This window comes from Gossypium raimondii, chromosome 5 (assembly GCF_025698545.1).
Source record: "Gossypium raimondii isolate GPD5lz chromosome 5, ASM2569854v1, whole genome shotgun sequence".
In the NCBI taxonomy this organism is placed as follows: domain Eukaryota; kingdom Viridiplantae; phylum Streptophyta; class Magnoliopsida; order Malvales; family Malvaceae; genus Gossypium; species Gossypium raimondii.
In genome coordinates this window covers 51,264,715-51,386,653 of record NC_068569.1, presented here as the reverse complement: position 1 = coordinate 51,386,653, position 121,939 = coordinate 51,264,715, and the positions used below count along the sequence as shown (strand labels likewise).

At 32.4% G+C, this 121,939-nt stretch overlaps 7 protein-coding genes and 1 long non-coding RNA gene across 11 annotated transcripts; all 8 read left to right on the top strand.

Moving 5' to 3' along the window:
- The first annotated feature begins 1,804 nt into the window (after positions 1 to 1,804).
- Positions 1,805 to 3,142, top strand: LOC128040973 (uncharacterized). Its single transcript, XR_008195736.1, has 3 exons — positions 1,805 to 1,938; positions 2,030 to 2,124; positions 2,635 to 3,142. It is a non-coding gene; the product is annotated as an uncharacterized LOC128040973 (long non-coding RNA).
- A 93-nt stretch (positions 3,143 to 3,235) lies between these two features.
- Positions 3,236 to 9,412, top strand: LOC128041118 (probable disease resistance protein At5g43730). The gene is made up of 2 exons (XM_052630460.1): positions 3,236 to 3,769; positions 8,804 to 9,412. Exons 1-2 carry the CDS (start codon positions 3,236 to 3,238, stop codon positions 9,410 to 9,412), a joined length of 1,143 nt encoding a protein of 380 aa, XP_052486420.1.
- A 3,239-nt stretch (positions 9,413 to 12,651) lies between these two features.
- LOC105766452 (probable disease resistance protein At1g61300) lies at positions 12,652 to 90,302 on the top strand. Its single transcript, XM_012585925.2, has 6 exons — positions 12,652 to 12,857; positions 12,950 to 13,039; positions 13,559 to 15,021; positions 73,574 to 74,981; positions 87,879 to 88,134; positions 90,041 to 90,302. The coding sequence occupies exons 1-5, from the start codon at positions 12,652 to 12,654 to the stop codon at positions 87,988 to 87,990; spliced, it is 3,279 nt and encodes a 1,092-aa protein (XP_012441379.2). The 3' UTR covers positions 87,991 to 88,134; positions 90,041 to 90,302.
- Positions 22,300 to 25,504, top strand: LOC105766455 (probable disease resistance protein At1g52660). Of its 3 annotated transcripts, XM_052630132.1 has the most exons (4): positions 22,300 to 22,477; positions 23,834 to 23,853; positions 23,951 to 24,017; positions 24,399 to 25,504. In XM_052630132.1, exon 4 carries the CDS (start codon positions 24,409 to 24,411, stop codon positions 25,321 to 25,323), a length of 915 nt encoding a protein of 304 aa, XP_052486092.1. In that variant the 5' UTR covers positions 22,300 to 22,477; positions 23,834 to 23,853; positions 23,951 to 24,017; positions 24,399 to 24,408; the 3' UTR covers positions 25,324 to 25,504. The 3 variants fall into 3 exon arrangements, with proteins under 3 accessions (XP_052486092.1, XP_052486093.1, XP_012441383.1); XM_052630133.1 differs by lacking the exon at positions 23,834 to 23,853; XM_012585929.2 differs by lacking the exon at positions 22,300 to 22,477 and having other exon boundaries at positions 23,753 to 23,853.
- Positions 31,384 to 37,844, top strand: LOC105766451 (probable disease resistance protein At4g27220). 2 transcript variants are annotated; one of them, XM_052630121.1, is made up of 5 exons: positions 31,384 to 31,519; positions 31,614 to 31,700; positions 32,123 to 35,096; positions 37,280 to 37,376; positions 37,594 to 37,844. In XM_052630121.1, exon 3 carries the CDS (start codon positions 32,133 to 32,135, stop codon positions 35,091 to 35,093), a length of 2,961 nt encoding a protein of 986 aa, XP_052486081.1. In that variant the 5' UTR covers positions 31,384 to 31,519; positions 31,614 to 31,700; positions 32,123 to 32,132; the 3' UTR covers positions 35,094 to 35,096; positions 37,280 to 37,376; positions 37,594 to 37,844. The 2 variants fall into 2 exon arrangements, with proteins under 2 accessions (XP_052486081.1, XP_052486080.1); XM_052630120.1 differs by having other exon boundaries at positions 37,576 to 37,844.
- Positions 62,028 to 68,230, top strand: LOC105767177 (probable disease resistance protein At1g61300). Its single transcript, XM_052630125.1, has 4 exons — positions 62,028 to 62,194; positions 62,583 to 65,562; positions 65,660 to 65,747; positions 67,969 to 68,230. Exon 2 carries the CDS (start codon positions 62,593 to 62,595, stop codon positions 65,548 to 65,550), a length of 2,958 nt encoding a protein of 985 aa, XP_052486085.1. The 5' UTR covers positions 62,028 to 62,194; positions 62,583 to 62,592; the 3' UTR covers positions 65,551 to 65,562; positions 65,660 to 65,747; positions 67,969 to 68,230.
- A 4,988-nt stretch (positions 90,303 to 95,290) lies between the features above and the next one.
- LOC128041117 (disease resistance protein At4g27190-like) lies at positions 95,291 to 97,252 on the top strand. Its single transcript, XM_052630459.1, has one exon. It carries the CDS (start codon positions 95,291 to 95,293, stop codon positions 97,250 to 97,252), a length of 1,962 nt encoding a protein of 653 aa, XP_052486419.1.
- A 7,051-nt stretch (positions 97,253 to 104,303) lies between these two features.
- Positions 104,304 to 107,702, top strand: LOC105789561 (probable disease resistance protein At1g61300). The gene is made up of 2 exons (XM_052630458.1): positions 104,304 to 104,405; positions 104,723 to 107,702. Exon 2 carries the CDS (start codon positions 104,733 to 104,735, stop codon positions 107,700 to 107,702), a length of 2,970 nt encoding a protein of 989 aa, XP_052486418.1. The 5' UTR covers positions 104,304 to 104,405; positions 104,723 to 104,732.
- The last annotated feature ends 14,237 nt before the right edge of the window (positions 107,703 to 121,939 follow it).

The following is a 121,939-nucleotide window of genomic DNA, read 5'->3' as shown; positions in this document are numbered from 1 at the left end:
TATCCTCATTTTCTCTCACTTTATTTATTTTAAAATTTTATCTACTTTTATTTAATTTTTATTTTATAATTTTCTAAAATTTTAAAAATAATTTCAAATTTTACCATTTTATATATTATGAAGATTAAATTGACTGAAAGTAGAAAATTTGAGGGCTAAAATTGTTATTATACTAATTAAAAAACTGTCACTTAATAGTCTAGTGATAAAAAAAAATACAATTTTGAAGACATTAATATCGAATTTACGTTACCTTTGTGGAACTTAAAAACGAAAGTTGCCCCAAAGACCATAAAAATTGACTCATAATATTGTTTGTTTTATTTGATTGTTGTTTCCATAACTGTTACTGTGCGGAGATAAAAATAAATTTATGAGAATTTAAAAAAGGTTCCAAGGTGTGTATCAATGTCACTATTTTAAAGTTTTATTTGTCCCCACCTTTTTATTGTTTCTGTGCAAAAGAGTTATCTGCAAATTGACCTCGAGGATATAATGAATCCTAATGATTGTCGACATTTTGCACTGACAGAAACAATTCACTGAGCATTGAATGGACCATAGCAAGAATACCCAATTCTATAAAGAACTTCTGCAATAATTTTTTATAAAACAATATAGGAATATTAGAAGATGGAGAATAGAATTCAATAACAAATTAAAAATAGAACAAAACTAAAAAAAAAAAAAAAGATTAGATCATTACACGTTTCCTCAATATTTCTTGAAATCAAATCATTACTATTATCAAGTTGAGTTTCATGCTCTTAAACAACATCTATAACTGGTATTATAGAGTGTTATAAAATTGACCCTAATCCCATTTTTTAGTTAGAAGAATACAAAATATACCACAAAATTTTTTCAAACTCAGCTCAAAATTTCTTTACCGATAAATTATTTTTCAAAACCCAAATTGTAAAAATATATTATATTCAGAATTTTATCTTTTCTTATAATGTGAAAGTTATGTCAAGAAACAAAAGAGGTAAAAAACGGAGTTCAAATAATTTTACTTAATTTTTTCTTTTCTATGTTTTTTAAAAGAATGGGTATTGAATATTTTGATACAGATAATATGGAGAAATTTTGGAGGGTTTAAAATAATTACCCTCATTTTCTCTCACTGTATTTATTTTTGAATTTTTATCTACTTTTAATTTTATATTGTTTTAAAATTTTAATATTATCAAGATCAAACTGTTTGAGAGTATAAAATTGAGGACCAAAATTGTAATTGTGAACACAACAAAAAATTTCTATAATTTAGTGACTAATGTAAAATTTTTTTTTGGTACAATGATCATTCCAACTCCATCTATTTCTAAAGAAGGCAAACACTCGACCAATAAACCACAACTTGTCCAGATATGTAGCTTACCCAAGAATTTATATATATTTATTTTAACTTGAATAGATTTATTTATATATATAAAAAATTGAATAGATTCATTCACATCTTACAAATCCATATGTAAAGAATTGTCCTGAGTTGAATCCAAAATTGAATACCAACAAGAACAACACCAATAACTATACCCTGCTTTTCCCATACTCTCTCATTAGTTATTATTATCTGTTACAATTGAGCACCAAGATCACTGCAATACTTGTTGGTGTTGTCCAGAATTAATGCGAAGGACATTTCCATGGATTTTAGACAATCATATCTATCTTTGAAAATTTGAGAGCAGATCAAAGGTTTTATAACCAACTGATAGATACAACTGTTGAGAAAATTCAGTATCAAAAAGCCAACTAATAATGGCAGACACCAAAGAGAAAAGCTAAAAGAAAAAAGATGGGATTTCTTACTAATAATTTTGCCTTTTTTTATCTTCACTTCTTCTTTTGACTATTGTACCCACAACGTTCTTTCTTCTTCACTGTTTTTAATTTCTTTTGATGTCCATCACTAATTTTCAAGCATCCAATCAAGTTAATTTTCTTTCATTTGCTTAATCCATGACATGCTTTTCATTGCTTAATTCATGATTATGCAATGATTGTTTTTTATTAACTGCTTCAGGTATAGCAGCTTGCTTTGTAAGATAGTCAAGGGAGTGAACTTCACTGCTTTATTTTCAGTTCTAATCTCTCAACACTTTTCAGCCAGTTGGTCAGGTAATTTTCTGCTTCCCATTTTTTGATCCTCAAATATGCAATTCAGCTCATTTGAAAATTTGTTTGCTTATTATCAACTCATGACATGATTTCCTTTGCTTTTACATAACAAGAAAGATGAATAATTGTAGTAAGAGCTGAAGCTATGATTTCCTCTACTGATTATCAACAGTTTTAGATTTCAAGACTGAATGATCAGCAGACATAATCTACTTTAGATACAAACTAATACCAAAAGAGCTACCCAGAAGCAATATAATTTTGAAATCTCAAACTGTTGAACATTTTACCTCTTAATATTCTGTTGCACACTTGAATCTAGCATTTTCTATACATTGAGAAATTAATTTTGGATATACAAATTTCATCATGTTTCTATCTGCCACCCATCCATAGCTCCATCTAATAAATGCCATTGCTTGAAACTTGCATTCATGTTTCCTTTTCATGCTTACACTGACATTCACAGATTTCCATTATCTGCTACTGTTATATATGATTGCGTTGCAGGAACATAGCAATGGAGTACGTAGAGCCTATTCTTGGCATTGCAAAGTGTCTTGGACCTCCTGTTTGTAAATACTTGAAATATCACAGTAAGCTGAATGATTATGTGAGAAACTTCAAGAGGATCAGAGATGAATTGAATTGTAATATGGAAGACATAGATGTTAAAATGAGGCAACATAGCAGCAACATGCAAGCAACCAAGCAGCACAACATCAGCATGCAAGTAACCGAGCAACTCAGCAGCAGCAGGCTAATGTCCATGGTGTAATTCGACTGTAGAGCTTTTGCATAGTTGACTTTTTGCTAGTTTGGTTGAAATCATTTTTTGTTTGATCAGCTAAGGTTTAATCATGTGTTTAGCTGATTTAGTAGTCATTTAGGTTGTCATTAAGTTGATTTAACAGCTTAGATACTTGCACAAGCTAGCTTTGTCTTTAACCAATGTAATTTGAACTACTTATGTATGTGGTTTTGTTACTTATTCAAGTAATGAAGTTAATCTTCATCATCCGGTATTCGTTTTTGCTTCTGTTTTTTATATTTCAAACACAAAAACTTTGTTTTTGATACTTAGTTATTGATCTAAAACTCAACAATAGAGATGCAATTGAAAGCAGAGCTTCTTTCTCCTAGGGGGAAGATACCAAAGCAGGGAGTTGAAAATTGGTTGAAAGATGCGAAAGAGATGATTGCGGAAGCACAGGATGTGGAAAATAAAGTCAGAAATGGGAGATATCTCTGTCGTGCTTGGAACGGAAAGCTGGTTGATGAAAAGACTCGAGAAATGAAGGAATTTCTTGATAAAGCTCCTAATGCCTCTGAAGCTCTTGCCATGGATGGTCCAAGTGGTGGGTTGCCACTGCCAACATCAGAACTAGTTGGGGAGGGAGCTGCCAGAAAAGAGATTTGGGCATGCTTGATGCAAGAGGAGGTAAAAAAGATTGGGGTTTGGGGGATGGGCGATGTGGGTAAAACCACTATCATGAAGCACATCCACAATGATCTTTTGAAAGAACAAAGATTCGAAAGAGTAATCTGGGTTACCATATCAAAGGAGTTCAATGTAATGAAGGTACAAGATGATATTGCAAGTGCTTTGAAGTTGAAGGAAGATTTGGCCATAGAAGGAGTGTTGGTGTTAAGAGGAAACAGCAAGCTGATTTGAGCTTGCTTGGGCAGCAAGTGTCGAGCCTTGCTGAAGAAACAATCGAAGAGGAAAGAAAAATATGCAATGGAAAACAGAAAAGAAAGAGATAAATTTGAATGAAAAATGAGCTGAAACTTTCATTAACAACAAAATGAGGTATTAAACCATTACATATATTAGTCAACTTGGAAAGTAAAACTTGCAAACAAGTAAACACCTAATCAGCCACCTAACTCCACTAATTTACATTGAAACTTGCAAGATTAACTTGCTTACATAGCTTTGTTGATTTTCAGTCAATCAACATCAAAACATTTACCTACTAAGTTCAAAATGAACTAGATTACAAAAGAATTACATGAGAACTAAATGTAGTAAGTAAACTAGAAACTTCTAGCTTCAGTTGCTGCACAGCAAGGCTCGAATGCCTGCTACGTTTTCTTCTTGCATGGCCACCTTTGCATGGGAAGCTGATTGCATGGGAACTAACTTTAACACTCCTCCTTAGTTTCTATGCTGGTAACACCTAGCTTTCCTTTTAATTTTATAAACCTTGACACATTGAGTGCCTTGGTAAAGATGTCTGCAATTTGCTCCTCCGAATTGCAATGAACCAGCTCGATTTCATGAGCTTGTTCCATCTCCCTTATAACATGTAGCTTGATATTGAAGTGCTTGGTTCTACCATGGAAGATGGGATTCTTTGCAATTGCAACAGCAGATTTGTTGTCACAGTAAATCTCTGTTGCTTCTTCTTGGTTTTGGTTTAAATCAGCCAAGATTTTTCTAAGCCATATGGCTTGATTCACAGCAGATGCAGCAGCAACATATTCAGCTTCTGCTGTTGATTGTGCCACCAAACTCTGTTTCTTAGAACTCTAGCAAAATATGCCTGAGCCAAGGCTAAATGCATATCCAGATGTGCTCCTCATGTCATCACTCGATCCAGCCCAATCACTATCGACATAGCCTATTAACTTCATGTTTTCAGCTCTTTTGAGCATCACACCATGGTTAATGGTGCCTTTGATGTACCTAAGTACTCGTTTAGCTGCTTGAAAATGCAGATTGTTGCAGCAATTCATGTATCTGGATAGCACACTAACTGCAAACATAATGTCGGGCCTTGTTGCAGTCAAATACAATAGACTACCAATGAGACTCTTGTACATAGTCTCACAAACTGGTTCACCAGTTTCCTGCCTTGATAGCTTCATTCCAACAGCCATTGGTGTGCTTGTTGGCTTGTAGTTCTTCATTGAGAACTTGTTTAAGACTTTCATAGCAAAGGAACTCTGGCTGAGAAAGATTCCATTTGCTGTTTGCTTTACTTCCATCCCTAGGAAGTAATTCATTCTGCCTAGATCAGACATTTCAAACATCTTCATCATTTTCCTCTTAAAATCATGCAGCATGTTCTTGTCTCCTCCAGTTACCAACAAATCATCAACATAAAGTGACAGGATAAGCTTAGTTTCAGCTTGATTTTTCTTCACGTACAATGTTGGTTCACTAGGGCTTCTCTCGAACTCCAAACTGAGCAAGTAAGAATCAATTCGAGCGTACCAGGCTCGAGGAGCCTGCTTCAGGCCATACAAGCCCTTTTTCAGCCTATACACCATGTGTTCCTTGCTAGTGACTACAAATCCTTGAGGCTGTTCGATGTAGATCTCTTCTTCTAGGAAACCATTGAGAAATGCAGACTTCACATCAAGTTGATGAATGGTCCACTGATGTTGAGCAGCCAAGGCAACTATCATTCTGACTGTGTCAAGCCTGGCTACTGGTGCAAAAGTCTCCAGGTAGTCCAAACCATACCTTTGGCTAAATCCTTTGACAACAAGCCTAGCTTTTAGCTTGTTCAAACTGCCATCTGCATTCTGTTTTGCTCGATAGACCCATTTTACTCTAATGATCTTCTTTCCAGCAGGTTTATCAACTAGCTCCCATGTCTGGTTCTTCTCAATCATGTTGATTTCATCAGCCATAGCCAGTTTCCAACCTTCATCTGCTTCAGCCTCTTCAAAACTACTAGGTTCAGCTATAGCAACCTGTGCCAATTCATAAATTTCATCCAAAGACCTTGTGCCTCTTACAGGCACATCATCAACATCCATCTCAAGACCAAACTGCTCGAGTTCAGCTTGATCAGGCACCAGGTCTTCTGAAGCAACTTCTGGTTCACTCTTTTCCCAATTCCAGCAAGCTTTTTCATCAAAGATGACATCTCTGCTCACCTGGACTTTGCTTGTCAAGGGATCAAGAACCCTGTAGCCCTTCTTAACTGAGCTATAGCCTATTAGGACACCTGGTTGAGCCCTTTCAGAGAGCTTGTCTCTTCTTGCTGCTGGTATTTGTGCATAACATAGACAACCAAACACTTTTAGGTGTGCCAAGGAAGGCTTGAATCCAAACCAAGCCTCGAAAGGTGTCTTGGATGTAAGAGCTTTGGTAGGAAGCCTATTCTGAAGGTAGACAAGAAGTGCCATCGCCTCACCCACATGGTCTTGGGCAGTTTCTTCTCAAACAGGAGACATCTGGCCATATCCATCAGACTTCTGTTCTTTCTTTCAGATACTCCATTTTGCTGAGGTGTGTAGACATTTGTAAGCTGGTGTTTGATGCCAGAATCATTGCAAATGGCTTGGAACTGAGCTGAAGTGTACTCAGTGCCATTGTCTGACCTTATTGATTTCAGCTTGCAACCTGTTTCTGTTTCTACAGCAGTTTTAAACTTCACAAACACTTGAGCTACCTCAGACTTGTGTTTCAAGAGGAAAATCCAGCAAAACCTTGTAAAATCATCAATGAAGAGGATGAAATACCTGTTATTGCTAAGTGATTCAGTCCTCATAGGTCCACATACATCAGAGTGCACCAGCTACAATCTTTCAGTGGCTCTCCATGCTGAGTTTGTTGGGAATGGTAGTCTTGTCTGTTTTCCTATCTGGCACACTTCACACACATCATCATGCTCCTCTGAGTTGGTGAAGTTATCTGCCAAGCCTTCTTTGGCCAATCGAGCCATTGACCTGAAGTTGGCATGCCCAAGCCTTTGATGCCAGAGCTTGGAATCATCTGTGGAGGCTGTGTATGCTGACTTTGAGTCATTTGGCCAATGAACCTCAAAGCATTTATCAGTCATTGTGACTGTCATAAGGCTTGATCCACTGGGATCAGCAATGTGGCAATGTTTGTCTTTAAACACAACTGAATAACCCTTCTCAAGCAGTTGAGCTATGCTGAGAAGGTTTCTGTCAATCTCAGGTACCAATAGGACATTCGAGATGACTTTGTTGCCTGTAGAGGTGCATATCAGCACTTTTCCTCTTCCTTCAGCTTTTATAAACTGACCATTTCCAACCTTAACCTTGGTTTTACAGCTTCTGTCCAAGGTTTTGAACAAAGATGCATCTGGTGACATGTGGTTGGTGCAGCCACTGTCCAATAGCCACCCTTTTAAGCATTTCTTCTCAGCAGCTAAGCATGACACAGCAAAGACCTGCTCTTCTTGGTCACTACTGTCTTCAGCCACTCGAGCTTCAACCTTTGGCTGCTGAAATTGGTTCTGCCTTGGCTTGGTTCTGTTTTTGCAAACTCTTTCAACATGGCCTTTCTTCTTGCAGTGTTGACATATTGCATCTGGCCTAAACCAGCATCTATCCTCTGGATGTCCAGGTTTCTTACAATGTCTGCAGGGCTGATCATTGCTCCTTGCAGCATCAGGCTTAGGCCTGCTTTTCTAAGTTTTTTTGCCTCTTTGAGCATTGGTGCTCGAGGTCTCTCTTGTCTTGGCTTGAAATGCACCTTCCTGGTGGTCTTCAGCTCTGCTAGCTCTCCTTTGTTCCTGAGCATAAAAGGTGTTGATAAGCTCAGTCAAAGAGGTGCTAGCAAGGTCTCTTGAGTCCTCTAAGGAGGATATCTTTGCCTCATATCTCTCAGGCAAAGTGGAGAGGACTTTCTCCACTATTCTTGCCTCATCAAAGTGCTCACCTAGGAGCCTTATGCTGTTAACCACTGCCATGATTCTATCTGCATACTGCTTCACTGTTTCTTCTTCCCTCATCTTCAGATTCTCGAAATCCCTTCTCAAATTCAACAGCTGCTGTTGCCTTGTCCTCTCTGTACCTTGAAACTCCTCTTTGAGCTTATCCCAAGCCTGTTTTGGAGTCTCATAGGCCATAATTCTGGTGAAGATGACATCTGACACACAATTCTGAATGCATGACATAGCTTTATGCCTTTTGGTCCTCTCATCAGCATGTTGCCTAATCTGAGCTACTGTGGGATTAGCCCTCAGTGGTGCTGGCTCAGCATTTGTGTTGACAACTTCCCACAGATCAAAGGCCTGCAGGTAAGTCTTCATCTTTACCAACCATATGTGGAAGCCTTCTCCATTGAAGACTGGTGGGGCTGCTGGTGAAAATCCTGAAGAAGCCATTCAGATTCCTTGGTTTAAAGCAACAGGTCCACTAAGACAAAAGCTCTAGATACCAATTGTTGGTGTTAAGAGGAAACAGCAAGCTGATTTGAGCTTGCTTGGGCAGCAAGTGTCGAGCCTTGCTGAAGAAACAATCGAAGAGGAAAGAAAAATATGCAATGGAAAACAGAAAAGAAAGAGATAAATTTGAATGAAAAATGAGCTGAAACTTTCATTAACAACAAAATGAGGTATTAAACCATTACATATATTAGTCAACTTGGAAAGTAAAACTTGCAAACAAGTAAACACCTAATCAGCCACCTAACTCCACTAATTTACATTGAAACTTGCAAGATTAACTTGCTTACATAGCTTTGTTGATTTTCAGTCAATCAACATCAAAACATTTACCTACTAAGTTCAAAATGAACTAGATTACAAAAGAATTACATGAGAACTAAATGTAGTAAGTAAACTAGAAACTTCTAGCTTCAGTTGCTGCACAGCAAGGCTCGAATGCCTGCTACGTTTTCTTCTTGCATGGCCACCTTTGCATGGGAAGCTGATTGCATGGGAACTAACTTTAACAAGGAGACAAGCTCAGACGAGCTGCAATCTTGTCAGAAATGCTGAAGAAAGTAGGAAAGCATGTTCTAAACCTAGATGATGTGTGGGATGAAGCCTCTCTAGAAGAATTTGGGATCCCTGACCCGAGTGATAGCAATGGCTGCAAGTTGGTGTTGACAACCCGTTCGGAGCATGTCTGTAAGTATAAGGGTTGCACGGTGATAAAAGTGAAGCCCCTTTCAGCACAACAGGCATTGACACTGTTCTTGAGTAAAGTTGGGCCTAACATAGTGCAAAATCAAACTTCAATGCCAATTTTGAGGCTCGTTGTCGAAGAATGTGCGGGTCTGCCTCTCACAATTATCGTCGTGGCTAGTACATTGAAAGGAGAAGAGGACCCTCTTATTTGGAAAAATGCACTCAGGGAATTGAAAGAGAGAATAGAAAAAGTGGAAGGAGTGGAAACTAAAGTGATAGAGCGTTTGAAATTTAGCTTCGATCACTTAAAGGACGAGAAAGTGAAATATTGTTTCTTACATTGCGCATTATTTCCTGAAGATTTTGAAATTTGGAAGGATGTGTTAATTGAGTGCTGGATTGAAGAGGGATTCATAGATGATATGGTACAAGACAAGAAATGAAAGGCTAGGGCCATGTTATTTTGAAGAAGTTGGAAGATAATTGCTTGTTGGAAAATGTCTCGAGTTGGAAAATGAAGATGCATGATGCAGTGAGAGAGATGGCATTGTCGATCACAAGAATGAATCCTCGATATATGATACAAGCAGGTTTGCAATTAGAAGAGTTACCAGAAAAGGAGCAATGGAGTCCGGATATTGAGAAAGTGTCACTTATGTATAACTCCATATCAAAAGTTTCCATAGATGTGCTGCCTACAAAATACCAACTGTCACAACCTTGTTATTGCGGGACAACCCTATAAAGAAGATCTCAATTTCTTACTTCACAAACATGCCTTGTCCTAGTGTTCTCAATTTGTCTTTTACAAAGGTTGAGAGTTTACCAAATTCCAACTAAAGAACCTCACAACATTGTTGCTTTAAATATTATTTAAAAACTAATGTATCATCCATAACGAATCATACATCATTAACACATATTAGGGCATGGGAAAGCTTTTAAAAAAATGAACTCAAATTATACTGCTCTACATGGTTCATCAAGGCATGGCAAGTAAGTGATAGTTGATTGCCTGTATTTCTCTCATAATTTCTTTGTCACTCTGTACCCGTGACACACTGCAAAGTCTCTTACATTTCAAATTAATTGATGTCAAGTAAAATATTAAAGCAGAAGAGGATCAACTATTACCCTCACTATCTGTTTCAATGCTAAAATTCTACCTCTCCTCTCCAGCACCTCATTTTGGTAGCCTTACTCATCATAACCAACACAACCCTTTCTTTTTCCAATACATTTGGGCTGTCGGGTTGGAAATGAAGGATTGTACACCTTCATCTTGGGGAAGCCCATATTTCATCACCTTGGCAAAACTCTCTTCTAGGTCGATTCTACAAAATGTTTCTTTGCTCATTTTGTGAAAGAGGTAATTGTGAGATGATTGATCATTTTATTAGTAGAAACTGTAATATATATCCTGAACAAAGCAAGGGTGCCTGAACTTGAGTTGTCATATTCAAATATTTATTTGCTCAACAATTAAATTTGCATAAAATAACAAGTTTTTTATTTGACGTTAAGACTAAGTTATTATTCATTGACACTATTTTAGAACACTTATAGTAATAGTTTTAGTCTTTCAACTTCATCAATTAATCTTTTAAAGTTATGTGTAGCGATTGCAGTCATAAACCAGCTAAAATTTTAATTACTATTGCAGTCGGAGCATTAGCGGCGCTTTTTAGAAAACGCCGCTAAAAATAGAGCATTCGCGGAGGTTTTTGAAAAACGCCGCTAAAGCCCCGAAGACTAAAAGTACTAATAATTACCGTCTGTCTATTATTTAAACGACAAATTGGAGTGATTGATTAAAGCTAAAATTAACTAAATTAATTAACTAAAGAACACAACAAAGAACATATTAGAAAAATAAATCCAAATCACACAATTTCTTCACTTTGTATCTTAATACGGAGAAATCCCTAAATTATGCTAATATCTCTCTTCAAGACTAAGAGCAACTGATTCTAGATTGATTAATTGAAATTTCTTTCTAATTAAAACCCCTATTATCACATTAACTCAATCTATAGATCCTTCTATTAGATTTGACTCTAATCCGGTAGATTTATGTCATCTTATTTCGAGGATCGCATGCAACTCCACTCAATTATGCTAGACCTACTTTTAAACAATGTCTATTCCTCCTCTAATTTAAGCACATAAAACATGGATCAATAGTCTAGAAATATTAAACCATGAATTAAGAACACATAATTGAGAACAAGATTTAAGTATTTATTGCATAAAAATAGAAATCAAATAATAGAATTCATCCTAAGGTTCATCTCCCTAGGTATTTGGAAAAAATTAGTTCATATAGTAAATAAAAGCATCTCAAAGATAGTATAACTATAAGAAATAAAGAAACTCATAACAAACTTCAAAGAAATCAAAAGGAGAACTTCAGTTTTGATGGAAATATGCTTCAAAGTCGGCTTCAATGGTATTTTTCGAGTTGTTTTCTTCAATATTATATGACGACTCACTCCCCTCTTCTTATCTTTTTCATATATGTCTTAGAATGCTCGAAAAATTTAAAAATTACGATTTTCTGTGTGTTTAGAGTGCAATTTGTGCTTTCCACACGGTTTGGCACATTGTTGTGTGGCAACTCGTATGGCTCACTTGGCTGTGGAATGGCTCAGCCCGTGTGGCTCATGAAACTTAAAAATTAAAAATTAAAAATAAAAAAGTTAGATCATTACATGCTTCATCAATGGTTCTCGAAACCAAATTAGTAATATTATTGAGTTTCATGTCCTTAAAGAACATCTAAAATTGATATTGCAGAGGCTTATGAAATTGACCTTGATGCCATTTTTTTTTTAGCCTAAAGCTATTATGTTTCAAACTCAATTCAATTTTTCATTACATTTAAATTATATTTTGAAACTCAAATTGTAAAAAGAAATCATATTCGAATTTTATCTTTTCTTGTAAGGTAAAAATTATGTCAAGAAATGAAGAGGTAAAAAGCAGAAAACAAATAAATCACTTAATGTTTGTTTTCTATATTTGTTTTAAAGAACGAGTATTGGATATTTCGATATACATAATATAGAGAATTTCTGTAGGGTTTAAAATAATTATCCTCATTTTCTCTCACTTTATTTATTTTTGAAATTTTATTAATTTTTATTTTATTTTTAATTTTATAATGTTCTAAAATTTTAAAAATAATTTATTTTTTACCATTTTATATATTATCAAAATTAAATTGAGTAAAAATATAAACCTTAAAAAGACTAAAATAACAATTATATTAATTAAAAGAATGGTAACAATGGAGTATGTAAGAAATTGTCCAAGAGTTAAATCCAAAATGTAAATTCAACAACACAAGTTATTTACTACAACACCAATAACTATATATATATATATATATATATATATATATATATATATATATATATATATTTATTTATTTATACCTAATACATGCCATTTACTAGTATATTAGACATTCTTATACCCTGCTTTCCCATACATTCCCATTATTATGATGATGATGACGATGTTACAATTAAGCACCAAGATGACTGCAAAACTTGTTAGTATTGTCCAGGATGCATGGAAAGGACATTTCCATGGATTTTAGACCTCATATCTATCTTTCAAATTTTGAGAGCAGATTCAAGGTTTTATCAAGTAGAAATGTCGGTATCAAATACCCAAAATGCCAACTAATAATGGCAGACAGCAAAGCAAAAAGCTAAAAGAAAATGTGGGATTTCTTACTAATAATCCCGCCTTTGTGGAACCCACCACAGAAGTGAAGGCCTCATTATTTTGCCTGCTTTTATCTTCACTTTCTTCCCTTTTTTGCTATTCTATCCACAACATTCTTTCTTCTTCACTGTTTTTATCAAGCATCCAGTCAAGGTAATTTTCTTTCATTTGCTTAATCCATGACATGCTTTTCATTGCTTAGTTCATGACTATGCAATGATTGTTTTTTATTATCTCTGCTTCAGTTATAGCAGTTTGCTTTGTAAGATAGTCAAGGGAGTGAACTTCACTGCTTCATTTTCAGTTCTAACCTCTCAACACCTTTCAGCCAGTAGGTCAGGCAATTTCTGCTTCCCATTCTTTGATCCTTAAATATGCAATTCAGCTCATTTGAAAATTGGTTTGCTTATTATCAACTCATGACATGATTTCCTTTGCTTTTACATAACAAGAAAGATGAATAATTGTAATAAGATCTGCAGCTATGATTTCCTCTGCTCATTATCAACAGTTTTAGATTTCAAGACTGGATGATCAGCAGACATAATCTACTTTAGATACAAACTAATACCAAAAGAGCTACCCAGAAGCAATATAATGTTGCAATCCCAAAAAGTTGAACATTTTACCTCTTAATATTTTGTTGCACACTTGAATCTAGCATTTTCTATACATTGAGAGGTTAATTCTGGATATACAAATTTCATCATGTTTCTGTCTGCCACCCATCCATAGCTCCATCTAATAAACGCCATTGCTTGAAACTTGCATTCATGCTTACACTGACATATCAAAAAGCCAATATATTCACAGATTTTCATTATCTGCTACTGTTATATATGATTGCGTTGCAGGGACATAGCAATGGAGTATGTAGAGCCTATTCTTGGCATTGCAAATTGTCTTGGAACTCCTGCTTGTAAATACTTGCAATATCACAGAAAGCTCAATGATTATGTGAGAAACTTCAAGAGGATGAGAGATGAGTTGAATTGCAAAATGGAAGATATAGAGCTGCAATTGAAAGCAGAGCTTCTTCGTCCTCTGGGGAAGATACCGAAGAAGGGAGTTGAAATTTGGTTGAAAGCTGTGAAAGAGATGATTAGGGAAGCACAAGTTGTTGAAAACAAAGTCAGTAACGGAAGATATCTCTGCCGTGCTTGCAACGGGAAGCTGGTTGATGAAAAGACAGGAGAAATGAAGAAATTTCTTGATAACGCTCCTAATGCCTCTGAAGGTCTTGCCACGGATGGTCCAAGTGCTGGGTTGCCACTGCCAACATCAGAACTAGTTGGAGAAGAAGCTGTCAGAAATGAGATTTGGGCATGTTTGATGCAGGAGGAGGTGAGCAAGATTGGGGTTTGGGGGATGGGCGGTGTGGGTAAAACCACTATCATGAAGCACATCCACAATGATCTTTTGAAAGAACAAAGATTCGAAAGGGTAATATGGGTTACCATATCAAAGGAGTTCAATGTCATGAAGGTACAAGATGATATTGCAGGTGCTTTGAAGTTGAAGGAAGATTGGCCCAGAGAAGGAGACAAGCTCAGACGAGCAGCAATCTTGTTAGAAATGCTGAAGAACGCAGGAAAGCATGTTCTAATCTTAGATGATGTGTGGGATAAAGTCTCTGTAGTGGAAGTTGGGATCCCCGAGCCTAGTGGCGGCAATGGCTGCAAGTTGGTAGTGACAACCCGTTCGGAGCATGTCTGTAAGTATATGGGTTGTAAGGTGATAAAAGTGAAGCCCCTTTCAGAAGAAGAGGCATTGATACTATTCTTGAATAAAGTTGGACCTAACATAGTTCAAAGTCCAACTATAATGCCAACTCTGAAGCTTGTTGTCAAGGAATGTGCGGGTCTACCTCTTACAATTATCGTGGTAGCTGGAACCATGAAAGGAGAATATAGCCCTCGTATTTGGAAAAATGCACTCAAAGATTTGAAAGATAGAATAGGGAAAGTGGAAGGAGTGGAAGCTGAGGTATTCGAGCGCTTGAAATTCAGTTTCGATCACTTGAAAGATGAGAAAGTAAAAGATTGCTTCTTGTATTGTGCATTATATCCTGAAGATTATGAAATTCATAAGGTTGAACTAATCGAGTGTTGGATTGCTGAGATATTCATAGACGAGATGGACACAAGACAAGAAATGGAAGATAAAGGCCTTTCTATTTTGAAAAGGTTGGAAGATAACTGCTTGTTGGAAAATATTACCACTCAATTTGGTTTACATGGTATAAAGATGCATGACGCAGTGAGAGACATGGCATTGTCGATCACAAGAATGAATCCTCGATATATGATACAAGCAGGTCTGCAATTAGAAGAGTTACCAGAAAAGGAGCAATGGAGTCCGGATATTGAGAAAGTGTCACTTATGTATAACTCCATATCAGAAATTTCCATAGATGTGCTGCCCACAAAATGTCAACTGCTCACAACCTTGTTATTGCAGCATAACCCCGTAAAGAAGATCCCATATTCTTTCTTCATAAACATGCCTTGTCTTAGTGTTCTCAATTTGTCCTCTACGAAGATAGAGAGTTTACCAAATTCCATCTCTGAACTAAAGAACCTCACAACATTGTTGCTTTGTGATTGTGAAGAATTGAGAGATCTACCATGTCTTTCGATGCTTCAAGAATTGAAGAAGTTGGATCTTTGTGGGACTAAAATTGAGGAAGTCCCTGAAGGAATGGATATGCTGATAAAGCTAAGATATCTTGATCTTGGAGTGTTCACTCTGAAAGAGATACCCGCTGGACTTTTACCAAAACTCGTTCACCTTCAGCACTTGGGTTTTCATTGGAACAATAAAAGAACAAGTCTAAAAGCAGAGGAGATGGAACCATTGAAGAAGTTGGAGTGCTTAACCGGATGTTTCGAAGACATCAGTGAATTCAATAAGTTCATCTCCTCAATGCAACAAAGTAAGAAAAATCTCATCAAGTACTCTTTACACATGAGCTCATCTTTTATGGATGCTACAAGAGATAAAACAGTAACAATTGGAGGAGTCCAGAATTGGGAAGGTGAGTTAATTATGCACCCAATTGAAATTCAAGAGTTGAATATTTTTCACTGTGACTATTTGAGAAGCTTAGTCGATGATAATTCTTCCTTCAAAAATGCGATTGGCTTGAGGCTTTGTAGGATTTATGATTGTAAAGGGATAGAGTGTGTTGTTTCCCTGTCCTCTTTTGCCTCTTCTTTCGCGTATCCATTTCAGAGCCTCGAGATGTTGAATCTTCTAGCTCTTCCAAAGTTGAGTGCCCTTATTATGAAAGATGCAGGAATTGGTTCAGCAACAACATCAACATTCGCTCCGTCTACCACCTTTTCCCATCTTAAGGAAATTAAGATAGTGGACTGCTCAAGTATGAAGACGTTGCTTCCACATTGGTTGCTTCCAAACCTTCAAACCTGGAAGAAATACATGTGCTTGCTTGTAGCCAGCTAGTAGAAATATTGGGAGCAGAAACATCTGAAGTTGAAGAAAAAGGGAGTGATGCATTAATCAAATTCCATCTTCCCAAATTGAGAGAGTTGTCATTCTGGGAATTACCAAATTTGAAGAGCATATGCAGCAAAAGTGGAGTGATGGTTTGTGATTCTCTCCAACTTATCCAAGTTGCTGGAGACTGTTATAAACTGAAGAGATTTCCTCCATTTGTTCCCCTTGTTGGCAATGGGCAGCCATTTGCATATGCTCCACCTTCTCTTACCATCAGGTCATGGGAAGAATGGTGGGAATGGTTGGAGTGGGATGACCATCCAAACTTTAAAAATGTTCTTCGCTTCAACCCCTTTGCAGGATAAGAGGTATGAACCATTTATGGTTTTGTTTATTGTTTTATTTTGATAAATCTAATTTCTCCATAATAATAAAATTGGAAGTATATTTGTGATGATGTTGAAGAGAAAGATAAAAGGGTTGGTGGGAAAGAAGTAGGGGGGAGGATAAAATTGTAGGGATTAACATAGTTAATAATATTAACATATTTCTAAATATATGTACTTCCCAAAATAACCTTCTAAATATATATATATATAATTGGACTTATTCATATGTAAACGTAATCATAAAGATTAAAACAATAATGTACTTTCATAAAAGTATGATATTAGAAATTAAAAGTGGAAATTAAATAAGATAAATTCCTTTTCTTTAAGTAATATAAAATTGTAGGATTAACATACTTAATAATATTAACATATTTCTAAAATTAAATAATATTTTAAATTATGAGGACTAAATGAGAAAATTAAAAGGTGAAATCCCTTTTAAAATAAATTAAAAACATTAAGGGATTATGTTGCAAATAACCCTCCACGTTTCCCATATATGAAACACATTTTCCTATTTCTTTTATTTGTGATGGATAAGTTGGAAAATAAAAATAAATAAAAAACTTAGTTTCCTTCTTTTTTCTTGCTTCATTTTGTTGTCCGACTTTTATTTCGAAGCTAAAGGTTTAAATTTTTTCAGTTTTAAATACTGAAAATATCATAGGTTCTCAATAATTCTGTAGTTTGTAACGCCAGAAAGTTTACATTTTTAAAAAGAAAAAGTTAAAACAGGATGTTCTTGTTGTCGAGAGAGGCATAGATACAGAGGTTCTGGATTAAAAAAAACTTCAACTTTTTTATTTTACATTGGCGTAATGCCCCAAACTTTATGAATTCTAGTTGTTAAGTATCTAAGTAATTTGATTTGGTGTGGTGGTTAAGTGCTTTGAATATTTGCTTAAGGTCTTGGGTTTAATTTTATTTTTAAATATTTCCTATTTATTTTGGTATTATGTTCAACTTGAGCCTTAGGGCTTATCTCTTATTTTCAATGATGAGTCTACTGATCAGTGGTAAGACTTTAGCTTATCACCAATTTAAATTCTATAAAATCTGGTAAGTGGGACTTAGATTAACTTAAATCTTTTTATTTATTTATTTTAATTTTTTTTATGCTATTTTTAAAACCTTAAAAAATTGGGGCATGGGAAAGCTTTTAAAAAACTAATGTATCATCCCTATCAAATCATACATCATTAACACATACTGGGGCATGGGAAAGCTTTTAAAAAATTGAACTCAAATAGTGCTCTACATGGTTCATCAAGGCATGGCAAGTAAGTGATAGTTGATTGCCTGTATTTCTCTCATAATTTCTTTGTCACTCTGTGCCCGTGACACTGCAAAATCTCCTACATTTCAAATTAACTGATGTCAAGTAAAACATTAAAGCAGAAGAGGATCAACTATTACCCTCACTATTTGTTTCAATGCTAAAATTCCACCTCTCCTCTCCAACACCTCATTGGTAGCCTTACTCATCATAACCAACACAACCCTTTCTTTTTCCAATACATTTCCAGAATGTACACTTTTATTATAAGAAAATATCCAAAAACATTTTACCAGAAAGCTGGGCTGTCGGGTTGGAGATGGAGGATTTTACACCTTCATCTTGGGGAAGCCCATATTTCTTCACTTTGGCAAAACTCTCTTCTAGGTCGAATCTACAAAATGTTTCTTTGCTCATTTTGTGAAAGAGGTAATTGTGAGATGATTGATAATTTTGTTTCTACATTATTAGTAAAAACTGTAATATATATCCTTAACTTGAGTTCTCATATTCTAATAATTCTTTGCTCAATATTTACTTGATTGTATACATTAGATTACCCGAAGCATTAGTTTTAGAACACTTACAGTAATACTTACAGTAATAGTTTTAGTCTTTCAACTTCATCAACTAATCTTTCAAAGATATGTGTATCAATTGCGGTCGTAAACCAACTAAAAATTTGATTAAGGTAAATGTACTTATCGATTAATAGTATAATTACGAGTAGCAAAGATATTGTTCCTACGAGGGCTAAAAGTATTAGTAATTATTGCCTTTCTATTATTTAACCAACAAATTGGAGTGATTGATTAAAACTAAAATTAACTAAATTAATTAACATTTTGTAAATATTGAGGCCAACTTTATTGAACTTTTAGAATTAGAACTAAAATGACAAATTTTGTGAACACTGAGGCTAGATTTATTGAATTTTTATATTTAAGATCAAATTAATAGAATGTGTAACTATTAGAGGACTAATTTAGTTACTAGACCAATAAAAAAAGCCCATTCAGCTTGGAGTGATTAAAATATTTAATTTGAAAGGTTTAATGACTAAATCGAAAAAATTAATAGTTGGATGACCAAAATAAAATGAAAAGAACAGATAAACATTTTTATAGTTTAATTATAAAAAATAATTGTCAACATGCGCATGATGTGAAATGTTAGAATGTTTTGAGTTTTATTCGTAGTTGTTTTTGTTGTGTGTGCTATAAATATGTATGGCTCAAGTATGATTGTTTGTATGGAAAAATTGTTTTATTGAAGTTATGCCTTTTTCTGGCTTCCCCAACGATGAATATTACTACAATTTAAATTAATTGGTTATCATCAACCATTCAGTAACTATCAAGTAAGACATACGCAGTAACGTTATTAATGCAACTCTTTTTGGCTATTGTACCATTCTTTCTTCTTCACTGTTTTTAATTTCTTTTGATCTCCAAGGCCTATCGCTAATTTTCAAGCATCCAGTCAAGGAACTCAACTTCACTGCTTCATTTTCAGTTCTAATCTCTCAACACTTTTCAGCCACTAGTTCAGGTAATAAGGCAATGATTTCCTCTACTGATTATCAATAGTTTTAGATTTTAAGACAGGATAGGATGTTAAGCAGACATAATCTATACATTTTAGCTCTTAATATGCTGTAATGAACTCTTGCACACTTGAATCTAGCATTTTATATACATTGTGAGGTTAACTATGGTGAACAGCTTTGTGATTGTACGTACCTAACGTGCATTCAAAAGGAAAAGGAAAAGCGAGAGTTGTTGACGAGTGACGCAAGCCTACAATTTGTACTTTTATGATTCGGGATCGTATTATTTGTGTTATGATACATCTATCAAGTTAATGTTACCTTACATCTCTTAAATCCTGAACTGCACAAAGCAAACATGGGACAAATTAATGTAACTTGTGGTCCTTTTTACTTTTTCCACTTCTATCCACTTCATCGTAAAAGTAACACAAACTTTGTTGATCCATGGGGAGAAATAGTCTCAGTGGAGGAATCATTTGTGGGAGATTATAATTAGAGTAAAATGATTATATGAGACTTTTTAACTAATTGATTAATTCATATTAATTAAGGAGGTTTTCATACTTAATTGCAAAGGTAATAATTTCCTAATTAGAGTTTTAGAATGTAAATATATTTTGGTATCGGTTCACTATTTTTTGTTTATAAAATGATTTTAACAAGTCTATATCTCTAGTGCCATTGAACGTTCAATCAAAAGGCTCTCCTGATTGGAGAAAAAAGCTAAAAAATATAGAGGAATAGGTTCATGTCAAAGAGCGAGAGAATGAATGAGAAAGACGGGACATATTCAACAAACTTGCTTTGAGGATTTTAAGTCTCTAATATAAAAATGAAGAAAGGAACAACATATATTGAGTATCCATATGGAGATAACAGTCAAGAAATATTGGCAGATAATACAATCAGTAGAGATCAAGAAGAATTTAATACACCAATATTAACATTTGATAATTCATGAGTTTCTTTAATTAATTTGAGCAAGATGATTATCAAACCTTGAAAAATGAAAATAGATATAATAGTAGTTAAATTAATGTCAATAAAATTCATTGGGACATTGATGGAGTTGTTCCCCTTTCCCACATTCAAGTCTTTAAATCTCCCCTTTGCATATGTTCCAACCCAAAGTGACTTGTGATCATAAGTATCTTGATAAAATATTGTATTCCTTAGCAAATTTAGAAAAAAACAAAACCAATGTCGTAAACATGCTAGTGTTAATACTAAATTGCAAATAATTATCCAAAATAAAATGTCTTAGATTAAAAATTATTTAAAATTAAGTGATTAAAAGTTGAATTGATTCCCTAAACCACAACTAAAAATTATTCTAATATCTCACATGAGTTAGTCGATAGGTAATACAAAACTAAAAATTATTTTTCAAATATATATTTTAAATTTTTAGAGTTAGGACTAAATGGATGGATTTTGTGTTGAACGTTTTCAAATATTTATAGTATTCCAATAACTATAAATGAATGGGTGTAATTAATCAAAAGATAAATCTTTTGGTCATTGGTTAAAAGTTATATCATATGATTTTTGAAAAGAATTATGACTATTCAAACAATATTACTTGAATAGTTATAAAATTAAATGAATAGTTATTATTATTTATTTATTCATAAAGATACCTATTGAAAGATGTCTCTATGAAGAGACATGAAAATTCCTATAAATAGGAATGAGATTTCATTTGGAAATCACACCAACAAATGCTAAAAGTTCTTTCTATCCTTCCTCATTTTCTAATATTATTAGATTGTTCTATAAAGAGTTACTGCAGGAATTGTTTGTAGAAATTGAGTTTCTTGTTATACATTTATCAAGTGTTTAGTGGACTATTCATGTTAGTGCAAAACACAAATAGTCATTGACTTCATTGTATCCTTGAGGTTAATTTGCTTGAAACTTTTTTGCACACCAAAGATAGGTGGGGGCAAATATAACCTTAAAGATAGTGGCTTGATACACGCCTTGGAGCCTTGTCCTATTTCTTCATTTTCTATTCGAGTTCCGTTCGTGTGTTTAAGATTTTCCTCACCGGAGATTTGTACTAACATTTTATAAATATTGAGGGCCAATTTTATTGAAAATTTTAGAATTAGAACTAAAATGACAAATTTTGTGAACATTGAGGCTAGATTTATTGAATTTTTTATATTTAAGATTAAATTAATAGAACGTGTAACTATTAGACGACTAATTTAGTTACTAGACCAATAAAAGAAAGCCCAATCAGCTTGGAGTAATTAAAATATTTAATTTGAAAAGTTCAATGACTAAATTGAAAAAATTAATAGTTGGATGACCAACATAAAATGAAAAGCATAGATAAGCATTTTTATAGTTTAATTATAAAAATAATTGTCAACATGCGCATGATGTGAAATGTTAGAATGTTTTGAGTTTTAATTCGTAGTTGTTTTTGTTGTGTGTGCTATAAATATGATTGTTTGTTTAGAAAATTTGTTTTATTGAAGTTATGCCTTTTTCTGGCTTCCTCAACGATGAATATTACTACAATTTAAATTAATTGGTTATCATCAACCATTCAGTAACTATCAAGTAAGACATACGCAGTAACGTTATTGCAACTCTTGATCACATGGGGTGCAACACCCCCTCCCAGGCATGTGTATGTTTATTATAAAAATAAAAATAAAAAGAAATTGAACTAGCAATTGAAGGGAATCTCACGAGAGGTGCAACACCCCCTCCCAGGCATGTCTATGTTTATTACAAAAATAAAAAATTGAAATTGAAATAGCAACAGGAGGGTATCCCATAGTTTCCCATTAATTCTTATTGTTATTTAATGCCAACTATAATGGCAGACAGCAAAGAAAAAAAAACTAAAAGAACAGATGGGATTTCTTAATCAGAATTCTGCCTTTGTGGAACCTATTACACTTTTGCTTATTTCTATTTTCACTTTCTTCTTCTTCTTTTTGGCTATTGTACCCACAACATTCTTTCTTCTTCACTGTTTTTAATTTCTTTTGATCTCCAAGGCCTATCAAGGAAGTCAACTTCACTGCTTCATTTTCAGTTCTAATCTCTCAACACTTTTCAGCCACTAATTCAGGTAATACGGCAATGATTTCCTCTACTGATTATCAACAGTTCTAGATTTTAAGGCAGGATAGGATGTTAAGCAGACATAATCTATCATAGATAGAAATCTCAAACACTTGAAACATTTTAGCTCTTAATATTGTGTAATGAACTCTTGCACACTTGAATCTAGCATTTTATATACATTGAGAGGTTAACTCTGGTGAACAGTTTTGTGATTGTACGTAGTAATGTCGGCACTGAGCCTTCAAAAGGAAAAGGAAAAGTGAGAGTTGTTGACGAGTGACGCAAGCCTACAATTTGTACTTGTATGATTCGAGATCGTATTATTTGTTTGCATATACATTGTTTATTGAATGAGGAAATGTCAAGGTGAGTATATAACGAAAATGTGAATTGTTGTGTTAGGCTTGATATGAAATATTGAGATAGAAGACTAAAATTAATAAAATGGAAAATGACATGAATTACTTTGAAATGTGATATGTGATATGGAAAATTGAGTAGAAATATGTTATATGGTCACTAGTGTTTTTCAAATTGTTTGTTTTTGTCACCTAAGTGGCACTTGTTTTAGTTGGTACAATAATAGTTTTAGTCCTCAAATTTTATATTTTCTGCCAATTTGACCTTGATTTTGTATAAAATTATAAAAAACTAAAAATATTTATAAAATAGGAAAATGTATATAAAAACTCTAAAAAATCAAATCTTGAATATGTTGTTGGATAACTGAATTGTAATGAGAAATAAATAAAATTATCATTTAATAGAATCTAATAATAAATTAAAACAGAACAAATCAATGTTTCTTAAAACCAAATTAGTAATATTTTAAAGTTGAATTACATGCCCTAGAAGAGTATCTAAAACTTATATTAATATAAATAATACCAAGGCTTATGAAATTGACCTTGATTCCATTTTTGTAATCAAAAGATTACAAAATATACCACAAAAATTTATTTTTCAAACTCAATTCAAATTTTCATTACATTTAAATTATTTTTCAAAATCAAAATTATAAAAATAAATTATATTTGAAATTTTATAGTTTCTTATAATGTAAAAGCTACGTCAAGAAATAGAAGAAGTAAAAACAGAGACATATCATTTTCCTTAATATTATTTATATATATATTCTTACTAAATGTCCATATGTAAGAAATTGTCTACAGTTAGGATCCAAAATTTAATACTGACAACTTCACAATGCAAATCATTTACTAATACAACTCATTTACTTGTATATTTAATTTCAAGTTGTAACATATAATTATACATTCTTATACCTTGCTGTCCCAACTCTTATTTTTATTAAATATTATTTATTGCCAACTTCAATGATTCTGTTTTGATCTCCAAGGTCTATCACCAAATTTCCAGGTAATTTTCTTTCATTTGCTTTATCCATCACATGCTTTTCTTTGCTTGATTCATGACTTTACGATGATTGTTTCTGATTGTCTGCTACTCATAGCAGCTAGCTTTGTAAGACACTGCTTCATTTTCAGTTCTATTCTCTCAACACTTTTCAGCCACTAAGTCAGGTAATAAAATCTGAAGCTATGATTTCCTCTACTCATTATCAACAGTTTTAGATTTTAAGACAAGTTGATCAGCAGACATAATCTACTCTAGATTGAAATTAATACAGAAAGAACATTTTAACTCTTAATACTCTGTAATGAACTGTTGCACACTTGAATCTAGCATTTTATATACATCGAGAGCTTAATTCTGGTGACCAGAATTTCATCATGTTTCTGTCTGCCACCCATCCATAGCTCCATCTAATAAACGCCGTTGCTTGAAACTTGCATTCATGTTTTCCTTTTCATGCTTACACTGACATATCAATACTTCATAAAATATCCAATTCATTCACAGATTTTCATTCTCTGCTACTGTTTTATATGATTGCATTGCAGGGACATAGCAATGGAGCACGTAAAGCCTGTTGTTGGCATTGCAAATTGTCTCGGCACTCCTGTTTGTAAATATTTGCAATATCACAGAAAGCTGAACGATTATGTGAGAAACTTCAAGAGGATGAGAGATGAATTGAATTGCAAAATGGAAGAAATAGAGCTGCAATTGAAAGCAGAGCTTCTTCGGCCTCTGGGGAAGATACCAAAGAAGGGAGTTGAAAATTGGTTGAAAGCTGTGAAACAGATGATTAGGGAAGCACATGTTGTTGAAAACAAAGTCAGTAATGGGAGATATCTCTGTCGTGCTTGCAACGGGAAGCTGGTTGATGAAAAGACTCGAGAAATGAAGGAATTTCTTGATAAAGCCCCTAATGCCTCTGAAGGTCTTGCCATGGATGGTCCAAGTGCTGGGTTGCCACTGCCAACATCAGAACTAGTTGGAGAGGAAGCTGTCAGAAATGAGATTTGGGCATGTTTGATGCAGGAGGAGGTGAGCAAGATTGGGGTTTGGGGGATGGGCGGTGTGGGTAAAACCACTATCATGAAGCACATCCACAATGATCTTTTGAAACAAGAAAGATTCGAAAGGGTCATCTGGGTTACCATATCAAAGGAGTTTAATGTAATGAAGGTACAAGATAATATTGCAAGTGCGTTGGAGTCGAAGGAATATTTAGACAAAGAAGAGGACAAGCTCGTACGAGCTGCAATCTTGTCAGAAATGCTGAAGAACGCAGGAAAGCATGTTCTAATCCTAGATGATGTGTGGGATGAAGTCTCTCTAGAGGAAGTTGGGATCCCTGAGCCGAGTGGCAGCAATGGCTGCAAGTTGGTGTTGACAACCCGTTCGGAGCATGTGTGTAAGTATATGGGTTGTAAGGTGATAAAAGTGAAGCTCCTTTCAGAAGAAGAGGCATTTATTTAAGTTTTTAAATATATATGGTTTTAAATCTACATAAAAGATTTTAATTTGACATGTTTAATTTTTTAAGTTAACTTGAACAATTTCACTCTATTTGAATTTCATTTCATTCGATTTGATTTGAAAAAATTCCAAATCGAGTTAGTATGATAAAATAAAACCTGTAAACTCGATTAACTCAAAATGTTTTCACTGGATTCGATCAAACGCTCACCCTTGATTTAGTTATTGTTCGAGCTATACGAAAATTCCGATGGAGGTAAAGCATGTCTAAATGGTGTTTATAATTGGAAATTTAATAATTGCATACTATATGGGTAGAGGAGTTTTTCAATTGCTAGTATCAGCCATTGGAAAAGGAGTAGGGAGGGTAGCCGGTTTTAATGGCCATATTACTCTTTGTGGCGTGTTGAAAGTAATGATGAGGTGTGGGAATTGAATACAGAGGGCAATTGGACCAAATTATTGAAAATTGAGCTTGTTTTAGGATTAGAGAGTACTTTTAAGGTGTTAGTAGAGTCAATTATTGCTTTGTTTTCATACGGGGAGAGTGTTGTTAGAATTTCTTTGTTTATAAAGCAATGTGGCTACACCTTATTTTGTTGTATTGGTTTATACAAACATTCCTATTTTCTCAAATTATTGTTTGGAATGCTGTATTCATTATTAGTAATCATTGATGTTCATCTTTGAATTATAATATTTGACGTCCAACTGTTATAGTAATGGTGAAAGAGGTAATTGTGAGATGATTGATCATTTTATTAGTAAAACTGTAATATATATCCTGAACTTGAGTTGCCATATTCTAATATTTATTTGCTCAACATTTAGTTGATTGTATACATTAGATTTGCACCTAAGCAATAGTTTTACAACATTTAAATTTGCATAAAATAACAAGTTTTTATTTGACGTTAAGACTGACACTGTTTTAGAACACTTATAGTAACAGTTTTAGTCTTTCAACTTCATCAATTAATCTTTTAAAGTTATGTGTAGCGATTGCAGTCGTAAACCAATTAAAATTTTAATTACGGTAAGTGCATTTATTAATTAATGGTATAGTTACGGTGAGCAAAGATATCATTCCCACAAAGACTAAAAGTACTAGTAATTACTGTCTTTCTATTATTTAACCGGCAAATTGGAGTGATTGATTAAAGCTAAAATTAACTAAATTAATTAACTAAAGAACACTACAAAGAACATATCAGAACAATAAACTATTAACAACCAATAAGCGAGACAATATTTAGGAAAGAATCCACCTAAACTTCATCTGTCATTATCAATCTAAATCACACAATTTCTTCACTGTATATCTTAATACGGAGAAATCCCTAAATTATTTTAATATCTCTCTTCAAGACTAAGAGCAACTGATTCTAGATTGATTAATTGGAATTTCTTTCTAATTAAAACCCCTATTATCGCATTAACTTGATCTATAGATCCTTCTGTTAAATTTGACTCTAATCCGGTAGATTTATGTCATATTATTTCTAGGATTGCATGCAACTCCACTCAATTATGCTAGATCTACTCTTAAACAATGTCTATTCCTCCTCTGATTTAAGCACATAAAACATGGATCAATAGTTTAGAAATATTAAAACAAGAATTAAGCACACATAATTGAGAACAAGATTTAAGTATATATTGCATAAAAATAGAAATCAAATAATAGAATTCATCCTAAGGTTCATCTCCTAGGTATTTGGAAAAAATTAGTCCATATAGTAAATAAAAACATCTCAAAGATAGTATAACTATAAGAAATAAAGAAACTCATAATAATCTTCAAAGAAATCAAAAGGAGAACTTCAATTTTGATGGAAATATGCTTCAAAGTCGGCTTCAATGGTATTTTTCGAGTTGTTTTCTTCAATATTATATGACGACTCACTCCCCTCTTCTTATCTTTTTCATATATGTCTTAGAATGATCGAAAAACTTAAAAATTACGATTTTCTGCGTGTTTAGAGTGCAATTTGTGCTTTCCACACGGTTTGGCACATTGTTGTGTGGCAACTCGTATGACTCACTCGTCCGTGTGGAATGACCCAGCTCGTGTGGCTCCTGAAACTTGTTCTAATTTTCTGATTTTCGCTCTTTTTTCTCCCAAATGCTCTCCTAAGTATAGAAACATGAATTTAAAGGATTGGAAGCATAAAATTCACCATTAACATCGAATAATCACCCAAAAACGCATTAAGAATGAGATTAAAACATGTTACTTTTAGAACCTATCATGTATATATATCTACATGTCTTCTTAGATCATTTGCTATTAATATATATATATTAGAACAAATCTCCGGTGAGGAAAATTTTGAACACAAATGAAACTCGCACAGAAAATGAAGAAATATGACAAGGCTTCAAGACGTGTATCAAACCACTATCTTTAAAGTTATATCCGCTCTCACCTATATTCGGTGTTCAAAGGAATTTCAAGCAAATTAACCTTGAGAATACAATGAAGCCGATGACTATTTACATTTTGCACTAACGTGAATAGTTCACTAAGCACTGAGCAATATGTAACAAGAAACTTAATTTTTACAAAGAATTTTTGCAGTAGCTCTTTATAAAACAATCTAATAATACTAGAAAATGAGGGAGGATAGGAAGAATTTTAGAACTTGTTGGTGTGATTTCCAAATAAAATACAATTCCTATTTATAAGAATTTTATGTCTTTCAATAGGTGTATTTTCTGAATAATAACGTCTTTAAAAATACATATAATTATTCATCTAATATTATAACTATTCAAACAATATAATTCTTTTTCAAAATTAAGTGATATAATTATTGACCAATGACCAAAAGATTTAACTTTTGATTAATTACATGCATTCATTTATAGTTATTGGAACACTACAAATAGTTTTTGGAGTGATTAAAAGTTTAATTGATACCCCTAAACCACAACTAAAAAGGATGGAACCTTTTGCCAGATTGCTATTAGGTGTTGGCATCCACCATTAATAATTCAATATTGCAGCAAAGACCATAACAATTGACTCCCAATTTTGCTTCTTTTTGTCTTGTTTTTGGTAATTTTCTTTCTTGAGACTCGATTGATGGTTGACACCAACTCAGTAAAAGGCTTTAACACAGTATAGATAAAAAAGTTTTAAACTAAAATTTTAAAAGAATTCTAGAAAAATAAAATCTTGAATATGTTGTTTCATAACTAAATTGTATCAGAAATAAAGAAAATCATCATTTAATAACATCCAATAACAAATTAAAATCAAAAGAAAAAAAGTTAGATTATTATATATATGTTTCTGAATATTTCTAAACCAAATTAATAGTATTATCAAGTTGAGTTTCATGCCCTTGAAGAACATCTAGAACTGATATTACAAATACTTATGAAATTGACCTTGATGCCATATTTTTAGTCAAAAGAATACAAAATATACCATAATTTTTCTTTTCCAAACTCAATTCAAAATTCCATTACATTTTAATTTTTTTCAAAACCCAAATTGTAAAAAGAAATTATATTCAGAATTTTATCTTTTCTTATAATGTAAAAGCTATGTCAAGTAACTGAAGACGTAAAAACAAATATTTTTGCTTAATATTTTTCTATGTTTGTTTTAAAGAATGATTATTGAATATAGATAATATAGAGAAATTTTGTAGGGTTTAAAAATGATTATCCCTAATTTTCTCACTTTTTTATTTTTTAATTTTATAATGTTCTAAAATTTTAAACATAATTTTAACTTTTACCATTTTATATATTATAAAATCAAATTGACTGAAAGTATACAAATTAAGGACTAAAATTATTATTAAATCAATTAAAAAGTTCCATGAGTGACAAAAAGAAATAATTTCAAAAATATTAGTGGTGAAATTGGACTGAAACAAAAATTAGCAATAGTTTAGTGACTAATATTTTTTTGGTACAATGATAATTCCAATTTTGACTATTCCTAAAAAGGGTGAACAACATTCTGCCTTTGTGGAACCTACCCCGGAATTTTTCCTGTTTCTATCTTAATTTTCTTCTTCTTTTTGGCTATTGTGCCCACAACATTCTTTCTTCTTCACTGTTTTTAATTTCTTTTGATGTCCAAGGTCTATCACCAAATTTCAAGCATCCTCTCAAGGTAATTTTCTTTCATTTGCTTAATCCATCACATGCTTTTCTTTGCTTAATTCATGACTTTGCAATGATTGTTGCTGATTATCTGCTACTCTTAGCAGCTAGCTTTGTATTGAGAACCTTGTTATGGATAATGTGTATTGATAATGAATTGGATTGTGATTAAGGTTATGATTGTGAAATGATATATGTATTTAATTATAAAATGAAATTGAACATTGGTACCTTATTAACTAGTCTGCTAGTTGAGTCAGATAGTTAACATGTTATAGGATTAGATTGTCTATGAGTTTGTGCACTTATGCGTCAGAATGCACCTCATGTGCCAGGATGCATTTTATGTTCCAGTATGCACTTTGTGCATCAAGATGCACCTCTTGTGCCAGTATATGTTTTGTGCGCTAGGAATGTGCTTCCTGTGCCAACTTTTGTTACTTCAGTTTATTTGATTATACACATCGGTGCTAGTTTGGTGTGTTGCTTGGATGATCTGTATATTCGTTTGAGTCCTATTAATAGGGATTATAAATGGTAAACTTGGTAAATGATATCAAAATGCAATGGTATGATGATATGGAACCACTTGTGTACTGATGTAAATCAAAATGAAGAATTATGTAAATGGTTATGTGTAACACTTGAATACGAGCCTTGGGGGCCGAAGCAAATGTGAATGACTCAATGGACTTCAGAAAAGTTTTATATGTATGGTGTCATTGGTTCAAATTTCGTTATGGATAATTTTTTATTAATTTATAAAGATATGAAAAGACGAAAACACCATCATAATCATATATCTTACTTTACAAATAAAATTATTTTTTCATAATTTTCTTACTGAGTTGGGACCGATTGATGGGTTAAACCAACTCAGTAAAAGACTTAATACATAGTATAGATAAAAAGGTTTTAAACTAAATTTCTTAAAAGAATTTAGGGTAAACTACACCATTAGTCGTTCAAGCATGGGTAAGTTTTCGTTTTGGTCACTTAACTAAAAAAGAGTTACAATTTGGTCACTAGTGTTTTTCAAATTGTTTGTTTTTTGTCACCTGACTATTAAGTGGCACTTGTTTTAGTTGGTATAATAATAGTTTTAGTCCTCAAATTTTATATTTTCTGTCAATTCGACCTTGATTTTGTATAAAATTATAAAAAAACTAAAAATATTTATAAAATAGGAAAATGTATATAAAAACTCTAAAAAATAAAATCTTGAATATGTTGTTGAATAACTGAATTGTATTGAGAAATAAATAACTGAATAACTTGAATATGCCCTTGAAGAACATCTAGAATTGATATTACAAATACTTATGAAATTGACCTTGATGCCATATTTTTAGTCAAAAGAATACAAAATATACCATAATTTTTCTTTTCCAAACTCAATTCAAAATTCCATTACATTTTAATTTTTTTCAAAACCCAAATTGTAAAAAGAAATTATATTCAGAATTTTATCTTTTCTTATAATGTAAAAGCTATGTCAAGTAACTGAAGACGTAAAAACAAATATTTTTGCTTAATATTTTTCTATGTTTGTTTTAAAGAATGAGTATTGAATATAGATAATATAGAGAAATTTTGTAGGGTTTAAAATAATTATCCCTAATTTTCTCACTTTTTATTTTTTAATTTTATAATGTTCTAAAATTTTAAACATAATTTTAACTTTTTACCATTTTATATATTATTAAAATCAAATTGACTGAAAGTAAATTATTATTAAATCAATTAAAAAGTTCCATGAGTGACAAAAAAAAATTTCAAAAATATTAGTGGTGAAATTGTAACTTTTTTTAATTGAGTGACTGAAACAAAAATTAGCAATAGTTTAGTGACTAATATTTTTTTGGTACAATGATAATTCCAATTTTGACTATTCCTAAAAAGGGTGAACAACATTCTGCCTTTGTGGAACCTACCCCGGAATTTTGCCTGTTTCTATCTTAACTTTCTTCATCTTCTTGGCTATTGTACCCACAACATTCTTTCTTCTTCACTGTTTTTAATTTCTTTTGATGTCCAAGGTCTATCACCAAATTTCAAGCATCCTGTCCAGGTAATTTTCTTTCATTTGCTTGATTCATCACATGCTTTTCTTTGCTTAATTCATGGCTTTGCAATGGTTGTTGCTGATTATCTGCTACTCTTAGGCCTTAGCAGCTAGCTTTGTAAGACAGTCAACTTCACTGCTTCATTTTCAGTTCTATTCTCTCAACACTTTTCAGCCACTAAGCCAGGTAAGAAGATCTGAAGCTATGATTTCCTCTACTGATTATCAACAGTTTTAGATTTTAAGACAAGATGATCAGCAGACATAATCTACTCTAGATTGAAATTAATACAGAAAGAGCTACCCAGAAGCAATATAATGTTGAAATCTCATACTTTTAACATTTTAACTCTTAATATTCTGTAATGAACTGTTGCACACTTGAATCTAGCATTTTATATACATTGAGAGCTTAATTCTGGTGACCAGAATTTCATCATGTTTCTGTCAGCCACCCATCCATAGCTCCATCTAATAAACGCCATTGCTTGAAACTTGCAATCATGTTTTCCTTTTCACGCTTACACTGACATATCAATACTTCATAAAATATCCAATACATTCACAGATTTTCATTCTCTGCTTCTGTTATATATGATTGCATTGCAGGGACATAGCAATGGAGTACGTAGAGCCTGTTGTTGGCATTGCAAATTGTCTCGGCACTCCTGTTTGTAAATTTTTGCAATATCACAGAAAGCTGAACGACTATGTGAGAAACTTCAAGACGATCAGAGATGAATTGAATTGCAAAATGGAAGATATAGAGCTGCAAGTGAAAGCAGAGCTTCTTCGTCCTCTGCGGAAGGTACCAAAGAAGGGAGTTGAAAATTGGTTGAAAGATGTGAAAGAGATGATTAGGGAAGCACAAGTTGTTGAAAACAAAGTCAGGAACGGGAGATATCTCTGTCGTGCTTGCAACGGCAAGCTGGTTGATGAAAAGACTCGAGAAATGAAGAGATTTCTTGATAAAGCTCCTAATGCCTCTGAAGGTCTTGCCATGGATGGTCCAAATGCTGGGTTGCCGCTGCCAACATCAGAACTAGTTGGAGAGGAAGCTGTCAGAAATGAGATTTGGGCATGTTTGATGCAGGAGGAGGTGAGCAAGATTGGGGTTTGGGGGATGGGCGGTGTGGGTAAAACCACTATCATGAAGCACATCCACAATGATCTTTTAAAGCAACAAAGATTCGAAAGGGTAATCTGGGTTACCATATCAAAGGAGTTCAATGTCATGAAGGTACAAGATGATATTGCAGGTGCTTTGAAGTTGAAGGAAGATTGGCCTAGAGAAGGAGACAAGCTCAGACGAGCAGCAATCTTGTCAGAAATGATGAAGAATGCAGGAAAGCATGTTTTAATCCTAGATGATGTGTGGGATAAAGTCTCTCTAGAGGAAGTTGGGATCCCCGAGCTGAGTGACAGCAATGGCTGCAAGTTGGTGTTGACAACCCGTTCGGAGCATGTCTGTAAGTATATGGGTTGCACGGTGATAAAAGTGAAGCCCCTTTCAGCACAACAGGCATTGACACTGTTCTTGAGCAAAGTTGGGCCTAACATAGTGCAAAATCAAACTATAATGCCTACTCTAAAGCTTGTTGTCAAGGAATGTGCGGGTCTACCTCTTACAATTGTCGTCGTAGCTGGTACATTGAAAGGAGAAGAGGACCCTCTTATTTGGAAAAACGCACTCGGGGAATTGAAAGAGAGAATAGAAAAAGAGGAAGAAGTGGAAGCTAAAGTGATAAAGCGTTTGAAATTTAGCTTCGATCACTTAAAGGACGAGAAAGTGAAATATTGTTTCTTACATTGTGCATTATATCCTGAAGATTATGAAATTAGAAAAGATGAGCTAATTCAGTGCTGGATTGACGAGCGATTCATAGATGATATGGGTACAAGACAAGAAATGAAAGAAAAGGGCCATGTTATTTTGAAGAAGTTAGAAGAGAATTGCTTGTTGGAAAATATTACCAATGTACATGGTCAACCTTGCATAAAGATGCATGATGCAGTGAGAGAGATGGCATTGTCGATCACAAGAATGAATCCTCGATATATGATACAAGCAGGTTTGCAATTAGAAGAGTTACCAGAAAAGGAGCAATGGAGTCCGGATATTGAGAAAGTGTCACTTATGCATAACTCCATATCAGAAATTTCCATAGATGTGCTGCCCACAAAATGTCAACTGCTCACAACCTTGTTATTGCAGGAGAACCCTATAAAGAAGATTTCAATTTCTTTCTTCACAAACATGCCTTGTCTTAGTGTTCTCAATTTGTCCTCTACGAAAATCAAAAGTTTACCAGATTCCATCTCTGAACTAAAGAACCTCACAACATTGTTGCTTCGTGACTGTTATGAATTAAGAGATCTGCCATGTCTTTCGATGCTTCAAGAATTGAAGAAGTTGGATCTTTCTAGGACTAAAATTGAGGAAGTCCCTGAAGGAATGGATATGCTGATAAAGCTAAGATATATTGATCTTCAAGTGTTCACCCTGAAAGAGATACCCGCTGGACTTTTATCAAAACTCGTTCACCTTCAGCACTTGTGTTTTCATAAGAACAATAAAAGAACAAGTCTAAAAGCAGAGGAGATGGAACCATTGAAGAAGTTGGAGTGCTTAACCGGACATTTCGAAGACATCAGTGAATTCAATAAGTTCATCTCCTCAATGCAACAAAGTAAGAAAAATCTCATCAAGTACTCTTTACAGGTGGGCTTATCTTTTATGCTTGCTACAAGAGATAAAACAGTAACAATTGGAGGAGTCCAGAATTGGGAAGGTGAGTTAATTATGCACCCAATTGAAATTCAAGAGTTGAATATTTTTCACTGCGACTATTTGAGAAGCTTAGTCGATGATAATTCTTCCTTCAAAAATGCGATTGACTTGAGGCTTTGTAGGATTTGGGGGTGTAAAGGAATAGAGTGTGTTGTTTCCCTGTCCTCTTTTGCCTCTTCTTTCGCTAATCCATTTCAGAGCCTCGAGATGTTGGATCTTCTAGATCTGCCAAAGTTGAGTGCCCTTATTATGAAAGATGCAGGAATTGGTTCAGCAACAACATCAACATTGGCTTCGTCTGCCAGCTTTTCCCATCTCAAGGAATTTAAGATAGTGGACTGCTCAAGTATGAAGACGTTGCTTCCACATTGGTTGCTTCCAAACCTCCAAAACCTGGAAGAAATACATGTGCGTGCTTGTAGTCAGCTAGTAGAAATATTGGGAGCAGAAACATCAGAAGTTGAAGAAAAAGGGAGTGATGCATTAATCAAATTCCATCTTCCCAAATTGAGAGAGTTGTCATTCTCGGAATTACCAAATTTGAAGAGCATATGCAGCAAAAGTGGAGTGATAGTTTGTGATTCTCTCCAACTTATCCAAGTTTTTGGATATTGTGATAAACTGAAGAGCATTCATCCATTTGTTCCCCTTGTTTGCAATGGGCAGCCATTTGCATATGCTCCACCTTCTCTTACCATCAGGTCATGGAAAGAATGGTGGGAATTGTTGGAGTGGGATGACCATCCAAACTTTAAAAATGTTCTTCGCTTCAACCCCTTTGCAGGATAAGAGGTATGAACCATTTATAGTTTTGTTTATTGTTTTATTTTGATAAATCTAATTTCTCCATAATAATAAACTTGGAAGTATATTTGTGATGATGTTGAAGAGAAAGATAAAAGGGTTGGTGGGAAAGAAGTAGGGGAGGATAAAATTGTAGGGATTAACGTAGTTAATAATATTAACATATTTCTAAATATATGTACTTCCTAAAATAACCTTCTAAATATATATATAATTGGATTCATTCATATGTAAACGTAATCATAAAGATTAAAACAATAATAATTTATTTTCATAAAAGTATGATATTAGAAATTAAAAGTGGAAATTAAATAAGATAAATTCCTTTTCTTTAAGTAATATAAAATTGTAGGATTAACATAGTTAATAATATTAACATATTTCTAAAATTAAATAATATTTTAAATTATGAGGACTAAATGAGAAAATTAAAAGGTGAAATCCTTTTAAAATAAATAAAAACATTAAGGGATTATGTTGCAAATAACCCTCCACGTTTCCCATATATAAAACACATTTTCCTATTTCTTTTATTTGTGATGGATAAGTTGGAAAATAAAAAAAAAAAAAAAAACTTAGTTTCCTTCTTTTTTTTCTTGCTTCATTTTGTTGTCAGACTTTTATTTAGAAGCTAAAGGTTTAAAATTTTTCAGTTTTAAATACTGAAAATATCATAGGTTTTCAATAATTATGTAGTTTGTAACGCAGAAAGTTTACACTTTTAAAAAGAAAAAGTCAAAACAGGATGTTCTTGTTGTCGAGAGAGGCATAGATACAGAGGTTTTGGATTAAAAAAACTTCAACTTTTTTATTTTACATTGGCGTAATGCCCCAAACTTTATGAATTCTAGTTGTTAAGTACATAAGTAATTTGATTTGGTGTGGTGATTAAGTGCTAAAATTCCACCTCTCCTCTCCAGCACCTCATTGGTAGCCTTACTCATCATAACCAACACGACCCTTTCTTTTTTCAATACATTTCCAGAATGTACATTTTTATTATAAGAAAATATCCAAAAACATTTTACCAGAAAGCTGGGTTGTCGGGTTGGAAATGAAGGATTTTACACCTTCATCTTGGGGAAACCCATATTTCTTCACTTTGGCAAAATTCTCTTCTGGGTCCAACGTACAAAATGTTTCTTTGCTCATTTTGTGAAAGAGGTAATTGTGAGATGATTGATCATTTTGTTTCTACATTATTAGTAAAAACTGTAATATATATCCTGAACTTGAGTTGTCATATTCTAATATTTCTTTGCTCAATATTTACTTGATTGTATACATTAGATTACCCGAAGCATTAGTTTTAGAACACTTACAGTAATAGTTTTAGTCTTTCAACTTCATCAACTAATCTTTCAAAGTTAATTATGTGTATCGATTGCGGTTGTAAACCAACTAAAAATCTGATTAAGGTAAATGTACTTATCAATTAATAGTATAGTTATGATGAGTAAAGATATTGTTCACATGAGGGCTAAAAGTATTAGTAATTATTGTCTTTCTATTATTTAACCGAGAAATTGGAGTGATTGATTAAAACTAAAATTAACTAAATTAATTAACATTTTGTAAATATTGAGGCCAATTTTATTGAACTTTTAGAATTAGAACTAAAATGACAAATTTTGTGAACATTGAGGCTAGATTTATTGAATTTTTATATTTAAGATAAAATTAATAGAACGTGTAACTATTAGAGGACTAATTTAGTTACTAGACCAATAAAAAAAGCCCAATCAGCTTGGAGTGATTAAAATATTTAATTTGAAAAGTTTAATGACTAAATCGAAAAAATTAATAGTTGGATGACCAAAATAAAATGAAAAGAATAGATAAACATTTTTATAGTTTAATTACAAAAAATAATTGTCAACATGCGCATGATGTGAAATGTTAGAATGTTTTGAGTTTGAATTCGTAGTTGTTTTTGTTGTGTGTGCTATAAATATGATTGTTTGTATAGAAAAATTGTTTTATTGAAGTTATGCCTTTTTCTGGCTTCCCCAACGATGAATATTACTACAATTTAAATTAACTGGTTATCATCTGCCATTCAGTAACTATCAAGTAAGACATACGCAGTAACGTTATTGCAACTCTTTTTGGCTATTGTACCCACAACATTCTTTCTTCTTCACTGTTTTTAATTTCTTTTGATCTCCAAGGCCTATCGCTAATTTTCAAGCATCCAGTCAAGGAACTCAACTTCACTGCTTCATTTTCAGTTCTAATCTCTCAAACACTTTTCAGCCACTAGTTCAGGTAATATGGCAATGATTTCCTCTACTGATTATCAATAGTTTTACATTTTAAGACAGTATAGGATGTTAAGCAGACATAATCTATCATAGATAGAAATCTCAAACTGTTGACCATTTTAGCTCTTAATATGCTGTAATGAACTCTTGCACACTTGAATCTAGCATTTTATATACATTGAGAGGTTAACTCTGGTGAACAGTTTTGTGATTGTGCGTAGCTAACGTCGGCACTGAGCCTTCGAAAGGAAAAGGAAAAGCGAGAGTTGTCGACGAGTGACGCAAGCCTACAATTTGTACTTTTATGATTCGGGATCGTATTATTTGTTTTCATATACATTGTTTATTGAATGAGGAAATGTCAAGGTGAGTATATAACGAAAATGTGAATTGTTGTGTTAGGCTTGATATGAAATATTGAGATAGAAGACTAAAATTAATAAAATGGAAAATGACATGAATTACTTTGAAATGTGATATGTGATATGGAAAATTGAGTAGAAATATGTTATATGGAATGAGACATAATGTGTATTGATAATGAATTGGATTGTGATTAAGGTTGTGATTGTGAAATGATATATGTATTGAATTATAAAATGAAATTGAACATTGGTACCTTATTAACTAGTCTAGTTGAGTCAGATAGTTAACATGTCATAGGATTAGATTGTCTACGAGTTTGTGCACTTATGCGCCAAGATGCACCTCGTGTGCCAGTATATGTTTTGTGCGCCAGAAACGTGCTTCCTGTGCCAATATGCACTATATGTGCCAACTTTCGTTACTTCAGTTTATTTGATTATACACATCGGTGCTAGTTTGGTGTGTTGCTTGGATGATCTGTATATTCGTTTGAGTCCTATTAATAGGGATTATAAATGGTAAACTTGGTAAATGATATCAAAACTTGTAAATAAAATTAGCATTTAAATAGAATCTAATAACAAATTAAAAATAGAACAAATGAATGTTTCTTAAAACCAAATTAGTAATATTTTCAAGTTGAATTACATGCCCTAGAAGAGTATCTAAAACTGATATTAATTTAAATAATACCAAGGCTTATGAAATTGACCTTGATTCCATTTTTTAATCAAAAGATTACAAAATATACCACAAAAATTTTATTTTTCAAACTCAATTCAAATTTTCATTACATTTAAATTATTTTCAAAATCAAAATTATAAAAATAAATTATATTCGAAATTTTATAATGTAAAAGCTACGTCAAGAAATAGAATAAGTAAAAACAGAGACATATCATTTTCCTTAATATTTTTTTCTTATATATTCTTTTTAAAGAATGGGTATTGAATATTTTAATATAAATAATATAGATTTATTCACTGTCCATATTTAAGAAATTGTCTGCAGTTAGGATCCAAAATTTAATACTGACAACTTCAACAATGCAAATCATTTACTAATACAACTCATTTACTTGTATATTTAATTTCAAGTTGTAACATATATAATTATACATTCTTATAACCTGCTGTCCCAACTCTTATTTTTATTAAATATTATTCATTGCCAACTTCAATGATTTTGTTTTGATCTTCAAGGTCTATCACCAAATTTCCAGGTAATTTTCTTTCATTTGCTTAATCCATCACATGCTTTTCTTTGCTTGATTCATGACTTTACGATGATTCTTTCTGATTATCTGCTACTCTTAGCAGCTAGCTTTGTAAGACACTGCTTCATTTTCAGTTCTATTCTCTCAACACTTTTCAGCCACTAAGTCAGGTAATAAGATCTGAAGCTATGATTTCCTCTACTCATTATCAACTGTTTTAGATTTTAAGACAAGTTGATCAGCAGACATAATCTACTCTAGATTGAAATTAATACAGAAACAACACTTTAACTCTTAATACTCTGTAATGAACTGTTGCACACTTGAATCTAGCATTTTATGTACATCGAGAGCTTAATTCTGGTGACCAGAATTTCATCATGTTTCTGTCTGCCACCCATCCATAGCCCCATCTAATAAACGCCATTGCTTGAAACTTGCATTCATGCTTACACTGACATATCAATACTTCATAAAATATCCAATTCATTCACAGATTTTCATTCTCTGCTACTGTTTTATATGATTGCATTGCAGGGACATAGCAATGGAGTGCGTAGAGCCTGTTGTTGGCATTGCAAATTGTCTCGGCACTCCTGTTTGTAAATATTTGCAATATCACAGAAAGCTGAACGATTATGTGAGAAACTTCAAGAGGATCAGAGATGAATTGAATTGCAAAATGGAAGATATAGAGCTGCAATTGGAAGCAGAGCTTCTTCGTCCTCTGGGGACGATACCGAAGAAGGAAGTTGAAAATTGGTTGAAAGCTGTGAAAAAGATGATTAGGGAAGCACAAGTTGTTGAAAACAAATTCAGTAACGGGAGATATCTCTGTCGTGCTTGCAACGGGAAGCTGGTTGATGAAAAGACTCAAGAAATGAAGGAATTTCTTGATAAAGCTCCTAATGCCTCTGAAGGTCTTGCCATTGATCGTCCAAGTGCTGGGTTGCCGCTGCCAACATCAGAACTAGTTGGAAAGGAAGCTGTCAGAAATGAGATTTGGGCATGTTTGATGCAGGAGGAGGTGAGCAAGATTGGGGTTTGGGGGATGGGCGGTGTGGGTAAAACCACGATCGTGAAGCACATCCACAATGATCTTTTGAAAGAACAAAGATTCAAAAGAGTAATCTGGGTTACCATATCAAAGGAGTTGAATGTAATGAAGGTACAAGATGATATTGCAAGTGCTTTGAAGTTGAAGGAAGATTTGGCCATAGAAGGAGACAAGCTCAGACGAGCTGCAATCTTGTCAGAAATGCTGAAGAAAGTAGGAAAGCATGTTCTAATCCTAGATGATGTGTGGGATGAAGACTTTCTAGAAGAAGTTGGGATCCCTGAGCCGAGTGACAGCAATGGCTGCAAGTTGGTGTTGACAACCCGTTCAGAGCATGTCTGTAAGTATATGGTTTGCACGGTGATAAAAGTGAAGCCCCTTTCAGCACAACAGGCATTGACACTATTCTTGAGTAAAGTTGGGCCTAACATAGTGCAAAATCAAACTTTAATGCCAATTTTGAGGCTCGTTGTCGAAGAATGTGCGGGTCTGCCTCTTACAATTGTCGTCGTAGCTAGTACATTGAAAGGAGAAGAGGACCCTCTTATTTGGAAAAACGCACTCAGGGAATTGAAAGAGAGAATAGAAAAAGTGGAAGGAGTGGAAGCTAAAGTGATAGAGCGTTTGAAATTTAGCTTCGATCACTTAAAGGACGAGAAAGAGAAATACTGTTTCGTACATTGCGCATTATTTCCTGAAGATTTTGAAATTCGGAAGGATGTGTTAATTGAGTGCTTGATTGAAGAGGGATTCATAGATGATATGGGTACAAGACAAGAAATGAAAGACAAAGGCCATGTTATTTTGAAGAAGTTAGAAGAGAATTGCTTGTTGGAAAATATTACCAATGTACGTGGTCAACCTTGCATAAAGATGCATGATGCAGTGAGAGATATGGCATTGTCGATCACAAGAATGAATCCTCGATATATGATACAAGCAGGTTTGCAATTAGACGAGTTACCAGAAAAGGAGCAGTGGAGTCCGGATATTGAGAAAGTGTCACTTATGTATAACTCCATATCAGAAATTTCCATAGATGTGCTGCCCACAAAATGTCAACTGCTCACAACCTTGTTATTGCAGCATAACCCTATAAAGAAGATCTCAATTTCTTTCTTCACAAACATGCCTTGTCTTAGTGTTCTCAATTTGTCCTCTACGAAGATCAAAAGTTTACCAAATTCCATCTCTGAACTAAAGAACCTCACAACATTGTTGCTTTGTGGTTGTTCTGAATTAAGAGATCTACCATGTTTTTCGATGCTTCAAGAATTGAAGAAGTTGGATCTAAGTTGGACTAAAATTGAGGAAGTACCTGGAGGCATGGATGTGCTGATAAAGCTAAGATATCTTGATGTTCAAGTGTTCACTCTGAAAGAGATACCCACTGGACTTTTACCAAAACTCGTTCACCTTCAGCACTTGGCTTTTCATGAGAACAATAAAAGAACAAGTCTAAAAGTAGAGGAGATGGAACCATTGAAGAAGTTGGAGTGCTTAACCGGACATTTCGAAGACATCAATGAATTCAATAAGTTCATCTCCTCAATGCAACAAAGTAAGAAAAATCTCATCAAGTACCAGTTACAGGTGGGCCCATCTTTTGTGCTTGCTACAAGAGATAAAACAGTAACAATTGGAGGAGTCCAGAATTGGGAAGGTGAGTTAATTATGCACCCAATTGAAATTCAAGAGTTGAATATTTTAAAGTGCCACTATTTGAGAAGCTTAGTCGATGATAATTCTTCCTTCAAAAATGCGATTTACTTGAGGATTCGTGATTGTAAAGGGATAGAGTGTGTTGTTTCCTTGTCCTCTTTTGCCTCTTCTTCCGCTCACCCATTTCAGAGTCTCGAGGTGTTGTATCTTCATGATTTGCCAAAGTTGAGTGCACTTATTATGATAGATGATGGAATTGGTTCAGCAACAGCATCAACATTGGCTCCGTCTGCCACCTTTTCCCATCTTAAGGAAATTACGATACAGTTCTGCTCAAGTATGAAGACGTTGCTTCCACATTGGTTGCTTCCAAACCTCCAAAACCTGGAAGAAATATCAGTGGATCATTGTGGTGAGTTAGTAGAAATATTGGGAGTAGAAACATCAGAAGTTGAAGAAAAAGGGAGTGATGCATTAATAAAATTCCGTCTTCCCAAATTGAGACTGCTGACATGCTGGGAATTACCAAATTTGAAGAGCATATGCGGCAAAAGTGGAGTGATGGTTTGTGACTCTCTCCAAGTTATAAAAGTTTATGGAGATTGTGATAAACTGAAGAGAATTCCTCTATTTGTTCCCCTCGTTGGCAATGGGCAGCCATTTGCATATGCTCCACCTTCTCTTACCATCAGGTCATGGAAAGAATGGTGGGAATCGTTGGAGTGGGATGACGATCCAAACTTTAAAAATGTTCTTCAACCCCTTTGGAAGCTTTTAAAGTATGAACCATTTATAGTTTAGTTTAGTTTAGTTTATTTTATAAATCTAATTTCTCCATTTTAGTACCATTTCATGTTTTATTTTATTTTTGTTTGAAGACGATGTGGCCTCCATTGGTGCGAAAGAAGTAGAAGAGAGTAGCAGGGCGGAGGATGGTGCAAAAAAGGTGGGAATAAAAGGAATGATGGAGCATTGAGGAATTGAGCAGCCACCATAATAATTGTATTTTTATATAAAACAATTAAATTATAGACTTATTTTTTTTTTTTACTAATGATTCTAATAAAGTTTTAACATGCTTTTGTTGAAATATTTCTTTTACAAATTTAAAATATGCGACTTAAAAGAGTACTCCATTAATTAAATAATAAATACGTAAAATCACATAAACTAACATGTGACATTAAAACTAATAAAATAAAAATTTCCATGAAACAACATCAAATGATAATAAACCAATTACAAATTATTTTCTAAATCTTCAAAGCATGGGCCTAATTTTAGACGAATATAATATACTTAAACCCAAGTCCATTATAATTGTGGAGCTTGAACTAAAGCCCAAACATAAGTCTAATTAAATTTCAAATTGAATTGATGTAACTCGTTAATTAGATTTTAATATTATTTTCATAAAATAACAAATATTATTTTAAGAATATTTTTATTTTTACATAAAATTTTAAAATATATATACATGTTGAAATTTAAATCTAAAACAACACATCCTTTAATACCTCAATTCTATTATTTAAAACTATACTACTCTTTGCTTATATTAATCTATTGGCATAATCTTAATTAGATATGTTTGTATTGATTCTAAAGTGAAATTATTTTTCTTAACCTTTATAATTGATTAATATTAAAATATTTTAAATTATAAATAATTTACTAAAAATAATTTAAATAAAAGTTAGATTTAAAATGGAATTAGAATTATGACTATAGAATTTATTGGATAAATTACACCGTAGGTTATTCTAAAATAACATTATTTCTATTTTGGTCACTCTATTTTTTTGGTCAATTTAGTCACTCTAATTAAAATAATTGCTCGAATTAGACATTGGCATGACATTTTTTTTACTTTTGACTAAAGCTAGGGACTTTTCCATTGGCCCAAAACATTTATTTTTGTTTGTTTGCAAGATAAGAACCACATATCCTTGTCACCACTCATCCCCTGCTTTCCATCTCTATTGCTCCTCACTGCACCATAAGAACCACGTTTCATCACAATGGTGTACAAAGTGTGTTGGTTGTGTTTTGACTATCGTACAAATTAGTGTAGAAATACAACCGGACAAACTTCCGAGTGGATACTATTGGGAAACTGTAGGTGAAGTTGGAGCGAAAAGCACGAGCCGTCATGTAAGGACCTACGGCTATCTTTGGATCTTGCATGGCGACTGGGGAGGTGACGGATTTTTCCGACAAGGAACTTGGATCTGATATCTAGAGTCCATTTCCACTTATCGTTATTGAATAGCTCAGATTTTTTTACCGAGAATCTTCTTGGTTAGAACATAATCAATAGCTAAACAAGGTGAAAGGGAAGCAACAAGGAAGCTAAAACAATAACAAGCTTGGGAAAGGATTGAGTAGAAACTGACTTCTTCATGGACTCAGTTCGGGATCCAGGGAAGGGAAAAAAATCGATCTTTAAGAACAAATGAAAAAAACCAATGGAACCCAAAATTTCTTAGCTAGAAAAGATCAAATAGAGGAGCTTTGAAATAAATTTACCTTTGAGGCTTTGCTACAAGAAAGTATTTTAGACTACTTATACAGAGGTTACTAATTTTAGTCAAAAATAAAAAAAAAAATGTCATGTCAACGATCAATTAATGGCCTTCATTTCACTCACTAGTTGCATGTTTATTGTTCATGCACTGATTAAACAAGATTTGAAAAAGGCTAAAAGCATTAGCATGCAACACTGAAATGTCAAATACTCAATAGTATAAGATTGAAATGGTGTTATTTTACAGGAAGAATGGGTGATTTGCAGAATAATACACAAAACAGGCGAGAGGAAAAATGGGGTAGCTGCTGCGCAAGGACAAGGCTCTCTCTTGGAACTTTCTTCAATATCTTCAACAGCAAAGCAACAACTTGCTTTCGTCCACTGCTTGAAATCCCAATTCCGTTGTTAGAATCTCAAGCTCAAACTTCAATGCAGGCTGCCCCTAACTCTTTTATGGAAAATGGCATGAGAAAAGCCTAATAAACCCAGTTGTGTATTCAACTAATGGGTTCCAACCCTCCTTTCCAGTCACTCCCACCGCTGATAAATTGAAATTATTTGTAAATTTTGAAAGCTAATTTTTTAAAATTATAATTAAATCGATATAATAGATAAAAGTTGAGAAATAAATTTATTATTATATTAATTTTTAATTAACATATCATCCTCCCATTAGAGAGGTTTAAGGTACTTAACGGAAATAGATAAAAAATATCTCGATTAATTGAGTGATCTGAAAAATTAATAATTGAATGATGAAAAGGAAAAGAGATAATAACTAGATGTAATTTACCCATATATTTTAAAAAGCGTATAAAAAATACAGAGGAATGGGCTGGTACTTTGAATGGTCCAATTAGAGTAGCAATTGGTGGCTCCGATGCTAATTTAACATGGAATTTTGCACTAAAGCTGATCCCACCGTCATCTCAAAATAATGTTGATCACACTTGGAATAACAGAGGCTACACATCCATAAGATAAATTTTTAAGAATATGAAATGTTATCATTAACTAACTAAATTTAAGTAAATCAAAATATTTAATATAAAAATTATAAAATTATAATGTCACCAAATTTGTCAGAAGTGTATTACATTTATGGGATATTTTAATCTTTTGAGATTAAATTGTTCTTTCAATATGATCCCATTTTTCTCATGGTAACTATTTTATCTTTATTCTTGAAAAGTCAATTACTATCAAATAGTAATTAAATCGTTTATCACAAAGACAAGTGATCCATGACCGTGTTTACTTTTCATTTATCATGTAATGCTGATAAGAGAATATTATTTACCTTTTAGTGGAGCTGTAAATTTCATTGTTGAGGAATGATGCTACATACTATAAAAGTCATATACCTAATGTACCAACTTTCAGTTCCTTATCTATTTAAACTCAAATTTTTATTTACATCAAAGTATATGAATCACGCATACATAATCCATCATCTACTCAGGATTAAGGTATGTCACAATGAACGTCACAAATGAATAAATCTACAAGTGAGTTACCTCTATATCTCTATTTTCTAAGACTCAATCTCTCCAATACCGAAGATAAAGTATTTCCTTAATTGGATTGGATAGATAACATGTTATCCTTTCAATCAGTTTGCTCATTTTTTATTAGACGAAAGACATGTTTAGATTATCTATTAATATAAATTATTTTTCCATATTATGATCCAACCATGTAATACCGTTTAGTATTAGTTAAATGTTAGATAATTATTGGGTCAATATTTTCTTTGAGTGCAAAAATCATAAAGAATAATATACAAAGGATATTAATGTAATGAATGAATATTTTATTAAATCAATTTGTTCAAAAATATAAGTATATATTGACGAAAATACTAAAATAAAGACACTAGATCCAACAACCTCTCATTTGACCTAGTGAAGTAGATAAGTCATATTTCGCATTCCCATATTTTCTACATGTTTCTCAAAACTCCTGTTATAAATTGGTCACTAATGTTTTCGAAATTGTTTGTTTTCTTCACTCGTCTGTTAAGTGGCACTTGTTTTAATTGATATAATAATAATTTTAGTCCTCAATTTTTATATTTTCTATCAATTTGACCTTGATTTTATGTAAAAATTATAAAAAAATCTCAAAATTATGTATCAAATCTCGAGTAGTTATACCTTTGGCAACTGTTCTTGACGCATCAAAATTCCTAGTGTACTTTAAAGGAAAACCCACTATCGACGTCACACAGTCGTGTGCCAAGTTATGTCGGTCAAGTCACTTGCAACAACTTTTTCCCATATTTTCAAGTCACTTGCAACAATTTTTTTTACTCTAACTTAGACTTCACACCAAACCAAACTAATTGATTTGAAACCTTTTTGGAATAATTGGTTGCATTACTACTCGAACAAATAATGTTTTTAATGTCTTTATTTTATTTTGGCCCTTAAATTTTTTTTGTGTTTTATCCCAATTTTTTAGAGTTCTTTTGTAAGTGACTTGAAAGGGGGTACTCTTTTTCTCATTTTAATCTCACATGGGTTAGCCGATGGGTTATACGTACAAGACTAAAAATGATTGTTTTTAAAAAATTATATGTTTAATTTTTAGAGTTAGAATTAAATTCACAAATTTTGTAAATTTTGAGGGTCAAATTTTTGAAATTTTAGAATTAGAACTAAAATGACAAATTTTGTAAACATTGAGGGATAAATTTGTTGATTTTTTATATTTAGGATCAAATTGATCAAATGTGTAAACATTAGAGGGCTAATTTTGTTACTAGACCAATAAAAAGCCCACATTAGTTTAAAGTGACTAAAATATTTAATTTGAAAAGTTTAGTGACTAAATCAAAAAAATTAATAGTTGGGTGACCGAAATAGAATAAAAAGCATAGTTGGACGACCATTTTTACAGTTTACGCATAAAAAATAATTTTCAGCATGTTCACGTAATCTTTTAATAGATAAAATTTAATGGAGAAACTAATTTACACATTTTAAAATGAATAAGGGTTAATTTACTTGTTTTTTCAATAAAGAAATGGAAAAGCAATCCGCCCTAAGCACATCAACCTTCCTAATACTTTTACCTTTGAGATCCCTTATATTGTTCTAACTTTCAAGTATGCAAATCCAACTATTTCCCCCTTTTAGGATTTCTTAAAATTTGTTTCCCACATTCAAGGATGCAACTGTAAACATTTCTCCTCTTAGGATCCTTAAAATTTATTTCCCCTTTAAATAAACAATTTCTTATTCTTCCCTACAAAATAACTTGATTTATTTTAAAATATATATACTTCAAAAGTAACCTTCTAAAATATTTATTTTAAAATATTTTAATTAATATATATAAAACAATTACATTATAAACTTATTTTGATATGATGTTGAGTCAAATATTATCATGATCCTTTACCACTTTCAACAATAGTATTTTATTTCGTAAACTTTATGTTAAGGAAACTTCAAATTTTATCCAAAAAAAACCATATGTATGGTCCAAATGTAGTATGTGTTTAGATATGATAGATTGATTGGATGAAAGTGTAATTACTACTGTACTAATCTCACCCTCTTTTAATTACAAAGAATTATAATTTTCTAGACATATTTGAGTAACAGAGTGTAATTACATATGAGATTACAACGTCTAAATGAATAACAACAATTAAAATAAAATAATCATATGCAATATGTTATTCCAAGAAGGTAGTTGATAATACGATTAAATACCAAGGAAAAATAAATTTCATATGCAATTTTATCTAATTTCTCTAGTATTTATTGTTGGGTTACAGGGACAAGCCAAAAGTTTTATCTTTGTGAGGCCAATTAAATTACAAACCTTTAAATGAGTCAAATTACAATTTTATCTTTGTTAATGCTTGTTATTTTAGAAAGGTAAAGGGTTTAAACTGGAATTTTTTTTCATCTTTGGAGGGCCAAACTGTATTTTACCATTAAACTAACTTATAATTTTAAAAATTTCAAGGGACTAAAGTGATATTTTTTTATTTTAATGGGATAGGGCCTCTACCTACCCCCTTTGGCACTATCCCTATTGGGTTATTTGATCTTTTAACATTTAACATATACTCTATTACTCTTTTTCATCAACAATTGGTTGCTGAGTTTATTGTCATCTAAATCTGAATTCGTATTTGTGCCATTAAGATTATCACGATCTTATTCTATTTACTTTTTAATGGATCGTCTCAATTTCACCTACGAATAAGGTTATGAGATATGCAACATGCTAATATAATCCAACCTTATTTTTTTATACTATATCGAAACAATGTTATTAATATAAAAATCTTTTTTAAAATATATAATATTATATCTCTACTTCAACTTGGACCCAGTTGGACCCCTCCAATAGGCCACTGATCAAGGCTTAACAAGTAAGATAATTAGGTAAGGATCTTCACTTAGCTATAAATGCCCAAAGGTATCAACATTATTATAGTGGTCTTCTCTAGACTCAAAATTTGAAATATCCTAAACATTCATATTGAGGCCGCCTACTTGACTGATTCTTGGGCCTAGAATGGGTGAATCGGTCTTCCTCGACACCACCCCCTCCTCCTTCTCCACTCCCATTAATACTGTGTATCAACAATGATAGAGGTGACGGTGGATCGAACATGCACAAAACCCTAGAAATTCACCCTCTCAATATACAAAGAAAAAAAAAACCAAATTATAATTCGAAGTTTTGTTGTTTTGTGTGTGCTTTAAATATGTATGGCTCATTTTCTCCGGTATGATTGTTAGTCTAGAAGAATTAACTTCTGGAAGCTATGCTTGTTTATGCGTCTCACTGTGACCAATATCACTGCAGTTTAAATTACCTATAGCTTGTGTTTTTTTGGTCATCTACAGCCTTTGGTGACTATCAAGTAAGATATGATACACAATAACATTATTGCAACTCTTTATCCCAGAGGTGTAACCCCCTGTGTATGTATGTATGTCAGCAGAGTGCAACACCCATGCATGTGTATGTTTATTATAAAAAAGAAAGATGGTGGTGAATTAGAGGGACCCGCGAAGGTTCCTACAAGGTTTCTTGCATATGTGTTATTAACAATAAGAAAATGAATGAAAGGGGGACCCTCCCACGAGCATAACCCGCCTATGTATATATATATATATATATATTTTATTTTATTAAAAAGAGAGAGAATGATGATTGAAAGTTTTCCATGGACAATTACACTTCACAAACAGTTATTACTCGACATCTTTTCTTTCACACTAATAGGCGATTATACCTCCGTAAACAGTAAACAGTCGGTATGCTTATTTGTACTTATCTATACATGAAAATCTATATGAGTTTGAGAAACCCCACGAGTGGTTCTACCACCTAGCATATATATGTATAGTCATATAGTATATATGTTACACAACGGGAACCCACAAAAGACTCCTACGAATGATTACTTGTTGTCTACATTTATGTAATTCTACTTCCATTATGTAAACCCAAGTCGAGTAAACTTGGTCGAAGGTTGTGATTTGACGTGGCAGGGCCTTACACTCCACGTAATTCTGACCTGCGAGAGCCACAGTAATGTGATCGACTTGTGATTCTTACCGTAAGTCTCCCTCTATGTGTTTAGGAGCAGGATCTATCATAAGCCTTCTGCTCTAAGTGGAGGAAGCACCACCATTTTTCCATAAGTCTCCCCCCATGCATATTGGAATAGAGCCTTTATTACCACTTTTCGTAAGCCTCCCTTGATGCGTCTTGGAGTAGGACATTAGGGCCCTTCTATGAACCTTTTGGGCTCTCGATGGAGGTAAGATATATCTTCTACATTTCAGCCCTTTAGTGAACTCCTTGGGCTCTCGACGGAGGTGAGGCATATCTTCTACATTCGGCCCCTTCCGTGAACCCTATAATGACTCAATTTTTAGTGGTGTCAAATTTTCATAAACTGAGTTCATAACTATTAAATATGGATATTTACAGAGTTAGTATATAGATGTATTGAAATTTAGTTAAATAATTTAGTTGAAAATATGGTTAATTAAGGCCTAGAGACTAAATTGTAAAAGTTAAATCGCTATGGAGTTTTAATTTGAAAAAAGCTTGGGGGCTTAGATAAAAATTATCCAAAGGACTAAAATAGTTACTAGACAAATTTTAAATAGATGATAGTGGGATGTGATCTTGAATATCATTAGATAATATTAATTAAAGATTAATGGTAATTAAACACGATTAAAGTAATTAATTAAGCTTAATTATAAACTAACCTAGCTATATAAACCAAATTTAGTGGAAGGAGAGATGAATATTCATCTTTTTCAACTAGCCAAGGGAGTAAAGCCAAGTAAAAATGCCATTTTTGAAACCTTGTTCATTCGACCAACATTTACAAGTAAGTCTCTAGCCATTTTTTTTATAGATTTTTTTTTATAATGAGAGCTTGATTAAGCTAGCTCATGTTTCAATTTGTTTAATTGGTGAAATTTCGATAAGTTACCATTGTTGAGAATTGAATGAATTAGGCTTGAAATTGATAGAAATTAAGCTTAGGTTATCAAAAGGACTAAATTATAAAACTTGATTGTTAGCCTTTTACATTAGGGACAAAATTGAATAAAATGATTTTTTTTATAAAATTGTGGTAGGAATAGAAAGTATAAGGTCCCTAATGAATACATGTGAAATCAAATTTTATTCCGAAGCTTTAAATCGAAAGTTTTTCTTATCTCAGGTTTAGGACTAAATTGAATAAATTGTAAAATAGGCATGATTAAACTTTAAGAATGTTATTCAACCCCATTGGCATAAATTGTGTAATGTCAACATTTTTATTTATTTGTACTTTATATTCTCATTTCTCTTTTTTAATGCAAATTCTTGTATTGTTTTAAGGTGGTTATGAGAAAGTTGCTCCATTGCAACTTCATTTGGATACCTCTCAAGTTGTTTAGGATGGAGATAACGTGGGGGATAGTGTTAAGGACACCTTGGATGGTACTCAAGGGAGTGCCTGTTTACCGTGCTAGGAGGGTCTTAATTGTTGGATCTACAAAACTCAAGGGAAAACTGCTAGCATAGGGCTTATGAACAATTATAAAGCTCATCTTGGGTACGGAGACTCGAATCACCAACTTAAAGCTTATACTGCTTAGCTGCATCCATAATTCCACTTGGGCTATGTACCAAATATTGGCTCTTGGCAGAGTATAAGAGATAAAACCCTCACCGGGGACAATACGAGCCTATTAATAGGGATTATAAATGGTAAACTTGGTAAATGATATCAAAATGCAATGGTATGATGATATGGAACCACTTCTGTACTGATGTAAATCAAAATGAAGAATTAAGTAAATGGTTATGCATAACAGTTGAATACGAGCCTTGGGGGGGCGAAGCAATTGTGAATGACTCAATAGACTTCAGAAAAGTTTTATATGCATGGTGTCCTTGGTTCAAATTTCACTATGGATAATTTTTTATTGATTGATACATATATGAAAATACAAAAACACCATCATAATCATATATCTTACTTTACAAATAAAATTATTTTTTCGTATTTTTCTTACTGAGTTGGGATCGATTGATGGGTTAAACCAACTCGTAAAAGACTTAATACATAATATAGATTCTTATAACGTAAACTATATTCGAATTTTATATTCAGAATTTTATAGTTTTTATAACATAAAAGCTACGTCAAGAAATAGAAGAGGTAAAAAACAAAGACATATCATTTTTCTTAATTTTTTATATATTCTTTTTAAAGAATGGGTATTGGATATTTTGATATTACAAAGGCGTATGAAATTGACCTTGATGCCACTTTTTTAATCAAAAGAATACAAATTAAACATACCACAAAAAAATTATTTTTAAACTCAATTCAAATTTTCATTACATTTAAATTATGTAAAAGCTACGTCATGAAATAGAATAGGTAAAAACAGAGACATATAATTTTTTAATATTTTTTAATATATATATTCTTTTTAAAGAATGGGTATTGGATATTTTGATATAAATAATATAGAGAAATTTTGAAGGGTTTAAAAGAAATGACCTCATTTTCTCTCGCTTCATTTAATTTTAAAATTTTATCTACTTTTATTTAATTTTAATTTTATAATGTTCTAAAATTTTAAAAATAATTTAGATCAAATTGACTGAAAATGTAAAAAAATTAAGGACTAAAATTATTATTATTTCAATTTAAAAAGTACCATATGTAGGAAATTATCCAGAGTTGGATCCAAAATTGAATACTGACAACTTCAACAATGCAAATAATTTACTAATGGGGTGCGAATAACTCTCCCCAATACAACTCATTTACTTGTATATTTAATTTCAAGTTGTAACTTATAATTATGCCTTCTTATAACTATTATTATTAAATATTATTCATTGCCAACTTCAATGATTTTGTTTTGATGTCCAACGTCTATCACCAAATTTCAAGCATCCTGTCCAGCTAATTTTCTTTCATTTGCTTAACCCATGACATTGTTTTCTCAAATGTACATCAAACAACTCCAATCCAACGCGCACTTTTTGAATTGAAATTGAATTAACTTTAAGAGATGATTGTAACTATCCCATATTCAGGAGAGATAATGAATACCGTGTTGTAAGGTTTTAACGTGGGTTCATTTCTCATGTTTCTCGATCGAAATGATAAACAATCTAAAGCTAAACAAAGATTAGTTAAGCATAAAATTAATCATACTTGATTGGATTATGAGAGTGAAATTTAATGAAAAAGATAATAAGAGAAGAAGAGAGGGAACTAAAAGGGGAATTGCACCAAAATATAAAAAGAGAAAAACAATGACAGATTGCTTCAAATGCAATAGACACAAAAAGGTGCTAAATTGCTGAAAGTGTGTATTCATGTCGCAATTACAAATCTTTATATACACATCTCAAAGAATCAATTTCACGTGATTTTACTATTAGAATCGTGCTTAACAAGCAACCACTAAATTAGATTTTTCCAAATATAGAATTTGTCAAAGTAAAAAAATCTAATTTTTTTTATCAGCCTAAAAAATAATTCTGCAACTTTCAATTTAGCCTCCCAACTTGCTCTTTGTTCCAATTTAGTCCGATTTGTTTGTTTTTGAACTTTGGCACTCTAATTGTGTCCCTAATAAAATTTAAGTAAGAAATCACAAGTTTAGTAGCATTTTATTAAAAAATTTACCAAAATTAGGTACATTAAATATACAAAAGAAACTTGCAATCAGATTTGGAGTTAATTAATAATAACACATGAAATGTGTACGATATTAAAATAAAAATTAGAATGAATTATGGGTGAAATGAAATCTAAACAAAAAACACATCGATTAAAAATACTAAATGAATACAATTGCTTATCATTGTTTTGTCTTCAATCCCGAAATGGTGTCGTGTTTATTTGTAACACTAAATCAATAACATTTTTATATACACAAATAAATAAAAAAATTAGAATACAGATATACTTATTAAAGTTTAAAGTTTAAAGTGAAAAGTAAAAAGTAAAAATTGCTTTAGTTCAAAAGTAAATGAAAAATATTTATATGCAAGGTGTCGTTCAAATCTTGTTATGGATAAATTTTATTGATTTATAAATATATGAAAAGACGAAAACACCCTCATAATCATATATCTTACTTTGCAAATAAAATCTTGAATATATTGTTGAATAACTAAATTGTATGAGAAATAAAGGAAATTATAATTCAATAGAATCCACTAAAATTTAAAAACAAAACAAAACCAAATTAGTAATATTATCAAGTTGAGTTTCATGTCTTTGAAGGATACGATGAAGCTTATGAAACTAAACTTGATGTCATTTTTAGTACAAAGAATACAAAATAAACCACAAAATTTTATTTTTCAAACTCAATTCAAAATTTCATTACATTTAAATTATTTTCAAAACTAAAATTGTAAAATAAATTATATTTAGAATTTTATCTTTTCTTATAATGTAAAAGTTATGTTAAGGAACATAAGAGGTAAAAACAGAAAACAAATGATTTTGCTTAATGTTTTTTTTTCTATATTTCTTTTGAAGAATGGATATTAGATATTTCGATATAGATAATAAAGAGAAATTTTAGAGGGTTTAAAAATAATTATCCTCAGTTTATTTATTTTTGAAATGTTTATCTACTATTATTTAATTTTTAATTTTATAATATTCTAAAATTTTAAAACAATTTTAAATTTGGGTACAATGATAATTTGAATTTCAACTATTTCTAAAATCAGTGAACACCCAACCAATAAACCACAATTTGGATTTAAAAGTGTAACTTATGAAGGAATTTATATGTACTTGAATAGATTGATTCACATTATTCACGTCTTACAAACATCATATGTAAGAACAACTATATTGAATTTCAAGTTGTAACATATAGTTAGGCCTTCTTATACCATAGTACTTTCCCATTACTATGCTGCTGCTGCTGATGTTGTTACAATTGAGCACTAAGATGACTGCAAAACTTACCCAATAAGATAATTACATGTAGAAAATATTAAAATAAATAATACATAAAATTGAAAAAATCTTAATTTAAAAATTTAACTCAGTAAAAAACTTCTCAAGAAACAAACATATGAATGATTGAAAAGTTTTGAAAGAAAAGAAATATTGAAACAAAGGTTGATGGTAAAAAATGCTCAAAAATAGAATTAGGGTCATTTTGACAAAATAAGCAAAAATTAGTGATCAAATTTATCATTAAACCTAATTATTATTATTTAATGCGAATTATAATGGATGACAGCAAAGAAAAAAGTAAAAAAAGATGGATTTCTTACTCATGTAATTATTAATTATTTTCGTCTTTTTATACATGTAACTATTAATTCTTTTCTCTTTCTTCTTCTTCTTCACATACTTTCCCAGTAATTCCTATCACAATTTGGCTTATTTCTGTTTTCACCTTCTTCTTCACTCTTTTTAATTTCTTTTCATCTCCAAGGTCTATCACTAATTTTTTAGCATCCAGTCAAGGTAATTTTCTTCCATTTGCTTAATGCATGACTATACAATGATTGTTTTTTATTATCAGCTTCTGTTATAGCAGCTAGCTTTGTAAGATAGTCAAGGTAATAAGATCTGAAGCAATGGTTTCCTCAACAGTTTTAGATTTTAAGACAGGATGATCAGCAGACATAATCTACTATAGATACAAATTAATACGAAAACAGCTATGCTTTGTAAGACAGTATGTTCAGCAGACATAGTCTACTATAGATAAAAATTAATACGAAAAGAGCTACTAAAAAAGCTACCCAGAAGCAATATAACGTTGAAATCTCATGCTGTTGAACATTTTAGCTCTTAATATTCTGTAATGAACTCTTGCACATTTGAATCTAGCATGTTATACAGTTTGAGAGGTTGATTCTGGATATACAATGGTGACCAGAATTTCATCATGTTTCTGCCTGCCACCCATCCATGGCTCCATCTAATAGACACCATTGCTTCAAATTTGCATTAATGCTTACACTGACATATCAATAATTCATAAAATATCCAATTCATTCACAGATTTTCATTCTCTGCTACTTTTATATATGATTGCATTGCAGGGACACAGCAATGGAGTACGTAGAGCCTGTTGTCGGCATTGCAAGTTGTCTCGGAACTCCTGTTTGTAAATATTTGCAATATCACAGAAAGCTGAACGACTATGTGAGAAACTTCAAGAGGATCAGAGATGAATTGAATTGCAGAATGGAAGATATAGAGTTGCAATTGAAAGCAGAGCTTCTTCGTCCTCTGGGGAAGATACCGAAGAAGGGAGTTGAAAATTGGTTGAAAGATGTGAAAGAGATTATTAGGGAAGCACAAGTTGTTGAAAACAAAGTCAGTAATGGGAGATATCTCTGTCGTGCTTGCAACGGGAAGCTGGTTGATGAAAAGTCTCGAGAAATGCAGGAATATCTTGATAAAGCTCCTAAAGCCTCTGAAGGTCTTGCCATGGATGGTCCAAGTGCTGGGTTGCCACTGGAAACATCAGAACTAGTTGGACAGGAAGCTGTCAGAAAAGAGATTTGGGCATGTTTGATGCAGGAGGAGGTAAGCAAGATTGGTGTTTGGGGGATGGGCGGCGTGGGTAAATCGACCATCATGAAGCACATCCACAATGATCTTTTGAAAGAACAACGATTTGAAAGGGTGGTTTGGGTTACTATATCAAAGGAGTTCAATATTGTGAAGTTACAAAATGATATTGCAAGTGCATTGAATGGAAAGATTCCCGAAGAAGCAAACAAGGTCAGACGAGCAGCAATCTTGTCCGAAATGCTGAAGAGAGCAGGAAAACATGTTCTAATCCTAGATGATGTGTGGAGTGAAGTCTCGTTGGAAGAAATTGGGATCCCTAAGCCAAGTAGCAGCAATGGGTACAAGTTGGTGTTAACAACCCGTGTGGAGCAAGTTTGTAAGTCTATGGGCTGTAAGGTGATAAAAGTGAAGCCCCTTTCAGAAGAAGAGGCATTGATACTATTCTTGAGTGAAGTTGGACCTAACATAGTGCAAAATCAAACTTTAATGCCAACTTTGAAGCTTGTTGTCAACGAATGTGCAGGTCTGCCTCTTACAATTGTCGTCATAGCTGGTACATTGAGAGGAGAAGATGACCCTCTTATTTGGAAAAACACACTCAGGGAATTGAAAGAGAGAATAGGGAAAGTGAAAGAAGGGGAAGATAAAGTGATCGAGAGTTTGAAAGTTAGCTTCAATCACTTAAAAGACGAGAAAATGAAGCATTGTTTCTTACATTGCGCATTATACCCTGAAGATTTTCAAATTTGGAAGGATGGGCTAATTGAGTGCTGGATTGAAGAGGGATTCATAGATGATATGAGTACAAGACAAGAAATGAAAGATAAGGGCCATGTTATTTTGAAGAAATTAGAAGATAATTGCTTGTTGGAAAATGTCTCGAGTGAAAGAGTGAAAATGCATGATGCAGTGAGAGACATGGCATTGTCGATCACAAGAATGAATCCTCGATATATGATACAAGCAGGTTCGCAATTAGAAGAGTTACCAGAAAAGGAGCAATGGTGTCCGGATATTGAGAAAGTGTCACTTATGTATAACTCCATATCTGAAATTTCCATAGATATGCTGCCCACAAAATGTCAACTGCTCACAACCTTGTTATTGCAGGGTAACCCTATAAAGAAGATCCCATATTCTTTCTTCATAAACATGCCCTGTCTTTGTGTTCTCAATTTGTCTTTTACAAAGATCGAGAGTTTACCAAATTCCATCTCTGAACTAAAGAACCTCACAACATTGTTGCTTCGTGGCTGTTCTGAATTAAGAGATCTGCCATGTCTTTCGATGCTTCAAGAATTGAAGAAGTTGGATCTTTGTGGGACTAAAATTGAGGAATTCCCTGAAGGAATGGATATGCTGATAAAGATAAGATATCTTGATCTTCCAGTGCTCACTCTGAAAGAGACACCCTCTGGACTTTTACCAAAACTCATTCACCTTCAGCACTTGGGTTTTCATGAGAACAATGAAAAAACTAGTCTAAAAGCAGAGGAGATGGAACCATTGAAGAAGTTGGAGTGCTTTACCGGACGTTTCGAAGACATCAATGAATTCAATAAGTTCATCTCCTCAATGCAACAAAGTAAGAAAAATCTCATCAAGTACTCTTTACAGGTGGGCTCATCTTTTATGCGTGCTACAAGAGATAAAACAGTAACAATTGAAGGAGTCCAGAATTGGGAAGGCGATTTAATTATGCACCCAATTGAAATTCAAGAGTTGATTATTTTAAAGTGTGACTATTTGAGAAGCTTAGTCGATGACAATTCTTCCTTCAAAAATGCGATTGACTTGAGGGTTTGTTTGATTTGGTGGTGTGAAGGGATAGAGTGTCTTGTTTCCCTGTTCTCTTTTGCCTCTTCTTCCGCTCATCCATTTCAGAGCCTCGAGGTGTTGTATCTTCAATTTCTGCCAAAGTTGAGCGCCCTTATTATGAAAGATGAAGAAATTGGTTCAGCAACAGCATCAACATTGGCTCCGTCTGCGACCTTCTCCCATCTTAAGGAAATTAAGATAGACAGCTGCTCAAGTATGAAGACGTTGCTTCCACATTGGTTGCTTCCAAACCTCCAAAACCTGGAAGAAATACACGTGGAGGCTTGTAGACAGCTAGTAGAAATATTGGGAGCAACAACATCAGAAGTTGAAGAAAAAGGGAGTGATGCATTAATCAAATTCCATCTTCCCAAATTGAGAGAGTTGTCATTCTGGGAATTACCAAATTTGAAGAGCATATGCAGCAAAAGTGGAGTGATGGTTTGTGATTCTCTCCAACTTATCCAAGTTGATGGAGATTGTGATAAACTGAAGAGAATTCCTCTATTTGTTCCCCTTGTTGGCAATGGGCAGCCCTTTGCATATGCTCCATCTTCTCTTACCATCAGGTCAAGCACAGAATGGTGGGAATCGTTGGAGTGGGATGACCATCCAAACTTTAAAAATGTTCTTCGCTTCAAACCCTTAGAAAGCTTTTAAAGGTATCAACCATTTATAGTTTAGTTTATATTTTCTTATTTTATAAACGAAATTTCTCCATTTTAATACAATTTCAGGTATATTTTTGATGTTGATGAAGAGAAAGATAAAAGGGTTGGTGGGAAAGGAGGGGGGAGGATAGTGCAAAAGAGAGGAGAAAAGGAATGATGGAAGGAAGAGGTTAAGAGCATAAATAAGAAATCAAACTGCCTCCACTTTTTAAACATTTTCCCTCTCTTATTCTCTTATTCTTCTCTAATATATATATATATATATATGTAGTTTCCAAAATAACCTTCTAAATTTTCATACTTATATTTAAAACATTTAAGTTATAAACTTATTTTGATATTATTATAATCTTTTATCACATTTAACACTAACATATTATTTCGTAAATTTTAATAAATATCAAATTTTATATAATAATATATATTCGGGTAAACTATAAAAAAAATCACTTTTGTTTGTCTCAGATTACATTTTAGTCACTTATGTTTGAAATGTTACGTTTTAGTCACTTACGTTATCATTTTGTTACGAAGTAATCACTTTATCATTAAACTTCATTATCTCCCTAATGTTAGTCTTACATGGCAATCCAAATGGGTTTTAAATGTCAACTTAGATGTCCATTTGCTGGGATGAAAATAAGTTTTTAATTAAAATTTTTAATTTGGACTGTCATGTAGAACATCCAAGTTGGCATTTAAAACCCCTTTGGACTACCACATAGGACTATTGTTAGGGAGGCAAAAAGCTTAACGGTAGAGTGACCGCTTCGTAACAAAACGATAACGTAAATGACTAAAATGTAATATGAGGTAAACAAAAGTGACTATTTTTATAATTTTTCCTATATATTCGCTTCAAATTTTAAAGTAAAAAAAATATGGTATAGAAGTTGGCTATCAACCCCTCCATGTCTTGAGACGGTACAGCTCGAATTCAATTTAAATAATAAAAATATTTTATTATTTTTGAACAGTAAAATGAGTCATTTTTTGGATTGACTGAGCTAGGCCAAAATGGGTTTAGATTTAGAAAAAATGTAGATTGTTTTATGAGTATATCAAGAGTCTAATAATTAAAAATTTTATTGTCCGAAAGGTTCAAATAACGCTAGAAATCTTATCACACTAATATGCATGTGGAAGTCACGTATTTAATGTCTAAAATAACATATAATAAATAATAAATAAGATAATGTATTAATTAAAATATATTCCATTTTATTAATATATTAATAAAATATAAACATATTTTAATCAAAATGATTTAAGGTGAGACAAAACTATCATCTTGGTTTTATTTACAATATTATAATTTTTATTAATTAAAATGATGTATATACGACTAGGCATTAAAAATAATGATATTTATAAATTTTATTAGTATATTATATTATTAATTATTTAATTTTATACTATATTATTTCTTTATTATTTTATCCATAAGTTATTCATGTATTATAATTTATTTATTACTATGTTATGAAGTGTTTACCCTTTTATATTAACAAAGTACAAAATGTTATCTCTTTTATATAATTAATTTATAATTATTTGTCTTTAAAATGATTATGCTATCAATCATTTATGCATTTTTTACTAATAATTCTAATAAAATTTTTAACATTGAAAAGCATATAAGTTAGAAATCATTATAAATTAACTTTTTTATTTTTTAAATTTCAAAATATGCAATTTTAAAAATTAACCCATTAGATATCATATTATAGAACTTGTAGTATAATTATATTTTAGTTTATACAATAGGGTATGTAATCAATAATTTATTTGTATGCTATCAGTGATTATTATTATATCATATTTACATAATGCTGTCATGTCACATCCCAAAAATCGGGATAGTAAATCGGGGGTTAGTGAATTAAAAATCGCAATTAAGTTTTAGAATTAAAACTAAAATGATAAATTTTGTGAGCATTGAGGCTAGATTTATTGAATTTTTTATATTTAAGATCAAATTAATAGAACGTATAACTATTAGAGGACTAATTTAGTTACTAGACCAATAAAAGAAAGCCCAATCAAGTAAGACATACGCAGTAACGTTATTGCAACTCTCGATCACATGGGGTGCAACACCCCCTCCCAGGCATGTGTATGTTTATTATAAAAATAAAAATAAAAAGAAATTGAACTAGCAATTGAAGGGAATCTCACGAGAGGTGCAACACACCCTCCCAGGCATGTCTATGTTTATTACAAAAATAAAAAATTGAAATTGAAATCGCAACAAGAGGGTATCCCATAGTTTCCCATTAATTCTTATTACAGTTTTGCTTATTTCTATTTTCACTTTCTTCTTCTTTTTGGCTATTGTACACACAACATTCTTTCTTCTTCACTGTTTTTAATTTCTTTTGATCTCCAGGGCCTATCGCTAATTTTCAAGCATCCAGTCAAGGAACTCAACTTCACTGCTTCATTTTCAGGTCTAATCTCTCAACACATTTCAGCCACTAAGTCAGGTAATAAGGCAATGATTTCCTCTACTGATTATCAAGACAGGATAGGATGACCGGCAAACATAATCTATCATAGATAGAAATCTCAAACTGTTGAAAATTTTAGCTTTTATATATATATATATATATATATATATATATATATTCCTTTTAAAGAATAGGTATTGGATATTTTGATATAAATAATATAGAGAAATTTTGAAGGGTTTAAAAAAATTACCCACATTATCTCTCACTTTGTTTAATTTTGAAAATTTTATCTACTTTTATTTAATTTTAATTTTATAATGTTTTAAAATTTTAAAATAATTTATTTTTTTCCATTTTATATATTATCAAGATCAAATTGAGTGAAAGTATAAAATTTAAAACTAAAATTGTTATTATACCAATTTAAAAGTACCACTCAACAGTCAAATGACAAAAAATTAATTTTAAAACCAACTTAGATTCAATGATATAGCATATCGAGAAATTTGTATGTAATTAAAATTTATTTTAAGTTGAATAAACTTACTTATATAAAAGTTTAAATAGATTTATTCACATCTTACTAATGTCCATATGTAAGAAATTGTCCAAAATTGAATTCTGACAACTTCAACAATGCAAATAATTTACTAATAGGGTGCGAATAACTATACATAATAATTATGCATTCTTATACCATGCCAACTATTATTATTAAATATTATTTCTTGACAACTACAATGATTTTGTTTTGATGTCCAACGTCTATCACCAAATTTCAAGCATCCTGTCAAGCTAATTTTCTTTCATTTGCTTAATCCATCACATGCTTTTCTTTGCTTGATTCATGACATTGCAATGGTTGTTTCTGATTATCTGCTACTCTTAGCAGCAGCTAGCTTTGTACGACAGTCAACTTCACCGCTTCAATTTCAGTTCTATTCTCTCAACACTTTTCAGCCACTAAGTCAGGTAATAAGATCTGAAGCTATGATTTCATCTACTGATTATCAACAGTTTTAGATTTTAAGAGTGGATGACCAGCACACATAATCTACTCTAGATAGAAATTAATACAAAAAGAGCTTCCCAGAAGCAATATAATGTTGAAATCTCAAACTATTGAACATTTTACCTCTTCATATTCTGTTGCACACTTGAATCTAGCATTTTCTATTAATTGAGAGGTTAATTCTGGATATACAAATTTCATCATGTTTCTGTCTGCCACCCATCCATAGCTCCATCTAATAAACGCCATTGCTTGAAACTTGCATTAATGTTTACACTGACATATCAAAAAGCCAATACATTCACAGATTTTCATTATCTGTTACTGTTATATATGATTGCGCTGCAGGGACATAGCAATGGAGTACGTAGAGCCTGTTCTCGGCATTGCAAATTGTCTTGGAACTCCTGCTTGTAAATACTTGCAATATCACAGAAAGCTCAATGATTATGTGAGAAACTTCAAGAGAATGAGAGATGAGTTGAATTGCAAAATGGAAGATATAGAGCTGCAATTGAAAGCAGAGCTTCTTCGTCCTCTAGGGAAGATACCGAAGAAGGGAGTTGAAAATTGGTTGAAAGCTGTGAAAGAGATGATTAGGGAAGCACAAGTTGTTGAAAATAAAGTCGGTAACGGGAGATATCTCTGTCGTGCTTGCAACGGCAAGCTGGTTGATGAAAAGACTCGAGAAATGAAGGAATTTCTTGATAACGCTCCTAATGCCTCTGAAGGTCTTGCCATGGATGGTCCAAGTGCTGGGTTGCCACTGCCAACATCAGAACTAGTTGGAGAGGAAGCTGTCAGAAAAGAGATTTGGGCATGTTTGATGCTGGAGGAGGTGAGCAAGATTGGGGTTTGGGGGATGGGCGGTGTGGGTAAAACCACTATCATGAAGCACATCCACAATGATCTTTTAAAAGAACAAAGATTCGAAAGGGTAATATGGGTTACCATATCAAAGGAGTTCAATGTCATGAAGGTACAAGATGATATTGCAGCTGCTTTGAAGTTGAAGGAAGATTGGCCCAGAGAAGGAGACAAGCTCAGACGAGCAGCAATCTTGTCAGAAATGCTGAAGAACGCAGGAAAGCATGTTCTAATCCTAGATGATGTGTGGGATAAAGTCTCTCTAGAGGAAGTTGGGATCCCCGAGCCGTGTGGCAGCAATGGCTGCAAGTTGGTGTTGACAACCCGTTCGGAGCATGTCTGTAAGTATATGGGTTGTAAGGTGATAAAAGTGAAGCCCCTTTCAGAAGAAGAGGCATTGATACTATTCTTGAATAAAGCTGGACCTAACATAGTTCAAAGTCCAACTATAATGCCTACTCTGAAGCTTGTTGTCAAGGAATGTGCGGGTCTACCTCTTACAATTGTCGTCGTAGCTGGTACATTGAAAGGAGAAGAGGACCCTCTTATTTGGAAAAACGCACTCAGGGAATTGAAAGAGAGAATAGAAAAAGAGGAAGAAGTGGAAGCTAAAGTGATAGAGCGTTTGAAATTTAGCTTCAATCACTTAAAGGACGAGAAAGTGAAATATTGTTTCTTACATTGCGCATTATATCCTGAAGATTATGAAATTGGAAAAGATGAGCTAATTGAGTGTTGGATTGAGGAGGGATTCATAGATGATATGGGTACGAGACAAGAAATGAAAGAAAAGGGCCATGTTGTTTTGAAGAAGTTAGCAGAGAATTGCTTGCTGGAAAATATTACCGATGGATGTGGTCAACCTTGCATAAAGATGCATGATGCAGTAAGAGACATGGCATTGTCGATCACAAGAATGAATCCTCGATATATGATACAAGCAGGTTTGCAATTAGAAGAATTACCAGAAAAGGAGCAATGGAGTCGGGATATTGAGAAAGTGTCACTTATGAATAACTCCATATCAGAAATTTCCATAGATGTGCTGCCCACAAAATGTCAACTGCTCACAACCTTGTTATTGCAAGAGAACCCTATAAAGAAGATCTCAAGTTCTTTCTTCATAAACATGCCTTATCTTAGTGTTCTCAATTTGTCCTCTACGAAGATCAAAAGTTTACCAAATTCCATCTCTGAACTAAAGAACCTCACAACATTGTTGCTTTGTGGTTGTTCTGAATTAAGAGATCTACCATGTCTTTCCATGCTTCAAGAATTGAAGAAGTTGGATCTTTCTGGGACAGAAATTGAGGAAGTCCCTGAAGGAATAGATATGCTGCTAAAGCTAAGATATCTTGATCTTAGTGTGCGCACTCTGAAGGAGATACCCGCTGGACTTTTGCCAAAACTCGTTCACCTTCAGCACTTGGGTTTTAATAGACAAATAAGTCTAAAAGCAGAGCAGATGGAACCATTGAAGAAGTTGGAGTGTTTTACCGGACGTTTCGAAGACATCAAGGAATTGAATAAGTTCATCTCGTCAATGCAACAAAGTAAAAAAAATCTCATCAAGTACTCTTTACAAGTGGGCTCATATAGGGTGGGCCCAGCTTTTATTCCTCGTAGAAGAGATAAAACAGTAACAATTGGAGGAGTCCAGAATTGGGAAGGTGAGTTAATTATGCACCCAATTAAAATTAAAGAGTTGTATATTTTAAAGTGCGACTATTTGAGAAACTTAGTCGATGATAATTCTTCCTTCAAAAATGCGATTGACTTGAGGGTTTGTAGGATTTATGATTGTGAAGGGATAGAGTGTGTTGTTTCCTTGTCCTCTTTTGCCTCTTCTTCCGCTCATCCATTTCAGAGCCTCGAGGTGTTGGATCTTCAATTTCTGCCAAAGTTGAGTGCCCTTATTATGAAAGATTCAGGAATTGGTTCAGCAACAACATCAACAGTGGCTCCGTCTGCCACCTTTTCCCATCTTAAGCGAATTGAAGTATACAGGTGCTCAAGTATGAAGACGTTGCTTCCACATTGGTTGCTTCCAAACCTCCAAAACCTGGAAGATATTTCGGTGGGTGCTTGTAGTCAGCTAGTAGAAATATTGGTAGCAGCAACATCAGAAGTTGAAGAAAAAGGGAATGATGCATTAATCAAATTCCATCTTCCCAAATTGAGAGAATTGAGACTAAATAACTTACCAAATTTGAAGAGCATATGCAGCAAAAGTGGAGTGATGGTTTGTGATTCTCTCCAACTTATCCAAGTTGTTGAATATTGTGATAAACTGAAGAGAATTCCTCCATTTGTTCCCCTTGTTGGCAATGGGCAGCCATTTGCATATGCTCCACCTTTTCTTACCATCTGGTCAGACATAGAATGGTGGGAATCGTTGGAGTGGGATGACCATCCAAACTTTAAAAATGTTCTTCGCTTCAGCCCCTGAGGAGGATAAGAGGTATGAACCATTTATGGTTTTGTTTATTTTTTTATTTTGATAAATCTAATTTCTCCATATTAATAAAATTTGATGTATATTTTTGATGTTGGCGAAGAGAAAGATGAAAGGGTTGGTGGAGGGGGGAGGATAGTGCAAAAGAGAGGAGAAAAGGAATGATGGAAGGAAGAGGTTAAGAAGCAAAGGTAAATAAGAAATCAAACTGCCGCCACTTTTTAAACATTTTCCCTCTCTTACCATTTCTTCTATTCTCTTTTTCTTCTCATATATATATATATATATGTACTTCCCAAAATAATCTTCTAAATTTTATATTTATAATTAAAACGTTTAAGTTATAAACTTATTTTGATATTATTATGATCTTTTATCACATTTAACACTAATATATTATTTCGTAAATTTTATAAATTTCAATTTTATATAATAATATATATTCGCTTCAAATTTTAAAGTAAAATATATATATATGGTATAGAAGTTGGCTATAGACCCTTCCATGTCTTGAGACGGTACAACTCAATTCAATTTAAATAATAAAATATTTTTAAATTTATATTTAAATATAAAATATTAATATAAAATTATTTTATTATTTTGAACAGAAAATGAGTTATTTTTGGATTGACCGAGCTAGGCCAAAATGGGTCTAGATTTAGAAAAAATGTAGATTGTTTTTAAGAGTATATCAAGAGTCTAATAATTAAAAATTTTATTGTCCGAAAGGTTCAAATAACGATAGAAATCTTATCGACGCATATGCGTGTGGAAGTCATGTATTTAATGTCTAAAAATAACATATAATAAATAATAAATAAGATCATGTATTAATTAAAATATATTCCATTTTATTAATATATTAATAAAATATAAACATATTTTAATCAAAATTATTTAAGGTGAAACAAAACTATCATCATGGTTTTATTTATAATATTATAATTTTTTATTAATTAAAATGATGTATATACGATTAGGCATTAAAATAATGATATTTATAAATTTTATTATTATATTATATTATATTATTAATTATTTAATTTTATACTATATTATTTCTTATTATTTTATCCATAATTTACTATGTTATGAAGTGTTTACCCTTTTATATTAACAAAGTACAAAATGTTATCTCTTTTATATAATTAATTTATAATTATTTGTCTTTAAAATGATTATGCTATCAATCATTTATGCATTTTTTACTAATAATTCTAATAAAATTTTTAACATTGAAAAGCATATAAGTTAGAAATAATTATAAATTAACATTTTTTAATTTTTAATTTTAAAATATGCAATTTTAAAACTAACCCATTAGATATCATATTATAGAACTTGCAGTGATTATTATTATATCATATTTACATAATGTTGTCATGTCACATCCCAAAATTGGGATAGTAAATCGGGGTTAATGAATCGAAAATCGTAATTAAGTTAGATTATTACAATAATTAGGAATTAATTAAATAAAATATTAAAATTAATATAATTAATAATTTTATGTTAAGAAATTAAAATTGGGTGTTCGAGAATTAATTTTGTTAAAATGGATTTTTAAAATATTGAGTTTGAAAATAATTGAGAAAATGTATTTTAATTAAACTAAGGTCTGAATTGAAAAATAAAGGAAAACTGGAAGTTTTTAAATTGCAATTTTTCCTTATTTAAAAAAAAAAAAAGCTACTCATCTTCCCCGTTTCTTTATGAACCCAACGATCCTTCCCTCTATTGAATTTCACAATCAAAATTTCCCCAAATTCAACTCTAATATTTTCTCTCAAAATTAACTCATCCTTAATGATTTTCTAGCTATCCAAACACATCCACACTGTCCAATTTTCAAGAGTAAGTGTTTCTACCTAAACTAATGATGATTTGCAAATGATGCTTAAATGTGATATGTTATGTGTTGTATATTGAGATGACAATAAAAATGTTATGTGTTTATAACTGAATATGATATGAGTCTTGCTGATTTTATATACACTATATGAGATCTATATGTTGTGACTATTTGAGCATAATGTGAGCACTTGTAAGTGCATGATATGAGACTTGAATATGTGATATGAACATGAGTTGTGTGATATGTGAAAGTGTGCATAAAACAATAAGTATACATGTTTAAGTGGATGTGTTTGGACGGTGATAGCTTTACGCTACACATTATATTGGTTGTATTTGGAAATCTGGTTACCCAATGCAATATATTTTGTACATATGCTTCATAATCACATTCTGGCAACATATTAATGTGAATGCTATGAATTATGCTTCATTGCTCACCGTGATTAATTGTGATTGTATGCTTTCTTTTAACTTTGGATATCGTGATTACTTGTGGCAATCTCTAAGCACTCACTGAGCTTGAAAAAGCTCACACTCTTTTATATTTAACAGTGCAGAGATATAGCTTAAACGAGGAGGAGAAGTGAGCTGCCAAGTGATCCAAAGCAAGACATTTTAACTTGACTACGTTTGGTGTGTTTTTAAATCAATAAGGAAGGCAATGTGGGACTAATCTAGAGGGTTTTAGACTTTGAACTGTTAATGATTTATTAATGGACAATATGGGTTGTTTAAAATGGTTTTTAGAACTTTTAAAATTGGTTCGAATGAATGCTTTCAATGGAAGATTTGAGAATGCATGTTATTGGTTGAATTAGTAAGGTGTTGTGTACTTGTTTATTGGCTAACATGTAAATTGCAGGTGGATTGGCTTGTTGCGTATTGAGGTAAGTCCAAAATGACCATATAGTATGTTATGTATCAATTATGCACTTAGAAATGCTTAAAATACAAAATTTACATTTTGAGTAATTGAATTGTGACTTTAGGGTTGCATGACAGCATAGTCATTTACTTGAGATGTCAAAACATGTTAATGTAAGTTATATGACATGTTAAAATAGGGAGAATAGCATGAAATCTCGATTTGGTATGTGTATGAGGGTGTCAAAGTGTCCAACACAAGTACTTGAAAATTTGCAATACCGATATTGGGCCGATGTTGCCACATGGGAATCATGAGGTCGCAACACGGTAATTAAAGAGTTTTGGGCATATTTTGAAACTTTTGCAAATAGGTTTTTATTTTTACACAATAAAATTAGAAGCCTTAAACAACATGAAATGCTTTAAAAATTTACATGACTTGGTTTTGTATATTGAATTTTAATATGGTAACTTCAATTTCTTAAAATAGTTTTACTGGATATTTTGAATAAAATAAAATAAAATAAAATAGAAAGAGAGGAAATTTTTTGCGGAAAAGAAGAATAAAATTAAAATTAAAAAATTAAAAATAAAATTTTAATAAAATATCACTAATTTCCCCCAACTCTCCACTAACCCACTAATCAACCTAATCCCACCAAATCCGACACTTCAATCCACATCCAATTCACATTTATACAGAGTTTTGAACACAAGACCTCAAGACAAGCTAACACCTTACTGCTCAAACATAGAAGCTCATTCTAATATAACTTGACTTGCAATAGAATATAAGCCAAACCGCCAATGAATAGGCTAGGATCACAAATAGCAAAAATTTCTAAAAGTAGGACTTGAACTCAAGACATCAAACACACAATCAAAACACTTAGCCATTGAAGCAAATACATATTTGTGATAAAATTCACAGAAACAAAGTTAAATAATCAGGGCGTTACAATGTCGGTATTGGAATTAAAATCTGAAGGTAACTCCGATTCCATAGAGGAAGGATTAGGTATCCAAATTTAGGTTCATTCTCTCTTGTTTTTTCTTGAAGGTGGAACATGGAGGAGACTAAAAGAATTGAAATCTGAGGCAACATGAAATGTTGCATTATAAATCATAAGACTGCTATTTGCTCTAATTTAGATACATATGATTTATAAATATTATATTTTATAATCATAGTAGAGAAGAATGGGGCCAACAATAATGGAAGACAGCAAAGGAAAAAACTAATAATAAGAAAAGATGGAATTTACTTTACCTTTGTGGAACTTAAAAATAAAAGTTGCCCCGAACACCATAAAAATTGACTCATAATATTGCTTGTTTTCTTTGATTATTGTTCCCATAACTGCTATTGTTAGTGTGTGGTGATACAAATGAATTTATGAGAAATTAAAAAAAGGTTTCAATACGTGTATCGATACCACTATTTTAAAGTTCTATTTACTCCCACCTATTTATTGCTGTGCAAAAGAGTTACTCATAAATTGACCTTGAGGATACAATAAAATCTAATGATTGTCAATGTTTTGCACTGACAAAAAGAATTCACTGAGCATTGAATGGAGCATAGCAAGAATACCGATTTCTATAAAGAAGTAATTTTTCATAAAACAATCTAGGAATATTAGAAGATGGAGAATAGATTTCGATAACAAATTAAAAAGAGAACAAAACCAAAAAAAAAAAAGAGTTAGAACATTACATGATTCCTCAATATTTCTCAAAACCGAATCATTACTATTATCAAGTTGAGTTTCATGGTCTTAAACGACATCTAGAATTGGTATTATAGAGGCTTATAAAATTGACCCTAATGCTATTTTTTTATTTAGAAGAATACAAAATATACCGCAATTTTTTTTTCAAACTCAATTCAAAATTTCATTACCTATAAATTATTTTTCAAAACCCAAATTGTAAAAATAAATTATATTCAGAATTTTATCTTTTCTTACAATGTAAAAGTTATGTCAAGAAATGAAGAGGTAAAAACAGAGATCAAATAATTTTGCTTAATGTTTTTCTTTTCTATTTTAAAAGAATTTTAGGTAAATTAAACCATTAGTGATTCAATTATGGGTAAGTTTTATTTTTATCACTTAACTAGAAAAATTACAATTTCGTCACTAATGTTTTTGAAATTTTGTTTTCACCCAACTGTTAAGTGGAATTTGTTTCAATTGGTATAATAATTATAGCTCTCAATTTTTATATTTTTATCAATTTGACCTTGATTTTTATAAAGATTATAAAAAAACTCAAAATTATTTATAAAATAAAAATGTATATAAAAATTGTAGAAAAATAAAATCTTGAATATGTTGCTGAAGAACTAAATTGTATGAAAAATAAAGAAAATTACCATTCAATAGAATCCATTAACAAATTAAAAACAAAACAAAACCAAAACAAGTTAAATCATTACATGCTTTCTCAATGTTTCTAAACTAAAATAGTAATATTATCAAGTTGAGTATCATGCCCTTGAAGAACATCTAGAACTCATATTACGAGGCTTATAAAATTTAACCGGATGCCATTTTTAGTAAAAAGAATACAAAATATACCAAAAATTATCTTTTTCAAACTCAATTCAAAATTTCATTACATTTAAATTATTTTTCAAAACCAAATTGTAAAAATAAATTTTATATAAAATTTTATCTTTTCTTATAATGTAAAAGCTATGTCAAGAAATAGAAGAGGTAAAAAACAGAAAACAAATGATTTTGCTTAATTTTTTTTTTTATAGGATGCCGACTAGTATATTTAATTTCAAGTTGTGACATATAATTAGGCATTCTTATACCATACTTTCCCATTATTATGATGCTGCTGCTGCTGCTGATGTTGTTACAATTAAGCACCAAGATGACTGCAAAACTTGTTAGTAATGTCCAGAATGAATGGAGAGGACATGGCAGATTAGAGGTTTTATTATCAAGTAGTGAATTATTACAGATTTAAAGAAGAATCAAATTGTAAATCAGCTGATAGACACAACTGCTGAGAATCAAATACCCAAAATGCCAACTACAATGGCAGAAGCAAAGGAAAAGTACAAAAAGATGGGATTCCTTACTTAATACTTCTGCCTTCCTACCCACAACATTCTTTCTTCTTTCACAAAATTTCAACCATCCACTCTACCAACTTTCCTTTCATTTGCTTCTTCCATGACATGCTTTTCTTTGCTTAATCGTTCTGCCTTTCTACCCACAACATTCTTTCTTCTTCACTGTTTTTATTTTGTTTTGATCTCCAAGGTCTATCACCAAATTTCAAGCATTCCGTCAAAGGTAATTTTCTTTCATTTGCTTCATTCATGACATGCTTTTCCTTGCTTCATTCATGACTATGCAATGATTGTTTTTTATTATCTGTTAGCTTTGTAAGATAGTCAAGGAAGTCAACTTCACTGCTTCATTTTCAGTTCTAATCTCTCAACACATTTCAGCCACTAAGTCAGGTAATAAGGCAATGATTTCCTCTACTGATTATCAACAGTTTTAGATTTTAAGACAGGATAGGATGACCGGCAAACATAATCTATCATAGATAGAAATCTCAGACTGTTGAACATTTTAGCTCTTAGTATTCCGTAATGAACTGTTGCAAACTTGAATCTAGCATTTTATATACATTGAGAGGTTAACTCTGGTGACCAGAATTTCATCATGTTTCTGTCTGCCACCTATCCATAGCTCCATCTAATAAACGCCATTGCATTTATGCTTCCTTTTCATGCTTACACTAACATATAAAAAATTATTCAAAAATCCTATACACTAACATATATGATTGCGTTGCAGGGGCAGAGCAATGGAATACGTAGAGCCCGGTGTTGGCATTGCAAATTGTCTTGGACCTCCTGTTTGTAAATATTTGCAATATCACAGAAAGCTGAACGATTATGTGATTAACTTCAAGAGGATCAGAGATGAATTGAATTGCAAAATGGAAGATATAGAGCTGCAATTGAAAGCAGAGCTTCTTCGTCCTCGGGGGAAGATACCAAAGAAAGGAGTTGAAAATTGGTTGAAAGCTGTAAAAGAGATGATTAGGGAAGCACAAGTTGTTGAAAACAAAGTCAGTAACGGGAGTTATCTCTGTCGTGCTTGCAACGGGAAGCTGGCTGATGAAAAAACTCGAGAAATGAAGGAATTTCTTGATAAAGCTCCTAATGCCTCTGAAGCTCTTGCCATGGATGGTCCAAGTGGTGGGTTGCCACTGCCAACATCAGAACTAGTTGGGGAGGAAGCTGCCATAAAAGAGATTCGGGCATGTTTGATGCAAGAGGTGGTAAAAAAGATTGGGGTTTGGGGGATGGGCGGTGTGGGTAAAACCACGATCATGAAGCACATCCACAATGATCTTTTGAAAGAACAAAGATTCGAAACAGTAATCTGGGTTACCATATCAAAGGAGTTCAATGTAATGAAGGTACAAGATGATATTGCAAGTGCTTTGAAGTTGAAGGAAGATTTGGCCATAGAAGGAGACAAGCTCAGACGAGCTGCAATCTTGTCAGAAATGCTGAAGAAAGTAGGAAAGCATGTTCTAATCCTAGATGATGTGTGGGATGAAGTCTCTCTAGAAGAAGTTGGGATCCCTGAGCCGAGTGACAGCAATGGCTGCAAGTTGGTGTTGACAACCCGTTCGGAGCATGTCTGTAAGTATATGGGTTGCACGGTGATAAAAGTGAAGCCCCTTTCAGAACAACAGGCATTGACACTATTCTTGAGTAAAGTTGGGCCTAACATAGTGCAAAATCAAACTATAATGCCTACTCTAAAGGTTGTTGTCAAGGAATGTGCGGGTCTACCTCTTACAATTGTCGTCGTAGCTGGTACATTGAAAGGAGAAGAGGACCCTCTTATTTGGAAAAACGCACTCAGGGAATTGAAAGAAAGAATAGAAAAAGTGGAAGGAGTGGAAGCTAAAGTGATAGAGCGTTTGAAATTTAGCTTCGATCACTTAAAGGACGAGAAAGTGAAATCTTGTTTCTTACATTGCACATTATATCCCGAAGATTTTGAAATTGAAAAGGATAAACTAATTGAGTGCTGGATTGACGAGGGATTCATAGATGATATGGATACAAGACAAGAAAAGGAAGAAAAGGGCCATGTTATTTTGAAGAAGTTAGAAGAGAATTGCTTGTTGGAAAATATTACCATTGTACTTGGTCAACCTTGCATAAAGATGCATGATGCAGTGAGAGAGATGGCATTGTCGATCGCAAGAATGAATCCTCGATATATGATAAAAGCAGGTTTGCAATTAGAAGAGTTACCAGAAAAGGAGCAATGGAGTCCGGATATTGAGAAAGTGTCACTTATGTATAACTCCATATCAGAAATTTCCATAGATGTATTGCCCACAAAATGTCAACTGCTCACAACCTTGTTATTGCAGAACAACCCTATAAAGAATATCTCAATTTCTTTCTTCACAAACATGCCTTGTCTTAGTGTTCTCAATTTGTCTTTTACAAAGATCGAGAGTTTACCAAATTCCATCTCTGAACTAAAGAACCTCACAACATTGTTGCTTCGTGGCTGTTATCAAATAAGAGATCTGCCATGTCTTTCGATGCTTCAAGAATTGAAGAAGTTGGATCTTTGTGGGACTAAAATTGAGGAAGTCCCTGAAGGAATGGATATGCTGATAAAGCTAAGATATCTTGATCTTCAAGTGGGCACTCTGAAAGAGATACCCGCTGGACTTTTACCAAAACTCGTTCACCTTCAGCACTTGAGTTTTAATGTGGTCAATGAAAAAACAAGTCTAAAAGCAGAGGAGATGGAACCATTGAAGAAGTTGGAATGCTTCACCGGACGTTTCGAATACATCAGTGAATTCAATAAGTTCATCTCCTCAGTGCAAAAAAGTAAGAAAAATCTCATCAAGTACCATTTACATATGGGCTCATCTATTATGCCTGCTGCAAGAGATAAAACAGTAACAATTGGAGGAGTCCAGAATTGGGAAGGTGATTTAATTATGCACCCAATTGAAATTCAACAGTTGAACATTGTAAAGTGCCACTATTTGAGAAACTTAGTCGATGATAATTCTTCCTTGAAAAATGCGATTGACTTGAGGATTTATGATTGTAAAGGGATAGAGTGTGTTGTTTCCCTGTCCGCTTTTGCCTCTTCTTCTGCTCATCCACTTCAGAGCCTCGAGATATTGGATCTTCGTGATCTGCCAAAGTTGAGTGCCCTTATTATGAAAGATGCAGGAATTGGTTCAGCAACAACATCAACATTGGCTCCGTCTACCACCTTTTCCCATCTTAAGGAAATTGATGTACAGAGATGCTCAAGTATGAAGACGTTGCTTCCACATTGGTTGCTTCCAAACCTCCAAAACCTGGAACAAATTTGGGTGTCAGAATGTGATGAGATAGTAGAAATATTGGGAGCAGCAACATCAGAAGTTGAAGAAAAAAGGGGTGATGCATTAATCCAATTCCATCTTCCCAAATTGAGAGTGTTGGCATTCCGGAAATTACCAAATTTGAAGAGCATTTGTAGCAAAAGTGGAGTGATGATTTGTGATTCTCTCAAGTTAATCGCTGTTATTAGATGTGATAAACTGAAGAGAATTCCTCCATTTGTTCCCCTTGTTGGCAATGGGCAGCCATTTGCATATGCTCCACCTTCTCTTACCATCACGTCAAACACAGAATGGTGGGAATCGTTGGAGTGGGATGACCATCCAAACTTTAAAAATGTTCTTCGCTTCGACCTGATAAGAGGTATGTGTATGTACCGTGTATGGTATACTTTATTTTTTCATATTGATAAATCTAATTTCTCAATATGAATAAAATTGGAAGTATAATTGTGATGATGTTGAAGAGAAAGATGAAAGTGTAGGTGGGAAAGAAGGATAGTGCAAAAGAGAGGAGAAAAGGAATGATGGAAGGAAGAGGTTAAGAGGCAAAGGTAAATAAGAAATCAAACTGCCTCCACTTTTTAAACATTTTCCCTCTCTTATCATTCCTTCTATTTTCTTTTTCTTCTCTTAAAATTAACTTTATTTCTTTTAAAATATATATGTAATTCCCAAAATAACCTTCTATATATTCATATTTACAATTAAAACATTTAAGTTATAAACTTATTTTGATATGATATCGAATCAAATATTATTATGGTCTTTTATTACATTCAACACTAGTCTATTATTTCAGAATTTATATACGCTTCCACTTTTAAAGTAAATAATATGGAATAGAAGTTGACTACAGACTCACCATATCTCGAGTCGGTCCAACTCGAATTTAATTTAAATAATATAAAATTATAAATTAACTATTTATAATTATAGAACTTGTAGTACAATTATATTTTAGTTTATAAAATAGGATTGTAATCAATAAATTATTTTTATGCTATAGTCATTACTATTATATCATATTTACATAAAGTTGCCTATTTTATATATTTGAATTTGATGACCCAAATATTAAAATTATATATTTAGACATCAATACTAATGATTAGCCACCCAATAGTTAGTGACTAAGATGACATGGCAATACCAAACACTTGTCAATAACTTGTGAAATTGCCATGTCATCTTATACATTACATAGCATTGTACATTTTTATTAATTTTAAATTAAAAAAAAAGATAAACTATAATTTTAACCATTAAGTTTTCAAGAAGTTATATTTTAGTTATCAAACTTTGAAATTCAAATTTTAGTTTAGCAGTCTTTTAGATTTCTCAACTTTTCATATTTAGGCACCTTTGGGCCCCTCCGTGAACCATTCAATGGCTCTTCTTGGAGGTGAAACATATCTCCAAAAATTGATAGTTGGGTCTTTCAGTGAACCGTTCTACGACTTTCTACGAAGGTGAGACATATCTCCAAAAATTAGCAGTCAAGGCCCTTCATGAACTGTCCAACAGCTCTCCATAGAGGTGAGGCATAACACCAAAAATTCACAATCAAGCCCCCCATAAACCGTTTAATCACTCTCCATAGAGATGAAGCATATCTCCAAAAAACGACAGTAGGGCCCCTTTGTGAACCATTTAGTAGCTCTCTACAAAAGTGAGACATATGTATCTCCAAAAATATAACTCTAGATCATTCAATCAACAACTATACAACTCGTGATAATATGCATTATATATTCCTCGATTGTTGGGCCAATAGACACACTACTCACTAAATCACAAAGTGAAATTTATACAAGTCAACTATGAATAAAAACACTATCGCCTTAAAAAAAGTTAAAAAGGCATGAATTTCAAAAATCTCATTAGTCATTGTATATTGTCAAGTCAATGACTACCATCCATCAAACTACAAAGTAAAGTTCATATAAGCCAGACGAAAGCACTATCCATCAATATACCAATAAAAAAAATTTCAAGTCAAGACTTGGATTCAGTTCAGTAGTACAATCCACGGTATGACTCATAAAGGCATTTATCCACAGTAAAGGCACCCTTCCAGCAAGGGTTCATTTCCAATTCACTAAAGATCATTTATCGAACAGTAGCTCGCTTTATTACATTAGCGTAGTCTTAAATAGTTTCTATTGCCTCTGAGATTAGCTTGATTTCAAACGATTGCTTTACCTTCAACGTTATAATAATTTAAACACTAATGAACAATTGCAGTGCCCCAACACAATTCTAAATATTTGTAAATTACCACAATTTTTATAAGAAAAATACAACCAAATAGTTCTCGTCCACGACACATGTAAGATCTGATTTTACCTCAGATTTTTGAAAAACAGAGAATGATTTAAACTAAATGAAAAAAAAAAAACTGGAGATAATGATTTTTTTTATTTAAGATGAGAGGAAGTAATTATCCGACAACTTAACAACACTAATAGTTAATTAAGAATTTAGGTATAGGTATAGGTAGTTGACTGCTAGGATTTATTAAATTAATGTTATCTTACATCTGTTTCTTTTTGGATTAAATCCTAAACTGCATAAAGAAAAAACGTGAGACAAATTAATGTTAGCTTGTGGTCCTTCGACTTTTTCCACTTCCATCTTACTCTGATTTCAACATTTCAGTACCACTCTCCATTATCTATATCTCCTTCTCCTGCAATGGAAGCTGCAGGTTTCAGAGCTGCCATAAATAAGGATTTCATAGCTCAAGAACTTGACAATGACAGGGAAGATGACCAAGAAGAAGAAGGGTTGCTATGGGAAGGTAGGGTTCAGTGATGGCTTGTCACAGCCTTCTTCTCAAGTCGAAAAATCCAAGCTCAGTTTATCGGATGCATTTGCCCGCAATCGAAAGGGAGTCATTGCAGACATAATCAGCTTATGTTACCAATCTTAAGAACCAAAACATCAACTTACTATACTATGATGAAGGATTTTATAACGACGTCAGGTATCGGAATTAAAATTCAATTATCCAAGGGAATCTAAGGGATAACATCTGAAGGAAATTCAGATTGTTCAAGAACAAATTTGAAATTTCATGGCAGATTAGGTATCCAATCAGCTGAACCGCTAAAGTGATTGAAAGCATATTTTGCGCATTACATACGACTTTACAATGGAATTCTCTTTTTTTCTTTCATCGAAAAAAGAAAAAGAGAAAATATAGAGAGCGTCTATTAGACCCAGATCACTAAATAATTCAATTACTACCCTTCTTTTTTTATTCGGACAAATTCAAAAATACTATGATGGCTCCGTTGCTTTATATATTTATTTCGTCTATGATTCAACAATCCCAAAATTTCTTTTTATTTTTTTGAAAAAAGAAAGAAAGAAAGAAATAGTCTTTTTTTTTATACTCTTTTATTTATAACATAAATATTGTTAATAGCCTTTGGTGTGAGAAGAAAAAAAAAGGTTTGTGACGCTGAGATGAGCCCACGACAGCTAAGATAAAATTGGAAATGCCCTTTCTCTCATACTACTCTTTTGATACATAATTTATCATTTTGAAAAAAAATAAAAATTTCATATCGAACTCGAAGTGCCAAGATATTATTACTTACTATTTCATATTTTATATGTCAAAGGTATAAACTTATTTTTCCTTTTCATCACATAAAGAACTCATTGGCACTGAGCGTGAGGGAATGCTAGATGTTTGGTAATTTTTCCTCCGACCAGCAGAAACAATCCCATTGAAGCAGCCAATCCCATGCACATTCTATGCACATCTGGTTGCACAAATTGCATAGTATCATAAATAGCTACTCTGGGTATTACCTATCCACCAGGAGAGTTTATAAACAAATATAGATCTTTGGTATCGTTCTCTATACTAAGATATACCATAAGACGCCAATATGTTGACTCGAGATCTCGCTATCAAACTCTAGGCCTAAAAAAAGTAATTTTTATCGATAAAGTTAGTTGATTAGGATAAAATTGTATCTCTTAGTAGCTGTACAGGCATCTTTTGATGCATACGATTCAATAAAAATTGTGAAAAAAAAAAATCAAAGTGTAGATTCCAGCCATCCTTAGTTTTTTCTAGTGTGCCTTTTCTAACTTTTAATTTTTGATGAAGGGACTTTTTCTTACATTTTTTAAATAAACTGAAATTCAAAATGAAATTAAAGAAAGATAAGTTTTGGCTCGTTTTCCTATAATCTATAATATAGAAAAAAATTCATATAGAAAAAAATTCGCTAAATTTATCGTACAAACTTTTCATTGATCTATTTTTTTCATTGGGATTCAATCCAAATCTCAATGTCATTTTCTTGTTCCTGGATGGGTTCCATCAATTTTTTATTCAATTTTTTTAGGTTTATGCTCTACTCCGAATAAAGATTCGCCAGATTTTGATTTGCGAATATAAGACAAATGACCCAATACCAGATCTTTTTGCTATGATTTCATTTCCTTTTTTATTTTAATTTAATTCCTTTTTCTTTCATGTTTTCCACAAGATATTCAACGTATTTCTTATATTATTTGATTGATTAGTAGTATTATTTGATTGATTAGTAGTTTGAAATCATTCTTATTTCTATTTAGAACTTGTCATAAAAAAGATTTATGATTATGATATAGGTGTGGTAATCATAAATGTATTACCAATTGGATTTTTTTTCTAAACGGAGCCTGGATGCTTCATTTTATCGGTTCAACCAAGCCAACCATAAATCATTCTAAATGAAAATATTAATCTGGATAGCCCAAAAAAATGAAATGAATCTCTAATTGCACTTCACGCTACAAATTACTTGAATACCACTCCCAACCCGAACAGTCTATATCCAAATTGTAAAATGGACAAGGACACTTTGTGATTTATAAAAAAAAAATTAAAAATTTTAGATAAATATAAAGTATAAAGACTTAATCAAGATTTATTTATGGAATAATGAACATGTTTAAATGTTTTATGATAACTAATTGTAGGAACACAAACTTTTAAAATTATGGTATAATGATAAATTTAATATTTAACGCTTATATTTTTTCAATTTGACTCTTATTCTTTTTTTAAAGCTAAATTTGGCATTCTTCCTTTTAAAAGAGTCAATTTTGATTATTAACATTTCAAAAGAGTCGAATTGTTATTTTTAATGGAAATACTACCTAAAATGTTAAAATTTTAAACATGATAGCCCGTATAGCAATTCACGTGTACTTTATGCTATTTTTAAAATTTTCATGAACCTTATATATATTTTTTTGAATTTTGAAATTTGAAATTTTTGTTTTGTATATTTTTATAATTTTAAATTATTTATTGATGTGACATATGCTATGTCAACATGAAATACACATGTCTTGTCATGCGGTTTGCCACACCACATTGTTAAAAATTAATATTTTAGTCAGCATTTTCATTAGGAAAAATAAATTTGATTTTTTTGAAAGCTTAATGACAAATTTTAACTAAAAAAAGAATAAAGGTCAAATTTACAAAAATAAATAAATGTTAAGATTTAAATTTATAATCATGAAAAAAGTATTAGAAATTTTGAATAAATAAATGTTTACTTTTAAATACATATATGATGAACATGTCATAAGAAATCACCAAATATTTTAAATTGATGCCTTTAAAAGAAATAAAATCCATATAAAAATATTTAACACGCTTATATATAAATAATATAAAATCACGAGTTTAGAAATTGTTTTTAATAGAGGAGAATATTTTTTGTTTTCATCATATTAAAAAATATATTTAAAAATAAAAATTGAATTAAAATAGAAGTCGTGATAATTACACATTTAAAAATAATTACAATTTTTAGTTAAAAAGTTGCGCTAATTTTAAAATAGAGTTATTACTTGAAACACTAAACATATAATATATAAAAATATGATCATTACAATTATAATTATAATCAATAATTACAATTATTAGTTAAAAACTTTAGACGTAAAAAGTTTGTGCTAATTTTATTGATATAAAATAGAGTTATTATTGTGAGTAATGTTACTTTGCATTAATCACATAAAGTAAAGTTATATTATATGTTGAATATGTTAAAAATAATTTAATTATAATTTAAATAAAATATTTAAAATGAACTGAATATTAAATACTTCAAATCATATTCAATTCATGTTACATTAGAATCTAATAAATTTAAAAATCTCCACCAAATGCTATATGAAATAATAAATAAATAAAGACAAATTATTTTCTAAATCTGAAGGCATGGCCTAATTTTAGACCCAAACCCAAGCCTATGAGCCAAAACCTAAAGTCCATCCCTTAATTGAACAGTAAGCAACCCATAAAAGCATTACCAATGAATTCATTATAATTATAAGTAATTATATTATATTAATTTGCAAATAAATATGAAAGCAGAAGACTACCTTAAGTTGTTGTTGTTGTTGTTTTATTAAATGATTTTATAGATTTAAATTTTTTATTAATTATTGATTCGGTAAACGATATATAATGGTGACCAGAGTTTCATCATGCTTCTGTCTGCCATTGCTTGAAAGTTGCATTCATGTTTCCTTTTCATGCTTACACTGACATATCTAAACTTCATAAAAAATCCAATACATTCACGGTTTTTATTATCTGCTACTGTTATATATGATTGCTTTCCAGGGACATAGCAATGGAGTACGTAGAGCCTGTTCTTGGCATTGCAAATTGTCTCAGAACTCCTGTGTGTAAATACTTGCAATATCACAGAAAGCTGAATGATTATGTGAGAAACTTCAAGAGGATAAGAGATGAATTGAATTGCAAAATGGAAGATATAGAGCTGCAATTGAAAGCAGAGCTTCGTCCTCCCGGGAAGATACCAAATAAGGGGGTTGAAAATTGGTTGAAAGATGTGAAAGAGATGATTAGGGAAGCACAAGTTGTTGAAAACAAAGTCAGTAACGGGAGATATCTCTGTCTTGCTTGCTACGGGAAGCTGGTTGACGAAAAGACTCGAGAAATGAAGGAATTTCTTGATAAAGCTCCTAATGCCTCTGAAGGTCTTGCCATTGATGGTCCAAGTGGTGGGTTGCGACTGGAAACATCAGAACTAGTTGGTGAGAAAGCTGTGAGAGATGAGATTTGGTTATGTTTGATGCAGGAGGTGGTGAGCAAGATTGGGGTTTGGGGAATGGGCGGTGTGGGTAAAACCACTATCATGAAGCACATCCACAATGATCTTTTGAAAGAACAAAGATTCGAAAGCGTAATCTGGGTTACTATATCAAAGGATTTTAATGTTATCAAGTTACAAGATGACATTGCAAGTGCCTTGAACTTGAAGGAAGATTTGGCCAAAGAAGGAAACAAGGTTAGACGAGCAGCAATCTTATCGGAAATGCTGAAGAGAGCTGGAAAACATGCTCTAATCCAAGATGATGTGTGGGATAAAGTCTCTCCAGAGGAAGTTGGGATCCCCGAGCCGAGTGGCCGCAATGGCTGCAAGTTGGTGCTGACAACCCATTCAGAGCATGTCCGTAAGTATATGGGTTGAAAGGTGATAAAAGTAAAGCCCCTTTCAGAAGAAGAGGCATTGATACTATTCTTGAATAAAGTTGGACCTAACATAGTTCAAAATCCAACTATAATGCCAACTTTGAAGCTTGTTGTCAACGAATGTGCGGGTCTACCTCTTCCAATTGTTGTGGTAGCTGGGACCATGAAAGGAGAAGATGACCCTCGCATTTGGAAAAATGCATTCAAGGAATTGAAAGAGAGAATAGCGAAAGTGGAAGAAGTGGAAGCTGAGGTAGTCGAGCATTTGAAATTTAGTTTTGATCACTTGAAAGATGGGAAAGTAAAATCTTGCTTCTTGTATTGTGCATTATATCCTGAAGATTTTGAAATTAGTAAGGATGAACTAATCGAGTGTTGGATTGATGAGAGATTCATAGATAAATGGATAGAAGACAAGAAATGGAAGATAAGGGCCTTACTATTTTGAAAAAGTTGGAAGATAACTGCTTGTTGGAAAATGTCTCGAGTGCAAAAGTGAAAATGCATGATGCAGTGAGACGCATGGCATTGTCGATCACAAGTACAAATCCTCGATATATGATACAAGCAGGCTTGGAATTAGAAGAGTTACCAAAAAAGGAGCAATGGAGTCCGGATATTGAGAAAGTGTCGCTAATGCTTAACTCCATATTAGAAATTCCTATAGATGTGCTGCCCAAAAAATGTCAACTGCTCACAACCTTGTTATTGCAGCATAACCCTATAAAGAAGATCCCATATTCTTTCTTCAGAAAGATGCCTTACCTTTGTGTCAATTTGTCCTCTACGAATATCGAGAGTTTACCAAATTCCATCTCTGAACTAAGGAACCTCACGACATTGTTGCTTTAAATATTATTTAAAAACTAATGTATCATCCCTAACAAATCATACATCATTAACACATATTGGGGCATGGGAAAGCTTTTAAAAAATTGAACTCAAATAGTGCTCTACATGGTTCATCAAGGCATGACAAGTAAGTATTAGTTGAAACAATTCGTTCCATGATTGCCTGTACTTCTCTCATAATTTCTTTGTCACTCTGTACTCGTGACACACTGCACAATCTCCTACGTTTCAAATTAACTGATGTGTCAAGTAAAACATTAAAGCAGAAGAGGATCAACTATTACCCTCACTATCTGTTTCAATGCTAAAATTCCACCTCTCCTCTCCAGCACCTCATGGTAGCCTTACTCATCATAACCAACACAACCCTTTCTTTTCCCAATACATTTCCAGAATGTACACTCTTATTATAAGAAAATATCCAAAAACATTTTACCAGAAGGCTGGGCTGGCGGGTTGGAAATGAAGGATTTTACACCTTCATCTTGGGGAAGCCCATATTTCTTCACTTTGACAAAACTCTCTTCTGGGTCGATTCTACAAAATGTTAAACAAAAACACAAATTTTTTTTAATTAAACCCTAAACGCTAATTAAGAAAACAAGAAACCCAGCCAGAAGTATTTATCCATTCATCTTTACCTATTCGCTGCATAACCTGAAAAATGATATCAACAAAATCACACAAAATTTCTCAACAAACCCAAAGAAGGGTAAATGCAAAACAAAGGTTTATTTGGTAAGTCACATACCAAAACCTTCGCTTACGATTGTTGCTGAGTAATTATTTAAAAAAAAAAAAAACTAACTCGGTAGAATAACTTGTCAGTAAACAAACATACGAAAGATTGAAAATTTTTTGAAAGAAAAGAAATATTGAAACAAAGGTAGATGGTAAATAAAAGCTCAAAAATAGAATTAGGGCCATTTTGACAAAATAAGCAAAAGTTAGTGATCAAATTTATTATTAAGCCTAATTATTATAATTATTATTATTTAATGCCAATTATAATGGGTGACAGCAAAGAAAAAGTAAAAAAGATGGATTTCTTACTCATATCCACAACATTCGTCTTTTATACATGTAATGATGCTTTCCCATTAATTATTAATTATTTTCTATCTTCTTCTTCTTCACATACTTTCCCAGTAATTCCTATCACAATTTTGCTTATTTCTGTTTTCACCTTCTTCTTCACTCTTTTTAATTTCTTTTGATCTCCAACGTCTATCACTAATTTTCAAGCATCCAGTCAAGGTAATTTTCTTTCATTTGCTTAATTCATGACTATACAATGTTTTTTTATTATCAGCTACTGTTATAGCAGCTAGCTTTGTAAGATTGTCAAGGTAATAAGATCTCAAGCAATGGTTTCCTCTAGTGATTATCAACAGTTTTGGATTTTAAGACAGGATGATCAGCAGACATAATCTACTATAGATACTAATTAATACGAAAAAAGCTATGCTTTGTTAGATAGTCAAGGTAATACGATCTGAAGCAATGATTTCCTCTACTGATTATCAATTTTAAGACAGGATGACCAGCAGACATAGTCTACTACAGATACAAATTAATACGAAAAGCGCTACCCAGAAGCAATATAATGTTGAAATCTCATGCTGTTGAACATTTTACCTCTTAATATTATGTAATGAACTCTTGCACACTTGAATCTAGCATGTTATATAGTTTGAGAGGTTGATTCTGGATATACAATGGTGACCAGAATTTCATCATGTTTCTGTCTGCCACCCATCCATAGCTCCATCTAATAAACGCCATTGCTTGGAACTTGCATTCATGTTTTCCTTTTCATGCTTACACTGACATATCAATACTTCATAAAATATCCAATTCATTCACAAATTTTCATTCTCTGCTACTGTTATATATGATTGCATTGCAGGGACATAGCAATGGAGTACGTAGAGCCTGTTGTCGGCATTGCAAATTGTCTCGGACCTCCTTTTTGTAAATATTTGCAATATCACAGAAAGCTGAACGATTATGTGAGAAACTTCAAGAGGATCACAGATGAATTGAATTGCAAAATGGAAGATATAGAGCTGCAACTGAAAGCAGAGCTTCTTCGTCCTCTGGGGAAGATACCGAAGAAGGGAGTTGAAAATTGGTTGAAAGATGTGAAAGAGATGATTACGGAAGCACAAGTTGTTGAAAACAAAGTCAGGAACGGGAGATATCTCTGTCGTGCTTGCAACGGGAAGCTGGTTGATGAAAAGACTCGAGAAATGAAGGGATTTCTTGATAAAGCTCCTAATGCCTCTGAAGGTCTTGCCATGGATGGTCCAAGTGCTGGGTTGCCACTGGAAACATCAGAACTAGTTGGACAGGAAGCTGTCAGAAAAGAGATTTGGGCATGTTTGATGCAGGAGGAGGTAAGCAAGATTGGGGTTTGGGGGATGGGCGGCGTGGGTAAATCGACCATCATGAAGCACATTCACAATGATCTTTTGAAAGAACAGCGATTTGAAAGGGTGGTTTGGGTTACTATATCAAAGGAGTTTAATATTGTGAAGTTACAAAATGATATTGCAAGTGCATTGAATGGAAAGATTCCCAAAGAGGCAAACAAGGTCAGACGAGCAGCAATCTTGTCCGAAATGCTGAAGAGAGCAGGAAAACATGTTCTAATCCTAGATGATGTGTGGAGTGAAGTCTTGTTGGAAGAAATTGGGATCCCTAAGCCAAGTAGCAGCAATGGGTACAAGTTGATGTTGACAACCCGTGTGGAGCAAGTTTGTAAGTCTATGGGCTGTAAGGTGATAAAAGTGAAGCCCCTTTCAGAAGAAGAGGCATTGATACTATTCTTGAGTGAAGTTGGACCTAACATAGTGCAAAATCAAACTTTAATGCCAACTTTGAAGCTGGTTGTCAAGGAATGTGCAGGTCTGCCTCTTACAATTGTCGTCATATCTGGTACATTGAGAGGAGAAGATGACCCTCTTATTTGGAAAAACACACTCAGGGAATTGAAAGAGAGAATAGGGAAAGTGAAAGAAGGGGAAGATAAAGTGATCGAGAGTTTGAAAGTTAGCTTCAATCACTTAAAAGACGAGAAAATGAAGCATTGTTTCTTACATTGCGCATTATATCCTGAAGATTGTCAAATTTGGAAGAATGGACTAATTGAGTGCTGGATTGATGAGGGATTCATAGATGATATGAGTACAAGACAAGAAATGAAAGATAAGGGCCATGTTATTTTGAAAAAATTAGAAGATAATTGCTTGCTGGAAAATGTCTCGAGTGTAACCGTGAAAATGCATGATGCAGTGAGAGACATGGCATTGTCGATCACAAGAATGAATCCTCGATATATGATACAAGCAGGTTCGCAATTAGAAGAGTTACCAGAAAAGGAGCAATGGAGTCCGGATATTGAGAAAGTGTCACTTATGTATAACTCCATATCAGAAATTTCCATAGATGTGCTGCCCACAAAATGTCAACTGCTCTCAACCTTGTTATTGCAGAACAACCCTATAAAGAAGATCCCATATTCTTTCTTCACAAACATGCCCTGTCTTAGTGTTCTCAATTTGTCCTCTACGAAGATCAAAAGTTTACCAAATTCCATCTCTGAACTAAAGAACCTCACAACATTGTTGCTTCGTGGTTGTTATGGTTTAAGAGACCTGCCATGTCTTTCGATGCTTCAAGAATTGAAGAAGTTGGATCTTTCTGGGACTAAAATTGAGGAAGTCCCTGAAGGAATGGATATGCTGATAAAGCTAAGATATCTTGATCTTCAAGTGCGCACTCTGAAAGAGATACCCGCTGGACTTTTACCAAAACTCATTCACCTTCAGCACTTGGGTTTTGATAAACAAATTAGTCTAAAAGCAGAGGAGATGGAACCACTGAAGAAGTTGGAGTGCTTAACCGGACATTTCGAAGACATCAGTGAATTCAATAAGTTCATCTCCTCAATGCAACAAAGTAAGAAAAATCTCATCAAGTACTCTTTACAGGTGGGCTCATCTTTCATCAGGTCCTCTTTACAGCTGGGCCCATCTTTTATGCCTCCTACAAGAGATAAAACAGTAGCAATTGGAGGAGTCGACAATTGGGAAGGTGAGTTAATTATGTACCCAATTGAAATTCAAGAGTTGAATATTTTAAAGTGCGACTATTCGAGAAACTTAGTCGATGATAATTCTTCCTTCAAAAATGCGATTGACTTGAGGGTTTGTAGTATTTGGGGGTGTGAAGGGATAGAGTGTGTTGCTTCCCCGTCCTCTTTTGTCTCTTCTTCCGCTCATCCATTTCAGAGCCTCGAGGTGTTAGATCTTGGAGATCTGCCAAAGTTGAGTGCCCTTATTATGAAAGATGCAGGAATTGGTTCAGCAACAACATCAACAGTGGCTCCGTCTGCCAGCTTTTCCCATCTTAAGGAAATTACGATATACAGCTGCTCAAGTATGAAGATGTTGCTTCCACATTGGTTGCTTCCAAACCTCCAAAACCTGGAAGAAATGTCAGTGGATCATTGTGATGAGTTAGTAGAAATATTGGGAGCAGAAACATCAGAAGTTGAAGAAAAAGGGAGTGATGCATTAATCAAATTCCATCTTCCCAAATTGAGAAAATTGTCGTTCAGTGTATTACCAAATTTGAAGAGCATTTGCAGCAAAAGCGGAGTGATGGTTTGTGATTCTCTCCAACTTATCCATATTATTAGATGTGATAAACTGAAGAGAATTCCTCCATTTGTTCCCCTTGTTGGCAATGGGCAGCCATTTGCATATGCTCCACCTTCTCTTACCATCAGGTCATGGAAAGAATGGTGGGAATCGTTGGAGTGGGATGACCATCCAAAGTATAAAAATGTTCTTCGCTTTAACCCCCCGTCGAGGATAAGAGGTCTAATTTCTCCATATTAATAAAATTTGATGTATATTTGTGATGATGTTGAAGAGAAAGATGGAATGATGGAAGTAGGGTTGTTGGAAAGAAGTAGGGGGGAGGATAGTGCAAAAGAGAGGAGAAAAGGAATGATGGAAGAGCATGGAGGCTGAGAGGCAAAGGTAAATAAGAAATCAAACTTTCACTTTTTAAATATTTTCCCTCTCTTACCATTCCTCCTATTCTCTCTCTTCTCTAATATATATATACACTTCCCAAAATAACCTTCTAAATTTTCATATTTATAATTAAAACATTTAAGTTATAAACTTATTTTGATATTATTATGACCTTTTATCACATTTAACACTAATCTATTATTTCGTAAATTTTAATAAATTTCAAATTTTATATAATAATATATAATCGCTTTAAATTTTAAAGTAAAAATATTTATAAATTTAAATATAAAATATTTTATTATTTTTAAACAGAAATGAATTATTTTTTGGATTGACCGAGCTAGGCCAAAAATGGGTCTAGAGTTAGAAAAATGTAGATTTTTTTTTAGAGTATATCAAGAGTCTAATAATTAAAATTTTTTAAGGTTCAAATAACGCTAGAAATCTTATCACACACATATGTGTGTGGAAGTCACCTATTTAATGTCTAAAATAACATATTTATTACTATGTTATTAAGTGTTTACATTTTTTATATTAACAAAGTACAAAATGTTATCACTTACTTTTATATAATTAATTTATAATTATTTGTCTTTAAAATGATTATGCTATCAATCATTTATGCAGTTTTTACTAATAATTCTAATAAAAGTTGTAACATTGAAAAGCATATAAGTTAGGAATAATTATAAATTAACATTTTATAATTTTTTTAATTTTAAAATATGCAATTTTAAAATTAACCCATTAGTTATCATATTATAGAACTTGTAGTATAATTATATTTTAGTTTATACAATTGGGTATGTAATCAACAATTTATGTGTATGCTATCAGTAATTATTATTATATCATATTTACATAATGCTGTCATGTCGCATCCCAAAAATCGAGATAGTAAATCGGGGTTAGTGAATCAAAATCATAATTAAGTTAGATCATTAAAATAATTAGGAATTAATTAAACAAAGTATTAAAATTAATATAATTAATAATTTTATGTTAAGAAATTAAAATTAGGTGTTCGGAATTAATTTGGTTAAAATGGACTTTTTAAAAATATCGGATTTGAAAATAATTGAGAAAAATGCGTTTTAATTAAACTAAGGTCTGAATTGAAAAATAAAGGAAAACTGGAAGTTTTTAAAATGCAATTTTTCCTTATTTAAAAAAAAAAAAAAACTACTCATCTTCCCCATTTCTTTAAGAACCCGACGTCCCTTCCCTCCATTGAATTTCACATTCAAAATTTCCCCAAATTCAACTCTAATATTTTCTCTCAAAATTAACTCATCCTTAATGATTTTCTAGCTATCCAAACATATCCACACCGTCCAATTTTCAAGAGTAAGTGTTTCTACCTAAACTAATGATGATTTGCAAATGATGCTTAAATGTGATATGTTATGTGTTGTAAATTGAGATGACAATAAAAAATGTTATGTGTTGATGACTGAATATGATATGAGTCTTGCTGATTTTATATACACTATATGAGATCTATATGTTGTGACTATTTCAGCATAATGTGAGCACTTGTAACTGTATGATATGAGACTTGAATATGTGATATGAACATGAGTTGTGTGATATGTGAAAGTGTGCATAAAACAATAAGTATACATGTTTAAGTGGATGTGTTTGGAGGGTGATAGCTTTACGCTACACATTATATTGGTTGTATTTGGAAATCTGGTTACCCAATGCAATATATTTTGTACATATGCTTCATAATCACATTCTGGCAACATATTAATGTGAATGCTATGAATTATGCTTTATTGCTCACCGTGATTAATTGTGATTGTATGCTTTCTTTTAACTTTGGATATTGCGATTACTTGTGGCAATCTCTAAGCACTCACTGAGCTTGAAAAAGCTCACACTCTTTTATATTTAACAGTGCAGAGATATAGCTGAAACGAGGAGGAGAAGCGAGCTGCCAAGTGATCCAAAGCAAGACAATTTAACTTGACTGCGTTTGGTGTGTTTTTAAATCAATAAGGAAGGCAATGTGGGACTAATCTAGAGGGTTTTAGACTTTGAACTGTTAATGATTTATTAATGGACAATATGGGTTGTTTAAAATGGTTTTTAGAACTTTTAAAATTGGTTCGAATGAACGCTTTCAATGGAAGATTTGAGAATGCATGTTATTGGTTGAATTAGTAAGGTGTTGTGTACTTGTTTATTGGCTAACATGTAAATTGCAGCTGGACTGGCTTGTTGCGTATTGAGGTAAGTCCAAAATGACCATATAGTATGTTATGTATCAATTTTGCACTTAGAAATGCTTAAAATACAAAATTTACATTTTGAGTAATTGAATTGTGACTTTAGGGTTGAATGATAGAATAGCAATTTACTTGAGACGTCAAAACATGTTAATGTAAGTTATATGACATGTTCAAATAGGGAGAATAGCATGAAATCTCGATTTGGTATGTGTACGAGGGTGTGAAAGTGTCCAACACAAGTACTGAAATTTTCCTGCAAGTTTTCAAGTCCATATCGCAATACTGATATTGGGTCGATGTTGCAACATGGGAATCATGAGGTCGCGACACGGTGATCAGAGAGTTTTGGGCATATTTTGAAACTTTTGCAAATAAGTTCTGATTTTTACAAAATAAAATTAGAATCCTTAAACAACACGAAATGCTTTGAAAATTTACATAACTTGATTTTGTATATTAAATTTTAATATGGTAACTTCAATTTCTTAAAATGGTTTTAATGGATATTTTGAATAAAATAAAACTAAAAATAAAATAGAAAGATAGGAGATTTTTTTGTGAAAAGAAAATTAAAATTAAAATTAATTTTTTAATAAAATATCACTAATTTCCCCCAACTCCCCACTAATCTCATCAAATTCGACACTTCCATCCACATCCAACTACCTCAGAATTTAAACTCTACTGAACCCCTATCAGACACCTGCAACAAAAATTATCATTCACAATCATACAAATATTTGAACACAAGACCTCAGGGCAAGTTAGCACCTTACCACTCAAACCAGGAAGCTCGTTCTAATATGATCTGACTAGCAATAGAATATAAGTCAAACCGCCAAGGAATAGGCTAGAATCACAAATAGCAAAAATTTCAAAAAATGGGACTTGAACCCAAAACATCAAACACAATCAAAACACTTAGCCACTGAAGCAGACACATATTTGTGATAAATTTCACAGAAATAAAGTTAAATAATCAGGGCGTTACAATGTCGGTATTGGAATTAAAATCTGAAGGTAACTCTGATTTCATAGAGGAAGGATTAGGTATCCAAATTTAGGTTCATTCTCTCTTGTTTTTTTCTTAAAGGTGGAACATGGAGGGGACTAAAAGAATTGGAATCTGAGGCAACAAGAAATGTTGCATTAATGTAAATCATAAGACTGCTATTTGCTCTAATTTAGATACATATGATTAATTATAAATATTATATTTTAGAATCATAGTAGAGAACAATAGTGCCAACAATAATGGAATATTGCAAAGGAAAAAACTAATAATAAGAAAAGATGGAATTTACTTTACCTTTGTGGAACTTAAAAACGAAAGTTGCCCCGAACACCATAAAAATTGACTCATAATATTGTTTGTTTTCTTTGATTATTGTTCCCATAATCATATCGGTGATAAAAATGAATTTCTGAGAAATTAAAAAAGGTTTCAATATGTGTATGATGCTACTATTTTAAAGTTCTATTCGCCCCCAATTATTTATTACTGTGCATAAGAGTTACTCACAAATTGACCTTAAGGATATAATGAAACCTAATGATTGTCAATGTTTTGCATTGACAAAAACAATTCACTGAGCATTGAATGGAGCATAGCAAGAATACCAATTTCTATAAAGAACTTCTACAATAATTTCTCATAAAACAATCTAGGAATATTAGAAGATGGAGAATAGAATTCTATAACAAATTAAAAGAGAACAAAACCCAAAAAAAAAAAGAATTAGATCATTACATGATTCCTCAATATTTCTTGAAACCGAATCATTACTATTATCAAGTTGAGTTTCATGGTCTTAAACGACATCTAGATTTGATATTATAGAGGCTTATAACATTGACCCTAATGCCATTTTTTATTTAGAAGAATACAAAATATACCACAAATTTTTTTCAAAACCCAAATTGTAAAAATAAATTATATTCAGAAATTTATCGTGCTTACAACGTAAAAGTTATGTCAAGAAATGTAAGAAGTAAAAAAGAGATCAAATAATTTTGATTAATGTTTTTCTTTTCTATGTTTTTTTTAAATAATGGGTATTGAATATTTTGATACAGATAATATAGAGAAATATTGGAGGTTTAAAACAATTACCCTAATTTTCTCTCACTTTATTTATTTTTGAATTTTTAATCTATTTTTATTTAATTTTAATTTTATAATTTTATAAAATTTTAAAATAATTTTAATTTTTTACCAATTTATATATTATCAACATCAAATTGACAAAGAGAATAACAACTCATTTTCTCAACTGTACACCAAACAACTCAAATCCACACTTTTTGAGTTGAAATTGAATTAACTTTAAGGGATAATTGTAACTATCTCATATTATGGAGAGATAATGAATACCGTATTGTAAGGTTTTAGCGTGGGTTCATTTCTCATGTTTCTTGGTCGAAATGATAACCGGTCTAAAGCTAAACGAAGATTAGTTGAACATGAATTAATCATACTTGATTGGATTATGAGAGTGAATTTTAATGAAAGATAATAGGTGAAGAAAGGAGAGAACTAAAAGGGAAATTGCACCAAAACATAAAAAGAGAAAAACAATGGCAGATTGCTTCAAATGCAATAGACGCAAGAATGTGCTAAACTGTCTTTTTAAATTCAAAGTGTGTATTCGTGCCACAATTAAAAACCTTTTATATACGGATCTCAAAGAATCAATTTCACATCATTTTGCTCTTAGAATTATGCTTAACAAGCAACCACTAAATCAAAATTTTCTAAATATAGAATTTGTCAAAGTAAAAAATCTAATATTTTTTATCAGCCCAAAATTAATTTTGCAACTTTCAATTCAGCCCCCCAACTTGTTTTTTGTTCCAATTTAGCTCAATTTGTTTGTTTTTGAACTTCAGCACTCCAATTGTGTCCATGATAAAATTTGGGCAATAAATCACAAGTTTAGTAGAATTCTATTAAAAAGTTTACCAAAATTGGGTATATTAAATATATTAAAGTAACTTGCTATCAAATTTGGAACTAATTAATAATAACATATAAAATATGCACTATATTAAAATAAAATTAGAATAAATTGTGAGTAAAACGAAATCTAAACAAAAAAACACATCGATTAAAAATACTAAATGAATACAATTGATTATCATTGTTTTGTTTTCAATTCGAGTTGGTGCCGTGTTCATTTGTGACACTAAATCAACAACATTTTTATATACACAAATAAAAAAATTTAGAACATAGATATAATTATTAAAGTTTCAAGTGAATGTCATTAGTTCAAATCTCATTATGGATAATTTTTTATTAATTTATAAAAGTATAAAAGACGAAAACATTCTCATAATCATATATTTTACTTTTCAAATAAAATAGTTTTTGATAACTTTCTTATTGAGTTGTGATTTGATTGATGGCGGCACCAACATAAAAGGCTTAATACATAGTATTTATAAAAAAAGTTTTAAACTAAAAATTTTAAAAGAATTTAGGTAAATTAGACCATTAGTGATCCAATTATGGGTAAGTTTTTATTTTATCACTTAACTAAAAAAATTACAATTTCATTACTAATGTTTTTGAATTTTTTTGTCACCCAACTGTTAATTGGAATTTGTTTCAATTGGTATAATAATAATTATAGCTCTCAATTTTATATTTTCTATCAATTTGATCTTAATTTTGTATAAAGATTATAAAAAAACTCAAAATTATTTATAAAATAGAAAATGTATATAAAATTGTAGAAAAATAAAATATTGAAATGTTTATCCCTCATTTCTCTATTTTTGAAATGTTTATCTACTGTTATTTACTTTTAAATTTTATAATATTCTAAAATTTTAAAACAATTTCAAATTTGGGTACAATGATAATTTGAATTTCGGCTATTTCTAATAGTGAACACCCAATCAATAAACCACAATTTGGATTTAAAAGTGTAACTTATGAAGGAATTTATATGTACGTAACTAAATATTTATTTGAAGTTGTAACATATAATTAGGCATTCTTAGACCATACTTTCCCAGTATTATGCTGCTGCTGCTGCTGATGTTGTTGTTACAATTGAGCACCAAGATGACTTCAAAACTTGTTAGTAATGTCCAGAATGAATGGAAAGGACATGGCAGATTAGTGATTTATTACAGATTTAAAGAAGAATCAAATTGTAAATCAGGGCAGAAGCAAAGGAAAAGTAAAAAAAGATGGGATTCCTTACTTAATACTTCTGCCTTTGTACCCACAACATTCTTTCTTCTTTCACAAAATTTCAACCTACTTTTCTTTCACTTGCTTATTTCATTACATATGCTTTTCTTTGCTTAATGGTTCTGCCTTTCAGCCCACAACAGTCTTTCTTCTTCACTGTTTTTAATTTGTTTTCATCTCCAAGGTCTATCACCAAATTTCAAGCATCCCGTCAAAGGTAATTTTCTTTCATTTGCTTCATCCATGACTATGCAATGATTGTTTTTTATTATCTGCTAGCTTTGTAAGATAGCCAAGGAAGTCAACTTCACTGCTTCATTTTCAGTTCTAATCTCTCAACACATTTCAGCCACTAAGTCAGGTAATAAGGCAATGATTTCCTCTACTGATTTCAACCATCCACTCTACCTACTTTTCTTTCATTTACTTCTTTCATTACATGCTTTTCTTTGCTTAATAGTTCTGCCTTTCTGCCCACAACATTCTTTCTTCTTCACTGTTTTTAATTTGTTTTCATCTCCAAGGTCTATCACCAAATTTCAAGCATCCCGTCAAAGGTAATTTTCTTTCATTTGCTTCATCCATGACTATGCAATGATTGTTTTTTATTATCTGCTATCTTTGTAAGATAGTCAAGGAAGTCAACTTCACTGCTTCATTTTCAGTTCTAATCTCTCAACACATTTCAGCCACTAAGTCAGGTAATAAGGCAATGATTTTCATCATGTTTCTTACAATTGTCGAAGAATGTGCGGGTCTGCCTCTTACAATTGTCGTTGTAGCTAGTACATTGAAAGGAGAAGAGGAACCCCTTATTTGGAAAAACGCACTCAGGGAATTGAAAGAGACAATAGAAAAAGTGGAGGGAGTGGAAGCTAAAGTGATAGAGCGTTTGAAATTTAGCTTCGATCACTTAAAGGACGAGAAAGTGAAATATTGTTTCTTACATTGTGCATTATTTCCTGAAGATTTTGAAATTTGGAAGGATGAGTTAATTGAGTGCTGGATTGAAGAGGGATTCATAGATGATATGGCTACAAGACACGAAATGAAAGGCAAGGGCCATGTTATTTTGAAGAAGTTGGAATATAATTGCTTGTTGGAAAATATTACCACTGAATTTGGTTTACATCGCATAAAGATGCATGATGCAGTGAGAGACATGGCACTGTCGATCACAAGAATGAATCCTCGATATATGATACAAGCAGGTTCGCAATTAGAAGAGTTACCAGAAAAGGAGCAATGGAGTCCAGATATTGAGAAAGTGTCACTTATGTATAACTCCATATCAGAAGTTTCCATAGATGTGCTGCCTACAAAATGTCAACTGCTCACAACCTTGTTATTGCGGGGGAACCCTGTAAAGAAAATCCCATATTCTTTATTCATGAACAAGCCTTGTCTTAGTGTTCTCAATTTGCCTTTTACAAAGATCGAGAGTTTACCAAATTCCATCTCTGAACTAAAGAACCTCACAACATTATTGCTTCGTGGCTGTTATCAATTAAGAGATCTGCCATGTCTTTCGATGCTTCAAGAATTGAAGAAGTTAGATCTTTGTTGGACAGAAATTGAGGAAGTCCCTGAAGGCATGGATTTGCTGATAAAGCTAAGATATCTTGATCTTCAAGTGTTCACTCTGAAAGAGATACCCGCTGGACTTTTACTAAAACTCGTTCACCTTCAGCACTTGAGTTTTGATGTGTACAATGAAAAAACAAGTCTAAAAGCAGAGGAGATGGAACCATTGAAGAAGTTGGAGTGCTTTACCGGACGTTTTGAAGACATCAATGAATTCAATAAGTTCATCGCCTCGATGCAACAATGTAAGAAAAATCTCATCAAGTACTATTTACAGGTGGGCTCATCTTTTATGCCTGCTGCAAGAGATAAAACAGTAACAATTGGAGGAGTCCAGAATTGGGAAGGTGAGTTAATTACGCACCCAATTGAAAATCAACACTTGAATATTGTAAAGTGCGACTATTTGAGAAACATAGTCGATGATAATTCTTCCCTGAAAAATGCGATTGAGTTGAGGATTTATGAATGTAAAGGGATAGAGTGTGTTGTTTCCTTGTCCTCTTTGGCCTCTTCTTCCGCTCATCCATTTCAGAGCGTCGAGATATTGGATCTTCAACATCTGCCAAAGTTGAGTGCCCTTATTATGAATGATGCAGGAATTGGTTCAGCAACAACATCAACATTTGCTCCGTCTACCACCTTTTCCCATCTTAAGAAATTTTATTTACAGAGATGCTCAAGTATGAAGACGTTGCTTCCACATTGGTTGCTTCCAAACCTCCAAAACCTGAAAGAAATACATGTGGGTGCTTGTAGTCAGCTAGTAGAAATATTGGGAGCAGCAACATCAGAAGTTGAAGAAAAAGGGAGTGATGCATTAATCAAATTCCATCTTCCCAAATTGGGAGAGGTGGAATTGTGGAGATTACCAAATTTGAAGAGCATATGCAGCAAAAGTGGAGTGATGGTTTGTGATTCTCTCCAACTTATCCAAGTTTCTGGAGATTGTGATGAACTGAAGAGAATTCCTCCATTTGTTCCCCTTGTTGGCAATGGGCAGCCATTTGCAATGCTCCACCTTCTCTTACCATCAGGTCAAGCACAGAATGGTGGGAATGGTTGGAGTGGGATGACCATCCAAACTTAAAAAATGTTCTTCGCTTCAACCCCTTTTGAGGATAAGAGAGGAGAATAGGAATGATGGAAGGAAGAGGTTAAGAGCACAAATAAATAAAGAAATCAAAGTGCCTACACTTTTTAAACATTGTCCCTCTCTTACCATTCCTTCTATTCTCTTATTCTTCTCTAACATATTCATATTTATAATTAAAACATTTAAGTTATAAACTTATTTTGATATGATATCGAATCAAATATTATTATGGTCTTTTACCTCATTCAACACTAGTCTATTATTTTGTAAATTTTAATAAATTTTAAATTTTATATAAAATATATATACACAATAGAAGATGGCTATAAATCCTCCATGTCTTGAGTCGGTCCAACTCAATTCAATTTAAATAATATAAAATATTTTTAAAACTTAATTTAATTATAAAATATATAAATATTAATATAAAATTATTTTTTAAAATATTCTTGCACAGTAATGTAGAATTTTGGGATCAACCAAGTTAGGCCGAAAACCGGCCTAGGCTTGAAAAAGTATTAAAACTTAAATGGTATTAAAAATTAAAATATATTTTATTTTATTAATATTTAAATAAAATATAAACATATATTAATCAAAATGATTTAAGGTGAGGCAAAACTATGATCTTGGTTTAGGAAAGTATTGTAAAAGACATTATATTCTTTAATTTTCAATACATACAATGTAGAGAAATTTTGGAGGGTTTAAAACAATTATCCCTCATTTTCTCTCACTTTATTTATTTTAAAATTTTTATCTACTTTTATTTAATTTTTATTTTATAATTTTCTAAAATTTTAAAAATAATTTCAAATTTTACCATTTTATATATTATCAAGATTAAATTGACTGAAAGTAAAAATTTGAGGACTAAAATTGTTATTATACCAATTAAAAAGTGTCACTTAATAGTTGAGTGATAAAAAAAAATACAATTTTGAAAACATTAATATCGAATTTACATTACCTTTGTGGAACATAAAAACGAAAGTTGCCCCGAAGACCATAAAAATTGACTCATAATATTTTTTGTTTTCTTTGATTATTGTTTCCATAACTATTACTGTGCGGAGATAAAAATAAATTTATGAGAAATTAAAAAAGGTTCCAATGTGTGTATCGATGTCACTATTTTAAAGTTCTATTTGCCCCCACCTATTTATTGCTGTGCAAAAGAGTTACTCGCAAATTGACCTCGAGGATACAATGAAACCTAATGATTTCGACGTTTTGCACTGATATTTATAAAATTATCTACTTAATTAAAAAATTATATTTATAAATTTTATTAGTATATTATATTATTAATTATTTAATTTTATACTATATTATTTCTTATTATTTTATCCATAATTTATTCATGTATTATAAATTATTTATTACTATGAAGTGTTTACCCTTTTATATTAACAAAGTACAAAATGTTATCACTTACTTTTATATAATTAATTTATAAGTATTTGTCTTTAAAATGATTAAACTTATTAATATGCTATCAATCGTTTATGCATTTTTTACTAATAATTCTAATAAAAGTTTTAACATTGAAAAGCATATAAGTTAGAAATAATTATAAATTAACATTTTTTATTTTTTATTTTTAAAATATGTAATTTTAAAATTAACCCATTAGATATCATATTATAGAACTTGCAGTATAATTATATTTTAGTTTATACAATAGGGTATGTAATCAATAATTTATTTGTATGCTATCAGTGATTATTATTATATCATATTTACATAATGTTGTCATGTCACATCCCAAAAATCGGGATAGTAAATCGGGGTTAGTGAATCAAAATCGTAATTAAGTTAGATCATTAAAATAATCAGAATTAATTAAATAAAATATTAAAATTAATATCATTAATAATTTTATTTTAAGAAATTAAAATTGAGTGTTCGGAATTAATTTGGTTAAAATGGATTTTTTTAAATATCGGGTTTGAAAATAATTGAGAAAAATGTGTTTTAATTAAGCTAAGGTCTAAATTGAAAAATAAAGAAAAACTGGAAGTTTTTAAAATGCAATTTTTCCTTATTTAAAAAAAAACTACTCATCTTCCCCGTTTCTTTAAGAACCCGACGTCCCTACCCTCCATTGAATTTCACATTCAAAATTTCCCCAAATTCAACTCTAATATTTTCTCTCAAAATTAACTCATCCTTAATGATTTTCTAGCTATCCAAACACATCCACACCCTCCAATTTTCAAGAGTAAGTGTTTCTACCTAAACTAATGATGATTTGCAAATGATGCTTAAATGTGATATGTTATGTGTTGTATATTGAGATGACAATAAAAATGTTATGTGTTTATGACTGAATATGATATGAGTCTTGTTGATTTTATATGTTGATAAAATATTTTATTATATATTTTGTACATATGCTTCGTAATCACATTGTGGCAACATATTAATATTGTGAATGCTATGAATTATGCTTTATTGCTCACCATGATTAATTGTGATTGTATGCTTTCTTCTAACTTTGGATATTGTGATTACTTGTGGCAATCTCTAAACACTCACTGAGCTTGAAAAAGCTCACACTCTTTTATGTTTAACAATGCAGAGATATAGCTGAAACGAGGAGGAGAAGTGAGATGTCAAGTGATCCAAAGCAAGACAATTTAACTTTAGTGTGTTTTTAAATCAATAAGGAAGGCACTGTGGGACTAATCTAGAGGGTTTTAGACTTTGAACTGTTAATGGTTTATTAATGGACAATATGGATTGTTTAAATGGTTTTTAGAACTTTTAAAATTGGTTCGAATGAATGCTTTCAATGGAAGATTTGAGAATGCATGTTATTGGTTGAATTAGTAAGATGTTGTGTACTTGTTTATTGGCTAACATGTAAATTGCAGGTGGATTGGCTTGTTGAGTATTGAGGTAAGTCCAAAATGACCATATAGTATGTTATGTATCAATTATGCACTTAGAAATGCTTAAAATACAAAATTTACATTTTGAGTAATTGAATTGTGACTTTAGGATTGAATGATAGAATAGTAATTTACTTGAGATGTCAAAACATGTTAATGTAAGTTATATGACACGTTAAAATAGGGAGAATAGCATGAAATCTCGATTTGGTATGTGTATGAGGGTGTCAAAGTGTCCAACACAAGTACTTGAAAATTTGCGATACCAATATTGGGTCGATGTTGCCACGTGGGAATCATGAGGTCGCGGCACAGTGATCAAAGAGTTTTGGGCATATTTTGAAACTTTTGCAAATAAGTTTTTATTTTTACACAATAAAATTAGAAGCCTTAAACAACATGAAATGCTTTAAAAATTTACATGACTTGGTTTTGTATATTGAATTTTAATATGGTAACTTCAATTTCTTAAAATAGTTTTACTGGATATTTTGAATAAAATAAAATTAAATAAAATTAAAAATAAAATAGAAAGAGAGGGAAATTTTTTGGGAAAAGAAAATTAAAATTAAAATTAAAAAATTAAAAACAAAATTTTAATAAAATATCACTAATTTCCCCCAACTCCCCACTAACCCACTAATCAACCTAATCCCACCAAATCCGACACTTCAATCCACATCCAACTACCTCAAAATTTTAACTCTGCCGAACCCCTACCAAACAACTGCAACAAAAATAATTATTCACACTCATACAGAGATTTAAACATGAGACCTTAGGGCAAGCTAACACCTTACCACTCAAACCAGCAAGCTAATTCTAATATGATTTAACTAGCAATAGAATATAAGCCAAACCGCCAAGGAATAGGCTAGGATCACAAATAGCAAATTCCAAAAATGGGACTTGAAACTCAAAACATCAAACATCAAACATACAATCAAAACACTTAGCTACTGAAGCAGATACATATTTGTGATAAAATTCACAAAAACAAAGTTAAATAATCAGGGTGTTACAATGTCGGTATTGGAATTAAAATCTGAAGGTAACTCTGATTTCATAGAGGAAGGATTAGGTATCCAAATCTAGGTTCATTCTCTCTTGTTTTTTCTTGAAGGTGGAACATGGAGGAGACTAAAAGAATTGGAATCTAGGCAACATGACATGTTACATTAAAGTAAATCATAAGACTGCTATTTGCTCTAATTTAGATACATATGATTTATAAATATTATATTTTAGAATCATAGTAGAGAACAATAGTGCCAACAATAATGGAAGACAGCAAAGCAAAAAAATTAATAATAAGAAAAGATGGAATTTACTTTACCTTTGTGGAACTTAAAAACAAAAGTTGCCCCGAACACCATAAAAATTGACTCATAATATTGTTTGTTTTCTTTGATTATTGTTCCCATAACTGTTACTGGTGATAAAAATGAATTTCTGATAAATTAAAAAAGGTTTCAATATGTGTATGATGCTACTATTTTAAAGTTTTATTCGCCCCCAATTATTTATTGTTGTGCAGAAGAGTTACTCACAAATTTACCTTGAGGATACAATGAAACCTAATGATTGTCAATGTTTTGCACTGACAAAAACAATTCATTGAGAATACCAATTTCTATAAAGAACTTCTATAGTAATTTCTCATAAAACAATCTAGGAATATTAGAAGATGGAGAACAGAATTCGATAACAAATTAAAAAGAGAACAAAACCCAAAAAAAAAAAGAGTTAGATCATTACATGATTCCTCAATATTTCTTGAAACCGAATCATCACTATTATCAAGTTGAGTTTCATGGTCTTAAACGGCATCTAGATTTGATATTATAGAGGCTTATAAATTGACCCTAATGCCATTTTTTTATTTAGAAGAATAAAAATATACCACAAATTTTTTTTCAAACTCAATTCAAAATTTCATTACCTATAAATTATTTTCTAAACCCAAATTGTAAAAATAAATTATGTTCAAATTTTATCTTTTCTTACAATGTAAAAGTTATGTCAAGAAATGAAGAAGTAAAAAAAGAGAGATCAAATAATTTTGATTAATGTTTTTCTTTTCTATGTTTTTTTAAATAATGGGTATTGAATATTTTGATACAGATAATATAGAGAAATTTTGGAGGGTTTAAAATAATTACCCTAATTTTCTCTCACTTTATTTATTTTTGAATTTTTATCTATTTTATTTAATTTTTAATTTTATAATTTCATAAAATTTTAAAAATAATTTTAATTTTTACCAACTTATAGATTATCAAGATCAAATTGACAGAGAGTATAAAAATTGGGGACTAATGTAACCAACTCATTTTCTCAACTGTACACCAAACAACTCAAATCTACATTTTTTGAGTTGAAATTGAATTAACTTTAAGGGATAATTGTAACTATCTCATATTCTAGAGAGATAATAAATACCGTATTGTAAGGTTTTAGCATAGGTTCATTTCTCATGTTTCTTGATCGAAATGATAACCGGTCTAAAGCTAAACGGAGATTAGTTGAACATGAAATTAATCATATTTGATTGGATTATGAGAGTGAATTTTAATGAAAGATAATAGGTAAATAAAGGAGAGAACTAAAAGGGAAATTGCACCAAAATATAAGAAGAGAAAAACAATGGCAGATTGCTTCAAATGCAGTAGACGCAAGAATGTGCTAAATTGTCTTTTTAAATTCAAAGTGTGTATTCATGTCACAATTAAAAACCTTTATATACTGATCTCAAAGAACCAATTTCATATGATGTTACTCCTAAAATCACGCTTAACAAGCAACCACTAAATCAATTTTTTCTAAATATAGAATTTGTCAAAGTAAAAAGTTTAATATTTTTTATCAGCCCAAAAACAATTTTGCAACTTTCAATTCAGCCCCCCAACTTGTTTTTTGTTCCAATTTAGCTCAATTTGTTTGTTTTTGAACTTAAACAGTTTAAAAACAATTTAAAACCAAATTAGTAATATTATCAAGTTGAGTTTCATGTCTTTGAAGCACATCTAGAACTGATATGACAGAAGCTTATGAAACTGAACTTGATGCCATTTTTTAGTTAGAAGAATACAAAATATACCACAAAATTTTCTTTTTCAAACTCAATTCAAAATTTCATTACATTTAAATTATTTTTCAAAACACAAATTGTAAAAATAAATTATATTTAGAATTTTATCTTTTCAGATAATGTAAAAGTTATGTTAAGGAACATAAGAGGTAAAAACAGAAAATAAATGATTTTGCTTAATATTTTTTTCTATATTTCTTTTGAAGAATGGTGAACACCCAATCAATAAACCAAATAAATGATTTGGGTACAATGATAATTTGAATTTCGACTATTTCTAAAAACGGTGAACACCCAATCAATAAACCACAATTATTTGGATTTAAAAGTGTAACTTATGAAGGAATTTATATGTACTTGAATAGATTTATTCGCATTATTCACGTCTTACAAACATCATATGTAAGAAACAACTATATTTTTTTATAGGATGCCGACTAGTATATTTAATTTCAAGTTGTAACATATAATTAGGCATTTACTTTCCCATTATTATGCTGCTGCTGCTGCTGCTGCTGCTGCTGCTGATGTTGTTGTTACAATTAAGCACCAAGATGACTGCAAAACTTGTTAGTAATGTCCAGAATGAATGGAGAGGACATGGCAGATTAGAGGTTTTATTATCAAGTAGTGAATTATTACAGATTTAAAGAAGAATCAAATTGTAAATCAGCTGATAGATACAACTGCTGAGAATCAAATACCCAAAATGCCAACTATAGTGGTAGAAGTAAAGGAAAAGTAAAAAAAGATGGGATTCCTTACTTAATACTTTTGCCTTTGTATCCACAACATTCTTTCATACTTTTGCCTTTGTACCCACAACATTCTTTCTTCTATCACAAAATTTCAACCATCCACTCTACCTACTTTTCTTTCATTTGCTTGTTTCATTACATGATTTTCTTTGCTTAATAGTTCTGCCATTCTGCCCACATCATTCTTTCTTCTTCACTGTTTTTAATTCGTTTTGATCTCCAAGGTCTATCACAAAATTTCACGCATCCCGTCAAAGGTAATTTTCTTTTATTTGCTTCATTCATGACTATGCAATGATTGTTTTTTATTATCTGCTAGCTTTGTAAGATAGTCAAGGAAGTCAACTTCACTGCTTCATTTTCAGTTCTAATCTCTCAACACATTTCAGCCACTAAGTCAGGTAATAAGGCAATGGTTTCCTCTACTGATTATCAATAGTTTTAGATTTTAAGACAGGATCATAGATAGAATCTCAAACTGTTGAATATTTTAGCTCTTAATATTCCGTAATGAACTGTTGCACACTTGAATCTAGCATTTTATATACATTGAGAGGTTAACTCTAGTGACCAGATTTTCATCATGTTTCTGTCTGCCACCTATCCATAGCTCCTTCTAATAAAGGCCATTGCATTTATGCTTCCTTTTCATGCTTACACTAACATATTAAAAATTATTCAAAAATCCTATCCACTAACATATATGATTGCGTTGCAGGGGCAGAGCAATGGAATACGTAGAGCCCGGTGTTGGCATTGCAAATTGTCTTGGACCTCCTCTTTGTAAATACTTGAAATATCACCGAAAGCTGAATGATTATGTGAGAAACTTCGGGAGGATCAGAGATGAATTGAATTGTAAAATGGAAGACATAGAGCGGCAATTGAAAGCAGAGCTTCTTTCTCCTGGGGGCAAGACACCAAAGCAGGGAGTTGAAAATTGGTTGAAAGATGCGAAAGAGATGATTGCGGAAGCACAGGATGTGGAAAATAAAGTCAGAAACGGGAGATATCTCTGTCGTGCTTGGAACGGAAAGCTGGTTGATGAAAAGACTCGAGAAATGAAGGAATTTCTTGATAAAGCTCCTAATGCCTCTGAAGCTCTTGCCATGGATGGTCCAAGTGGTGGGTTGCCACTGCCAACATCAGAACTAGTTGGGGAGGAAGCTGCCAGAAAAGAGATTTGGGCATGTTTGATGCAAGAGGAGGTAAAAAAGATTGGGGTTTGGGGGATGGGCGGTGTGGGTAAAACTACGATCATCAAGCACATCCACAATGATCTTTTGAAAGAAAAAAGATTCGAAAGAGTAATCTGGGTTACCATATCCAAGGAGTTCAATGTAATGAAGGTACAAGATGATATTGCAAGTGCTTTGAAGTTGAAGGAAGATTTGGCCATAGAAGGAGACAAGCTCAGACGAGCTGCAATCTTGTCAGAAATGCTGAAGAAAGTAGGAAAGCATGTTCTAATCCTAGATGATGTGTGGGATGAAGTCTCTCTAGAAGAAGTTGGGATCCCTGAGCCGAGTGACAGCAATGGCTGCAAGTTGGTGTTGACAACCCGTTCGGAGCATGTCTGTAAGTATATGGGTTGCACGGTGATAAAAGTGAAGCCCCTTTCAGCAGAACAGGCATTGACACTATTCTTGAGTAAAGTTGGGCCTAACATAGTGCAAAATCAAACTATAATGCCTACTCTAAAGCTTGTTGTCAAGGAATGTGCGGGTCTACCTCTTACAATTGTCGTCGTAGCTGGTACCTTGAAAGGAGAAGAGGGCCCTCTTATTTGGAAAAACGCACTCAGGGAATTGAAAGAGAGAATAGAAAAAGTGGAAGGGGTGGAAGCTAAAGTTATAGAGCGTTTGAAATTTAGCTTCGATCACTTAAAGGACGAGAAAGTGAAATCTTGTTTCTTACATTGCGCATTATATCCCGAAGATTTTGAAATTGAAAAGGATAAACTAATTGAGTGCTGGATTGACGAGGGATTCATAGATGATATGGGTACAAGACAAGAAATGAAAGAAAAGGGTCATGTTATTTTGAAGAAGTTAAAAGAGAACTGCTTGTTGGAAAATATCACCAATGTAAATGGTCAACCTTGCATAAAGATGCATGATGCAGTGAGAGAGATGGCATTGTCGATCATAAGAATGAATCCTCGATATATCATACAAGCAGGTTTGCAATTAGAAGAGTTACCAGAACAGGAGCAATGGAGTCCGGATATTGAGAAAGTGTCACTTATGTATAACTCCATATCAGAAATTTCCATAGATGTGCTGCCTACAAAATGCCAACTGCTCACAACCTTGTTATTGCAGAACAACCCTATAAAGAAGATCTCAATTTCTTTATTCACAAACATGCCTTGTCTTAGTGTTCTCAATTTGTCCTCTAAGAAGATCGAGAGTTTACCAAATTCCATCTCTGAACTAAAGAACCTCACGACATTGTTGCTTCGTGGCTGTTATGAATTAAGAGATCTGCCATGTCTTTCGATGCTTCAAGAATTGAAGAAGTTGGATCTTTCTGGGACTAAAATTGAGGAATTCCCCGAAGGAATGGATATGCTGATAAAGCTAAGATATCTTGATCTTCGAGTGTTCACTCTGAAAGAGATACCCGCTGGACTTTTACCAAAACTCGTTCACCTTCAGCACTTGGGTTTTGATGAGAACAATGAAAAAATAAGTCTAAAAGCAGAGGAGATGGAACCATTGAAGAAGTTGGAGTGCTTTACCGGACGGTTCGAAGACATCTGTGAATTGAATAAGTTCATCTACTCAATGCAACAAAGTAAGAAAAATCTCATCGAGTACTATTTACAAGTGGGCTTAGATATTTTCCCTCTGAGAAGAGGTAAAACAGTAATTATTAAAGGAGTCCAGAATTGGGAAGGTGAGTTAATTATGTACCCAATTGAAATTCAACAATTGACTATTGTAGGCTGCGACTATTTCAGAAACTTAGTCGATGATAATTCTTCCTTCAAAAATGCGATTAACTTGAGGATTTATGATTGTAAAGGGATAGAGTGTGTTGTTTCCCTGTCCTCTTATGCCTCTTCTTCCGCTCATCCATTTCAGAGCCTTAAGAATTTGGAACTTTGTGGTCTACCAAAGTTGAGTGCCCTTATTATGAAAGATGAAGGAATTGGTTCAGCAACAACATCAACATTGGCTCCGTCTGCCACCTTTTCCCATCTCAAGGAAATTATGATATACAGCTGCTCAAGTATGAAGACGTTGCTTCCACATTGGTTGCTTCCAAACCTCCAAAACCTGGAAAAAATACACGTGGATGCTTGTAGTCAGCTAGTAGAAATATTGGGAGCAGCAACATCAGAAGTTGAAGAAAAAAGGAGTGATGCATTAATCAAATTCCATCTTCCCAATTTGAGAGTGTTGTCGTTCTCGGAATTACCAAATTTGAAGAGCATATGCAGCAAAATTGGAGTGATGGTTTGTGATTCTCTCGAGACTATCTATGTTGATGAGTGTGATAAACTGAAGAGAATTCCTCCATTTGTTCCCCTTGTTGGCAATGGGCAGCCATTTGCATATGCTCCACCTTCTCTTACCATCTTCTCAAGCACAGAATGGTGGGAATGGTTGGAGTGGGATGACCATCCAAACTTTAAAAATGTTCTTCAACCCCTTTGGAAGCATGAAAGGTATGAACCATTTATAGTTTAGTTTATTTTTTTATTTTGATAAATCTAATTTCTCCATATTAATAAAATTTGAAGTATATTTGTGATGATGTTGAAGGGAAAGATAAAAGGGTTGGTGGGAAAGGAGGGGGGAGGATAGTGCAAAAGAGAGGAGAAAAGGAATGATGGAAGGAAGAGGTTAAGAGGCAAAGGTAAATAAGAAATCAAACTGCCTCCACTTTTTAAACATTTTCCCTCTCTTACCATTCCTTCTATTCTCTTATTCTTCTCTAATATATATATATATATATATACACTTCCCAAAATAACCTTCTATATATTCATATTTATTATTAAAACATTTAATTTATAAACTTATTTTAATATTATTATGGTCTTTTATCACGTTCAACACTTCGTAAATTTCAAAGTTTATATAAATATATATATATATGCTTCCAATTTTAAAGTAAATAATATGGAATAGAAATTAACTATAGACCTCACCATATCTCGAGTCGGTTAACTTAAATTTTATTTAAATAATATAAAATTATAAATTAACTATTTATAATTATAGAACTCTAGTATAATTATATTTTAGTTTATAAAATAGGGTATGCAATCAATAAATTATTTTTATGCTATCAGTCATTACTATTATATCATATTTATATAAAATTGTCTATTTTTATATTTGAATTTGATGACTCAAATATTAAAATTATATATTTAGACATCAAAACTAATGATTAGCCACCCAGTAGTTAGTGACTAAGATGACATGGCAATGCTAAACACTTGTCAATAACTTGTGAAATTGCCATGTCATCTTATACATTACATAGCATTGTAAGTGCACTTTTTATTATTTTTAAATTAAAAAAAAGATAAACTATAATTTTAACCATTAATTTTTCGGGAAAATTACCAAAAAAGCCCCTTTTTTTTAAAATTTACCGAAATGGACCAATTATTTAATTATTTACCGGAATGGTCCATTTTCCGCGAAATCGCGTCCACGTCAAAGACGATGTCGAGTACGCTTTTGAAAATCACGCCCACGTCGGTAGCGATTTCTTGACGTGGAAGCAAATCGCTCCCTCTAGGATGCGATTTGCTGACGTGGATGAACAGTTATGGCCTTTCAAAGTTTTCCAAGCTAAAAACTATTATATTAGAATCATAGTATTGAATATGATGTAAGAAAAACTATATTTTTTATAGGATGCCGACTAGTATATTTAATTTCGAGTTGTGACATATAATTAGGCATTCTTATACCATACTTTCCCATTATTATGCTGTTGCTGCTGATGTTGTTGTTGTTACAATTGAGCACCAAGATGACTTATATTCTCTTATTCTTCTCTAAAAATTAACTTCATTTCTTTTAAAATATATATCTACTTCCCAAAATAACCTTCTCAATAATTAGTGTAGAAATACAACCTGACAAACTTCCGAGTGGATACTATTGGGAAATTGTAGGTGAAGTTGAAGTGAAAAACACAAGCCGTCATGTAAGGACCTACGGCTATCGTTAGATCTTGCATGGCAATTGGGGAGATAACGGATTTTTCTGACAAGGCACTTGGATCCGATATCTAGAGTCCATTTCCACTTATCGTTATTGGATAGCTCAGATTTTTTACCAAGAATCTTCTTGGTTAGAACATAGTCAATAGCTAAACAAGGTGAAAGAGAAGCAACAAGGAAGCTAAAACGGTAACAAGCTTGGGAAAGAATTGAGTAGAAACTGACTTCTTCATGGACTCAGTTCGGGATCCAGGGAAGGGAAAAAATCGATCTTTAAGAACAAATGAAAAAAACCAATGGACCCCAAAATTTTTTAGCTAGAAAAGATCAAATAGAGGAGCTTTGAAATAAATTTACCTTTTGAGGCTTTGCTACAAGAAAGTATTTTGGATTAATTATAAAGAGACTCCTAATTTTAGTCAAAAATAAAAAGGAAATGTCATGTCAACAATCAATTAATGGGTTAACGAAAATTTAAACAGAAGTGGCCAATTCAAATAATTATCTAAATTATAGTGACTAAATTAACAAAGAAAATTTACAGTGACTAAAATATTTTAAAATAACTTGTTATGTAGTTTACCATTATTTATTTACTCATGAATGTGACATTAAAAGACAAATGGGCTTGGGTCCAACAAATGATTTTGATGATGTGTGGGGTTTCTTTTTTTTAATTTTTAGGTAAATTACATCGCAAACTATCTAACTATCAACTTTTTTAATGTGGCCACTTAACTATAGTCTTTTTTTTTGGTCATCCGACTATCCTTTTTTTTTAATTTGACCACTCAACTGATCAATATTATTTTTTTGGTCTATTTTCGTTAAATGGCGTTAAATTTCTCATGGAAGGGTGATATGGCAATTAAAAGATTAGTATAATAAAAAAATTTGCTCTTAACTTTTACATATTATATCAGTTAAGTCATAATTTTAAAAAAATAACCTTCTGTTGTGCGGAAGCGTGTAAAAGAGTAAAATTATTGTACTAAAAAATCAAACTAAGTTCAATTCTCAGGAAAGAGAGGTGGATCACGAAGATCGCTTAAGTACCAGGTCTTTCCTAGCCAGAATATCCCTCTATCGTAATTTAATAGCACAATAAATCACTACAATCACACTCACAAAATATGCAAAATAAACAATAATGAACACTAGAATTTTAACGAGGTTCAGCAAATTTTGCCTACGTCCTCGGGCACTACCAAATATATTTCACTCCAAAATACAAGTGAAAATTTACAAATAAGGAGAGACAAGAATTCCTTAAGTAGAGAATGGCATTTGTGGGATGTAGAAAATGAGAAATAGCTAGCCCTATTTATAGTTGAAGCTCAAGGATCAACTTGCAAAATTCCTATTCAATTAAGGACCAAACTTGCAATTATCCCAAGCCAAATTTCAACCCAAAAATCTATGCCTTAAATGCTTAGATTTTCGGTGCCCAATTTTTTGACACCATTCATCTTTGAAAAGTCAAAGATGGTTGCTAATAATCTCCACCTTGAAGATTTGATTAGGATAATCTTATCTTCACACAATTCTTTCTGCCTTCGACAACAATACTTGATAGTGCCTTCTTCAACTGTTTAAACTTGCAGAATATTGATCAAGTTCAAACAATGTTCGAACTTGATTGTTGTTACCACCTTGGTCATCATATCTGCGGGATTATCTGCAGTCTTGATCTTCAGAAGACGAATTTTCCCCTCATCAATAATTTCCCGCACAAAATGGAATCGTACGTCGATATGCTTTGTACGTGCATGATAGAGTTGATTCTTTGCTAAATGAATAGCACTTTGACTATCACAATACACGTTAATATGCTCCTGAACCAATCCTAAGGTTTTAACCATACCTTGTAACCAAATAGCTTCCTTTGACCTCTGTTACAGCCATGTATTAAACGCACGTGGTTGACAACGCAATCAGAGATCGCAATGTAGACTTCCAACTTATTGGTCCTCCAGCAAGTGTAAACACATAACCAGTGGTTGATCTTCGTTTGTCCAAATCACCGGCATAGTCAGAATCAACGTACCCAATAACACCTTTACCAAGTGCGATATCTCGCTTGAGCAAGTAATCCAACATCCACGGTCTTCAGAATATACCGTAGAATCCATTTCACAGCTTGCCAATGTCCTTTTCCAGGATTATGCATATACCTGCTCACTATACTAACTGCCTGTGAAATGTCGGGTCTTGTACACACCATTGCATACATCAAGCTACCCACTACATTAGAATACGGAACTTGTAACATGTATTCTCGTTCCGTATTCATCGAAGGAGATAGTTGTGCAGAAAGCTTGAAATGAGAAGCCAACAGAGTACTTACAGGTTTTGTCTGCTCGTTCATGCCAAACTGCTGTAGTACTTTCTTCAAATACTGCTTCTGAGACAAACTAACTCTGCCATGAACTCTATCTCTACATATTTCCATGCCAAGAATCTTCTTAGCTTCACCCAGATCTTTCATCTCAAATTCAAGATTGAGTTGAGTCTTCAATTTCTCAATCTCAACTTTGCTCTTAGATGCTATTAGCATATCATCAACATATAAGAGCAAGTATATGAAAGTTCCTACTTGTAGCTTCTGAAAATACACGCAATGATCAAATTTACTTCTTGTATACCTTTGCCCTTTCATGAACTGATCAAATCGCTTGTACCACTGCCTCGGAGATTGTTTCAATCCATAAAGCGACTTCGTCAGTTTGCAAACCCAATTTTCTTTATCAGTAACCTTGAATCCATCAGGCTGAGTCATATAGATTTCCTCCTCTAAATCACCGTGTAAAAAGGCCATCTTCACATCAAGCTGAACTAGTTCAAGGTCGTATTGCGCAACCAAGGCTAGCAAAATCCGAATAGATGAATGCTTCACAACTGGAGAAAACACTTCATTGTAGTCTATTCCTTCTTTCTAAGCGTACCCTTTGCTACCAATCTAGCCTTGTATCGAATTTCATTTTTACCAGGAAATCTTTCCTTCTTTGCATATACCCATTTACATCCAATTGCCTTCTTTCCCTTGGGCAGTGTCACCAACTCCCAAGTTCTATTTTTATGAAGAGACTGCATTTCTTCATTCATAGCTTGCTTCCACTTTACACCATCAGGGTTACTTATTGCTTCTGTGTAAGTAGAAGGAACATCATCATCTGCAATTGGAAGTGCATAGGCCACTATATCATCAAAGCGAGCAGGCTTACGAATATCTCTTCTTGGCCTCCTATATGCAATTGAATCTTGTTACTGTTGAAGTTCTTGGGTCGAAACTTCTTCATCATTTGTTCTTTCAGTATTAGCTGGATCATCATTAACCTTTTCAAGCTCCACTGCGCAAAGCGCCACTTGGTTTTGTCATCCTTTGTGAATCCTTGTTCTTCATCATGGTTGATTCATCAAAAGTCACATCTCTACTGAAAACAATCTTCCTTGTATCAGGACACCAGAGACGGTATCCTTTTACTCCACCAGTTATACCCATGAATAATGCTTTCTTTGCTCTTGGGTCTAACTTAGATTCTTTACATGATAATATGCGGTGGAACCAAAACATGTAAAGAATCATAATCGATGTGAGTGTGTTTACGGTCCACATCTCCAAAGGAGTTTTTCCATTTATTGCAGCTGATGGCAACCGGTTAATCAGATGGCACGCATATGTAACTGCCTCAGCCCAAAATTCCTTGCCCAATCCAGCATTGGACAACATACATCGAACTTTCTCCAGTATAGTCCGATTCATACGTTCTGCCACCCCATTCTGCTATGGTGTATCCCGAATAGTGAAGTGTTGCACAATGCCCTCATCTTGACATACTTGTAGAAATGGATCATTTTTGTACTCAGTACCATTATCTGACCGAAGTCGTTTGACCTTTCGACCAGTCTGAGTCTCCACCATCTTCTTCCACTTCAGAAATGCATCCAAAACTTCACTTTTTCTTTTCATTAGATACACCCATACTTTTCTTGAATAATCATCAAAAAAAGTAACAAAATAGTGCATACCTCCCAAAGAAGCCACTTTGGTAGGTCCCTACACGTCACTGTGAACGTAGTCCATAATTCCTTTCGTATTGTGAATTGCTGAACCAAATTTTACCCTCGTCTGCTTGCCTAGAACACAATGTTCACAGAATTCCAATTTGCAAGAATTTACACCTTTCAACCAGCCTTGCTTCGCCAAAGTCTGCAAAGCTTTTTCACCAGCATGTCCCAATCGCATATGCCATAACCTGGTAGCCTTTGAATCTGCATCTTCTGTAGAAACTGTTGATGTTGATCCAATAACTGTACTTCTATTTAAATAGTACAAGTTATTTCTTCTAGTGCCTTTTATCACCGTCAATACCCCAGCTACTACCTTTAGTAATCCATCTCTCAAAGTGATTGTGAGCCCTTTAGATTCTAGGGCCCCTAATGAGATGAGATTTTTCTTCAAGCTAGGTACATAGCGAACATCTGTCAAGACTTGGATTGAGCCATCGTGATTCTTTAATTTGATTGTACCTACTCCCATTGTCTTACAGGCACTGTCATTGCCCATAAAAACAACTCCACCTTCTAGTTCTTGAAGACTAGAAAACCAGTCCTTATTAGGACACATATGGTAAGTACATCCCGAATCCAAGATCCACTCATCTGTATGACATGTCATTGCCATGCCAACCAAGCTAAAGTCTGACTCCTCATCATGCTCCGCTACACATGCATCAGAAATAGCCTTGCCCTTTTGTAACTTAGGACAATTCTTTTTCCTGTGCCCTTTCTCACGACAAAAAGCACATTCATCTTTGGCAGGTCTCCCTTTGGACTTACCCCTTCTACCAGGTTTGTTGCTGTGTGAACGACCTCTTATTGCTAAGGCTTTTGCAGTTGCATCTCTGTGATCTCTTTTATCTTTCTTTCGAGTCTCAGATCTATACAACGCACTGCAGACTGCATTTCTCATCCAAATTTAGCAAGTCTGCTAAAATTTTATTGAATGAGTTCACATGGTCATTCATCGACATACCGGGTGCATACGTGAATCGAAAAAGTTTCTTTTTCATATAAAGCCTATTTCAAGACTTTTCGTTAGAAACTTTTCTTCCAGTGTATCCCACAACTTCTTCGCTGATGTCTCCCCCAAACATAGACGGATTGTACCACACGCCTGTCTATTGATCTTGGCCCACTCCTTGTCATCCATCTTGTCAGGTTTTACTTCAAGAGCTATATCCAACTCTTGCTGACATAAGACATCCAGGATCTCACATTGCCACATACCAAAATTATTGGTACCATCAAATTTCTCTACTTCAAATTTTGCATTGGTCACGGTAGTCTTTGTTGATGACGATGCCTCTGCCATTCTTCTCCTCGATCCCAACTACCGTATACGTGAACAGTACCGTCTACGTGAATAGTGCCGTAGATGAACAATACCGTATACGTAAATAGTATCATAAACGGTCGTATTCCCCAAGTACGAATCTAGCTCTGATACCAATTGTTGCGCGGAAGCGTGTAAAAGGTTAAAATTATTGTACTAAAAAATCACACTAAGTTCAATTCCCAGGAAAGAGAGGTGGATCACGAAGATCGCTTAAGTACCAGGTCTTTCCTAGCCAGAATATCCCTCTATCATAATTTAATAGCACAATAAATCACTACAATCACACTCACAAAATATGCAAAATAAACAATAATGAACACTAGAATTTTAACGAGGTTCAGCAAATTTTGCCTACATCCTCAGGCACTACCAAATATATTTCACTCCAAAATACAAGTGAAAATTTACAAATAAGGAGAGAGAAGAATGCCTTAAGTAGAGAATGACATTTGTGGGATGTAGAAAATGAGAAATAGCTAGCCCTATTTATAGTTGAACTCAAAGATCAACTTGCAAAATTCCTATTCAATTAAGGACCAAACTTGCAATTATCCCAAGCTAAATTTCAACCCAAAAATCTATGCCTTAAATGCTTAGATTTTAGGTGCCCAATTTTCTGACACCATTCATCTTTGAAAAGTCAAAGATGGTTGCTAATACCTTCAAAATTACAAAATGATCTCAATTTGATCATCAAATTTTACCTACCTCTTCCGCTTCCCCACGATCACTACTATGGTTTCCTCCATATCCCCTCCACCCTTCTCCAAAAAAAAAACTGCTATTTTTTCTTATTTGAACCTAATTTATCGTTAAATAGTAGCAGATATATTCTGTTTGTATGATTTCTGGGTTGACATATTCTTCTCGGCTGAATGCTAATAATAACAATAATATGATGAAACAGTGGAGTAATTTCTGATGTGATGGCCTTCATTTCACTCACTAGTTGCATGTTTTTGTTCATGCACTGATTAAACAAGATTTGAAAAAAGGCTAAAAGCATGAGCATGCAACACTGAATTGTCAAATACTCAAATAGTATAAGATTGAAATGGTGTTATTTTGCAGGAAGAATGGCTGATTTGCAGAATAATACACAATACAGGCGAGAAGAAAAGTGGGGTAGCTGCTGCACAAGGACAAGGCTATCTCTCGGAACTTTCTTCAATATCTGCAAAAGCAAAGCAACAACTTGCTTTCGTCCACTGGCTTGAAACCCCAATTCCGTTGTTAGAATCTCAAGCTCAAACTTCAATGCAGGCTGCCCCTTACTCTTTTATGGAAAATGGCCTGAAAAAAGCCTAATAAACCCAGTTGTGTATTCAACTAATGGGTTGCAGCTCTCCTTTCCAGCCACTCCCACCACTAATAAATTGAAATCTTGCAAATTTTGAAAGTTACTTTTTTAAAATTCTAATTAAATTGATATAATATCTAAAATTTGAGAAATTAATTTATTATTATATTAATTTTTTAATTAACATATCATCCTCCCATTAGAGAGGTTTAAGGCACTTAACAGAAATAAATAAATATATATATCGATTAATTGAGTGATCAAACTAAAAAAATTAATAATTGAATGATGAAAAGGAAAAGAGATAATGACTAGATGTAATTTACCCATATTTTTAAAAAGCGTATAAAAAATACAGAGGAATGGGCTGGTACTTTGAATGGTCCAATTAGAGTAGCAATTGGGGGCTCCGATGCTAACTTAATTTCTACACCATAACATGGAATTTTGCACTAAAGCTGATCCCACGGTCATCTCAAAATAATGTTGATCATGTTTTGGAATTGTTAAGGGGCAATTATTTTAATTTATCACACTTGGAATAACAGACGCTGCACATTCATAAGATATATTTTTAAGAATATGAAATGTCACAAAATTTGTCACAAAATTATAAAATTATAATGTCACAAAATTTGTCAGAAGTGAATTACATTTATGGGATACTTTTAATCTTTTTGAGATAAAATTGTTCTTTCAATATGATCCCATTTTTCTTATGGTAACTATTTCAGCTTTATTGTTGAAAAGTCAATTACTATCAAATAGTAAGTAAATCGTTTATCACAAAGACAAGTGATCCATGACCGTGTTTACTTTTCATTTATCATGTAATGCTGATGAAAGAATATCATTTACCTTTTAGTTGAGCTATGAATTCCATTATTGAGGAATGATGCTACATACTATAAAAGTCATATACCTAATGTACCAACTTTCAGTTCTTATCTATTTAAACTCAGACTTTCATTTACATCAAAGTGTATGAATCACACATACATAGCCCATCATCTACTTAGGATTAAGGTATGTCACACTATGAACGTCACAAATAAATAAATCTACAAGTGAGTTACATCTATGTCTCTATTTTCTAAGATTCAATCTCTCCAATATCGAAGATAAAGTATTTCCTTAATTGGATTGGATAGATAACATATTATCCTTTCAATCAGTTTGCTCTTTTTTTAATTAGACTAAGGACATGTTTAGATTATCTATTAATATAAATAGTTTTTCCACCTTATAATCCAACCATGTAATACCGTTTAGTATTAGTTAAATGTTAGATAATTATTGGGTCAATATTTACTTTGCATGCAAAAATCATAAAGAATAATATACAAAGGATATTAATATAATGAATGAATATTTTACTAAAGCTAGGGACTTTTCTATTAGCCCAAAACATTTATTTTTATTTATTTGCAACATAAGAACCACATATCCTTGTCACCACTCATCCCCTGCTTTCCATCTCTATTGCTCCTCACTTCACCATAAGAACCACATTTCATCACAATGGTGTACAGAGAGTGTTGGTTGTGTTTTGACTATCGTAAAAATTAGTGTAGAAATACAGCCGGACAAACTTTCAAGTGGATACTATTGGAAACTGTAGGTGAAGTTGGAGCAAAAAGCACAAGCCATCATGCAAGAACCTACGGCTATCTTTGGATCTTGCATGGTGATTGGGGAGATGATGGATTTTTCTGACAAGGAACTTGGATCCGATATCTAGAGTCCATTTCCACTTATCGTTATTGAATAGCTCAGATTTTTTATCGAGAATATTCTTGGTTAGAACATAGTCAATAGCTAAACAAGGTGAAAGAGAAGCAACAAGGAAGCTAAAACAATAACAAGCTTGCGAAAGGATTGAGTAGAAACTAACTTCTTCATGGACTCAGTTCGCGGATCCAAGGAAGGGAAAAAATTGATCTTTAAGAACAAATGAAAAAAACCAATGGAACCTAAAATTTCGTAGCTAGAAAAGATCAAATAGAGGAGCTTTGAAATAAATTTACCTTTGAGGCTTTGCTACAAGAAAGTATTTTGGACTAATTATAGAGAGGTTCCTAATTTTAATCAAAAATCAAAAAGAAATGTCATGTCAACAATCAATTAATGGGTTAACGAAAATTTAAACAGAAGTAGCCAATTCAAATAATTATCTAAATTATAATGACTAAATTAACAAAAAAAAATGCAGTGACTAAAATATTTTAGAATAACTTGTTACATAGTTTACCATTATTTATTTACTCATGAATGTGATGTTAAAAGCCAAATGGGCTTGGGTCCAACAAATGATTTTGATGATGTGTGGGGTTTTTTATTTTTAATTTTTGGGAAAACTATATCACAAACTATCCAACTATTACCTTTTTTTTTCATCCAGCTATCAACTTTTTTAATGTGGTCACTCAAGTATGGTTCTTTTTTTTTGTTATCCGACTTTTTTTTAAATTTGATTACCCAACTGATCAATATTATTATTTTTGGTCTATTTCCATTAAATGGCATTAAATTTCTAATGGAAGGGTGATATGGTAATTAAAAAATTAGTATAATAAAAAATTTTACTCTTAACTTTTACATATTATATCAATTGTCAAATTTTAAAAAAATAACTTTCAAAATTACAAATGATCTTAATTTGATCATCAAATTTTACCTACCTCTTTCGCTTCCCCACGATCACTACTATGGTTTCCTCCATATCCTCCTCCACCCTTCTCCAAACAAAAAAAAAAATTCTCTTCTTATTTGAACCTAATTTATCGTTAAATAGTAGCAGATATATTATGTTTGTATGATTTCTGGGTTGACATATTCTTTTCAGCTGAATGCTAATAATAACAAGAATATGATGAAACAGTGGAGTAATTGCTGATGTGATGGCCTTCATTTCACTTACTAGTTGCATGTTTATTGTTCATGCACTGATTAAACAAGATTTGAATAAGGCTAAAAGCATGAGCATGCAACACTGAATTGTCAAATACTCAATAGTATAAGATTGAAATGGTGTTATTTTGCAGGAGGAATGAGTGATTTGCAGAATCATACACAAAACAGGCGAGAAGAAAAATGGGGTAGTTGCTGCGCAAGGACAAGGCTATCTCTCGGAAGTTTCTTCAATATCTTCAAAATCAAAGCAACGACTTGCTTTCATCCACTGCTTGAAATCCCAATTCCGTTGTTAGAATCTCAAGCTCAAACTTCAATGCAGGTTGCCTCTAACTCTTTTATGGAAAATGTCCTGAAAAAAGCCTAATAAACCCAGTTGTGTATTCAACTAATGGGTTGCAACCCTCCTTTCCAGCCACTCCCACCACTGATAAATTGAAATCATTTGTAAATTTTGAAAGTTAATTTTTTAAAATTATGATTAAATTGATATAATATGTAAAAGTTGAGAAATAAATTTATTATTATATTAATTTTTTAACTAACTTATCATCTCCCATTAGAGAGGTTTAAGGCACTTAACGGAAATAGATAAAAAAAATATCACGATTAATTGAATGATCAAATTAAAAAAAATGAATAATTGAATGATGAAAAGGAAAAGGAAAAGAGATAATAACTAGATGTAAAAAATACAGAGGAATGGGCTGGTACTTTGAATGGTCCAATTAGAGTAGCAATTGGTGGCTCCGATGCTAATTTAACATGGAATTTTGCACAAAAGCTGATCCCACGGTCATCTCAAAATATCACACTTGGAATAACAGACGCTGCACTTTCATAAGATAAATTTTTAAGAATATGAAATGTTATCATTAAGTAACTAAATTTAAGTAAATCAAAATATTTAATATAAAAATTATAAAGTTATAATGTCACCAAATTTGTCAGAAGTGTATTACATTTATGGGATATTTTTAATCTTTTTGAGATAAAATTGTTCTTTCAATATGATCCCATTTTTTTCATGGTAACTATTTCATCTTTATTCTTGAAAAGTCAATTACTATCAAATAGTAATTAAACCATTTATCACAAAGACAAGTGACCCATGACCGTGTTTACTTTTTATTTATCATGTAATGCTGATGAAAGAATATCATTTACCTTTTAGTTGAGCTATGAATTCCATTGTTGACGAATGATGCTACATACTATAAAAGTCATATACCTAATGCACCAACTTTCAATTCCTTATCTATTTAAACTCAGACTTTCATTTACATTAAACTATACGAATCACACATACATAGTCCATCATCTACTCAGGATTAAGGTATGTCACACTATGAACGTCACAAATGAATAAATCTACAAGTGAGTTACATCTATGTCTCTATTTTCTAATACTCAATCTCTCCAATACCGAAGATAAAGTATTTCCTTAATTGGATTCAATAGATAACATGTTATCCTTTCAATCAATTTGCTCATTTTTTATTAGACTAAGGACATGTTTAGATTATCTATCAATATAAATTATTTTTCCATATTATGATCCAACCATGTAATATCGTTTAGTATTAGTTAAATGTTAGATAATTATTGGGTCAATATTTGCTTTGCGTGCAAAAATCATGAAGAATAATATACAAAGGATATTAATGTAATGAATGAATATTTTATTAAATCAATTTGTTCAAAAAATATAAGTATATATTGACGAAAATACTAAAATAAAGACACTAGGTCCAATAGTCTCCCATTTGACCTAGTGAAGTAGATAAGTCATATTTCGCATTCCTATATTTTCTACATGTTTCTCAAAACTCCTAGCTACCAAAATCTTGGTCAATGGATCCGTAAGCTTGTCCTCTAGTATGACTTTGACTACATCCACTATTTCGTTTGTTACTGCCTCCTTTATGATATGATACTTTCTATCAATATATTTTGTCCTTTTGTGGTTTCTAGTTTCCCTGGTGTTAGCTATTTCGCACTATTATCACAATACAATGTGATAATTTTTTCCATACCATGAACAACTTCAAGACTCGTAAGGAATTTCCAAAGCCATATGACTTATTTTATTGCTTCAAAAGAAGCCACATATTTGCCCTCCATAGTGGATTCTATAGTGTAACCCTGTTTGACACTTCTCCACACTATGAACCCATCGCCTAGGACAAAGTTATAACCCGCTGTGGATTTGCTAAAATCCTGAACACATTTGGAAGTCAGAATCGATATAACAAATAAGAGTGAGATCTCTTCCAAAATATACAAGCATATAATTCATCGTTATTTGTAAATACTTGAGTATATGCTTTATTGCTTGCCAGTGTCTTGGGTCAAGAATCACCTAATAACGACTCACCAACCCTACTATGAAACAAATATCTGGACGTGTGTGTGTCACAATATACATGAGGCTTCTTATTGCCAAAGCATAAAGAACATTTCTCATGTATTCTCTTTCTTAAAGAGATATGAAAACTTGATACAGAAGGTTGAGATCTCTTATTGGAATTTGTTGTTGCAAAACATTCCATTATCTTATCTATGTATGAAACTTTTGATAAAGTTATCACTTTGTTCTTTCAATCCCTTAGTATTCAAATGCCCAAAACATAGTTAGTTTCTCCCAAATCCTTCATTCTAAATTGTTGGGTTAACCATAATTTAACCAATGAGAATGTCTCTACATCATTCCCAATGAATAAAGTATCTTTGACATATAACATAAAAATACCACCTTTCCATCCTTAATACTTTTATAAATAATAGGTTGATCAATATTTTCTCAAATCTTAAAGTTTTGATTGCTTGATCAAATCTTTGATTCTTTAAGCGGGATGCTTGCTTATGTTAGTCGAAAACCATTATTTTAATAGCCTTAATAGTTAATAATTAAGGATAACAACAATTTTAGAGATTCAATTGATATTATTTCATTATTTATCATAATAATTTGTTTATAAAAACATAAACATATTTTAGAATTATGAATGAAATTGAGTGATTATTTCCTCAACATTACTTAGAATCTTTCTCTAATTCTTAACATGGTATCAGATTTAGGTTTGATTTAGGGAATTTGTTTTTTCAATTTTTATTTTTTTCCAAAACC

What these genes read in the sequence shown, in the direction of transcription:
- LOC105766451 (XM_052630121.1), top strand. Translation starts at nt 32,133, where the DNA reads ATGGAGTACGTAGAGCCTGTTGTTGGCATTGCAAATTGTCTCGGCACT.
- LOC105766452 (XM_012585925.2), top strand. Translation starts at nt 12,652, where the DNA reads ATGCCAACTAATAATGGCAGACAGCAAAGCAAAAAGCTAAAAGAAAAT. An exon ending in TCGATATATGATACAAGCAG is followed by an intron (nt 15,022 to 73,573) that starts GTCTGCAATTAG and finishes TGATAAAAGCAG; the next exon opens with GTTTGCAATTAGAAGAGTTA. An exon ending in CCACCTTCTCTTACCATCAC is followed by an intron (nt 74,982 to 87,878) that starts GTCAAACACAGA and finishes TCTTACCATCAG; the next exon opens with GTCATGGAAAGAATGGTGGG.
- LOC105789561 (XM_052630458.1), top strand. Translation starts at nt 104,733, where the DNA reads ATGGAATACGTAGAGCCCGGTGTTGGCATTGCAAATTGTCTTGGACCT.
- LOC128041118 (XM_052630460.1), top strand. Translation starts at nt 3,236, where the DNA reads ATGCAATTGAAAGCAGAGCTTCTTTCTCCTAGGGGGAAGATACCAAAG. An exon ending in TGGCCATAGAAGGAGTGTTG is followed by an intron (nt 3,770 to 8,803) that starts GTGTTAAGAGGA and finishes CAAGGAGACAAG; the next exon opens with CTCAGACGAGCTGCAATCTT.
- LOC105767177 (XM_052630125.1), top strand. Translation starts at nt 62,593, where the DNA reads ATGGAGTACGTAGAGCCTGTTCTCGGCATTGCAAATTGTCTTGGAACT.
- LOC128041117 (XM_052630459.1), top strand. Translation starts at nt 95,291, where the DNA reads ATGATTTTCATCATGTTTCTTACAATTGTCGAAGAATGTGCGGGTCTG.
- LOC105766455 (XM_052630133.1), top strand. Translation starts at nt 24,409, where the DNA reads ATGGAGCACGTAAAGCCTGTTGTTGGCATTGCAAATTGTCTCGGCACT.